The sequence below is a fragment of the Macrosteles quadrilineatus genome, unplaced genomic scaffold (assembly GCF_028750875.1).
Source record: "Macrosteles quadrilineatus isolate MER2022 unplaced genomic scaffold, UCM_ALF_1.0 Scaffold_2__2_contigs__length_208266976, whole genome shotgun sequence".
NCBI classification, from domain to species: domain Eukaryota; kingdom Metazoa; phylum Arthropoda; class Insecta; order Hemiptera; family Cicadellidae; genus Macrosteles; species Macrosteles quadrilineatus.
In genome coordinates, this window is record NW_026542595.1 from 36036186 (window position 1) to 36148360 (window position 112175).

General features: G+C 33.9%; 3 protein-coding genes across 5 annotated transcripts; 2 read left to right on the forward strand and 1 right to left on the reverse strand.

The window, feature by feature from the left end:
* The first annotated feature begins 30314 nt into the window (after window positions 1-30314).
* LOC128985992 (juvenile hormone esterase-like) lies at window positions 30315-47034 on the forward strand. 2 transcript variants are annotated; one of them, XM_054406035.1, is made up of 10 exons: window positions 30315-30622; window positions 33449-33589; window positions 35452-35602; window positions 36239-36424; window positions 37009-37199; window positions 39114-39282; window positions 40501-40679; window positions 43211-43358; window positions 44377-44509; window positions 46632-47034. In XM_054406035.1, the coding sequence occupies exons 1-10, from the start codon at window positions 30317-30319 to the stop codon at window positions 46804-46806; spliced, it is 1779 nt and encodes a 592-aa protein (XP_054262010.1). In that variant the 5' UTR covers window positions 30315-30316; the 3' UTR covers window positions 46807-47034. The 2 variants fall into 2 exon arrangements, with proteins under 2 accessions (XP_054262010.1, XP_054262011.1); XM_054406036.1 differs by lacking the exon at window positions 44377-44509 and having other exon boundaries at window positions 46632-46790.
* A 3890-nt stretch (window positions 47035-50924) lies between these two features.
* Window positions 50925-88995, forward strand: LOC128985991 (uncharacterized). Of its 2 annotated transcripts, none has more exons than XM_054406033.1 (20): window positions 50925-51115; window positions 55541-55605; window positions 57317-57482; window positions 63166-63348; window positions 63610-63706; window positions 64966-65121; window positions 65353-65499; window positions 67378-67507; window positions 71891-71972; window positions 72712-72858; window positions 73427-73509; window positions 74397-74577; window positions 76129-76332; window positions 77174-77300; window positions 78315-78459; window positions 79252-79387; window positions 81753-81863; window positions 83311-83432; window positions 85288-85538; window positions 86576-88995. In XM_054406033.1, exons 1-19 carry the CDS (start codon window positions 51077-51079, stop codon window positions 85529-85531), a joined length of 2565 nt encoding a protein of 854 aa, XP_054262008.1. In that variant the 5' UTR covers window positions 50925-51076; the 3' UTR covers window positions 85532-85538; window positions 86576-88995. The 2 variants fall into 2 exon arrangements, with proteins under 2 accessions (XP_054262008.1, XP_054262009.1); XM_054406034.1 differs by having other exon boundaries at window positions 85291-85538.
* Window positions 88996-94557: 5562 nt separating this feature from the next.
* Window positions 94558-111505, reverse strand: LOC128984081 (ketosamine-3-kinase-like). The gene is made up of 6 exons (XM_054403365.1): window positions 111355-111505; window positions 103397-103566; window positions 98761-98811; window positions 97536-97677; window positions 95396-95573; window positions 94558-94630 (listed from the first exon to the last, which is right to left on the reverse strand). The coding sequence occupies exons 1-6, from the start codon at window positions 111503-111505 to the stop codon at window positions 94558-94560; spliced, it is 765 nt and encodes a 254-aa protein (XP_054259340.1).
* Between the last annotated feature and the right edge of the window lie 670 nt (window positions 111506-112175).

The following is a 112175-nucleotide window of genomic DNA, read 5'->3' on the forward strand; positions in this document are numbered from 1 at the left end:
ATGCAATAAATAAACTTTATCTAGATAAAGAATTAGTTAGGGTAAATCAAATAATTAGCAAGAAGGTGGAATCCTTCATTAAACCAGAAAAAGGAGAATTAAACTTTAAAAAGTTTATAATTAATATAAATGAAGCCATAAATAATTATTCTCCTATTACTTTAGGTCAGGCAAGAACACTCATGCAGAAGTATTTATACATTGATGACAAAAGTGAAGTAAATATCAATAATTCAATAATAACAAATGTCAAAAAGCCAATTGAAAGACATGATGTTGCAAACAAAGAATATGTAGATGAAACAGTACGAAGCAACAATACAACTTTAGTTGAAGTGGTACTGAGGGAAATGATAAAGGATTATATTAAACCTGATACGAATGGTGTCCTTAATTTAAAAAAGTATAATATTCAATTGGTTGTCAAAGCGAGCGAGAATGAAAATTCACCTGTGACTCGTAAACAATTAGATGCTTTCAAAAACAGGATAAACTCTGATATGTCACGTATTGATGAAAAGCTTAAGGTTTTTTATCCAGCTTCTTCGTTGACTGCAAGGTCCCGAAATAGAGAAGGTAAGCCCATATCAGATGTCATGAGTGCAATGATAAATGACTTAGCTTATCTTAGGTCTGAAATAAAAACCTTGAAAGAAAGTAAATCAACAGAAGATGATGATAAAGACGACTTTTGGGATAGGGTAGGTAAGTTGAATAGCAAGTAGGACTGGTCATCAGTATGGTTCTGAGCTTCAAACGAGGAGGAGGTCTAATTAATAAGCTTATTGATAACCTACCTTTTGAGGCACATCTGTTGGGTGGATACCAATTTTGTGGGGGTGGTACTAAATTGGAGAAACGTCTGGCAAGGGGCGACAAAGGGATCAATCCACTTGATAGTTACTGCAAGGAACACGATATAGCATACGCTCAGAACAAGGATTTAACGAGTAGACACGAAGCTGACAGGCTGCTGGCCGATAGGGCGTGGACGAGAGTATCGGCTCCGGACGCTAAACTCGGTGAAAAGGTAAACGCTTTTTTAGTAACGAACGCTATGAAAGCAAAACTTAAACTCGGTGCTGGTATGAAGAAATCGAAGTCAGAAAGTGTTACAAAGAAAAGGCAGAAAAGGAGTCCGAAACATGACAGTAAGAATGGAAATACACAGAAGAAACACCTCAAGGATGCTATACTGGCGGCTAAAAACGAACTTAAAAAGAGTAAAAGCAAAGAACTTAAGGTATTGGTTCCTGCAGCGTTGAAAGCTGCAAGAAATGCGATGAGGGGTGGTAAAAAGGATCAAATAAAAAAACCTAGAATCATACCCATACCCAAATCTGGAGGAGCGTTACCGTTCCTGTTGCCATTATTTGCCGGACTGTCTGCCATCGGAAGTCTGGCCGGTGGAGCTACCTCAGTGTATAAAGCCATAAACGAAGTTAACAGAGCAAGAAAGGAAAATGTAAGTGACGTTAAGATTAAAACAGGAAAAGGATTGTATTTGAGACCATACAAACAAGGGATGGGTATTTTTTTAGATCAAACGCACTAACCAATCTGGATTTGGAAAGGTATGCTAAACGATTGAAAATACCTTACTTTAGAGGAGTATTCTCTAAGGATAAACTGCCTTTGCATCCATGGAATAAAGAAGCGATAATCATAAACTTAGACGATGATGATGGGCCCGGGACTCATTGGGTCGCTTTACGTAAAGATGGATCACATGCAAAGTATTACGAAAGTTTTGGGAACCTCAAACCACCAATGGAAGTTATACATTATTTAAAAAACTGTATTATTTTGTATAACTATGTTAGGGATCAAAATTTTAACACTGAAATATGTGGACAGTTGTGTTTGAAATTTCTGTCTGATTGTAATTAAAATATTCTCCAATAACTATCTCAGTCATTATTTAACCATCGTACAAGCAACATGTCTCACCTATTTGTAATTTCGGGAAATAGTTCACTCTTAAACTGTGAAATATTCCCCAAAATTGAACTAGAAAATGATCGAGATTACGTGTTAGGGTTCATCAATTTTGAAACATTTAATTCAATTCCAAATGTTGAGGAAGGGTGTAATATGTTTTATTATCTTACCGATAAAAATGAAAAAGTGGGTATAGAAATACCTACTGGATCATATGAAGTTAAAGATTTGCAAAAGTATTTACGAAAGGTTCTTGGAGATAAGAGAGGTGAAACAGAAACTGACATCGATACTAGCTTATCATACAAAAATGCGTATCCCATTAATCATGATGTACTGATAACAATTCAACCAAACAATAATACGTTAAAAAGTGAGATAAAGTGTTCCAAAGACATCGACTTCACTCCTTCAGACTCAATAGGTCCTTTATTAGGTTTCAAAAATAGAAAATTAAACAAGTTTTTCACTCATGTGTCGGATGGAACGGTAAACGTCTTAAAAGTCAATACTATAAACGTGGAGTGTAATATAATTACGTCTTCGTTTGTAAATAGTAATCCAAGTCATGTGATACATACATTCTTTCCCACTGTTCCACCAGGATTTAAAATAGTTGAAACTCCCGCCAATATAATCTATCTTCCAATCAACACAAGGACGATTGATAACATATCCCTTAAAATAACTGATCAAAATGGTAAACCTATCAATTTCCGTGAAGAAACCATCACAGTAACATTACATCTTAAACGTTTGTAATCATGCCTATGATCTTCACCCCAGTTAAGAACATGCCGTATTTGAAAACCGTGAACATTTCTACACCGGACACCGTGAAGAGAGGTTCTCTTTCTAAGAGTAATAGAGACTTTTTAGTATCATTAGGCTTAAAAATTAAACATGGCTGGTAGTATGTTACAAGTAAGAGAGCAAATTTACTTTGACGAATCGATAAATAAAATAGAAGTACACGCACATCAACCATATGCTAATTCTTCATTCAACAATAATGATGAAATTAGAATACCAATCCAACATCAAGATATCTATACGTATCCCTGCAACAGTACTCTCTACATCGAGGGCGTGGTTAAATCAACAAATACAAAATTCATTAATAACGGATATGCTTATTTATTTGATGAAATACGATACGAAATCGGTGGAGTTGAAATCGATAGGGTGAAAAACGTTGGAATTACAAGTACAATGAAAGGTTATCTTTCTTTTAATGATAGTGACATTAAAATGTTAACTAATGCAGGCTGGACGAGTGAAAAAGGTAGTTTATTGACTCTCAAAGAAGACAGTACAAATAAAGGTACTTTCTATTTTAATGTCTGCATTCCTCTTAAGATTTTAATTGGGTTCGCTGAGGATTATAATAAAATTATATTAAACGTTAAACAGGAACTTATACTTATAAGATCAAGAACTGACCTAAATGCTGTGCTTGGTGAGGTTAAGACTGAAACAGGAGCTGCAGGTACAAGTACAAGTATCGAGCCAACGATGGACATTAACATCAAGAAAATTCAATGGAGAGTTCCCTACGTATTCCCATCAGATCAAGAAAAACTATCTTTACTCAAAGTTATTGAAAAAAATCAATCAATTTTCATCAATTTTAGAACATGGGAGCTTTATGAATATCCTTTATTACCGCAATCAAATAGACAGACATGGAATGTAAAAACATCAACTCAGTTGGAAAAACCACGATATGTTGTATTAGCATTTCAAACGGACAGATCAAACAATATCAAAAAAAATGTCAGCGAATTTGATATATGTGACGTTTCAAATGTAAAACTTTATTTGAATTCAGAGTGTTACCCGTATGACGATATGAACCTTGATCAGTCCAAGAATCAGCTAGCGATTCTTTATGAAATGTATGTAAAATTTCAAGAAAACTACTATTTTAAAAAGGGCGAACCCCTATTCACATATAATGAATTTGTAACACATGCTCCGTTAATTGTAATCGATTGTTCCAGACAAAACGAATCCATAAAATCAGGACCTGTGGATATAAGATTAGAGTTTGAATCGAAAAGTACAATCGCAGCTAAAACTACAGCATATTGTTTAATATTACACGATCGTGTCGTTGAATACAACCCGATGACAAGTTTGGTAAAAAAGTTAGTATGAGGTGAAAAAAGGAAAACAAAAGGTCAGGAACAAGGTCAAAGGTTAGTAGGTTGAGATTAAACAAGTTGTAACGTGATAATTCACAATTTTTATTCCAGTTGCTAACAAGATGTCGAACAGAACAGTCGTATGTGATATCCAAGGGTTCCGTGGACTAAAAAGTGAGTTCATCGTGAAGGAAGCAGCTTTTCTCACAACTTCAGGTAGTAAAGTGCAATCGATTATTTTCAAACCACCTTTTCCATATACAGCGTTACCTGAAACACAACAAAAGGTTGCAACATGGGTTAAGCAATTCTGTCATGGAATTGACTGGAATGACGGCTACACTCCATATTACGAAATGAAGAATATTTTTAACAGGATATTAGGATCTTACGATGTTGTATTAGTCAAAGGTATGGAAAAAAAGATTTTTATTGAAAATACTTTATCGAATAAAACTGTGTCCGTGCGGGATATGGATGAAATTTGTTGTCCAAGAATCAACGATCTGAGAAAACAGATGAGCTTTAGAAAGTGTTTTTACCATTCTCGAACGACTGATCAATGTGCAAGTGAAAATGTTAGACTGTTGTTACACTGGTATATAAACAAGGTTGAAAAGAAATCCACATTATTGGAGATCGAAGACAAAACAGTTGACAAGATTGGAGAAATTATTGACAAATTCAATACGCTTGATAAATACGGTAACAGAACTTTAGCCAATTTAAAAATACAAGAAATATCTTACCTACCGAAAGAGTACTTTGTACATCACGTGTCCCCGAGTGACCTATGGCACGTGTGGGACCTTCTCCCAGATCACAAAAAAGATAAGCTAAAGGATATAATTTACTGCTATGAACATTACAACTCCTCAGGTGCGGGTACAGATCACATCGACGGAAAACCTCAGAGAAAAGAAAATTGTGCAAGATGTACGCAATCGAACTAGAGCTTTTTATTCAAAGTAATCCACAAATCGTTCAACATTTTAACGGAATATTTCACGCTGAAGGTAGAATACCTTCATACATCAACTATCCCTCATCATATATATTCAATACTGGAGACCGATGGGTAGCCGTTTACATTGACGAATTTCATCGGGGTGAATATTTTGATAGTTTCGGTTTACCTCCACCTTACAAAATATTTCTCTTCATTCAAAATGCTACTGAAAAATGGAGTTACAATCGACATCGAATACAGAGTGAATCATCAGACTACAGTGGATACTACACTTTGATGTATCTGATCCATCGATCTTCTGGACAAGACATTGAGGGGTTTACATCATTATTTTCAGACTGCACAGACGAGGAGAAAGATAAGCGTATCGGTGATCTGTTTTCAAAAAGCTTTAATAGTTCAAAAATTAAGTCAGTAAAACTTGCTGTAGAAAAAATGAAATCTTTATATCATAGGATGGAAAATAGAACCATGTGGAAATAAAATAGTTTTCATTTATATTTTTTCGTTTATTATTTATATTCCCTTGTGTACTACTTATAAGATTACATAAGAATTTAAGAATGCCGATCAATCTCATTTCTGAATAGAACGTGGTAAGAGAAGGTTATCTCATAATAATGAAGGTGATTAATCAAAAACAAAAATTAAACATTGAAAGTTTTGATTTAAAACCTGTTGATAATATACGAAGACACAGTGGGCTCCTTCCAAATCAAATCAGATGTTTAATTACAGGACCATCATCTTGTGGGAAAACTGCTGTGATGTTAAGCCTAATTACAGATCCTAATGGATTAAAATTTGAAAACATATATGTTTACTCAAAGTCCTTATATCAACCAAAATACCAGTTTTTGGAAAACGTTTTAAAAAATGTAAAAGGAATTGGTTATTATAAATTCTCTGAAAATGAAGAAGTAATTCAACCTTCTGAGGCTAAGAAACACTCGGTGTTTGTGTTTGATGATATAATATGTGATAAGCAAAACAACGTAAGTGCATTTTTTAGTATGGGTCGACACAAAGACGTGGATTGTTTTTATCTTTGTCAATCTTATTCCAGAATTCCGAAGCAGTTAATTAGAGATAATGCTAATATGATAATTGTTTTTAAACAGGATAATAATAATCTTAAACATGTTTATAACAATCATATTAATCCCGACTTAACATTTACGGAATTTGTAGATATGTGTCAAATTTGTTGGAATAAAAAATTTGGATTTTTCGTAATCGATAAAGAAAGTGATCTGAACAATGGTAGATATCGCAATGGGTTCGATAAATTTTTTATAAGGTAATATTGTATGTGATACCACACAGTCTTCATCCAACTTCGAAAGGAAATGGATGTTAAAAAGGAGTTAATCAAAACAAGTAATACGGTAAGAAAAAAATATTTAGCACTGAAACGAGGTATTGTGGATGAAGAAGAAATATTCAAAAAGAAATTTAAACCTATCGTCGATCCTATTAGTGAAATAGTAAAAAATATTGAAGAGAAAAAGAAAAAAAAGAGTGACAAGAATTCATCAATTCTTGATAGTGAACAAACTCCGTCGTCATCACTTAAAGTTATGAATGAAAGCAAACCTTCACAAATTCAAACCAATGAATCATTATCAGAAGAATCAGATTCCAATAGTGAACATGATGAAAACGAAGAAAATTTTAACGATTATATCAATAAATCTATTAACGATAGTAAAAATGAAATGGATCATACGTATGGTGTATATTTAGGTGATAATGATGAATGGATGATTGGAAATAGTAAAATTAACTACGATCCATCTGATAGTTTCATTAAAATAAAAGGTCAAAAATTTAAACCAACAATAGGCTTGTTGGAACTTATGTTTAAGAAGAAACCAAATAAGACACTTATCACTAAAGATGATCTGAATTCTTTTAAAGATATATTACTGCTTACAAATGCTCATTTAGTGAGACATTCTGATGGAGAGAAGGTTCAAGCTACAAATACAATTAAATACAGAAACTATATAAAAAATATTTTTAAGAAAGGGAGTGGGTTAAAAACTCCCTATTTAAAATTGGATACTTATCCATGTGCTCCAGACTATGTGCATTATGATAATATAAATGAAATTGTGGACAGGCTGCGATTATTGAAATTATCAGAGATTTCAGGTAATACTAGTCACAATAACGAAGTTATAAATATAATATCAGAGCTCAGAGATAAAGGAGTTTTAGAGTAACTAATATTATGGGTATAAAAGAAGATATTGCTAACGAGTTACATAAGTCGGTAAGAAAGAATTTTCCTCGACGAAAGGTAGTTGTGAAAGGGTTTGACGACCTTTGGCAGTGTGATTTAATTGATATGACAAAATATTACAAGGTCAATAAGGGATTCAAGTATATAATCACAGTAATTGACGTTTTTTCAAAATATGCTTGGTCAAGACCTCTCAAAACTAAAACCAGTAAAGAGGTTACTTTTGCAATGAAAAGCATATTAAAACAGGGAAGGGTTCCAAAAAATTTACAATCCGATTTAGGAACAGAATTCTACAATTCCGAGTTTAAAAAGTTGATGGGTGATTATAAAATTAACCACTATTCTACCTACAGCATTTTAAAGTCGAGCGTGGCAGAAAGATTTAACCGCACGTTAAAAAATTTTATGTGGAAAAAATTTACAATTAATGGTACTTACAATTGGATCGATATACTAGACCAACTAATGGACTTCTACAATACAAAGAAACATTCGACTATAAAAATGAAGCCGTGTGACGTATCAAAGAAGAATGAAATGGAATTACTAAAGACCATTTATTCATATAAACAACCCAAACTACGAATGATACCTAAGTTTGAAATTAACGACTACGTCCGCATTAGCAAATATAAAGGGGAATTCGCCAAGGGATATACTCCGAATTATTCCACAGAAATATTTCGCATCACGCAAGTAGTTCCAACAGAACCTGTCACTTACAAGTTGGTAGATGCCGAGAACCAACCCATTGCCGGAGGATTCTATCAAGAAGAGCTAACTAAGGTTAAACATAAAGACGTTTACTTAGTCGAAAAGATTCTCAAGAAGAAGGATGATAAAGTGTTTGTAAAATGGCTTGGTTTTCCTTCGTCCAAAAACTCCTGGATTCAAAAAGATAATATTGTTTAACATGATATATAATAGACATTTTTTGTACTGTAGTACTACTGCTTATTGTGAATAAATATATACTAAACTTAAAAACATTTCTTTTATTACATATATAAATTACAATTAAATATAGTAAAAAGAAATTATCCTAATATACTTACCTTCGTCAGTCCCGAACCCGGTCCCGTGGCGTCGAAGTCCGAGACGATAACCGCTCGTCAACCTGAAACATGACCTACACAACCTACCTTGTATCGATATCAGTATAAAGACTTGCTTCAGATTGTAAACAAATAATTGGTATATAAATTAGACATCTTATCTGTTGTTTGACTCAAATGAATTGATGATGCACTCGCAGTTATCACTATCGCATGTTTTCTGCAACGTCACGATAAGCCACGATGCAAATCCATTAAGCGCTTATCTAAATACTATACAATCTGTAAATTGTTTAACTTATTTTAAAATACAACAAATGTAAGTCCTAAGATTTGTTAAACAGATGAAACTAATATTTTATATATTTTTTTAAATCACATGGTAGTTTTTAAAATATAAGTTTCAAATACAAATTCACAAACAAAATATGTCACATATTTGTGAAAACAACCTCAACGTTAAATGATATACGAGCGCATGCCATAAAATCGCTTGCGATTCCACCATATTCGTTTTTAAATTAATCTATATAAACATATTATTTATCCATTATTCCTTACATCAGGCTAACAATTAAACACTCTATTTACTCCACGCATTTGGAAAACGATCTACACTCAACACTAATTGACAAAAGCGACAAGCGTTTGCGAGTTAATCATCACCACCTTAAAAATCAAATGTTAATTTAAATATTTATAATACACCTTGTCACACCTGTACCCTCCACGGTGTCAGCTCTCTCGTCCGTCCACCACGACACACCGCCGACACCTTTCGACACCGTGTGCCAGCCATCGATGTATAAGCCAGCCTCCGCGGTGCCAGCTCTCTCAACCGTCCACCCCGACACGCCGACGAAAACTTTCGACACCGTGTGCCAGCTCTCTCACCGTGCCAGCTCTCTCGCCCATGTACGTTCTCCCCGTGCCAGTTCTCTCAGCCGTTTAATAACACGGTGGTGCTAGCTCTCTCATTTTTACCCTACTTAAGTGTATACTCATTGGGAATGTTTAACTTAAATTATTGATATTTATTATAAAAGAGTTCATAAGTTTTGGCTACTTTTAATTTTATTATAACTTTATTTCCTAGTTAAACTTACGTTCCTTGAAGGAAGGGTTTTCAAGTTAATGCATTTCCTCATGATCAATTACCACTCAAGAGGTCACTAAATCTTAGAATATTTTCCATATTAAATATGTTACACATTTAGTTAAAGTATTTAGTTGCTATTGTATATGAAAGTCTGAATTATTTGCAAATAAACGGGATTAGCAATCTGATACATACTTTCTCCCATTAGCTTGTCAACAACCTTTATCATGGGTAAGGCTATGATATTTTAGGTAAAGGCAAAAATCACAAAAGCTGCAATAGCTTCTTAACCGTAATTTTTACAGCGACTAGAGATTGCACTATATTGTATGGAATTACAAGGACCATAACAAATTTATTTTGATCATAGCCGGCTTTTCCCTAAAATCAGATTTTTTGTTATTTTATGAGGTCCTTATGGGAAAGTTACGTAGTTTACAATAACTTTTGAACCGTATTTTTTACAAAAATGGTAGTTTTACCATTTTGTTCAGAATTTAAAGGGCTACAAATGTTTACCAAATCGTTCAGGCCACTTTTAAGAAAATTCTACTTTTTCGTTATTTTATGGGTTTTTATAGGAAAATCAACATTAAGAATCTGAATTTCAAAAAAATAAAAAAACCTGGAGATACCATGAATTAGTGCCTACATACCAAATTTAATCGAAATCGGACCACAGATGTATTCTGTAGCTCTGTACACCTTCACACATACAGACACACACACAAAGACCGACATCACTTCGAAAACCACTTTTTGGGTCTATGGGGAGCCAAAACGGATGTATCCTCTTAAAATTCATACTCTAAAATTTAGACGAAAACAATACTTTCTCCGATTGCCAACTGACGCTATTGCTTTGGAGGATATAGGGGGTGAAAGTAAAAAGAAGAGAGAGTTAACTTTTAGAATAGTCTTTTTTATGTTAATTGATTTTGTCCTGTTGAAATTGAGTTAACGATCCATCTTTTATCCATATCAAAATGAGCAACCCGTTTTATACTTACAACTTAATTTCTTTCTTATCGTTCAATAACAACGTAGTTTTTGCTATACAGTATTTAGTCGGTGGATAGTTAAACTGCAAGCCTTGTGCTTTTAAAATTATTTTATTTAGTCAAATTTAACTAGTAATTGATGAACCATCCATTATAATAAATTCACATGATCTACTCATTTTAAATACTAACGTACTAATCGTTTTACGAACAGTCACACTCTTTTATACTACTCATATTATAAGTAAATCATTATTATAAATACCCAAAGTTTTAAAGAAGAAAAAAAAATAGATTAAGCAATCAATATATTTCATCAAGCTTATACTACCAACCAGATAAAATATTATTGTGTGTGATAGAATTTAGATAAACAATAGCGGTATATCTTTATCGAGTGGAGGACATAATAGCTTCTGATCATCTACAGTGAGGAACTAATGGACTTCGATTTACTAATGGTCAGACATTGTCAAAGTCTGAAAGCCGCATTGTGATGGCGATGTAGTATATTTTTCCAACTTGATACGAATTCAACATTCTAAATCTCAACTGCTTTTGTTACTAAATATTTTTATAACCCAAAATTGGCCAGAGTTAGTTATATATTCAAAAATTGAGGATTATTAACATTTTACTTCAAGAATAAATATAGTGTCAAGTAAGTTTTTGAAATTAATTTCTGGCTTACAGTAGATCTTCTATTCTCTCAAGAAATTCATCTAGAGTGTAGGTAGAAAGGTCTCTTCACCAGCCATATTTTCAACTCCATCTTGAGGTTGTTCCCAGTGAGTTCTATCATGGATGCAGGAAGGTGGTTTCGCAGCTTGCAGCCGCTGTATGGTGGTTTTTTCTCAGTAAGAGTGGTACGGTGAACTGGCAAGTTGAACCTTGAACCGTGACGGGTGTTGTTCTCTGTTTCTTGGTGGTTTAAATTTTAGTCCAGTTATATTAGGGGTTTAGTTGGAAATAATTCCCTAATTAGTGAAACTTTCCACATGTTTAGTACTAGTACCCAGTAACAACATATCAAAAATCAACATTCGTGCTTGCTGTACTACGGCAGCCATCTTGTAAATTGGCGGCTTTAAGTCCATATTTCACTAGCCGTTGGATATACAAAAATCACGTTCAAACAAAAGTTAAATAATTCACAAAAATACACATTCTACTCGTTTACATATTTGCCACATCTCTAACGGTTATTGAGAAAAATTGAAATTGAGAAGAAATTGATATCTTTAGTAACAACTTTTATCGAACAAAACATTAGTTTTGTTCGATATGTATAGAGAGATATACGTGTCCGTGAACACGATAACTCGAGTAATGTTTCTACGATTTTGATTAAATTTGGCTTGAAGGTGTACTGCAGGATGACTTTGAATAAGTTCGCGAACCAGCATGATCGGACCATGGCAACGGGGTTTTATGGGGTAAAAATTGAGTTTTCTCATTTTTGACCCTCAAACACGAAATTTCCCAATATCTAGGCCATTTTGAAGAGCTTAAAAAACAAAAAAATTAAGCATTTTTAAGTTTTTGTACGCTTATTGGTTACGGAGAAAATGTTCAAAAATGTAAATTTAAACTCCCTATGTTATTCTTGGATATTGTAAACAGTTTCTTGTTTTTGGATATATTTTGATCAAACTTGGTAAATTTATTTATTTTATAGCAAGCTATTAATATTCTACCAAAACAAACTTTATTAGCCCCCCTGTAGCAGCAAACCTAGGTACTCGTTAAACCTAATGAAATTTTAATAGATTTAATTAAAAATCAAATCAGGCAAATGGAAATTCGCTTAGGCTGCAGGTTAACTGCGGCGGGGGTATTTTACAATAGCTATGTTTATTTTGATGTATACATTTCATAAATATATACCTTGCTGTTAAGGGATTTTTCTTGTGACAGGGCCACTACAATGGAATATTTGTTAGAAAAAAATTAAACTGACAGAAATCGAACAAAATTAATGTTTTTTAAAATATTAATTTTAATTTTTCTCAATAACCGTTAAAGATAGGGCAAATATTTAAATGAATAAGATTTGTATTTTTTGTGTTATTTAACCATTTTCCAAGATGGCGTCCGTAGAACAGCATGCACGAATGTTGATTTTTTAATATGTTGTTACTGGGTACTAGTACTACACATGTGCACCACTTAGGGAATTATTTCCAGGTAGAGGGATACTTTTCCCCAAAATGACTGGACTACTTGTTCACATGCAGCATACTTTCTTGAATGTTCAGAAATGCAACTGTCATCATTTTGAGGCCCTAAAATGCCTGTGTAGTATTCATACATATGCACTATGCAGTGCGATATGTATCAATAACGGTAAATGTACCTTAAAACACTTTGAGGTCGAATTTCCCTCCCCCATTTTTCGCCGAGTATAGTTTGCCATCTGAGCAGTCGGAAAAATGGCGCCCGGTGACCTATACTCGCCATTCAACTGCAAAAATAAACTTTTTTATTTTTAGATTTGTATTTTGTATAGGTCGCCATTTTCGAGCAGTCGGGAAAATGGCGGGCGGTGACCTATACTCGCCACTCGACCGCAAAGGGTTAAAGCAAAGACATTTTAGGAGCTCAAAAAAGGTCCTAAAATAAGTTATAAATTTACTTTAATAATACACTAATGTTTATTATAATACATGCAACTCAAATATGTTTATATCTATGTAAATTAATTAGTCATCCCAGTTAATCAGTACGATTGTAACCAACACTAATCATGTTACTAAAGTATTATGAACACTAAAGACATTTTAGACAGCTTATGATGTAAAAAAACTGAAACATATATGTATCAAACAAAAAATGCAGTTATAAAGTAAGAAATTAAATTATGGAGGGTATAAAAAGGAAATTGAAATTCATTCATAACAAAATTTCCTTACAATGCTATTAACGCTTGATCCAAGGTCATTTACTCTAGCTAAAGAGTTGAATTAAATGCAGTGCTACGTGATAACAAGGAATGAAAACAATAACGAACTATTTCTTACACAACGAACCTTTTAAGCTCCGAGTCATTCACGATACGAAGTGAGTTCTAGAAGGATACAATGGCGCGGCTTAAAAGCTAAGTGGAAATTACTTTAACCACATTAACAGTTTCTCGAATGTATGTGAATGACATTGTTTAAAGACTAACGCTCTATTACTGTTCATATAGTTTCACCGCTGGATATTTTAAGGTCTACAGCCTTGTGTAGCCCTGACTTAATCAATTGTTGTGATTGTCTAGTTTCAGGGTCAAAACGTATAAGAGTATTCCAAATACATGTAACGGGGCAGGGTAGTGGCGGAATATACATTATTATTGCGCTTTACACTGTGCAGAAGATTTGAATGAATGGATTAAATATTTAAAACTCACGTGCACGGAAAATCACCTAAATTAACTTTAATTTAGTTTTTTTATGAGCGAATATTTGTTACAACTCAAATTTAAAGTGCAAGTATGATTCTACACTGTACACGTAAAAATCTCTGCACAAAAAAGTTTTTTTTTAGGGTAGGTTCTAGTTTGACCAATATTTCAAATATATTTTCCATTAATGAAGTTTAAGGGAATACATTGTAAAACACTATTGTTCAGTAGGCTCTATCTTTCAATTGAATCGTATGCGTGCTTTAATCCCAACCTTTTACTACACTTATATAATCATAAATAATTATTATGTGTAAATACAACTAATGAATTAAAAAAAATATCTGTTAGTTTAAAAAAATTGATCCTATCATACTTATAATACTTCATACTAATATTATAAATGTGAAAGTTTGTGTGTTTGTTTATTTCTTCGTTTATATCACGCATTAATTACTGGTCGGATTGGTCTGAAATTTAGCATGATGGTAGCTCACATTCCCGATGAACGTTTTATACACTAAACAACTTTTGCAAAACTTACGACAGCTAGCCTGGCCATACTATTGTACCGAATTACACGCGGTTGGTACCAAATGAAAGATATTTTCCTGTATATGTGCAGAATCTCTTTATAAATTAAAACAGTCTCAAAAATGAACCTCTGGCTCATACTCTCCATAGTAAAGTTCTGCTTAAGCCTTTTTCCAGTCGGTTAAACAATGGATATGGGAATTATAATTTGCAAATAATGGCAAAAAAATTAATAAATAGCAAAAATTGGCCAATCACACAACAGATCACCTATTTATGACCAATCAGGTACAAGCTTATTACAACCAGAGTATGAGCCAGAGGTTCACAGGTTCGATTCTTACCAATTACCAAAGTTTCATTTCCAGTCGGGGTGATGTGTTGATTTTTAGTATGGTGTTGTATCATAGTAGGAGTAGCATAAGTCGTTGATCTAAGAGGTTCACTGGTTCAATCCTTACCAATCACATTTACAATATTTGCTGGGGGAAGTGAGGTTATGTTATTTGGCGGGAAAATAAAAAGTGAGGTTAGAACACATGTGAGGTTAGACCACGTGGAAATTCTAGGGCACGGCTTAAGGAAAATACTGCTCTCTGATTGGCCTAGAGGAAATGCTGCTCTCTGATTGGCCTAGAGGGAATGCTGCTCTCTGATTGGCTAGGGGGCGTGGCCTAGAGAAAGGGCTGCGCTCTGATTGGCTAGGGGGCGTGGCCTAGGGGGAATGCTACTCTCTGATTGGCTGATGGGCGTGGCCTAGGGGAGGGGTGGGGATGAAATGCTGCTCTCTGATTGGCGGGCCCAAGTACAGCGTACCCTACTAACCCCCGTTCCGATAGTCCGATCATGCTGGTTCGCGAACTCATTCAAGTTTATCCCGCCTTACACCTTCAAACCAAATTTCATCAAAATCGGACAAAAATTACTCAAGTTATCGTGCGGATGGACACACATATATATATATATATATATATATATATATAATTGAAACAGCTGTTAAGATTCATTAATTCCATTTCTCATAAGGTTAACATGGGAAACTCCAGAGCCACTGGGGCGGAGCCCTTTTAAGAATTTCGAAACGGGAAATAGTTTACGTCCGATTCGCATACCTACAGAATTTACACACCAAATTTCATAACGATCGGTGAAGTCGTTCCGGAGGAGTTTGCAGACAAACACTGTGACACGAGAATTTTATATATTAGATATATATATATATAGATATATAAAAATTTGAACGAATGGTGTTTTTGGCCTCTGGGGACATCAAAATGAAAAAGTAAATCGGTCCCGGGCTTAGGTCTTACCATGAGACCTACGGTAATAGCTACTTCCCATTCGCTAAAAGAGAAGTTTGCACAATACAGTACATACTTTTGGTCGAGTTTTTGACCATTGGGCGCGTGAGCTCTAGTATAGACCTATTTTCATCTCAAAAGTCATTTCGGGTTCCATCCCAGTGGCTCTGGAGTTTCCCATGTTAACCTTAAGAGTATTCATGCTTAAAATGGACTAAAGAATTTTGTCAGCTGTTTTAACTAAAAAAGTTGGTTCTATGATAAAAGCATTAAAAAGTTATAAGGTTTACCAACGGGGTGCAAAACTATAAATTTTTGCATTTATCATAACAGGTTATTTGAAGTTGAAACAAAGCAGCAACAAAAACTATGATACACAATGAGAACTGTCAAAGTAGGATCGTTTACCGTTATGATTATGTTTTTTTTTTTTTTTTTTTTTTTTTTTTTCAAGAATAATCTGTGATTTTGTGCGTATGTTTGATAGTTTACGCTTTTCTATTGTTTAGATGCAGTGGTAGAAAGAACATTATGGCTACATGGTAAATGTGTTATACTATGGCATACCGTAAATTTAATAAACGAAATGTTCTCAAATCGTGTCCTCCCCCATTGCAAAAGTAAACTACGAGCATAACTGCAATAATCATTTTATACTTACATACACCATCCACGTACGAAGTACGAGTACTCTGCTAGTAAAATGTAATTACACTCTAACATGGTATGCTTAAAATATGTATTTTGCTTTAAGAAATATGTTATGCAGGGTGTAAAAAACGCCCTAGTTCTTTTGTTCGGTAAACAATAAAGAAATCGTACAAACATCCTAAATGCTGGTTTCTTGTTCGAGTGTGAGTATGTGTCTGAACTACAACCCTGCGTACTCACTTTCCACACTTGTACAATAGGGGACTTTAGCGTCTTGGATTTAGGTGTGGGAAGGACGGGTTCAATTATTGGGCACATCTACAAAAATATGGATATGGACCACCTAAAAGAGTTTGTGATCTCTTCGATACGTTCTCTGATAAACGTTACGGGTTTATAAAAAGAGAAACAAGAGGTAGTCCTTTACTAGTAATTTAATCTCAAGATCAGGTATTTCAATATTGGCCTGTGGCAATGTCTCCAGCTCCAGTATCGGCTCGTACGCCATATTGAGCACTCCTTAGTTGTAATATCAAACTGGAATATGGTGCTTGATTACGTTTGATATATATATTCCGCAAAATCTAATAATGACACAGAACTGCAGTATTCTTAGATGCTAACGATAATACGTCTATTTTCATCCTTTTATAGCTCTAACCAACAGATATATTACAACTTCTTGAACTCTTATTTCTATGGAAGATTATGTGTAGAAATGTATTTACTGATCTTAAAACAAGATTTTTTAATACAATACTTGCTGAATAAATCGGTTAAGAGGGGAACAGGTAAGAATTCTTGACAAATGTTTCCTCCAGTGAGATATTAAACAGCAGTTGAGATATGAGAGCAATGAGTTCCCGAGATGTGCCACGGTTATACTTTAACATGATAAACACCTTTTAGGATGTCAAAAACATGGAATATTTTATCATTTTGTAACATTTAACATTGATAATAAGAACTAAAGGGAGTCAGTTGTGGTTAAAAGATTAAATGGTTGTTGGTAATATAAGGGGGTTTCACCCCAAAGGATTTGAATTAAAAAAAAACTTCTAAATTAAAACTTTACTTTGAAGAAGTTAGCACTCAATTGAGTAAAGATAATTAGTTTTAAAATTCAATCCAAGGTACCCAAGTTTACACATTGCATCGTTTTAATCTTCTCACCTAAGTTAAATATTTATTTTTTAAGCAGAGATTGACTCTTTCAGAAAGTTTGTTACCTTACCAAGTAGTAACAAATTAATTTTTCCGTTAACAAACTTAGTATTCAGAACATTCCTATTTCAACTTGGTACAGGTATATTGAATAATTTCAACAAAACTCGATGTTTTTTAACTAAAAAATAAACCAATACTGTTTGATTACAATTTATAGTTAAAATATGAACCGGTAAATGTATTTACGTTATGTAATGCATTCTAACCAACGATCGTGTTGTTAGTAATGTTTAAAGTCTAAATTATCTTATTTACTACTTCTAAAAGTAATATTGCCATTGTAATCCAAACAACCTAACGAACGTCACTTAGTTTACATTTAAATTGGAAAATTAAATATAGAATCTCGTTTTAGCACTATTCCTGCGATTCTTAGACATAAATTGCATGGACTTGCTATGAATAAATCTCTATCAAAGAGCGATTGCAATTCTATAGATAATATACTCTCATATCGAATAAACCAATTTACTTATGTTATCAACCATTGACACTTGATCTGTAAACAGGAACAATACTCAATGTCAATGTTGACTGCCTTTGTTGCGTCGATACGTGATTTTGTATCACATAGATGTTTATCTCTGTTAATAAACTCTAACTCTACACAAGTCAATCTCCATTACATTACTACACAACAGGTTAGTAAATCTAATCTAATAGAGGCTAGCAGAATTGAGATCAAATAGAGCTAAAACGGGATAAGAAATCAGACACTAAGCCATTATCATGAGAGTTGGGTCAGCGACTACAATTTTAAATTGTCTATTCTATTTTTCTTTTTTTTTTCTTTTTTTTTTTTTTTTTTTTTTTTAGTTTTCTATTACAGATAGTATTAGAAATTTCGTTCTTGTAACTGGATTTAAAATAAAATACATTATATTTAGCAATGTTCACACAGATTATTTTCAGCTAACCATGTACATGAATATGTATTTTAGTAATATGCACAAATATTTGAGTTTATTTTAAAAACAATCTATTGTTTGGTATAGTGTGCTACCGCGATGGGCAACATAATTCTACATTTCCACGAAAGGACGATGGTAAATTCGTGCTTCAGTTTAGGAAGTGTTTCTTGAAAAATAAACAATAATCTCCGCCACGATGCACTTTCTTTAAAAGGATGAGGTTTTTACGAATACAAATAATTTATTTAATACCTATCATAAATAGTCATTTCAGTTGAGTACTCTTATAAGTCGTCATCTAATGCACCGATACTTTACAAGTGATAACGCATAAGAGTAAAAAATACACATAAGTAAAAGCCCAACAGAAACAACATTAAACGCGTACAGCAGTTACAACATGCAAATACAGAAGTCATGCGTAATATTCTTGTTGTCAGAAGAATTTGTCTTTAGGAGAATACCAACAACATATTACTCAGTTCTTTAACTAAGCATAAAAGATATATTTTTACAGAAACGGTAATACTCGTATATACACAAAGGGGTTGGATGTTTCTTTAGTTAACTCTCGCATAAAAATAATACTGTCAATATGTTAATCCTCTCGACCATTAATACGTATACATACGCAGTTGCATGATTGATGTTTCAGTTTACTTTCGAGTATTATTTTTATCTTCCAAAGAGATCTCGGAAAAGTCTGATTCTCTTTAATCACCGTCATGCATTTCAAATGATATGATACATTTTTATATCAAACAAAGCATATTTCTGTTGGAAAATAAAATGTCTTAATTTGCAAATAAAATTATGTACAACATTCCGAAAAAGATTTTAAAAGTTAATTTTTCCAAGTGATGTACAAATCACCCGTTATTTCATATTGGTTTTCATAAAATAACGGTACTAATATGTTTGTTTATTTTAGTTCTAGATAAAGAAATCTAGAAATTTATGAATAGTTCAGAAAGTGTAAAACGGTACCAATTAGTTTATGGCATTTATAAATCCATACGAAAATCTTTAAAAGAACCGCGTGTTCATTAAACTACTGTCCTGCAAAACTATTTAAGTAGGTATACAACTCTTAAACACTCGGGCAAAATCCAACTTTAATCCCTTTATTTGAAATGATTCGTCGTATAAATGTTTCTTGTAAAATGTTAGTCTGTAAGTATTTATTTTGCTTATTCATGCATGTATTAAATTGTAATGATAAATTGTAATTGAATCAATCGATGAAATTTGAAATCATACCTATTTTAAATCTTTTTGTAAGTGTTATATTGGGCCTATGTATTACTATCCTTGTATTAATACTTAAGTAAACAATCTTGCTTTGATGCATATATTGTCTGGTGATTTATTTGTATAGTGCTAGTACAAATTCATAATTTTCTATAGAGATTTATTTTAGAGTTTATTTTCAAACTAATAATTTTTATTCGTCTTACAGAAAGATTTTTGGAACGAAATCAAGATTTGAAATGCAATTTAAAACTAAAACGTGGAAAAAAGGGTAGAAATGGTACATTAAAATAAACCAGATAAGGTTCCCCTTTGTCTTTGATTTTGAATAAGGTATTACTAAGCTGGTGATGTGAATAACTTATTACACTTCTAGAGCTCCGTTTCAGAGATCCAGTGATGCTAACAAACTTTCTTTGTAACAGTTTTAAATGTTATTTAATAATGGTCAGTCTTTCAGTTTAATGTTTATTCACAGTCAGATACAGGACATGAGACTAAACAGTTCATAATTTGTAACTTGATTGAGGCACTTAAATAGCTCTTTTTTATCGATCTACAATATACACATTTAACTTATATCTTAAACAATTTAATATTTTTTTTATAGGTAACAAGTTTAATTGCTTTATTCGTTTTGCCTTAAATAGTATAGTTCGTACCTAGGGCCAAAAATTAGGTTTTGTCGGCTCAAGATCATTTTTTAACTTCGAGAGTACGAACTTCAACTGTTAAAAAGATTAAGAGCTGGAAAGCTTTTTCTGCCTGAGGTACGAAAGTTATTTGTCACCACAATATACGAAATTGAGAAAATATATACAAAAAATGCACCCTAAAAGTTAACACAACTAAAGGTTTTAGGTTATGTGAAGAAATATTTAAAGGAATTGACAACAGTATATTTCGTACATAGGGCCGAAAATGAGTGCAAAGCATGGATAATGCTGCTTGTATATACATTACAATGTACAATGTACATTATTATGTATTGTATACATTAGTGTTTTAAGTAAATAAACAAACCGCTGGGTTTTCGGCCCTAGGGACGTAACCTGCTCAGCCCCCAAATAACTATGACAGCTGGCATTTCGGCCCTGGACAGCAATACGTAGCTTTCAGCCTCCAATAAACGTTTGTAAAACGGCTAAATACATCTTAGTGTGGTGATAAAAGTGTTGAACTTTACGAAACGTTATTACGTAATTGGCGCACGGGTTCCCTCGTAATGACGTAAATAATACAATATTTTATGGCAGACAATCTTTAAAACTTCTTTACATTGTTGGGTGACTCGCCTCTTTAATGTTCATCTGTTAAAATAAACGTATTCAACAGATGCCTTGCTTGTACCAGCCCATTGTACAAGACTTTCCTTGCCATTGGATGCATATTTTGGCTGAAATGTAGGCTCCCCAAACGTTTTTTGGGCGTGTACCTTGTCTTGTCACAACAACGACAGCAGTACCTTTTCTTCTCGGAGGAAATCAATCTAAGTTTAATAAACAACTTGAATTAAAAACGAAGAGATCAATCAAGGATACTCAATCTAGATTAACATAAAGTTCTAGGTTGATCCTAGATTCTGGCAAACGTACCAGCTCTTGTAAAAGTGTGTGTCAATAAACATGCACTTTACCCTCTAAATATAATTGAATGGACATAATTGTAGATAAATACAAAACTCCTTTACTTACGGTGGGTACATTAAGTACTCTCTGTAAAAATGTATTCCTCAGGGAATACGATTCTTTAAAATTTAAAGAAACATCTCAACCCTAAGGGATTAGCTTTTGTGAATTCAAAGAAAAACAATTTAATTATGAGTTTACATTCTTGAAAGAGTTCAGCGGTAAGGAACTTTCTGTTATACAAGACGTTTTCCTTTACTTTTTTAAACATAACTAATTGGTTTGAATAGTTCTTTTTCTCGCTCATGTACAACCAAATTGAAACTGTAAAAGTTAACAAAGTTCTGCGCTGATATTATAAATGTAATCTCCCAATAATTTTTGTAGTTGACATATTTAAAACAAAATGTACAGTACCTAAGTAAGTTCGCTGAGGATTTTCCAATTTCTAGTTATAAAATTGGAAATGTTAGATTCGTTTCTATGAGAAAATCTTTGGTCCCTTTTTTAACGTGAAACAGTTATAAAAATAGCGAAACGAAGAAGTGGGTTTGTATAGAATAAAATCTTCAGTACTGTTAAGTTTCAACTGGATTGGGTACAAAGGTTTTTCTGTAACCAGCTTAAGTTGTATAGGGCACTATTTAATTAGAATACATAATATTAGTTCATTTGCTTTATTCGTCCATGCACCCACGCCACTAAACGGTGTCACACTACCTAGAAGGTTAATAATAATCAATAATAATAATAAGGTTAATAATCCTGAAGAAGGCTAATGCCGAAATATAGGAATTTAAAAAAAAGTGTGTGATAAGTTTATTTTGAAAATGATTAAGCCGTTTGGTTATATTATGAAGAAACTATGATGTTCAAATGTGATTGTTTTGTAAGACTGTGTCTTTTGCTAGAAACTTTATAACGAAAAATTACAAAGGCCCAATACTTATATTCTACTAATCTTATACTAAATCTTACGGTTTAAGTACGTCCGAATTGATAAATTTGCTTAAAGGTATGCTGAAATCTTACTTTATAAGTTATTACGGATTTAACTTTCTGTGTAATTTGTTAGGGACGCTTTATGGAAAAAATGCTATAAATTAATAGTTAATAAGATTTTAATAGACAACGTATCAACAAAGTTACATTGATTAAGTTATTGATTCAAACGTTCTTACTATATTTCACTAAGGTTCTTGAGAACTTAGAGACAATTAAAGCATCTTAAAACGTTCACTTTGGTTATTTGCATATTTAATTGTCTCGCTTTAAAAGCATTGTCAATACAGCTCGTTCTAATAGTTGGAAGACCAGGGGTTCATTCTTTATTGAAGTAAGATAAGTTAAAGCTATATAAACAGGCAATTTATTAGATAAACGATGCATTCCCTTATAGCTACAGTATTTAGAAACAAATAGTAAGTGGGACTATCACTAGAAGATTATAAATCATATTTTTTTAAATATGCAACTTTGAGTTTCCTCTAGTTAACTGTGTAACTAGTATGCAAAGTTATGCTTTGCTGTACAAGAGAGAAATGTTCACGCACGAGCCGCAGGTGAGTGGGAAAGTTTCTCGAGTGCAGCAAAGGCACTTTGCGCTCGTGTTACTCATTATATTTTTCCTACAGGTACTACAGGGTGGGCAGGGAAGAATCACTAATTTTGATGGTACATTAAAAGACAAGCAAACCATTTTAGAACCGAACTTTATATTGAGATTAAAAGGTTGCATCAGGGAGTTTATTTTAATACAACTTTACTTGGTTTTAAACAGCATATTCTGCAAGTGGCGTTCTAATCGTAAATGCACTGCTGTATTCTGGTTCTGGAGTTCATAATAACTCTGTGAAGCATTTGTTTTGGAATGCGTCAAAATTCAAGGTGAATTGCATCCTTCAAGGCATCTAGTGTCTTCCCTTGAACCACCCTAGGCTTAGCATCACTCCAATAGAGCATATTCTGCTTATTTATCGCTCCAGAAATATGGAAGTGTGCCTCGTCGCTAAACAAAACCCGAGCAGCATGAGACAGTCCCGCAATTAAGATTTCACATGCCTTCATTCGTTGTTGCCAGTCCCGTTGTGTGAGTTCTTGAGCAACTACCCTCTTGTATAGATTGAGGTGTAGGTCCTCATGGAGAATACGAGGCACAGTACGATTAGACAACGCCAGCGCGGATGCATGCTTACAAGCAGAACTTTGATGTGACTGCAAAATATATCTTCTGACAAGATCAATATTTTCAGGAGTCCGGACGGTTCTTTGAGCTCCAAATATCCTTAACAATACACCACCACATACACGGAAGTACTTCACCCACACCAAATTGTAACAGCTTTGCGGCAGGCCACCCGATAAGTTTGCAGCCAACGCTAGCTGCACAGCAACAATAGCATTTTTGAAAAAAAAAAATACATCTCGAGTGCAAAAGCACATTGCTCACTTGAACAAGCCATGTCTATTACTGACAGCGATATTCTTAGAAATTACCAAAACAAAAGCTTCATTTAAGCATAACCCCATTCCTCCAGCACACCCCCACTACTCACAGTGCCATCTTAAAAGTAGGGATATTTCCCTGCCCCGCCCTGTATAAGGAAATCATTAAAACGCTAAGCAAAACGTTGTTTTAGGTTAGGTTTAATCCACGCGTTGAAACAAATGGGAAAGACTGCACCAGCTGATCGTAGTCGTAGTAATTTGAAGTGTTGCCTGTTATAAGTTGTGTTATATTGTATTAGCTCATTACTCTATGTTGTTCCTTTTGTACTTTACAAGCAATGACTTGGAGTTTATTCTTTGTTTTTCTTATTTATGGATTTTGGAGCGAAACCGTTAATTCGCTCTCTCTGATTTTGGCCTTCAAATAGAGAACATGTAATCTGTAAATCAAGTATTGTGTGAAGTTAATAAAAGTTATGTAGAACCAGTAAAATCTGTATATTTATTAATAAAGCCCCACTTGCAACTAAATAATTAATTAAATGAATACAAAATAGAATATGGTGCAGTCTAAGAATCATTGCAAGTGGGTGAAGATGTTAAGAAAAAGCCTTGTAAGTAATTAAGCCTATTTGGTAAGTACAATGAAAGCATGGCGAGCATCGGATTTTTCAAACCACCAGAACCATTAAATATCACAGAAAATGTTGCTCATGAATGGACTATATTTAAACAACAATTTCTTCTCTTTCTAAAAGCTACAGAGGCTGGGAGTAAAAGTGATGAAATTAAAGTTGCCCAGTTGTTGAATGTGATTGGGAGGGAGGCATTGGCCATTTTTCAAACTTTTAAGTTGGGGGACATTGATAAACTTAAATTGAACGATGTCCTTACAGCATTTGATAAGTATAAGGTTGTGTTTTGGAATTTTTATGTAATCTTGTAGCCTAAAGCTATTCAAAGAATAACCCTGCTAGAAAGGGAGAAACTACTAAAGGAGATAGTTTATTTGTGTTGCATTTTAAAGAAAATTAAATCTGAAGATTTATAAGCCAAATTGTTATAACTTTCACATTAGCTAATAACTAACAGAGTGAAAACTGAGCAAATGTATTTGTCTACTAATTTCTTATATTAATTGTTAGTATGGTAGGCTAGTAAGAAGTTAGATTGAATAACTTCAATTTGCAGTTTCATCTTTAAATTAATTGTTAGTATGGTTATGTTAGTAAGATGTTAGATTGAATAACTTCAATAACTATCATTGTTCCATGAGTAAATAAATGTTTTTGTTAGTAAGAGGTTAGATTGAATAACTTCATTTAGCAATGTTCAATGAGTAAAATGTAACTTATTTTAAAGCGTACACGTATTACGTATCTGGTTGGAATACCAGAGTGCGGCAAAAAAAAATAGTGCAGCAAAAGTAAAATGAATGCGGCAAAAGTAAAAATACAGTAATTAGCTACTTTGCGTGCTATAATCAGCTATACGTAAAAGCCCGCTTTGTCAGGCAACTGAAGGAAAAAGTGTATAGTTCAAGGCTCAAGGTTTTCATAAAAACCCTGGACAACTTCATCTTGTTTTTGGGGGGATAGAGGTGTCAAAATTGCGTTACGATTTAAAAAATTAAACTCTCTTCACACGAAAAAGAGGTTTTGTTATCATTTTACCCCTAAGTAAAAACGAAGTTGGAATCAGTAGGATACATCTGTGGTTCTGTCGACCCCGTCAAAACAAATTGCTTTTATTGTATTTTTTCCTCGGTATGCAATGTAAAAAGTCCTTCAATATTTGAACAAACTTTTCACGACTGTTTCCTACGTTGAGCTAACTCCCATATCTTGAGAAAACGAAGACGGAAAGTTTAATAAGGAAAACACGTGCTCTTAATTAGATTTTAACGTCAGCAACAGGTTCACGAGTTTATAGGCATAATGCATTTGAAATATTTCAGTTTTAACCAATCTTGTGCGTAATGTTTTTTAATTAGGTACCATATTTTTAATCTAATTATTATTTTTAAATTTTAACTGCGTTATATTGTTTTAGGTAAGCTAAGTGCATTGTAGCATGTTTTAATAATACCTGAGAATTTAATTTGTAGCTAAAATAACGCGTACTGATTATCTTAAACATAATTACATTTTCCGAAAGCCATAAGTTATTTTAAATAATTATTTAACAACAAAATTGATACAGTGTTTAGTTATTCAACTAACAATAATTAAGTTATATTGCAGGCTTGGAGGAAATTTATTTTTTTATTCTGTCATGATTAAGATCGGTGACACTTTTTTACAATTTTACATTAAAACAAATGATTTTATTCTGCTGCCAGATATTCATATGCGATGCTATATATTCTGCCAGCGTATGTAATGCGCGTAGTTGGCATTCCTTACAACAGTATAATACATACATACGATATGAGCCGCCAAAGTTATATCCCATGAATCTTTGATCTGGTCTGGTGGAATTTACATGGAATACAAGTAGAAGACTAACTTTTGTAATTTTTTTACAATCCATATTTGGTGTTAAAATGATAGTTTTTAAACAACTTATTTTATTTTAAGCACCTATTACGTAGGTGAGTAAAATTATTACAACACAAGGGCAAAAATCGGCTGTACAAAAGCTTAAAAATTCACATTTTACGATAGGTTACAAGCACCAATGTAATAGAATTGTATTTTAACCAAATACAGCCTACAATATTGTAAAACAATATTAAAATAGTTATGGATACAATAACTACACAATTTTTTTTCTCTCACATTCCTAAATAATTCTGTATGTGTCAAATGATCATTTTTATTAACTATCATTATTGCATGAAAGCTTTTGTAAAATTATTATTTAGTGTAGGAACAATAAATTAACTAAATTAATAAAATCCCATTTAAGAGATGGAATAAATATAATCTAGAATTGGAAATAATAGGAGACTTAAGGCAACCATTCATACAATTAAAGATTTTCCAAGGGTTCAAAGAATTCTCGTTTATTTGTTAGGGAAACGTAAAATCTGAGCCTCCAGGGCTTTGCTCGTCTACGTTGGACGGAATTTAATTTATTTCACAACCAAGTGAACTTCTTTTACTAGGGTTCGCACCCTTGAAATTGCATTAAGCATTTCTCGACCGTTGGGGCGATTCACTCGTACAACATTCGTTTCTCTTTTTCAAGTCTTGAATTTTTCACAAAAATGTGTCTTATTTAAATAGTAGGTGGCGTTGGTTATTTTTAGTGTAAACAGTTTGTTGTTAAATTTATAAATTTGTTTCTTAAAAGGTGCGAATAACACTTCTAGAGACGTTAGCAGTATCAGTGAAATGTGTTAAACACTTCCATCGCCTCAATCAAACAAAATGGTATAATAATGAAGCCAATTACGATAGTTGATTATAACTAGTTGTTTCCAGTTAATAATATTTACTATATTTAAATATCGTTAAAAAATGTTAATAACCTTTTAACTTATCAATACGAAAAAAGGAAGAACTTTTAAGAGCTTAACTTTTATTTAACCATAAATAAAAATCTTAAGCTCAATACTGTTTTAATAAAGGTTCTAACAGAATATGTTTAGAATACTGACTGACAGACCAGTTAAAATGTTCATATTACTTTTAAAATGTTAAATAAGAAATTCTTCCCATAGGCTACTATGTTTCTTGTAAACACTCGAACGTCTTTAGCCAGATTACCTTGGTTTCGTTGTTCTTTAACCATTAGATCATCAAAAGCGCGGCATCTTGACATTGCTACGTACAATTCCCCATGCTGAAAGCAGGGCTCTGGCAGATAAAGACCAACTTTTCAAGTGTCTCTCCTTGAATTTTGTAATAGTCATGACAAAAGCGATTCGACATGGGAATTGTCGACGTTGGAATTTTAGAGGAAAATTTCTTTCTGATGGTTCTAAGCTCAATTGGGGCAGTAACACTCGTTTTCCAGCTAAACTTCCAGTAATAATTTCAAGACTTAGGAATTAATGATTCATCTCTTTCACCTTTAATCTGGCTTTATTAATCAGTCCTTTTTGTGGATTTAAATTTCTAAGTAAAATTACAATTACACACTTTTTTCGCATAACTTGTGAGGAGGTAAACCACTTGGTGCTAAAGTGTGAAGAAATTCATCAGGCACAAGTAACGGGTCTCCCTCTTCTTGAATCAAAGTGTCCACCGAGTAGTAAACTCGGCTGTCATAATTTTAGTTGCTCAACTATTTTATTACTTATTTCGTCACAAAGTTCATTCTTTGGTGAAAGTATTGCATGATTTTTTTGTCCTTTTTAAAGCATCTTCAGAGAATCCTTAACTGAAGATTTTGTCAATAATATTTTAATTCACAATACATTGGGGCGGAAGACGTATCACCAAAGATACCACCAAGCACCGGAAACTCACCAAGACACCAAGATCATTATGGTAGCTCTCTTGGCCATTATCTATTCATACAAGATATTTAGCAAATATTGATTCGCTTGGATTGGCTCTCATTTTTTTTGCAAGTAAAATCTTTTTAAACATTGGCCATAAAGGTGATCTAATTATTGAATGTTCTACTATTGCACAGCGACTCGCGCCAGGTACTATGGGAGCACATTGCCGAAAATCACCCCCCAAAACAATCACCTTTCCACCAAAAGGCTTTTCTTGGTCTTCTCTTCTGGCAATATCTTGCAGTAATCTTTCTACAGACGATAAAGCTTACTTGATAGACATATGAGCTTCATCCCATAATATTTCTTTACAATTCCTTATATAAATCTCCCTAACACTCTGAATGCAACTGCACAAATAAACTATCCCATTTCATCAGCCATCCTTGTATTGGAAAGTAAACTGATAAACAAACAGAGAAAGTAAACATTTAAATGACGCAAGAGAAAGAGGTTATTTTTATAAATGCAGATGAAATGAATCATATGTTTGATAAACTTAACTAAATTTTCACCTATATAAAAATACATGGCAACTTTAAAGTCCAATGGGGCGAAGCACATTGAACTGAGCGTGACAAAAATTATTCCATGACTTCTGCACATAATTCCCTTTAATTTGACACAACAATCATCAAAATCGATTAATAAATAAAAGAGTTTTGCTGTGCACAAGAAATTCCTTACGGAATTAGTATAATAGATAGTGAAGCTATTATTATGATAACGCTATCTAAATGTTTGTGAATTCGTACCATTTTAATGTTTTTATGTTCGTATCGTCCTTGTTTTAATCGTGTTTTTGACGAGTTGCAAGCTTTGAAAATGTTGTATTTGCAACGAAACTTGTAGGCTGATTAGCATTATTAATCGTAGGACTATTTGAAGGAAGTATGTAAAACCTATCATTGTCTTATTTTTATTGTGTTTAATAACTTTTATTTCAGTGGATGTGTGGTTGTATTACGTTTCTGATTATCTAACGACTTAGCGGACGCTTTATTCACGTCTCTACGATTTGTGTTGTATGAAGTTAGTATGGAGATAAGAGACCATAAAGTTCTTAAATTTTGTTTAGCTGTAATTGCGAATGATGTCACTGGTGTATTTATGGTTTAGTAATTTTAAACTCTCAATGGCTGATATTATACATTACCTATTGAGAAGCGGCCGTGCACCGCAGTAGTTTGAATTAGAGTTAGTTTCATTTAAATTAGTTGTTTTAAAACAACTGTATACTGTATGAGAATTAAAATTAATTCCAAAATGATCGGGTGAGCCGATTTTTACAAACACTTTTTAAATAATAATAATTATTCAATTATTAGGTAGCTTATTAATATTATATGTTATTTTTATTTATATTTATTTATTAATATTATTACGTTGTTTTCGTTTTAGATTGTTTTGTTGTGATGTATTGTTTTATAGACTGTTGTTCGTGATTTTTTTTTAAAGATGGATTATTTATCATACAGTATCGATTGTATTCTTGGATTGATTTTAAGAATGTATTTTATTTAGTTTAAGTAGGATAATTACAAAGGTTATATTGAAAAGCATAATTGTATCTGAAAAACGATTGCTCAATAGTGATCTTTTCATTTATTTATTAATGATGTTATAGTCTCCGGAATGCCAACAAATATTAAAATAGTGAAAATAGCTGCTTAATTACAATTTATATAATTATGTTTAGCTACTAGTTTTTGCCCATCTTCAGGCTCTACTAGAACGACTTACTTTAGTCATCTTCTGCTGAAGATATATAAATACAGTTAAATGTTGGATTCTATTCAAGATTACTGAGAAACTTCGTAACAAGTTCATGATGTTTTTATAGGTGAAAGTTAATTTCCATCCATTTCACTACGTGTTTAATGAGTCTCAATATTTCACAATAAAAAAAAGAGTAAACAGAGTAAACACAAGAAATCCCTACGATAACGCCCGTTTATCTGTAAATAACAGTTCAATGGGAAATACGTGAGTGTTGAACTGTTGGGAAAGCCAAGCAATTTAGCAGATTGGCAGAATTGGCGCCAGGCCAAAGTGAGGTTATGATCAGCTGTTTGGTAGACTTGAAGTTCAAGGTTCAATCAGCTGGGATAATCATTCCTGTCGTCTGCTGGCTGTCAGCTGTCTCAGTCAAGATGAGGCGGTGTTGTGTTCAGGTAGCCGTGGTGTTTGTTTTGTGTTTGATGACACTATCTCTGGGATCCTCTTTACCCCCGGACCCCGCCGTGGTCAGGACAGCTCTAGGTAACTTGAGAGGCAATAGCTTGGTTACCTACACTGGCACATCCTTCTTTGCCTTTAGAGGAGTAAGGTATGCAGAGGAGCCTACAGGAGATTACAGATTTAAGGTAAGAATGTTAGTACCTACTGTTTTATTTTGTACGTAAACATACTAAATAATAATCAGGCATATTTATGTATTTTGTTCACCAATTCTTCAACATAAACTATATGTAAGAGTTGAAATTTCGAAGCTGTAAAACAGTTATAAGGAATTACTGTAGCTTAAAATGGTGCAAACTATAACCTTTTTAAAATAATGCAATATAGTAGCCGCATTATAGTATCATAGTGGATCATATTAACGTATTATGTTTCAGACATTCTGAACATATAAAGTACTTATTTTATTATTTATCTGTCATACTTTTTACAGGATTTGAAATTATTATGATACTTTTAAACGTTGTTTTTCCATTCAGAATATTATTTTCAGCTTTATCCTATTTTGATATTAGCTGAATTAGCAGAATGTATGTAGGCCTATTTTCTCAGTTTGAATGTAATGTCTAGTTTTAAAATTTATTTCGTATTATTTTCATAAATTGAACATCATTTCTGTGATTCTGTCTAAAGAGAAAAGATAGTGATGTAGGATTGCAGTGGTACTAACAGCGAATTTCTCTATAGGGAAGTAGCTATTACCGTAGGTGGCAAGGTTAAATTTAGGCCCAGGACCAATTAACTCTTTCATTTTGATGTCGCCAGAGGCCAAAAAAACAATTCGTTCAAATTTATATACATATAATATTAGTAAGATATATGTATATATATATATATATATATATACACCCCGTGACTGCATGACTTAAGAAATTTTTTGCGATTTGTTAAGTGTTTTTGTTAAGTTATTGGTAATGAATAAAATAAAATAAAATGTAAATTTAAAATTTCCATGTTATTCTTTTGGAGAATATTGTAAAATGTTTTAGTTTGCTTCTTTATGCATATATTTTTTATTAAACATGACAAATTTATTTATTGTATACTAAGCTATTAATATTTTACTAAAACACACTTTCTTAGTTTCCTTGTAGCAGCAAACCTAGGTACTCGTTAAAACTTACGTTATATGAAACTATAAAATAGATTTACTTGAAAATCAATTCAGACAAATGGAAATTCGCTTAGTGAGCAGGGGTTATTTATTTATTCGAACAACACGTAATAGTTGCACTCACTGTTATTAATATTAACAACACTTTCGACCTTATTCGTACTTGATTTAAAAAGCTAAAAAGAGTCAATCTCTTAATCATTTTAATAATACTATGTTACTAAAATGCCGTGCTACGTGCATTTGGTTATTTGTACGCAATACGTGTTGTTTTTATACTATAAAATTAATTGTCACCAATCAATTAGTCACTTGAAAAATATTCTTATTATCCTTCTTCAACGTTTATGGCAATAATATTAGAAATTCAATTTAGTTTTAGTACTCACTGTTCAGAGCATAAAGGCTGGTTTTAACAGTAAAGATAACATTTAAGGTGCTTCTGCTGTAAAGATGTAATGACCGTGAATATGTCTAGAGCACGCCCTGATATATAGCAGACAGTTAAATGAGTATGAGTGAAACTTTTACATAATAGATATTCTGAAAGCAACTAACTATATAATAACTAATAACTCCTTGGTGTAAGTTAACTTACTATGACTAATGGAGGATTAGAAAAATGATCTGTTTTCATATCTTCCGTTAGCTTGTTATTCATTATTTGTAAAGGAATGCTCTAACCCGGATCTTGCTATTATAATGTCAACCTTTTGTTGAATACCCCAACAACAGATTTAAAAAAACAAGCTCAATAACTAATCGACTACTGATTCAATTTTGTAAATATATGGTGATTACAAATTAAATAGACAAACTGTATATTAATTAAATATACAAACAGTCTATTTAATTTGTAATCACCCTGACTAATTGTGAGCTTATAATGATAAAACCCAAGTGGAGGAAGCAACACATCTTAAGCCATTTTAGAGAGTGAGATATCATATCCTCAAACAAACTACCCACCCTGAGGTACTTCGCAGGGTGGCAAAATGACAACTTCAAATATCTGATTTATATTTTTCAAATATAGAATATAAAACATTAAATACTTTGTTAGTTTAACAAATTATTGTTGAGTTTCTAGTGTTTAACTTTAATTTTTTTCGTGATATCAATTAGTTTTCCTTACACTGGAGACTGTTTTGGAGTTTTAATAAATATCTTCATTTGCTAAGGAACAAGTAACATCCTAGATCAGATATACCACATTCAAGGATTAAATAAATTGGTTCATAAACCATTAAAGTTCCGATTAAGTGTCCTGTAGGTATTTCCTTAGTTAAGTCAAGGTCCCTTTAAAAAAATCAATTTAAATAAATATTAACTAATAATGTGCTTACTTTACTGTTGCATACAATACAATAAATAATAATGTTTTTTAATAGAATATTTTTTCACTATTTCTATTTTCACTTATTTACATTTTCATTATTATTATTTTCTTACACTTTTTAATAACTTTTAATGTATTTGTAAGGGAACGGTTCCAACCGTGGTTTTGTTAATATCTAATGTTGAATCTAATATCTAATTCTATATATCTCATAGTGCTCTTATGAACGTTCTGATTTCTACTAGGGCTAGTTACCAATACAATCACCAAATGGGCAACTAGGGGAAGGCAGATCCCCCAGGAAGCCAAAGGGATATTTTATAATTCTCAAGTAGGCACATAAACTATTTTTTTTTCCTTTTCTATAACAATGTAATTGTTGATCCAAATAAATTATTTACCATAGACCCTGATGTAAAAAAACGTTATCTCTAACATTGACCAAACACTGAATCCCACAGCCATGTCTGTTGTTCAACTGTAACACACTGTTGACAGCCGCCAGTCCCGGTGAAGCCGTGGGGGTCTCAGGTCCGAGACGCAATGGAGGATGGACCCGTGTGTCCACAGCCCTACGCTTCACAGATAGGACCCAAGTGGTCAGAGGATTGTCTTTTCCTCAATATTTACAGCAAAAAGGTAAACATCAACAATTTTGAAAATTGCATGGTAATATATTGGAAAAAAACGTTTTAATTACATAAATAATTAAAATAATAATGTAATATGGTTTTCTTATACAGGAAGTTTTTTACCATCACTACCACCTTAAATGGGTTAATTTCCATGCAATTTGTATTTTTTTCTGTCGATGAATAGTATAAATTAGGATGTTGTTATACGGTCTAATGTCGACCATAGTTTGTTAGAAAGCATAGTAGCTAAGAGCAGTCAAGCTTGGTATAAAACCCCTGCTGCAGCAAACCTGCAGACTAAGATAATTTCCATTTACCTGGCTAGATTTCCACTCACTCTTAAAATTGTCAGATTTATTTCCTATTTAAATAACAGTACCGGGTGTGAGCCTTGCTCAGTCCGTTCTGGTTAATTTAGGTTTAATCGTTAAAACAACATCATAAACATACAAATTTTATATTTTACAAAAAATATTTTGTTACAAACCATAGATAATTGTTCGCTGAAATTATAACAAGTCTGTCATATAAAAGTATGCAATAAAATAGTAGGATAAACATATGATCTTACTTAAGTTTTATTAACATTTATCGTGAAAAAAGTAGTGTGATATATTTCTTGGTACTAAATTTTTCCTTAAGTAAAATTAAACTTCACCATGAGCGTACTCTCTAAAATAATATCGTACATAAATTAGATGATTAGCTGAAGACAGATTACATCCGATTCAAGCTTATATTGTTTTACCATAAAGATTATTGTACTACATACACTGTCCATATTATGTAAACCATAAAAACAGAGTGTATACAAAATTTAAAATCTACCCTTAAAAAAGAGTGAAACATTGATTTGACGCCAGTGCACTCAAACGTCACCAACATGGAACCCTTATCAATTATTTTCTCCTGTATCGAGTAATTTCCAGTGTAATCTTTGCTTCATATTTATAACTAATGTTTTTCCTTTTGAACCAAATTGTGTAATTTGCTAGTACTGTATACTGAGGGAGGGCTAGTTATAAACACATTTAACGAGTCTTTTGTTTTTCCTTGTTATTTTGTTCAACCAACACAGCTAATTGGCAACCCATAAGGCCAATGTTATTTTTTTTTTCAAATGAGTTGTGTAGAAAAATATGAATTTCCCTGAGGTAGTGCCTGTCGCCAATCACGTTTTAAGGCTATAAATCCCTAGTTCCAAAATTTAGTAAATTACTAAAAGATGGCTGATTTTATGAAAAAATGTTAAGATTACTTTCTTTAGCATTTTTAATTACTTATTAAACGATACCAAGTTCAAAAAGATCGAATATGAAATAGCTGAAATTTTAAGATTTTTAGTTTTAAAATTGGGAAATGTTTACTAGCTTAGCCTTTTTCTACCCCATTTTATTATTACAACTAAAATTCGTAATATTTCAGCTCTTTCTTATTTAATCTTTCCCTACACAGCAAGTCATTTTTCTTAGTTTTAACTTGCCGTAACTCCTAAATGAGTAGCTTTAGAGAAAAAATACCAAGAATAAAACCTTTTAAAATGGCATTTACTTTCAAATAAATGCATACAATATAGGGTCTTCCATAAGAAAAATCAAAGTTGGCGGTAATATTAGAAAAATGGTGGTGAATAAAACAGCTGGCATGCTTATTATCAGAAGATTAATTTTACAATTTTCTTTTGACTCAGCAAAGTGTACACTTCAAAACGGTGTCATTATGTTTACAAACGATGCCAGTAAGCGTAGGGGAGCATCTTTGCGGTTTACAAAAACTACTGAGTTAAACGCAAAAACGGCCCTTGCTTAAAAATCGACCCTCATATTACACCCAGACGTATTGTATTAAACATATCTCTACTTCCAGCTATCTAATAATGCCAAGCAGCCAGTGATGGTGTTCCTCCACCCTGGTGGTTATGCTGCTGTCACAGGGAGCAGCTACTGGGATGGTCCACAATATCTGCTCGAAAAGGACATTGTACTAGTCACTATCAACTACCGCCTTGGAGCTCTAGGTAAACCTGAAAGAAAACATTGGCTTTTAGACAATGAAGTAGACGTCACATCTAAATGACCAACCATTGCCAATGTTTATTCAAATAGAACATGCTGAAGTTAAATGAGCCACTCACAGCTAGTGTACGCTGCTCATAGTTCATTATCATCCTTCATTTTGGTTCAGTTAGTAACAAAAGCTACTCAGCATTCTACACTCATTCTTTACTCACATTTGGGTTAAAATATGCACCTAGGTGGCATCCCTGTCTCAAATAATAATTAATGATACCGGCAATATAAATATGTTACATACAAGTATATACAGTCTGTTGGGGGAGTGAAGTATATCCAAACAAGTCAGAACAGCTGTCGAGTATTCTCGGCTTGCATTAGATGTGCACAAGTATCAGCTTAACATGGAATTTGAATGTCTAATTCTTTTAACAGTAAATGATAAAAAAATATATGTGGCAAAAGTAAAGCTATTGCCAACAGTAAATAGCAGTAGGGCTAGTATTGTTTAGCTTAATTTTGATCCTAACACTGTTACCTTAATGTGATGTTTAGAATTGTGTTGCATCAATGTAAAATAAATTTGTTTCAACGTTTTTCATGACTTAAAACATTATTTTTGACAAGTAACCCTGTTGCAGGGTTTTTGAGCACTCAAGACACCATTTTGCCAGGGAACTACGGTATGAAGGACCAAGTGGAAGCTTTCAAATGGGTCCAACAGAACATATTGGCATTCGGAGGTGATCCTGACAATGTGACTATCTTCGGGTACAGTGCAGGTGGAGCCAGTGTCACTCTTCACATGGTGTCCCCGTTGTCTAGAGGTAGGTACAAACACAACCAATACATAAATGCTTATTCTCAACTTAAATATGTGATAACTAAAACCAACATCTAGAAATTGAAGGAGTAATCGAAACTAGATCAAATATCCCTCTCTTTACTTAAGGTGAACTTTGGTCAATCTGGGTCCATCTCGAGTATGATCTTGGCAAAAGTCTACAGAACTTCATCTCCGATCATATTTACATATTTCTGCTCGTCAGGTAGGTCAGGGTCCAGGCAGAGCCATTATTCTTTTCAGGCACTATGGCCACATGCTGTACAGTACACAGTATACAGTACACATACTGTACATAATGGACACATTTTTGTACAAAGTGAAAAAATAATCATAATAAAAAATAAATACCAGAAAACAGGTAACAATGGCATCAGTTGCAAAGATCAACAAGTACCTAAATGTGACTATGGGTTACAATATTGATTTGAAAAAAATATCTCATTACCAAATCATGTGATTATTGATCTGCACAAACCATCCATGATTGATATTTAGGTCCAGTTCCACACAATTTTGTATATTTTAAATCTACCAACGTAATATATTCCCTATTCCTTGTCCTAGGCTTGTTCCATAGAGCCATAGCTATGAGTGGATCTTTCACATCAGGCTGGGCGTTAAATCGAGATCCTAAATCACTGGCCTCTCGACTCGCTCGACATCTGGGGTGTTCATCCTCTGACTCCAGACTCATCTATGCTTGTCTCATGTCTCACTCTGCTGAGCAGATAGTCAATGCTACCAGTCTTATAAAGGTATCTGCTACCATAACAAGTTAGATTCTATCTTACAAACGTTAAATGTAATTAAGGTAAGTTGTTTTTAGAGTTGTGTAACACATATTTTGTGTTTTTTTTTTTTACATTTCGAGACTTGTAAAGATATGTCTATTGTTCAACCAGTTTGGAACTGCTTATTTAGTGATCAAACTGGAGAGGAGATAAGGAGATAAAGGAGTGGGACAGCGTTTGAGATCTTTTATTGTAAGAAACCCTATTTTTAAAGTTATCAACTATGCACAGTAAGAATTTTATGATTTGGAGACAGGAAAAACATTTTCCACTTTTTTCATTGGCAGTTTTTGTTTTGTTACAGCACAGTTATGTCTACAGAGTTAAGGACATGATATGGAGAAGTAATAGGATAGATCCTGTTAGAATTGTGGTCGCAGAATGTTTTTTCAACTTCCCTCATTGTATTAAATATGCCTTACCAAAATTTATATTTTGATATTTTATGCAGTTAAAAAAAATATTTGTAGGGAATACAGTTAAGGGGAGCTTACTCTGCATTAGAAAATATATTTTTATAAATAAAGAGATTTAAAGATCCAAAATTGTATTTGACAATTTTTTTATTATTATTTGGGGAAGATAATTAACTGTAGTAGTTGTGATATTTGTTGTAGTTTGATTGTAGTTTATACCAGATGGCCTGGTGCCTAAAGGGTAACAACCAAGGGTGTAAAATATATTATGGAGGGCATAATCTATATAAATAAAATTAGAGTTTTGTCTGTACATTGCTCAGAATCATAAACTTTTAGGTTATTTTTACGTTTTATACATTAGAGAAACCGAAACAAGTCTCATCTAAATTTCTGTCTGTCTTCATGTCTGTTACGACCCAAGAGCCATTTTACGCGGCCTACTCCTGAAAAACGAGAGTACCTATCAAGTTCCAAATCATTTTAATGTATTCACTGGATTGGCGAAATTGTATTTAGCCATTAAAATATGGCGTCACCACTTTGTAAATAAAATAACGGACGTTTAAAAACCCAATTTTGTGCGATTTTTTCTCCCAATGTTTAGCACATATTCTTCTATGAAATAACGAACAGCTGTTCAAATCAAGATTATTTCTTCTAGCTGTCACTGATATGTTTACATTGAATGTTGTTTACAAATACCGCAACCATTTCCGATCACGTCTTGAAAGCAAATTTAAACCAATTAAGATTAAAAACGTTTTTCCTTACATAACGGATTTAATTAATCGCAAGTGCAATAATATGTAGGGTAACAGTAAATGAAAATAGAGATTCTTTGTTTATAAAATTGTTCTTGAGTTTTGATAACCGGGAAATAGACCTTGAATCAGTGTTGTATATTGCTGGGAAACTTACATTTTTTAAATGAGCGTTTTCAGTCGAGACTCGGCACACGACCGACGCGCGTCTACTTGTCTATAGTAAAAATAAAAGTAGGCCTACTGTGTATTTATGTTTTATTCGTCATGTGTATAAGTGTACAGTTCGTGTATGTGTTTCAAAAACTCCAAGACGCACCTAATGGGGAAGCTCAAGACCTTTAGGACTGATGATGGCGATTTAATTTCGCCGAAATGCATCTCCTGTAATATGATACATTAGGATCGACCAGCGGACACAGGTAATTTAGCCTTTTATTGATTGTCATACCAATCCGGAACAACAACAAACTACATAAAATGAAGTTATGTATAATAAATAGTTTGGCCAGCATATCTGAAAATATGCAAACCAACTGCTGTTCTTTATATAAGAAGGTTTCAACTGATTACTATAAGATCCCCGTGAGTAGAACGGGTACACAGCTAGTGAATTATAAATTTAATAAGAAAGGAAAATATAGAAGGTATAGATCCCAAATGCTTTATTTCAAAACTCTGTGTTCTGTTATTTACAGGATTTTGCATTTGAGCCAATAGCCTTGTTTGCTCCTGTGATTGAAGTAGCTACAGATTCCAACCCATTTCTACAAGAAGACCCTCTAATTCTCATCCGAGATGGTCGTTTTGCTCAAGTTCCCTTTGTCACTGGAATTACTAGAGACGAGTTTGCTGCAAGAGGATATTGTGAGGATGGATCTTAAACATATAAATAAGTTTAATAACTTCTTTTGAGCAAGACAGTTAATTTGTCATATCTTCAGTCTTGTAAGCATTTCTTGAACTCGTTAAGCATTCCAATAAGAAACTAGTTTTGAGAAAGAATTTACCTTAGAATTAATTATATTTTTAATTCAGTTGATTATTTATACCGGGTGTCCCATAATGCTCCCCCCTGGTTAATTTTTGAATCGCTGCATGTAGTCAAAACGCTTCGATACACACTATTAGGGCAATGAAAAGTACTTTTTGGTAGTATTTTAAATTCACCTCCCATCACTAAATAGGGGTTGCTGGGGTGAATTTAAAACTTTAGGGGTTGCTGGTAGGGTTTTGATTTTTTTTAATACCAACCCCTATTTGCAAGCATCGGCATTAATTTATCGTATATTTCGAGTTATGCACAAAAGCAACTTCCTCCCTGTACATTTCTTATTGGAGTTAATTTTGGTTTTTCTTTTCCCAGTTCATTTGGCTCTTCTACCCAACTGTTTTTCATAATTTTGGTCTTAAATTAAAGGTATGCACACACATATTTGCCATAAAGCATCATCATTCATTTATCTACTGTATTACTGGGCCAAACTTTATAAATTTGATTTTTTCAAATTCTTACTTCATTAAAGGTGTACCGGTATTTGACCATTTCTAATTATATTATCCTATATGTTTTGGTCTAAGAATCATTTGACCTATTGAGTATTAAGATCACGATCAGACGTCCTGAATCACGAATCGACAATATATTATAATTATCTTAGGACTTATCTGCAATCATTGATATGCAAATCCATTTTTATTTTAGTTATTTTATATGTCTTGGTCTTAAAATACTCCTTGAAATAAAGGGTTTCATTTTAACCAGTTAAGTTCAAGATACTGTATTACTAAAGAAAAAACATATTTCAACGCTGTGTAGCACCACAGGGTCCTCTAGTTGTCATTAAAACCATTTGGGATTAGTTTGAGATCAAAAATGTTGTTAAAAAATAACATTGCTAGTTCCCCAAGTTGATGTAGATCTCAGGTCAACCGACTAATAACCACAGGAAATTCATTTGAAAATATTTATTTTACGTGCTTCACACACACTTTAGATGTAAACTATTTTTAAAATGAGTATGAACTTTTTAAAAACAATTTACATTCAATATTTATTATCTTAATCTTTCATTATTTTTTCAGATGTACTACAAAATAAGAGCCTTACAGAAGAGTTTAATAACAAATTTGAAAAATTTGCCCCAATAGAATTTATGTATGAAAGGGAAGGTGAACGTTCAAGTAACATAAGCGCAGAGATAAAAAGATTTTATCTTGGTGATCAGAAAATAAGCAATAAGTCAAAAACGCAATTTATGCAGGTATAAAATGGTCAACCTGTTTTTGCAATAAGAATAAGTATAAATCCTTGTCAATTTTAAGATATAGTTACAACAATCTATTATCTCTATTATCTATATATTAATTTGAAACTGTTTTTCTTTGTGACAGCTAATTTGAGAGAACGGCTAGGCGTAGAAACTCGGTAGAGGTGTCTAAAGAAAGGTCTTGGTCTGTAGATGAGCCATCAAAAGAGAAACGTGGTAAATTCCCTTGGGGCTCAGCCCCAGTGGCCTTTAAATTCCCATCCCATGTTATTCTTATGGGGGAAAAACGGGTTTTTGTCACAGCTAATTTCAGAGAACGGCTGGGCGTAGAAATTTGGTAGGGGTCTCTAAAGAAAGGTCTTAGTCTGTAGATGAGCCATCAAAAGAGAAACGAGGTAAATTCCCTTGGGGCTCTGCCCCAGAGGCCTTTAAAGTCTCAACAGATTTGTTTACATTATGGCCATATGTATAATTTTACACTACTTTTTAATGAAACAGCTGTTGATATTTAAATTGTGATTTATTGAATTTGTCAAAAAATGAAGTATTTGCAAAGGTTTTTTCTGATTTTAAAACCGATTTTCTTCTGCATCGTGTCATGTTTTGCAAAATGATGTTGTAATGTTATATGTGCAATCCAAATCAGTGGAAAATCCTAATATCACAGTAACTCTTAAAATATTTCTTATGGAGTTAACTTATGTCTATTGTATGGGTTGGTTTCTGCCTTTTTTTATCACTTCTTGGAGATTGTGCGTAGGTGTGTTGCACGTAGATGATGTTCTTTGGCGTATCGCATAATATGTAGAAATAATGTTTTTTTGTTCATTTATAATCGTTATTATAGAGAACCTAATGCGGCTATGAGTGGAAAACATTTGTAGAATACTCTAAAAAACAAGACCAGCTTTTGAAAAAAGATAAGATATTTACAAACAATTTTGATTATATCTAACTGGTGTGTACATCGTGAGTATTTCCATAATCTTTGAGTCGACTTTTATAAAGTCCTCGGAAATTATGACCGTTATTCGTTTTAAAATAACGCATGTAATGCTTCCCAATTGCTCGAATTCGAGCAACAGGTACACTAGTCATGGTAAATTGATTTTAGACTGAAATTAAAGGAAAAAGATTAAGATGTGAGGCTTGAAGAAGAGCCTCTATGTGATAGAGATTGAGGACAAACTAATTGGAATGCATTGGTACACTGTAGTAAAATTTGTGACGATTATTAAATGAAATACCCCCGCCGCAGCAAACCTGCCGACTAAGCGAATTTCAATTTGTCCGAATTTGTCCCCCGTAAAGCCCCGTTCCCATGATGCGATCGTGCTGGTTCCCGAACTCATTCAAGTTTATCCCCCTTTACACCTTTAAACCACATTTCATCAAAATCGGACAAAAATTACTCAAGTTATCGCGTTCACGGACGTATATATATATATATATATATAAATCTATATATATATATATATATATACATATATAAAAATTTGAACGAATGATGTTTTTGGCCTCTTGGGACATCAAAATGAAAAAGTAAATCGGTCCCGGGTCTAGGTCTTACCGTGCCACCTACGGTAATAGCTACTTCCCTATAGGGAAATTCGCTAAAAAATATTTTTTTTTGTTTTTAGTAGTGTCTGACAATCTAAATAAAAATAGCTATTTGTCACAAAGTATATCATTTCCACTCCAGAACAGTAGATGACCATACTTTTCTAAAGCTGCAATTACTGTGATTGTAATACTGTACACACAATATTTTTTTATACCACCATAATAAATTTGTTATAACACAAAGATAAACATTTTAGTCGTACATAAAATATCAATTAGGTTATGTTTTATTTTTTTTATTTTATTTTTTTTTTTTTTGCTTTTTCGGGTTGTTCATTATTTATCGAATGTTAGTGTTTTATAGAAACTTCAACAGTAAAATCAGCTGATATAATGAGCTATTTTGCATACCGTAGGCCTACTGTTACAGGTGTGGCAATGCAATCATTTATATGCAGTGGTAATGAAAATACGTAATATTCCAATTTATCGTAAAATTAATCTAATTTATTATCAGTCTATCTTTTTCTAAAACAGTTTTTGTCCTAAGATACAATTAACAGTTTTGTTCTAGTGTGTATTAACAACAGTCAGTTGAAATTTCTCTGGGAAATTAAGGAAACAAGATGCTGTTTGGTAAACTAGTCCCATCTATGTAAATTAAATGAAACTTACATTTTTTAAATTGTATATCTCTTGAATGTGTACAGTCTTTTGTTTTTAGCACATTTCACACCTCATCAAAACTGAAACAGGCCTAATTCAAATCTCCTTGTTCCTCCAACGCGAGTTTTGTTTCCACTTTATGCTCAAACAGCTCAACCTGACTTTGAAATTTGCAATACTACAATAAACAAAGTTGAAATATTTCTATGCAATTCTAATATACAATTTAGCCTTAGGGCCTTTTCTCTTTGTATTTATATTCAATGTATTGATACTTTATCGGTATTTGTTTTCAGATTTACACTGATTCATTGATAACATTTTCTGTTGTTCAAACTGCTCGGTTATTTGCTGCAAAAAGCTCATCAAGTGTGTATTTATATTTATTCGACTATCAAGGAAAATACAGCCACAATTATGTTCCTGGCACAAAAACCCCTCTAGGTAAGTTCTTACTCTTTAGAAAGTCTATTTACATCTCAGACTACACACTATTTAGATGGCTTTAAATTTGTTTGCAATAGAAATTTATAACACACTAGCAGAGTACCCATCCTTCGTACGGGGTTGGATATAAGTGTAAAATGCTTATTACAGTTATACCATTGACTATTGGATTAATAGTCAAAGGTTATACCCATGCTTTGCTTTTGCAATGGGAGAGGACACGGTTTAAGAAAATTTGGTTCTTTTAATTTACGGTATGCTATAGTATAGCACATCTACCAGAGTTCTACCACTGCACCTAAACAAAACAAAAAAGATAAATTCTCATTTTCACAGCTTTTTTTAATGCAAAAAAATTAATAGTGCTGCACCCTGTTGGTAAACCTTATAACTTTTTAATGCTATTTAATGTCATAGAACCAACTTATGTTTAGTTGAAGCAGCTGACAAAATTATTTTATTCCTTTTAAATGAATACCGTACTCATAATAACATGGGAAAGCTCCAGAGCCACTGAGGCGGAGCCCGAAATGGACTTTTGAGATAAGAATATGTGTCTATATTTTAATCGGAACTTTGAGCTATCACCACACCAAATTTCAGCCCAATCCGACCAGTATTTTTTGTGTTTACTTGTCACAAACATCCATGCATCTAATCTTTCTCACTTACAATACTATCCTAAAGTAGGAAGTAGGATAAATGATACAAAACAATACCAAATAAATTGTACATATGGCATAACAAATAAAAGGTATTTATTAATATTGTACTATTAATCATTATAGCTGTTATCGGTAATATACCTATAGGTATCAAAATTGTTTGGAGAAATAAATAATTAAATGTTCAGCTTAAAAGTATGCACCCAAGTGTCACACATGTCACTGTCTTTAAAAAGAATATTTATTAGTGGTGTTAATTATTGCTGTGCTTTGATAACTTACGGTACCAATAATATACTAGTGCTACAAAATATGAACTATTGTTTTTATGTATCTCATTAATCTGACAGGTATAGCCCACCATGATGATCTCATCTACTTGTTTTATATTTCCAAACTGTTCCCGGAGTTTAACTCTTCAGATCCAGATGCATCAATGGTACGAATCTTGACTTCAACATGGACAACCTTTGCAGCTACAGGGTAATTAAATTTACTAGTCAATTCAATTCAATTTGTTGACGCTGATTTAGGGACGCCACCTAGTTGTGTATTTTAACCCAAATATGAGTGAAGGATGAGTGTAGAATGTTGTGAGATGATCTGTGTAGCTTTGTTACTGACTAAGATCTGCTGATTCATCAGTCAGGATCATCCATATATAAATCCCAAAGTACCCATGAACTTTTGAGAAAACTACAATAAGTCACACCCCCATACTTAAAATGTTCGTCATGACGAAAAACCTTGCGCAAAACTATCCATTATTTCATAAATCGCCCTTTAAGGTCGTAATTCCTTTTTAAAGGGGACTTTCCATTTACCTAATGTTAAAAAAACCTCAGCTGTACTATATGTTATTCTTTCAATTTACCTCAGGTGTGATTATTTTGTTTGTATTCTGATTTGTTTATTTCAGCTTAACCAATCAATAGTTTTATTGAATGAAGTCAAACGGGGTGAAGCATGAAGGCTGTGGGTAACAGCATAGGCAATTCTTTTTGTCTATGGTAACAGCTAGTTTATTCAAAGCCCAATGATCAGGGGCAGCTCTGGGTCCATATTCAAACCATCAATGCTACCAATAACCTCTCTTCAACTATTTATTCCTCTATCATCATACATATTCTAATGACATTTTATTGCCATAGTTTATTGTTCACTAAAAGGTTAATCTGATGAAAATATCAAACTAAGCTGTATAGTTCAATATTTTTTTTAAATAGGGCGGATTATATTAAATTAGTAGATTTTAATAGATCTACAGAATTCTAAAGAATTGAGTGGTTTCTATCTATGTGTCTGTTCTTAAAGCCATTACTCTTGAGTTAAGGATAAAATTAATTGTTACACCATTGGATGTATTTAATCACCTTTTCCACTAAGAGAAGTGGAAAAATAAGGGATTCTTTCTTCCTGACCTATAAGAATTTCAGCAACGAGGATTCAATTACATGCTATTTTGCACACTTCAAATAATCTGACACATCATATTGCAAATTTCACAAAAGCAAGGTGGACTTAGACTATTACTCTACCACCTCCTAACTAAAAAATACCCCCATCCCAGCAAACCTGCGGAGTAAGTGAATTTTAATTAACATTATCGGGTTTTCATTAAAATAATTTTTTAAACATGTCAGATTTATTCCCTATTAAATTCTCAGTAGGTTTAAAAGAGTTACCGGTACTTAGATTTGCTGCTACAATAAATTATATAAAGGGTCTTTCCAGAAAAATATCAATAGTTTTTATAAGTAGATAAATAAACTTACCAAAATTGGTCAAAATATCTCCAATACAACAGTTTACTTATTCTTCATAAGAATTACATGTGAATTAAAATATTTTAGTATTTTGTAATTTCCCTGTAACCATTTGGCTTACAGAAACGCTTCAATGTATAAAATTAATTGGTTTTTTAAGCTCTACCAAATGGTTTTGAAATAATTTGCAAAATTTTATGTTTTGAGAGTTAAAAATTTGAAAAAAAAAACTCATTGTTACCCCATAACCGACATTGAGACCGAGATACTGGATCAATTTAAGTTTTTCAATGTGTTTTTAATTTCTAAAATTATTTTTTGGATATATATTTGTACTTAAATGTTCTTAACATTGAAGTAAAACACCCAAAAGTTACATTTTAAAATTGTTACCTCCTCAAATAGTTTAAATTGGTGGATTTCAACAATGATTTCCTGCGATCACAGACAAGCTCGAAATGATTTCCTGCGAAAGTCAGCATATCCTGATGGTTTCCTATGATCCCAGCACATCCATGTTGATTTCTTGAACACGGTAAAACCCTTGATCAACTCTGGAAGTCGTTAGCAACTGAGATATTTTTCTGACAACGGCGTGCCAACAACCGTGATGATGTGTGTAGGGCAATATCAAGATCATGTTCTGCGATCCTAACTCGCGGCGTAAAATGAGGACTAATGGCAATTTTCATGTAATTCACAGACTTAAAAAAAATTTGTGTTTTGCCTAAGCCCAGGGCCCTTTGAGGAGCGAGGCCCTGTTTCTATCCTGTTTTTTTTTATTATTGTAGCGTTATATCCCTGTGATTAACAAGCTTGAGGATTGTTGTTTCTTGCAGAATCCCAGGTAACCCATGCAAGTCAACCACGTGGGAGCCACTGAGACGAGGGGATGACAAGTTTCTGATGATCAACAGATGTTACCGCATGGTTCAGGGAGTCCCCTTCCCTCGTAGGATGGCTCTTTGGAACTCCCTATTTCCACTGTCTGGACCAAGACAACAATATTACTAGACTGTGACAGTCCCTTGGGCTCCACCCCAGTGGCTTGTAAAGTTCCCATGTTATCCTTATGAAGAAAATAATTGTTTACATTATGATCATGTGGATAATTTAATTTCTGTTAATATTTTAGTTGTAATTTAAGGAAACGTGTGCTACAAAGAATATCTGTATTATTAATTCTGTAAGCATATTTTTTTTTATCAAAATTGTGATAGTTTACCAGGATGATGGGGAGGGCTCAAATTAAAGGTCTTGGCCCCATTGGTTCGGAAAAAATAGCAGATTATGTAAAAATCTACCGGAAAATGAGAAATAACGAAAAAATCTTCCATTTTAAATGCATTGGGATTGAAAAACATCAGCTTTGTTTACATTAAACATGTGACTACAAATGTATTATTTTTTTTTACTTTTATTAGCGAATTTCCCATATAGGGAATAAGCTATTACCGTAGTACTCATGGTAAGACCTGGACGCGGGACCGATTTTTTTTTCGTTTTGAGGTCCCTAGAGGCCAAAAACACCATCCGTTCAAATTCATATATATATATATATATTTATATATTTATATATATATATATATATATATATATATATATATATATGTCCGTCAGCACGATAACTCGAGCAAAAATGATCCGATTTTGATGAAATTTGGTACAAACGTGTAAACCTACGTTTATTCGAACGAGTTCGCGATCCAGCATGATCGGACCATGGGAACGGGTGTTTACGGGGGGTTTTATGGGGTAAAAATAGGTTTTTCCCATTTTTGACCCAAAAAACATAAAATTTAGCAATTTATTTCCAAACCATTTTGTAGAGCTTAAAAATCCAAATAATTTAGTATATTGAAGCGTTGTTATGCGCCTAATGGTTACAGAGAAAATTCCAAAAAATTTTAAATTTAAAATTCCCATGTTATTCTTATGGAGAATAAGTAAACTGTTGTAGTTTGCTTGTTTATGAACATATTTTGATCAAATTTGGAAAATGTTTTTATTTCTTACTAACTATTAACATTTTACAAAAAACACCTTTTTACCCTCCCTGTTGCAGCAAACCTAAGTACTTGTTAAACTAATTCTATTTAAATCAGGAATAAATAAATCCAATCTGTCAAATGGAAATTCGCTTAGTCTGCAGGTTTGCTGCGGCGGGGGTATTAATTCTGTTCATAGAGTGAGTGAAGCTGTTTACTAATCAACAAATAACTTAGTTAAATTATGCTTACACTAAAGTGATATTAAAATTATTAGCTTATAATTTTCAGTGTTGTTGCGCAAAAGATCATTTGATTCTTAGTTTGTTTAAATATGACAATAATTTATTTTCCTACACTCACCTAACAAAGTTGGCTTCCTTGCACTGTTTATAGTACAGAAAGCTGCTAATTGCTGTATTTACTTACTTTACCTACGACCGTTTTTTTAAAGTAGCCATTTCAGTTCAGTTCGTGGAATTGAAAAGGTTCACTTAACAGCTGTTTACTTTCATAACAGCATAGTTTCATTTCATAACAGCATAGTTTTTCTCGTAACAACACAGGTAACGGACCAATGAGGTTCAAGGATTGAGAGAAAAGAAGTAAAATTGTAATGCTTCGATCTTCAACTAAACAGCTGATCAGTTGACAATTTTAATTGTTGATCCAACTTGTTCCTGTTGATACTCGCGTATTCTTAACTTATGTTGGTGGAAGTTAAAGGAAGGTAGATTAAACTGATTTAAAAATGTCAGTTAGTGAAAGTGAAGTTGACAGATGGAAATGAGAGCACATACCGTTTGTGCGAACCTTTTGCCACCGAAATCGAAACAAAGGTATGAAATTACATACCAGCAATTCATTAAATGGGCTAAACAAAATAAGGTTAAATTGATAAATGATAAATGTGCTTCTGGTTTATTTTGAAACTCTCTTAACCACTTTTTCACCCAACTCGTTGTGGACCACATATTCGATGCTGAGATCTAACTGTAAATTAACTGTTTCATTATTCAGTTGTCCAAAAGAAAAATATGCAACATTTCCCTAATTGTACCTGATACATTGTTTATGGTAAGAATAAGAATGCTGCTAGCAGAACCTATTCACTGAAAAATGTAACGTATTATTTAACGAAGTTTTACAAACACGTAATTACATGAAATCAGCTAATTATACAATAAGTCATTGCATCACTGTGGCAATGACAATAAACGAAAACATAACCTCTCTAAGAAATGAATAGTGATTGATAGTAATTAATAACCCAGATTGTTAGTAATTAAAAAACGGCCGTAGGTAAAGTAGTGTACGCAACTCGCGTTAATAGTCTTTACGACACTCGTAGAAGTTTTTAAGGCACTCGCCAAGGCTCGTGCCTTAAATTTTCTACTAACTTAAGACTAACTTAACGCAATCGTTGTGTAAACTACTATTGTCATACGGTTTATACTTTGGTGCACATCAGAATTCCAACCAAACAACACAAAAAAGCGTGGATTTATCACTGAGCTAAAATTATAACTGGAGGTAGCACTGCCATGGCAGAAGTCTGTCAAAAGCGTGTCGCTGATTTTGTTAGGTTGGTATAGCAGCAGGTTTTTTCATCCAATAGCATGGCTTCTATAACTAGGTTTGCATAGCAGTGAGTTTTTTCATCCAATAACATGGCTTATTTATAACTCACACCTCACGCAAACATGGCGGCTGGCGACACGCATCGTTGACGTTCAGTGCTACCTCCAGTTAGAATTATAGCTCAGTGGGATTTATTATTCACGTAATCCGTGTACGCCTGGAAATAGGTTGGCAACACTTAATGATAATAATACTATTATCAGCTGATGACTATTATAACTAACTACGATATAACCTCTCATTTCGTGTTTATAGTTTATGTTTTCTATTTTCGTCCAACGCTTGGTTTGAACATAACCTAAATTGTAGCATTTGAAAGAAAAATAAATTAAGTTGGTTGAGATTGAAAGTTGGAGCAAGGTCAACCAACACTTGAGACGATTCACACGCGCCCTTTCAAGCGAAGTCCAGTCAGTTGTGGGTTGGTTGAAGTCACCAGTGATGATTATTCCTGCAAAGAAGTGGTTACAAATTATCTCTTCAACTTCCAAAGAAATTTCTTCGTAAAATATTGATGTTCTGACGTTTGCATTTGGCGGAATGTAAGCAGGTAAGATCTTGCAGAAATCTTCACACCAACAAAAACACATGCTTATCACTTAAAATGTAGCCTGAAAGACAATAAACATATTCTTATTCTTACTTGTAGCTATGTACCTATCTTGCCTAAAGATATTGTAGTTGTGAAGTTCAAGTTCAGGAGATGAGATGGCGTCATGTAAATTAGTCTCACACAGACAGATAATATTATAAAAGCAAGTATTCACGGTTACCTTCAATTCTTCAAGTTTAGTTCTAAGGCCATATACATTTTGAAAGTACAAAAGGACGTTTGGAGTGTTACCGTGGAAGTGTAAGAGTTTTTTTGGCTGGTCTTAAATAAGGGTGGGGACTCCGTTTCTGTACTTGATATAGTCAGGTTCTCCCCTTTTTAACTCTTTCATCAAGCTCATCCCGAAGTTTCTTTAGGTGCGCTCGCTCTTTTTGTGTACGATCCCTTGTCATAACGATCAAAGGTATGTTGGCATACTTATGATAATGTGGTATGATAAACGATCCCTTGTCATAACGATCAAAGGTAGGTTGGCATACTTATGATAATGTGGTATGATAAATATGTATGTTTTGTAGTCTTAAAAATACATAAATAGCTGCCTCAAAACAAAACAGCTGTTAACGATGCTACTTGTGACGTAGCGACTTTGAAGGCCGCGGGAGTTACTATGGTGGCCGTGGGTGAGTACGCTAAAGAAATGTAATAATGTACTGTCATATATTTTAGAACTTGAACATCTAGCTTAATTATTTCGATTTATTTATATTTAATATGCTTGTATTTTGCAAAATAAAACCGCTCACGTTGTACTGTACTAATAATAAGAAACTCTTTCTTATAGTACCTATCATATTGCTCAGTTACATCGGTATCTCTATGCTTTCATGTTATAAAATCGTTCCATTCCAAATGTCAAAAATGGTACTACGCTTGTCGCTTACTACGGCTGTCTGCTATGCTGCTTTGCTAATGTTGATGAGAAAATTGAAAATATAAGATTTGTGCTTGTTGATTATTCGGGGTAGTTACATCATTTTTAAGCTAAATAAAATACAATTTACATGTTTTAATTCTAGATTAATCAGCTTTACCGGAGAAGATGGCACAATCTCCTCAACCGTTTTTGGGATCTTGGGAGGTAAATAACCTTTCATCCCCCATTTATCTATGCACAGCAATTCAGATTTTTATCAATGCTTTTATTTTATCGGCTAGGCCAAAGTTGTGTTATTTATTTTACATGTTTGAAGTGTTATTACTTACTTCAGAGTTTATAATCGCTAGTCAACCCTTTTTAGGCCCTAATAATGACCCTCTTAGGTTGCCCTAGGCCATAAGTAAAGTTACGAAAAATATTTCTGAGATCGGCTACCCTATAAGGCATGTGTACCTAGTTATTTTCTATTGTAAAATGCAGCCTTAAAAAGCCTATCAAAACAAATTAACGTCAGTCTTATGTATGTATCAAGCTTAACTTAGGTAACTTACTTAGTGATTGTAATTTCTAACTTAAGCTAGCCTATATTATAATCTTCAAATTTTAACTAGTGTATCCATGCTAGGCATGTTGCCACATTTGGTTAGGGAAAAATTGGGATGCCCCCCCCCACTAGGATTAACATAGGCCTATTCACAAACACGGTCAAAAGGGACCAAAGTCAGAACTGTCCCGACTCGAGGTGGATGGCAACCCTGATGCTAGGTGCTAAAACTCATGCACTGTTGTGGGATAAAAGTAGGCTAGGCTACTTAAAAAATATTGATATGATACAAACAGTTCACGGTACTGATTTGTTAGCCTACCTATTTAAAAACAATCCCTTCCCTTCTTATTTAGATGTCAACATCATAACATCAACTTCCATAACTGTAGCAATAAATAAGACAGTGAGCGCGTTCTGGGAACACTGACCGGTGCAGGACCGGTGCATAGAATGCGTCGTTCTGGGAGACCGGTGAGTTAACCCAGGAGACAGATATTTCCTCTTTTTTCTCCACTGGTGCAAGATTTATGCACCAGAGAAATTGTCAGGGCATAGTATATCGGCGGCCTCTGATTGGTCAGTTTCTTGGACAACAGTATGCAGCTACCGTACTAGATGTCGGGTCCATCGAATAATGTTCATAAGTTTTCATTGGTTTTTATGTGGTATTCCCAGATTCAAGAACAAATAATTAATTATGTTGTTTACCTTTTGATTGCCAGGTTCTTGATGAAATAATAATGTTAAGCTCTATGTACATTTCACCACAAGTGTGGCATCCTCAGGAGCTGTGTCTGGTTTCTTCTCACAGCTCCTAAGGATGCCACACTTGTGGCGAAAGGTACATAGAGCTTTACATTATTATTTCATCAAGAACCTGGCAATCATAAGGTAAACAACATAATTTTATAGGTTATATTACGTAACTAATGAGTGAATAATATTCTATGAGGGGTTTATATTTTACGTAATAAGTGAATAATTTTCAAATCATTTATTCTGTGAGGGTAAGTTTGTTTGATTTAAATATTATAAAGTAAATAGTAGGTGTATGTGTAAATTATAATTCGATGTATACCGTAAACCGGTGACTAACCGTTCTGTGATACTGTACTGAGACTCTTCCCTTGGGGGGGGTACCAGTGAATAAGTCACCGGTTAATCTGCAGGTTCCAGAACATGCACCGGTACATGTTCCCAGAACGCGCCCATTGAGTGAGTCTTCACAACAATGATTATTAGACTTATTGAGAGAATAAAACCCCCTACTAGTAGCAGATGACTGATCATGGATAAACTGGTTCTGCACAATTTCAGTACCTACCCTGCAGTATTAGCCGATCCCTTCCAGTATCCTCCTTTTTTGAAGGGTAAGTTACCATTACAACTTTACCGGGATTAATAAAGAGACCGACTTAAAGACACCAAAGGTCAACAACTCTTAGAGCTCATTCATCAGATCAGTAATAAGTAATTGTTCTGTGGAACTTGCCAACCCAGATTGTACGTACCAATATTGCTAAGTCAGCATAGCCTAAGGCAAAGACCCCACTATCATTTAAAGTCGTTACGAGGTTATCTGCTACCAAGTTCCAAAGGAGGGGAGAAAGGACTTGGATGCATCCTTGAGTTGTTCTTGCTTTGATTGTCCCCTGCTTTGGAGCAACGACTTGATAAATTTGCAAACAACATCATGAAAACCCCGTGCTCTAGACACATTAAAGGCACCCTGAATGTCAAGAAATGCATCCAGGGCAACCTCTTTGCACTCTAGAGCTTTCTCAATCCTGCTTGCCAAGTAGTGCAACACAGGCTCACATGATCTTCCTGCAATATATGCATACTAGTTTTTGATGAAGCCTTAGACTTATCCTAGGAGCTGTGTCCCCCACATATTTTAAGACCAGTTTTTCCAGGATCTTCAGAAAAAATGAAGATAAAGAAATAGGTATGAATGACTTGAGAACAGTGTATCTGTCCCTTCCTGGTTTGGGATGAATGCTATGCAAAATAGCTCCATCCAAAACGGACATTGACCCAAAGCTAAGCTTGCCCTGAACAACTTACAAAGCACTGGTATAAGGGTATCTAGACCTTGTAAAGAGCCCAATCTTACCTCATCTGGACCCTGCATTTTGAAGGGGTGTAGCAGACTTACAGCTCATCTTACCTTGCTAAAAGTAATTGTACAGCAGGCAGTACTGTTAGTAGGCTACTCCACATAGAGTGAGTGGCATGCAGCCATATATCAGATCGCTCAGTTCTCACCTCTTCCTGCAGCACAGTGGAGACATTGCAACCAGGGAAGTGAGTTCTTGCCATGACCTTAAGTATTTCGCTGGGTTCAAAAGTCTTAACTCCACCCGTCCCTCAATGGAACCGAGGGTGATGGACCTGTTCCTAGAAAGAACCTTGTATTTATTCTGGATGTACGGTATCTAATCCCTTCCAAGTTGCTACAAAAGTTATTCCATGAGTGCCTTTTGGCCCTTCATACTGTAAGGATAGATTCTGTGAGAACTTTTGTTCTATAGTACAATTGCCCCATTGCTCTTTCTCTTTCGTAAGGATTAAGGAACAACTATATTCGAAATATGTTACTATGGTGATACTGTCTACCGCCTCATCGATTGCCTCAAAATTGTTAAAATTAAATGTATAAAAGTCAATTTGTCTCTGAAGCTCGGCTCTAAAGGAGCCCCTTTTCCCGGGCGCCCTATGTGTAAAACAACACCCAGTGGGCTGAGTGTCACATAAGCTACTGCTCAATGAGAGTTTTTTTTTAAGCTGCCTCAATTGATAAACCCATCTAAGCCTGTCACAGATTAGACTAAACACAGTTCTTTTTATTTTTATCTTATTCCAATCTAATCCTGGAATCTGTCAAGCACCAATCCCAGAAGACCTTTTTGTTATAGTTTCCATTTTAAACCTAATGGACAGGGAATACACCAATTGCCCCATGGTGATATTGTCTCAATCAATTTTCTTGCACTAATCTATCTATATATTAATAGGCAAGCATGTTTCTTTAAAACCTTTTTTCTCAGCTCGTGTGCATCGCAGGGGAAATCTACGCATACTGTTAGAAAGATATTTGCCTGTAGATGTGCAGAATCCCTTTAAAAATTAAAATAGGCTAAAAAATAAGCACAAAAAACGAACTTGAAAACTTCTAAAAATTAACATGGACCAACTGGGTTGCCATGATGGTGACGAAATAACAACAAAATGTAAACAGAAAATCAAAACAAATGGAAGAAATCCCAATCACATGTTTTATTAACAGTGTGGGGAGAAAATAGAGAAGTCTGTACATTAATTATTTTTGGTCGAGTTTCGACCACAGGACGACCACTAGTCCTTCTTAAATCCTTGGTATCAATGTTATTACCAGCTGATCGGTTTAATTTGACCTGTGGTCCCTTGGAGATTGCAGCCAAGAGGTTGACTGAGTTATGGATCAATTAGTTTTTTAAGACAGTTCAACCACCAACATAACCTGCTAGCCTGTCTGAAATATTATCGTGAGATAAGGGCTCCATTTTTCTAGGCATATTGTGACTAAGTTACTGGACTCATTTTTATGAAAAATTTAGCGATCCTGTAAGATACAATGATTTTAGAAAAAAAACAACTGGCAATTCATTCAGTAGGCCTAACATATGTTATATTAATTATTTATTGTCGGGACCACGTAAGTTTGCAGTTGGTGGCAGCCAATCACAAGACAAGGCTAGTGCGACGTTGCCACATCACCCGTTGACAACACTAATTAAAATATACTAAGCAATATTTTAAAATCAGCTGGTATTATTAGATTTGGCAACACCGCACGGATCTCATTGGTTCATTCAAAACCATATGGTAATTAGGCTCCTCCCTCAACTGCAAACTTACGTGGTCCCGACAATAATGTGTCAGTCAATAACACATAATTATATCCTATTGTATATTCCAAAACAGTCCTAGTCTTTCTGGTTGGTATAGCTGGCAGTTATAAAGCTACTTACAAATGGCTATTTTCTTATAGAGAATTTTCTACTCTAGGCTTAGTCCATATTTTTGTAATTTTTCAGATCACCATGTGCATAATACAGCCAGGAAGTGGGCCAAGTCATCAAGAGCCAACAGGCATTGAGGGGTGTGTACGAAAAACTTAGCCTCAAGTTCTTTAGTTCTAAATTTTTTGAATATCACAGTTCAACTAAGCTGGTGAAACTAAAATTAGCCTATAAAAGCTGTGATTTATAAATTATAAAAACCTAATCTCAATTTAATTTTTATTTAAGCTGCACATAAACACCTCTTTGTTCTGAGCTTTGCAGATCTTCCATTGAAGTTCCATCCACCTTCATTAGGCTATTATTATTATTTGGTTTTAGCGGGTTTTACAGGGGTTCATTTTTAATTTTACTAATAATAATAGAAAAGAAAATTAATTAAAAAAAGCCATTTTCTTGCATTTTATTGTTGGTAGCTGTTGACAGGATTACTAGGTCAGATAGGCCTACTTGTCCGAGTAATTGAGCTCTGAGGTTTTGTGTAGCATTTTATCATGAAAGATAACTTATGAATTCCACTTTAACCTACAAACATTTTAACTTAATATTCACTATCAAAAATAATGTCAAGGATTTAATTTTTCATTCCGAGTTCATTACTAGCTTCTAGAAAGAAAGCACTTGCTATCCTGAAAATTTTATTCATTCAATATACCCTACCTAAGTTTAAAATATTTTCTATCCATTTTTTAGCTTACATGTTATTAAACGATTTCAAAGGTCAGTTAGCGTAGGAATCAGCCTAACTTAGTATAAGACAGCTTTCCTATACTATCCTATATATTAAAACGTGACAGGGTTTTTTTATTTCACGATTCTGAATCAACCACTTAACGGATTTTCATGATTTTTGTGTTAAAAGAAAATTAATTTTGAAAACTAGGGAATGTCGAAGCCATAATTTTAGTTTAGAATTACAGTTTTTTAGAAATTAAGTTTTAAATTTTAAAAAGTCTAGCAGCCGACGCTAACATTCTACTCTAGCTTTTAGTACAATTCCATTTGCTTAACGTAACAGCTGTAAACATTCAGTGTTTTCAACACAAATTCAGCATTTGGATGAAAATAAAATGACATACCGGTACGTAGAATTGACTTATTTATACTATGTGTAATGTTATAATCATTGGTGCTTTCATTTATTCCGTAAGAGGATGAGAGATTATTTAAATATACATAGTAAAATACTAGATGTTCTCAGTTATTTTTTTAGCAGTCTTTAAAATATTTAATTTGTTTTAGTGCAATATAATTTGTTATAACTAACAGCTGGTTAAATAAAAGAATATTCTATAGAACTATTAGGTTAGTTTAATTACTCTGTTATTTTGTCATTGATTATAGGAAATAAGTAAAATTATATAACCAGTGCTGTATACAAATCGAAGCCCACGAATCTTCAAAAGAAAGCTTATGAAAACTATTTTAATACTCGACTTTTTGGGGTTGGGAAAATAACAATGATCACATGTTTTCATTCATCTTGGCAGCTTTGTCTTTACTAAAAATGTTGAACTCTTTAAAATATACTTGAATTAGTAATGGACACACTATAAACAGATATAATGGACTACTCGATTCCCGTACGTAGGACGGGCAAACAGCTTGTATATATAGTAAATGGTAGGAACAGAAAGTGACACATTGGAAAAGCGAGTTTAGCATCATCCGCAAAGCTCTGTTACAATCGCCCACTGCAGTTGTGATTTTTTACTTTACACACCACCATTGAAGCGCCGTCAATGAGTGGAAACCTTGTTTCATTTAAATTTGTCTTTGTTCTGTGGCCAGTACAATTATGCTGCTGGAAGAGAACGGAGACGTAACCTGGAGTCCAGCCTCTGGTGCCGAGGGTCTTCCGTTGTTCACATGTGAAACTTACGACGTCTTAGGCTCGTCCATGTCCGGAGTGGCCATACGTTTCGGGGCCTACCAAGGGCACATCATAGAGTTTAGAGTGAGTATGGGCTGTAGTTTAATTTGTCGGGGATTTGTCAGTCCCCGAGGAGTTGAAATTCCTGAGTTATTGAGGCTTGTATGAACTAATTGTTTTGTCCTTTACATATTAGAGCTGTATCATCTGCGTATTGAAAGTTGGAAATCTTAGTAGCATTACATAGATCATTCATAACGTATCTCAGGGTCTCAAACCTTTTTTACTCAAGGGCCACATTGAAAATTTTTGGAGGAAAGGCGGGCCGGAACGTTAGCATTTCAGTGTAGAAAGGTAGCCCCCCTCCAAATAACCCATAAAGCGGTAGTTTTCTAAGAGCTCAGCGATGAAGTTTGAACATTTCATGCTGACTTTTTGTTGCTACATAACCTTTTGACTAACTAAAATTCTGTAAGTTACTTTTTTTGTGAATTATACCGTCATCAAACAAAATAATTGACCTACCTTACATAATTATTTATGGGTATATAAACTGTGTTTGTCATATTTATACTATTACTAGCAGAGTACGTGGTCCGTCCTTCGTACGAGATTGGCATAAGTATAAAATGCTTATTGCAGTTATACTGAAGCTTTGCGTTTGCAATGGGGGAGGACACAGTATGATAAAATTTGCTTCTTTAAATTTACGGTATGCTATAGTATTACACATCTACCATAGCCATAATGTTCTACCACTTCACCCAAACAATAGTAAAAATAAATTATTAAAGATTCACAAAATATCACAAATTATTTGTGAAATTAAAAAGATAAACAAAACTGTAAACAGACGGTTCTCATTGTGTATCACAGTTTTTTGTTGCCGCTTAATTCAAATTAGCTGTTGTCATAAATGAAAAAAAAAAATAATAGTGCTGCACCCTGTTGGTAAATCTTATAACTTTTAATGGTTTTGCATAACATAGAACCAACCATTTTAGTTGCAATAGCTGACTAAATTCTTTAATTCCATTTAAATATAAGTACTCATAAGGTTAACATGGGAAACTCCAGAGCCACTGGGGCGGAGCCCGTAAGGATTTTTGAGATAAGAATTTGCCTATATGTTAATCGGGAATGTGAGCTATCATCATGCCAAATTTCAGCCCAATCTCTCCAGTACCTAATTAATGCGTAATTGAACTTCAATCAAACAAACAAACAAACACACAAACTTTCACATTTATAATATTAGTAAGATAGTAGGCTTATGAATATTCAAATTCATAAGAAAGGTAGGCTTCTAGCCTATAAATTAACTTTACAGTATATTTACCATGATATTAGTATTTATTCTATAATAGAAGTTTTTATGTAGGACTGATGTACATGAGTAGCTAAATATGTTCGATAAGTACTACTAAGTTTACTTGATTTAACATTTAATTGTAATGACGATAAGAATAATTGACAATGAGTTTACAAGAAGTCTGAAGCTAAAACTATCATCAGGGATACTTTTGTATTTGCCACTTTAAGGTCAGCCAAATCAGGATTAAAGTTTATTGTCCTGATCCTCAGGATTGTTTTCAATTCAAAGGTTCACTTAGCTTGGAAGATCTGTATTAAGATAGCTTGATCACTAGGCACATGCTTACAGCCAATTTCTATCATTGGAAAAAACGTGGAAAGTGTGAGAGAGGTGTACTATACACATATTTAAACAGGGTATCTGGGTATCCAGAAAAACCTGGGCACCGAGAATTGTACTTGAATTCGGTATGTACCAAGGACTACAATGATCACCAATAGCCAATAACTATCAATTCATTAAAGGCGGTCAATTGGCCCTCTTCTAACATCATAAGTAAATCACGATCACTGGAGATCATCACAGAAATTTTACTGATACCGCACGATATGTTCACAGTGAAGTTGCGATCGCATTATCGCCGAGACCACAAAATATGCTAGCGAGTGTTGCTGCGATTGCGAATGACGATCGCCGAGTTTGCAACATATACTTCCGGGTATTGCCGTGCTCGTGAGTGACGATCACGGTATCACCCAGACCGCAACATTTGCTTACGGTTATTGCCGCGAACCTGATTGATGATCGCGGTATCATAGAGACCGCAAAATATGCTTGCGAGTGTTGCCGCAATCGCGAATGACAATGATGTTATCACAGAGACCATAACATTTACTTCTGAGTGTTGGCGTGAGTGTTCTGATTGTTTGACTTTAAGGCAATCGAGAATACTGATCAAATTATTACCAAGACAGCAACATTTACTTACGGGTGTTGCCGTGACCTTGAGTGACGACCACGGTATTGCCAAATTGACAAGATCGCAAAAGACAATCACGTTATCGCCGAGACTGCAACATTTACCTACGGTTATTGCCGCGACCTTGACGACCGTGACTGACGATAACGTGATCACAGAGACTGTAATATTTACTTACCGGTACAAGTGTTACCGCAATCGGGAATGACGATCAAATTATTACCGAGACAGCTAAATTTACTTACAAGTATTGCCGCGACCATGAGTGATGACCATGATATCGCCGAGTTGCCGCGATCGTGAATGACAATCACGATATCACCGAGACTGAAACATTTAGGCCTACTTACGGCTGTTGCCGCAACTTTGGCGATCATCTATTTATACCAATTATATAAAAACAATTATTTTCCAGTAGGCCTTTGCGGGCCGGATAAAATCTGTTCTCGGGCTGTAAATCGGAGACCCCTGACCATCTTACTAATATTATAAATGTGATATATCATAAATAAACAAGTGCCAAGAATGGAGCCCTGAGGAACTCCACAGTGGTTAATGTTCCACTCTGATTTATAATTTCTCAGCATTTTTTTTTTAAGTAAGTCTTTGTTTTCGGTTTTCAAATAGGATATAAACCGTTTTAATTCAGTATTTTTAATTCTATGCATACTTAATTTTTCTATGAGTATCTGATGATCCACACAGTCAAAAGCCTTGGATAGGTCACATAGCACACCCACAGTCTTCTGCTATCCATCCAAAGCTTCCGCAATGCAGTTAATAATTTTTTTATGGTTTTTTCAGTACTTATTCCTGGGTAGAAACTAAACTGTGAATCATTTATTAGATAAATGCTTTCTAAAAATTCTATTAGTTGAATCTTTAAAAATTTTTAAAAAATCTTTGAAAAACAAGGCAATGGGCGGTAGTTAGAGGGATCGTTGACATCACCCTTTTTGAACAGCAGTTTAATCTCAGCAAACTTAAGCTTATCAGGAAAAACCCCCTCCTCAAGGGGCTGATTTACTATTTGGCATAATGGGTGTTCGATAAATTTAAAAACTCATGACAAAAGAGAAATTTCATCCTAACCTGAGGACTTAGTGTTACTAAGAGATGTAACACTAACATAACACTATAATAACACTAGGCCTACGGCGGTGTGCTACTCAGCCGGACGAGTTTGAGACCGTTCTGCGCATCGCGACGTGACGTCACCTTGGGGGCAAACCGCTTCGCGCGCGTATATAGCTCAGCGTGACACTGCTCTATTAACATCAACATTTTGAACTGTTAGAATTGAGGAAAAATTATGAAACTTGACATGGACATCAATTATAAGTGGACGATACGTGTTGTGAAAAAATTGTTTGTAATTGTTAAAAATTTAAGCGTGTAATCACTCTTTATACTTGGCCTTTCTTAAAACTAAACATGTAAAAGTTAGTCGGCTACCAAATCACGTACTATTTGGTTAGAAGCATTTGACCAGCGGGAAAGTTTTAGATAAAGATCCAAATTTAACTTTCCTTCAAACTATATACCGTTAGAGGCGTTATTTCCTGAGATATGCTAAGTTATATGAGCGCGTGATCGGAGCGCGTGCTGCGAGTCAAGTCAGTTGCCAAGTACTGCATTAATCACACTCACACATTGCCACCCAACAAATAATGTAGTTTCATGAATATAGTATCAGTGATATTTTTATTCCTGTTTTTATATTTTTATGTGAAAAATTGTTGTTCTGTTGACTTCAGTGTGTTTTTCCCTGTTTGAATATGGGTTATTTCGTAGTTCGCAGAGAATATATAATATTGTCTCCTCTGTGAAAAGAGTTAACGTTGACAAATTGCATTTAAAGTATTGCAAAACGTTGTTGATTAGTTAAAACAAAAGTTTGCAAATAGTGGTTTAAATAATAAATTATCTTTAACGCAAAGGAATGTATTTAACGTAGTATATAAAATAAAATGTACTCTTTTAAAGAATAAGTTGGTGATTAAACATTGTACCTATTTATAATCAGGTTAAAATGTAAAATTGTTTCACTCATGTAATACCATGATAAAAAAATTGTATATTCCAGTTTAATTTGACAGCTAGGATCCTATTTCACTGGGGTTGTTATCTATGTCGCAACTTTGGCTCGGATGCGGGGGTGTGTGCGGGGGATGATCACGTGTTGTTTGTTTTTTTCGTTTCGGTGTTCACCGCGAGTTGCAGTAGATGTCAGTTTTCCATAGGGCACGCATCTTTCTACAAAAATGTCAAACAAATATCAAAATCAAACAAATCAACAGGAGGCTAAGACAATGCAATTTTGCTGAAAAAATAAAATTTCTAAAGAAAAAAAAAGTTTAGAAAAATCCAGAGGTGATGAAATGTTTAATTTTTTAGATATTTACTTTCAGGTCGTAAATACTTTTATAAGATTGCAAAATGTAATAAAATATGTTTTTGGTTAAGGAAATGTTATTCATTTCCGATCCTACAAATGTTATGGCACTGTTATCAAAGAGAGTTAATTTGTATAAAAACGAAGATGTTGCAACGCATTTTAATGTAAAACTTATTATATCTGTCACATGTTAATATTGCATATTTCATTTAAAATGTAGAATACAAAGTATATCCTTATAACATGTAGCTACAGTGTTTTGGATAATAATGCGTGGCCTTATTATCCAATAAACGGTGGCATCGGCTGAGCGCGCGCTCCGTTGCCGCTTGATATAATTCTTCGTAGCTAAAAAAGTAATTCTTTTATCGAAATCCAACCGATACTACAGTTAAATTAGAACCTTTCCCTAAAACTTTCCCGCAGGTCTGATAAACCTGACCAAATAATACGTGATTTGGTAGCTGACTAACTTTTTTGTGTTCGTATGAAAAAGTTTGAAGTTTGATTGGTGGTTGAATGGTTTTTATTTCAAATAAATTAATAAAATTTAAATCATAAGCATCCTATGTTAATAGTCCATGACTATGCAAAGTTTCAGGAATTTTTATCGGTTCTTACTATTAAAAATTACAATTTTATTAGAGCAGCGTCACTGCTCGATATGGTCGCGAGGCAAGTTTGCCCCCAAGGTGACGTCACGATACCCCTCCCCGCACCGCCTGCAGCCGGCTACGATGCGCAGTAGCACACCTTATTTACTTCCACCATGGTTTCACTGTATTAAATTTAAACCAAGTCAGTAAATGTTTGTAGCAAGTGTTTCCTTTAATTGCAACTAAAATATTAACAGCAATTAAATCATCCAGCTGATCATAATGTAAACATTTTTTTTCATAAAGAAAACATGGGAACTTTAAAATTCGGGCTTTTTCGAAAGTACCTATGTGATACACTCTTTCCAATGAGATGTGAATGATCAAAATTGTCTAAGAAATACAGGATGAGTTTAATTGCGTAATTTTATGATGGCGTATTAATTATAAAGATTTACGAATCATTTTGAATGTATCAGGTGGATCAGCCAGAGGCACATGACCAAATGCTGATGATATGTGATGGCTGGTGTGTGCTGCATTGCCGTCGTTCATCAGCTACTGAGCCTAGCCAGACATCAGATGCAACTTTCAGCTTATTGCCTGCTTTGGAGGACGGTTACTTCTCCGATCTTACCATCGCATCGAGCAATGAAAAAAAGGTAAGCCCCTCTTATTCTCCATGATTTTGGAATATTAAGCCCAGATAATTAAATATACATTATCTGAAGAATGGTATAACAACAATATGGCATATGTTGTTTACCTATGTAATACTTCATAAAGTCTTCCACAAATGTTTTTTGACAGACGTCAAGGGAAAAGAAGATAGTTTTGTTCCTACGTTGATAATAGTTTTGAATTAAAGTAGGCCTAATTTAAATTTAAATTGAAGAAAGACATAATAATTGACTATGTTACAGTTTGCTGTCCACACCTGTATACTGCAGCTGAGTGCACCAGAACTTGACTGGACTTCTGACCCTCCTCCACTATCAGGCCTCAGAGAGGATGTTCTGGGTAAACAGACTCGACCATTCAGTAAAATCAATAAATCCAGATACCTAAAATAGGACCTTTGTCCTGATTTTAATTATGTTTAGTCCCTCCAGCGGGTTTTATATAAGTAAAAAATAACCTGTCATAATATATTTAAAAGATTAAAAATCTCCAGCATAACTACCAGCAAAAATTACAGTTTGCTATTAATTACAGTTAATACAGTGTGTAAATTAATTATCGAAACAAATCTGTTTTTTAAAAACCGAAGTAGATAGATTCCAAAATTGTATTTATTTGATACTATTCTTTGCCATTACAATCCAAATTTACTGCTATTAGCAACTGACGCATCTCCTGTTGGGCTAGGTGCTGTTATCTCTCTCTGTTTTATCCTGATGGAACTCAAAAACCGATTGCTTTTGCCTCTTGAACATTGATGAAAGCTTAAGAAAATTATAGACAAGGAAGAAACTGACCAAAAACCAAAAACCTCTAATCACAGTTTTTAACCCAGAAATAAATTCTTCCATCCATGTCTGCATTTTACTTGTAAAATTATTTTTTTTATTTATCATGCTTTGATTACAAAATAGAGTTCGGAATATAAAACTATTATAGAAATGCGAATTTTCTCTTTAGATTTTTTACAGAAAACAGTTCTTGCATTGACCAAATTGATGTTTTAGGAAAACATACACTCACTTTATTGTTCTGACTGATTAGGAATCAGTCAGAACAATAAAGTGAGTTCAGATCATAGACTGGTGTCAAAGAAACTTCCCATGACGTGGAATTTAATAAGATTTAATTTAATAAATTTAATAGTGCACACTTTACAAAATAGCCAGTCTGTTAAAATATTCAGATTTTACAATGGTAAGCTGAGTCTGCATGAATGTTGTATCCTCGGGTGGAGGGTAATGATTTCCTACATCCCTTACTGGAATTGTTATGAAGAATTTACACTTAGGAATATAGTATTGAAAACTAACACATTAGCCAGAAGTTTTTATTACTGGAAAGGACAAGAAAAAGAATTCAATGAGATGGATGCATCATGTGGAGTGTCTTGAGAAAAAGAAAATAGGCCACAAAAAGAATTGAATTATCCTTGAATACCAGCTACCAGACCTTGGGGGAAAGGATCCACACTGATTTTGCTGATTCAAGTGGAAAACAAACCTACTTTAAATCTAACTTTATGGAATAATTCAAATTTACATTATCCGCTATGATCTTAGAATGATGAGTTTCTAAAACTGAGTTGCTGGTTGTAGGTACGATCCTGCACTATCTGTACACGGAGTGTCTTCCAGCTAACCTGTCCGAGGGTACAGCTCACCAGTGCATCACTGCTGCAGCCTCCTACCCCTGCTTGGCCTCTCTAGTCACCTTGTGTCAACACTACCTGAGGAATATCACCCTCAAACAACGTGAGTACTACTTGGAAAATTGCGTTTGGGTGAAACTTCCTGCACGTTTCGTGAAAACTATGTGTATGAAATTGTGTATGTTTTGTGTTCTAAGGCTCTTGAGACATAATTCTCGATTTTTCATTAACTTTCCATTAAATACAATGAGTATGTGTTCTTATACATAAGTGCTGAAATAAAATACAGCTAAAGCTACTTACTATAAAGTTGTTTTCGTTGTGTTTGTTTCAGAGATCATGTCTTTAGTCAATGACATGCACACATGTGCCAGCCATATTATTCAGCATCTCAACGCTAAGTCCTCCGGAGATAGTCTCAATACCAACCCTGCCAAGCTATGTTTTGTTGTTCGACAAAGTCTGAGAGAAGCTGCTGTAGGTAAGAATCATTGTTAACAGTAGCTGGGTTACTTTGGTTTATACCTTTACTATTTAAGGATATAATTATTCTTGTTTTCATAGACAAGGGTGTAGTGAAGCTACGTTTAAAGAGCTTATCGGCGAGGTTCATTAGCAACCAAAGAATTCATTGTAAAAAATAATTTTTATAGGCATATGTATTCTCTCTGTTCTCTATGAACTGATCTTTTTTGAAAATTCAATGATTAAAGAGTTTTTTTTCTTCATAGGGATGGAATCCAGCCTACCTGAGAATATGGGAGTCTAGGTGTTTTTAAACACACATAGCATAGCATTGTGTATTTTAGTTTAGTTGAGAATTTTCTCAGATAGTAGATTTAACTAGAACATGCCTAGTACCTCCTGAGGTCTTAATCTACCCAATTTTTAATTTTGGTGTCACGGCCGACTGTCCCTCTGAGTGGAGTAGGAAGAGAGGTTGCTTCAACTTTGGTAGCCCTAGTAGCTCAAAATTTTTTGGTAATAAACGTCCGAGACAAACATATTCGTTAAAGTTGTATGAAATCGGTGTCGGTGAAACTGTGACAGCCCATCATGCGTTGGTTTATTGTAAACTTTGTGGGTGTGGCTTTTCATTCCCACTAAATTAGCAATATACTTCAACTCAGAGTTAGTACTATCCATAGTTTGCCATAGACGAACATCAGGGAAATTATTACACGTGTTGCCCTGATCACAAAAAATCATCAGCATTCAGCAATGATTTTTGTTGACACGATTGAAAGAGATTACCGATGTGGCTGTGATAGAGAGAAACTATTACAAAATTTGTCGAAGGAGTTTCAATGGACAGAAAGTAGGCTAAAGGCTATAAATAATTAAGTTTTGCTTATTTTGAGCAGCAAATTTTGTCCTGGAACTTTCACAGGCCCGAAAAGAGTCGTGGTCTTAAAAAGACCTAAAGTAAGAAAAAAAGTCCTAATTTTACAAAGGAGAGTATGAAGGTTAATGCTTGTTGTGATAAAGATTAAACTAAACTTATCTTTATTTGACCAAGTATCAACGGGTCATGAAAAAAGTTAAACTCATGTTTTTTTTTTTACTTTTTGTGATTGTGTGTTTGTTTGGCAAGTTGTAGTTGGGTTTTATTTTTGTAAAAATTAAGTACTTATGTCAAAATTTGGATTTTTCAATTCAAGCATGAGTTTCTCTTACCTATTAAATAAGTGATAAACCTTCATTTATCGTTGTTTACATCAACATGATAAGGTCAAATCAAATCAAAATATACTTTATTCATCATATGCATTTGTACATTAGTTTTTTGAAATAGTACCTATTTATTTTTTATATTATATTTATTGCGTATTTATTATATTTGATTCATGACCATCAGTATTATTATTTTAGTTAGTTAAATTCTCTTGTTACTGGATATTTAAATATTATATTGCATTCTTATTTATTTGGTATTTCATTTATATTTTGTATTCTTGTATTTATATTTTATACTTATATTTTGAGTGAAACTGTTATATGATTGCCACCATAGAAGACGGACATTTTTCCCTTGTTATATTTATTAATATATTGTAATACTCTTTTTGTCATTATTTTTACATGATTAATGCTACAAAATAATTGGCATGTGCTGTTTTGTAGCATTGGAAAATAAAATAAAATAAAATAAAATAAATAAATAAATTACTTTAAACAGTGTCACTCTTTTTCTAAGCTACAATAATAAATAATGACACAATTAAATAATTAACAATCAGAGAAACAATGACAATAACAAGCAACAAAATTCAATAGCCTATGAAATTTATCAATATGTTAAACATTAAACAAAGTATCATCCTGGATAACTTTTCAACGTGCATTTTTTTTGTCACAGCTTGTGTGAAACTGCTGGTCCTGTGTGATCTGTTCTCCAAACGGAAAGGAGAATTGACACGAGACCAACGACACGAAATAATCAGATATGCAAAGTCTAGGCTCCCCATTTTCATGAATCAACTCCACAGGTAATTATAAAACAAACTGGTCATTTGAAATATTATTGAATGATTTGTATTGTAAAGAAATGTTCTGATTTAAAACTAATCAAGAACTTAGTTGTTTGAGAATGGAATCAAAATGAAGGTGACCTAGACCTTGACTTTTTTAACCCTAGCAGTGGCCAATGTTAGAAGTGGGGAATGGCCAACCCATTTTGGCGATTTTGCAGACCTTTTTTTGAAAATTCGTAAAAGTTCAACCGTACAAGTAAACCTAGCCAACCTCATATTCATTTTGTTCGGAAAGAACAGGAGAATCTAGAAATAGTATTATCATAATGATTTAGACAGTGTATTTTATCGGTAAAGTGAAAAAAATTTGAATTTTTTTTTTTAAGTTTCAAAAGCGGCCTCGGTATTTTTTTTCCTACGGATTTTTTATGGGAAATTCATTATATACATTTTGTAGACAATCTAATTCCCTACATAGAAATATATAACATGTTAGGAAAATATTTTTTTTTTTATAAGTTTTTGGAGCGAAATATAATGACAAACGGAGAACCGAAAAAATTGAAAACCGTACAGCGTTAGTTTATGTTGTAAAAAGTTCTATAATATATATGTATACTAATAATGATATATACATGTTTGTAAAGCTAATGTTTTTATATTTTAGCGATTTCTCGAGAAAAAGAATTCACAGTATTTAGTATACAACTTTTGTACCAAATTTTTTTACTTCAAACCAACATAATAATCTTGTAGTGTATTCAATTACCTACATAAAAATGTATAACATGTTAGAAATATTTTTTTTTTGTAGGTACGTAATAGGGACATAATACAATAACCGCAAATAAGTGTAAACTATAGCCTACAGTGTTTGTTTGTGTTGTGAAACATAATGTAGGCTGATGATATGTAGCCTACATATTTGTAAAGCTAATGAAGTAAGGAATCCAAAAAAGTCATAAGTATGATGGTAAAAAGTTATTTTCACCTATAATTATGTATCAATTTGAGAAAGTTTTGAATTTTTTGCGCATTTCGAGAAAATGGAGTGTACAGTATTTAGTAGCCTATATATTTTTTTTTACCAAATTTTTTACACCCAAACCAATATAAACATGTGGTAGTGTATTCATTTACCTTTATAAAAATGTATAACACCTTGGGTATATCATTATATAGCATATATAGCATGGCGAACTAAGGTCCGTCTCGTACAACAATCTCTGAATGTCAGAATCGTCATTTTAGGACATGATGCTAACAAAATACAACCTTTTATGAACACTATTTCACACAATTCAGTAATATTTATGCATGAAGATTACTGTTACACACACACACAAACTTCACTAACACTAACATTACGAACTAATAACGTATTTAGTAATAAATCGCGGATAACACTATTACCGGCAACAACACAAACAAACAATGGCGAATACAAGACAGCTGACAGAATGTAGCAGTAATGACTCACTTCCGTCGTCTACATGCGAGCATACAGAAATAACCCTGAGTGCAGGGCTGCCACTCTCTGAATCTAAATTTCTTCCTCTTCAAAATGTCATACTATATGACTAGTAATAATAAATTACACTGTATGTAATTCGTATTTTCCACATCGTCACCTGACGACCATCTGCCATTTCTTAAAAATTTCGAAAACAGCTGTTTTCATAAAATCGTACCGGTTGTGCAATCAATATTTCGTTCTAAATATTACTACCACAATGAAGATAAAATCAATGGCTAACCAGTGGTACCACTCGCAACATCCCACGACGAAAATTACCCAAGCAGGGTAATGCCAAACAAGACGTGTTTTGCCAGTTCCCAAGTGTCGGCTGCAAAAGTCGTGCCGCGTCAAAAATTCATTTGATTTCTAATCGTCGTGACATTGTTATATACCTGCTACTGGGTTTGTTTATGTAATAAATAAAATGAAAGTTCAGAATGTGATCTTTCGAATGGTATATATATTATTCTCATCTGAGTTGATTGTAAGTGTTTTTTTTTACCGCTAAAAAATTTTCTGCCCAGATCGTCACAAGACGACTTTGGCCATTCTAAGCATCAACGTCAGATCGTCACCAGACGTCGATCGGCCACTGCTAGGGCTAAATGTAAACTACCAATTTTTATTACAGAATCGGATCCTACGTTGAAAAATACATAACTTTTGTCTAAAACATTTTTTGAAAAACTTGTTTTCTACCTCTAATGCCCCATTAAAGTCGATAATTTTTGGTCAATCATCTTTCAAAGTTACTCGAAACAATAATAGAGAAAAAAAATAACAAAGATTACATAAAGACATGTGATAAATAGTATCAGCTGTTCATTGTAAACACCTTAGCAATTGAGTTAAAGCTGGTCTACACATTGCCTAATTTCATTTTATTTTTAAAATAAATCATTTGTTTTTACATTTAAGGAGTCATATGTAACAATAAATTATAAAAAAAAATAAACTTAGCAATGTGTAGACCAGCTGTTACTCAATTGCTAAGGTGTTTAAAATAAACAGCTGATTCTATTAATCATATGTCTTTATGTAATCTTTGTTATTTGTTTTTCTCTATTATTGTTTCGAGTAACTTTGACACATGAATGACCAAAATTTATTGACTTTAATAAGGGATTAGAGGTAGAAAACAAGTGTTTCAAAAAATGTTTGTGACAAAAGCTATGTATTTTTCAACGTAGAATCCGATTCTGTAATCAAAATTGGTAGTTTACATTTAAAAAAAGTCAACTTCCGGTCTGAAAAAGCCACTTCCGGTGTGATTTTGGACTTGGAATTATCACCATTTGGTAGACCGTGCCCAGTTTAGCTAGTTCTGTATTATTTTTTGTTTGTAAGAAAAGGTTTCCATCGTTTTGAAAGGGGTGTATGGGTGGTTTTGGACAGCCGGTATATGTCCATTAGCACGATAACTTAAGCAAAAATAATCTGATTTTGATGAAATTTGGTGTAAAACATGTAAACCTACACATTTATTCGAACGAGTTCGCGAATCAGCATGATCGGACTATGGGAACGGCGGTTTGGGGGATTTATGGAGTAAAAATAGGTTTTTACCATTTTTGGCCCAAAAAACATAAAATTTAGCAATTTCTTCACAAACCATTTTGTAGAGCTTAATAAAACAAATAGTTTAGTATATTGAAGCGTTATTATGCATCTAATGGTTACAAAAGAAATATCTAATTACAGTAGACCCTCTCTAATCCGGCACTGCACCACTCCGGCACTCCAGTAATCCGGCGTCTTTTGACGGGAGGTCTTCCGCGATCGCGGCAAAATTCTGATTATCTCCCGCGGCCGTGTAGACATCATAATTCTCTCACGAGGTCATGAAAACGTCATCGTCGTCTTGCGGGATCGCGGAAAAATCATTACAATCTCCCGCAGTCACGGAAAAGTCATCGTCGTCATGCGCGATCGCGGCAAATTCATGAACATCGCCAGCAGACGTATAGACGTTATCATCGCCTCCCGCGGTCACGGAAACATCATCGTCGTCAAGCACGATTGCGGCAAAATCATGAACATCTCCCGCGGTCATGTAGACATTATTGTTGCCTTCCACGGCCGCAGCAAAAATTTTATCATCTCCCGCGGCCGTGTAAACATCATTGTCTACTCCCGCGGTCACGGAAACGTCATCGTCGTTTTGCGCAATCGCGGCAAAATCATTAACATCTCCCGTGGTCATGTAGACATTAATCGTTGTCTTCCGCGGTCACGGCAAAGATTTTATCATCTCCCGCGGCCGTGTAAACATCATTGTCTACTCCCGCAGTCCCGGAAATGTCATCGTCGACTTGCGCGATTGTGGCAAAATCATGAACATCTCCCGCGGTCACGAAAAACGTCATCGTCATCATGCGCGATGGCGGCAATTTTACGATTATCTCCTGCGGAATTGTAGACGTTCTCATCGCCTCCCGCGAATACGTAATTGTCATGCCCGATCGCGGCAATAGCGGTTTCCGATCACGCGAACTTCGGAGACGTGTTTTAATTGCATTTTAAGTGTTTTAAATGATAACATTCCAGTAATCCGGCATTTTCACTAATCCGGCAGTATGGCGGTCCTATATCTGCCGGATTACTGAGAGTCTACTGTATATCTAATATTTACATTGTTTATATCTTAACTATTAACTTAAAAAAAAACACTTTTTACCCTCCCTGATGCAGCAAACCTAACTACACGTTAAATTATAATGCTATTTAAATAGGAAATAAATGTGAAATTTTTAAGAAGACATTTTAGTGTAAATCCAATCAGGCAAATGGAAATTTGCTTAGTCTGCAGGTTTGCTGCGGCGGGGGTGTTATTGTTGCAAAACCTAGTTACTTTTTAAAACTACTATTGTGGTTTTTAGGTTTTTGGTAGGCCTGAAAATAACCCTCAGTAGTATGTCGTCTTCTCAGAGGCAAGAAATTGCTACATATCTTGTGCCAGAAGTAAGTAAACACCACTTAAGTTCATACTGTTGAGTATGTATTCTAAAATTTACTCAAAGTTATTGTTCTGTTGAATGAAGTGAAATGAAAGTATCCTTGTATCAACAAAGGCTTAGCCATGAATAAATATACAAAAAAGTGGAAAAATCTTATTTCCATTCCTCACGTTGATTGATTTCAGGTTTTTTTTTATTGTAAATGTTCTGTTTCTTTTTGCTGTTCTTAGCTGCTTGAATGCAAAATAACTGATGTAGTGTAAATCAGAGTTATCATATGATATGACACAAATGTCAGAAGTCTATACGAATAATGTTTGACTGAAGCATACAGTAATGATTTACTATGACTGTGTCTTTTTGGGAGGCCACACAATTCCTTGTTCTCCCCATGTCATCTTAAAAATATAAATTCTGCCAAGGTTAACAAAATATGCATACTACAAGTAAAGTTTTTTTTTTTGTTTCACGAATGGTCTATTTCCTCTTGTATCTGAATGAGGTGCAAGTGTAAATGTATCATTAAAGTAGTGTTATCTCAGGGGTTTTCATACTAGATTTATGTACCTATTTTAAACAACTTGTTTTGTCCTAAAAAAAAAGGATATACGTCTCATTTATTTAAAAATTTTATTTATTTATTTACGTCTCATTAGTTTTCATCACAATTGCTTGAGATGATTGTATTGCTGTTATTCCTAGGTTACAACAATATCCATTTAATTTGTAACCTATGATTTTAGATTGAGACTATTCTCGATACACTGTCTTCCTTGGGACTGAAATTCAAGCAGGCCTTAGAAAGTATAATTTCCGCCTTCAACGAAAGCTCAGCAACCCATAAACATTGTTCAGAGCATAGCAGCCTTCTGTCTAGGACTCTTCATGAGGTAGGCCTACAAATACTATATGTATATACATTTGTTTACAGCAATATGTTGAAGCTAAGGTATTTTTCTGATATCGAACAATACTCATTAAAACTGAATTTTAAACCAAAGTTTAAGAGCATCAGTTTATTTTCAAATGATCGCAAGTCAATTCTTCAACATAGTAACTAGTAAACACATTGTTTTATTGTTGTACATTATACAAATTTTTTCAAATTCTCGGTCCTGATGAAGGGTACGATTCAGTTATTAAGGAATCCACTTATTTAAACATTGCTAACATATTAGTTTTATTTAAATTGTTTGAAAAATACTTTTGTACTTGTACAGCAGGGTTGCCACCCGTCCCGATTCTGCCGGGACAGTCCCGATTTTGGTTCTTTATGCCTGTATTTAATGTTGATCCGGGAGGGAGGGGGGGGCAATGTCCCGATTTTTTCCTGACTAAAGGTGGCAACCCTGTTGTACAGATGTATTTTTATGATGGTTAAACATTGAGTTAAAATAAATATATTTGACGAAATTATAAAGTACATAATTTTTAACTATTTGCATGATTTTGTTTTAGGTTCTTCATAAAAGGGATTTAAATAAACTGAAGAACCTTCTGCAGAGGCATAGCCATAGTCTTTTCTTGCTTTTACAAAGAAAGTAAGTCTGTAAAAATAGTTGCTTTATCTTATAGTTGCTAACTAATATTATGGTTATCGTTTAGTAGAATTTCATTACAAATAGGGATGGAGGGGATTGTATATTAAGTACTGGACAGGGCTTTAATTTCCTTCCAGAATTTCAGGACGAAGCGAGATCCTGTCCTGAGAAAATCTCGAATTTAATGTAATCCCGATGATCAAGAATATATTTTTTTTAATAATTTCCTGAAATGTCTTGACTCCATCCATCTCTTGCTTCAAAAGATTTTTTCTTTATGTACCACTACCTTGCATCTATCTATATGTACCTGTAATACATACTTACCAGCCTGAGAGATAAGCCTTACATATCTCTGTTGAACTTGATTGCTTGGTAAGTAATTTTCTTAATAAATGGGTTTAAAGAGGATGTAATAAAGACCAAAGCATTAAATTAAATTGAAACTAAACTGAGCTGTCCTTTATTGCTTGGATTCAAAAACCATCCTGAAATCTGACTAATGAAATATCTGGTTATAGTCAGTGACAAGGATATTATATATCACTCTTATATCATTCATTCATCACTCATCTTTGTCTTCTTGGCTAGTTGAGATCACATTGAGCCAAGTGCAAAGTGTTAGTCAACTCAGCCATGTCACTGTCGGCTGAATACGCCACCAGCACTCACAGCAGAGATTCCACGAACTACTTAGACGTCAGCGGGTAAGCAGTACGGCTACTGCACTGCCAAATGCTATTACGAGCTACTCAAAACAGTAGCAACACCGTCTGAAGGGTTATGTTATGTATGTGATTGAAAATTATTATGGTTTAGTTAAATTACATAGCCTATTTGTTTTTCATTATCACTCTGTAGTGTTAACCAAAGTTTAATATTTACAGGGAAGGCTTCAATGAGTTGACCAGTGGTAACAAGGTTAGAAGTGTGTCACGCAGCCTAGAACAACTTGTTGAAGAGTTGCCTGTATTTCTGCTGCGGCTGGAAGAAGTGACAGCAGCTTTAGACGACAAACTGGAGTGGAGGGAGTTCAAGTTCTGCTTCAAAGTTGGCTCCTCTAAAGTTGTAAGTATTCTTCTCATTTTTACTAACAAAGGGAAATTAAAATTGTAAAAAAAAACATCTTATACATCGTACTTGCATCTTAAAATTACTTCATGTATTTGTCCTAAAATAATATCTAACAGAAAACAAAAAGAGCATCTTCCCTTCACAAAGCAAGGCACTAAGCCATTGAAGTATAGCTAGTTGCTTTGATATGCTCATACCATGAAGACCCATATATATAAGAATCATATGTATTAAAGAAAAATAGCATTTTACAAGGTGAATCATATATATTAAAGAACAATAGCATTGTACAAAGTGAATCATGTAAATTTTTGTTATCGGATGGTTATTGTTCAGTTTAGTTTTTATACTTGATGTTGCCGTTTATTAATTTTTTTAAAGATTTTTTGTAATTTTTCTGTGCCAGTATCCAATTAAAGGATACATGTTTTAAGTTTTGAGTGTTGATTTTAAGTGGCAAGTATTGTCCTGGAAAACCTAGAATTGTCCTTGAATTTGATTTTGATGGGTTGCTGGACACTATGTATTATAGGTAGACCTCAAAATTTGTGGTAGAGAAGCATTTTGATCAAGTGCAGCATACTGTAATATCAATAAAATAATAATTTGTAGATTTCTGCACCTTTTCTTATATCTGAAATGAGACTTTTTTGCATTATTTTATTTTATTAATTTATTTTATTAAGCAAAATTTTCTCCGATACGCTACATTCTTATGACACTAGATCTAGAACACACATAGGCATCTACGTTCCCAAATTGAACAATAAAGCACAGCTTCTTACCCCTCACTATCTAGCCCACATTGTACACACTAATCTCCCCATACAGATAAGAGAATGGGAGGGAGACAGTGTCACGGTTTTCAGCAGAAAGATCGGGCGCTGGCTTCTCGGTCTGAGCGATGATGCTGCCAAAGAGCTCATCAGATCCCAGTACAGGGCATAATGGAAGTCGATGACAATTCTAAAACTAAATTAGGCTAATAATACCAAACTACTTCAGTACTGGCACCCTCATTCAAGTACTTCAAATATTGTTCATGTTCAGTCTTTTTTTGCCAACAATATGGCAAAAAAAAAATACTTCTTTTTATTTAAGTAATTATTTGTTTATTTTGTTATCTTGTCTGTGAAGTGGTGAGCGACGGAGAAGACTCTCCCCACACGCAGATGTACAGTCTTTGTGGGGATTTTTTTCCTTTGTACTTTGCTTTACAGCCACGATTGTAATTTTTGTCATTTGTAATTTTGGAAATATAAATATTCTTACATTCTTACATTCTTACATTCTTATTCATTAAAACCACAGCAAAGTCATATCAGTAGTGGGGGCAATTCATCTGACCCCATTATACATTTACCCTGGGGAGCGAGCTAGTCTAGTGGTAGAGCGCGGGCTTCTGTCTCCATCCTGCTAATTACCAATGAATTTTATATGAATGATAATGTCGCAACACTAAAGGCCTAGTAAATATGAAAAACATTGTGAGGCCAGATCCTAGTGTGGGACATGAACTAGCTTGTATTGTTGATTTTGTCACAGTCCGGGCTCCTGCAGCGGCTGTTGAGCCATAGTGCTGTTGTGCAGCCCGTGTTGACTCAACTCTGTTCTCTGGTGGCAAGAGATGCATTCACACAAGCCCTGGCATCTCTAGGCCTGGTGGATCCTGTCAAGTGTTCAGACAACAACCACTCGACACCCAACAAGACACATCAACACTCCACACCCAAACATCATGGCTACAAGGTAAACTGTCATATTCTCTAAGAAATATGTTAGCATGACATAAACATAAAATTAAATTGACCTCTCATCCTTGTGAGTTTTACAGTGTTTCTAATACTTAGCTTTCTATTTTAGAGTAATTGTTCTGGTTTGTAGTTATGAACGTTTTTATCTAACTCTATTTTTTTTAATTAACATTTAACCTGAGTTTTCTATCAGGTTTATGTTGTTAAGTGATGGCTAGTATTGTTAGTTGTTGTCTGCAAGATGCCATTTTGGAGAGAAGCTGGAAAATAAGTATGATGATGCTTTGTAGATTTCGCTGTAATTCAACATCCATCACCCTCAAGAAGTAGATAATATAATGGCAATTATTTTTCAGTTAAATGGTATTATAACTATTACTTTATCATCTACTTGAGCTACATAAACATCACTCACCTGTTCTGGTCATTACTCTGTCTGGGTGGCGACTAGACCTCTCAACCTTTTCCTATCCCACCAGAATTTATTTTCTTCCCTAATCTACCATCTCATTTCTCACTTCACCTTATTCACCCATCTTCTAATAAAACTACAACTTCCTCTCCATCTGCTTCCCTTTATCACCATCGACTCAATTTTCCTGAAACACTCTCTTCTCATATTCTTCTCACATATACGTCATTTCACACATGCACAACACCTACAGATTTTATAAATGGCAGAAAACTTAGGTATCAATTCACCATTACAAAGTGATTGCAATTAAGATTTATGAGGGTTTAAAAGCATACTCAATTGATTAACAAATCAACTAAATCAGTTTTAAATGTGTTTTGTAATGCTTAAGGTTTTTGATTTGATTTGCTCATGTTTTTAGCTGAACCTGGTGGAATGCCTGTGTGTGCCTCCCATATCCCGCAACAGTCGGCTGTCAGCAGCCGCCATACAACTGCTGAGGTCTGGAGCTAACACTGACATGGTCTTTGAGGTCGTCCCATCGCCAGGTATATTACACTTCACTTAACTTTGTTGTGACTCTTGTGGGAAAAAATATTCCATACTGCTCAATTGATAACGTTTAACGTACATTTTAAATGAAAGCCAAGTGGCATTCACATTTCTCTTTAGTCTACTCTCTAAGAAGTTCTCTATTAGGGCGAAATAATAGTGTTACGGTCTATGAGCTTTTATTTATTGGCACATGACTCTAATTTTCTCATGTAAGCTATTAAAATTTTTCAGACAAGCTATTATTCTCACGACAGCATATCCAAAGATTGCACAATCAAAAATCCCAACTAAGCAAAAGGTGATGATGAAGTCTTGGAGCCAGTGAAAGATTATCACAATATTTCTCCATGCCTGCTGGAGATGTTTATGATTTCCCCGTGTTCGCGGGAGACAAAGTTTATTTCTCTGCAAACCAGGAAGATGATAATGATTTCGCAAGATCGCAGAAGGCATTGAAAAATTTGCTGCAAGTGCAGGATACAATGATGATGTTCACAATTTCATTGCCTTTGCGGGGGACAATAATTAATTAGAAAATGTTTATGATTTTGCCACGATTGTAGGAGACTGTCCCAGTGCACACAAAAGATATTCACGATTTTGCTGTGATTGCAGGAGACATCGATGATGTTTTCACCACTGCAGATAATGTTCACAATTTTTTTTTTTACTGTGGGAGACAATGTTTGTGTCTTTGCAAATGTTAATTTTCTTTCATCGCCCAGACTAGAAGGTTAAAATTTTTGACCCAATCTAGACTAAAAAGTCTGACCAGCAAATCCCAAATATTATTATTAAAAATAAATTATTTATAAGCCTCCTTACCCTAAGCCAAAAGGCGCAATCCTAACCTCCTAGGTCTATTATCAGATCAGATTATAGAAAACAAAGGATTGAGTAAAGCAATACCACGTGTATTTCTTAACCTCCTAAGCTCCAGTCACCTAAGAATGATAAAAGTGGGGCTTCTCTGGTGTGAGCTACTGAAGTTCAGTGTTTTTCTACAGAAGGGGAGAGTGTGATCAACCAAGTGGGGGTGGAGGTAGCCAGTGAGGAGGCTTGTACCATCAGTGCTCATCGCGTCATCGTCGCTGCAAGATGTGATTGGTTCAGAAGAGCTTTACTCTCCGGCATGAGAGAGGCAATTGATAGGTCAGTTCTTTATGGGTGTAAACTACGTAATTCTCAAAATTAAGTTTTCGATAAAAAATTAGGTGTTACAGTTTTGGCTTACTTTAATATTTTCATTAGGTAGTTTCATGATTTTGCCAATACCCACACATTTTGAGTTTACATAGTCAAATTTACATTGCTCAGTCAATGTTTGAGTACCAGCAAAGCACTGTGGGTCCTAAAAAATCAAGACCAACATATGAGATAACCTACCTGAAACTAAAAACCTGATGATCTTTCAATCGGCCACAAGTCAGACTTTTACTAGTTGAAAGACTAGGCGACTGGTAAACCTAAGCATTCATTCAGTCTCCTAGAAATTACATTGATAGTTGATGGAATAACGATTGTCTCATATTTCTGATGGTGTGTTATTGCATCTACAATTGTATAGCCTATATTTATGTATATTTAGACTGCCTGGGTAGCTGAGTAGTTAATGTGCTCGCCGAGCAATAAAAAGGTCACCGGTTCGATCCTAATAAAGGTCAGAACCTTTTTGATGGGTAGAAACTGGACCCAGCTGTCCCTGATCATTGGGCTTTAACTAAATGATCCTGACTGATGAAACAGCTGATCTTAGTCAGTAACAAAGCTACAGCCTACACAGATCATCTCACAACACTCTACACTCTTCCTTCACTTATATTTGGTTTAAAATACATACCCAGGTAGCGTCCCCATCTCAACTAATTGATAATAATTGATGATTGATAATTTACTCAAGTCAAGATTAACTGTTCTCTAATGTGATTTCTGTGCATGTTTCAGGAAGATAATAGTGTTTGACACATCACCATCATTATTCTCTGTATTGTTGGATTACCTGTATTGTGGTCAGCTTGATACATCCAGCTTCACTGTTGATCAATTGGCAGACTTGATGTTGTTGGCTGACCGCTACGAGGTCAGTCTTGTTGATTATTTGTTTTCCATTCTCACCTTCTTCTGAAGGTCGATTTACACACATCAATCCAGTCACAGTTCAGTCTCAGTTGAATCCGTAATTCCTTAGTTTTTCGTCACTCTATTTACAGTGAGATTATAGTCAAGAATTTTTTATTAAAACACAATATTCTATCAATTTGTCATCGTCCATCTTGATGATTGTTACTAACAGTACCTAAAATATAAACAAAATTATAAAAATAACAAGGTTTTTTATGTCAAGCACATTCATCTGTCAGCATCCGTCAGGTGACCGAACAATCCAAAAATATTGATGGGAAAAAAACTGAAATTGACTGACGGACACCGGCAGAGCAACTGATGGACCTGTGTCGGAACTGCACCGGATGAGTGTAAATAGTGCAAAAGAAAAGCCAACGAAGAATAAATTTTTTGACTGTGACACAACATGTGACTGAACTGTAACATGCTGAAACTGATGTGTGTGAATCGACCTTAAGTGATTTCAAAGAAGAATCCATTGTTGTGTTTGTCCAACTGAATCTGTCTAATGCAAATTCATTTATTAATGCCCAAGAAAGGATAAAGATGATTTAATGATTGCAGGATAACTGTTAAAAAAGAATTGCTACCTTACCATTATCTTGCAAAAACAGTAAAATATAATCTTATTTGGAATTAAGTTATTACAGTATTGCTGAACCACTACTCAACTGGCATTTCCAAGTATTGTTAACTACTTAAATTAGGGATGGACGGGATTGAATTTTTAGTTCGGGACGGGACGGGACGGGATTTTTATTTCCTTCCCGATTTTCGGGACGGGACGGGACGGGATTTTTTTCTGTGAATAAAAAGAAAGTACTGTATTGCAGTTACCAAAAAAGACATACAAAATCAATTTTTACCATTTGTGGCACTGATCTATAAAAACCAAAAAATGGGTAACAATTTACAGGTACCTATAGAAACTTGTGACTCGCGGGTCACGGGGTGATCGTCTGTATGACTCACGGTCACGGCGCGATCGTCGTCATGACTCGCGGTCACGGCGCGATCGTCGTCATGACTCGCGGTCACGCCACGATCGTCGGTATGACTCGCGGTCACGGTGCGATCGTCGGTATGACTCCGCGGTCACGGGGTTATCGTCGGTATTACTCCACGGTCACGGCGCGATCGTCGTCATGACTCGCGGTCACGACGCGATCGTCGTCATGACTCGTGGTCACAACGCGATCGTCGGTATGACTCGCGGTCACGGCGCGATTGTCAGCATGACTCGCGGTCACGGCGCGATCGTCGTCATGACTCGCGGTCACGGCGCGATCGTCATCATGACTAACGGTCACGGGGTTATCGTCGGTATGACTTGCGGTCACGGCTCGATTGTCAGCATGACTCCGCCATCACGGCATGATCGTCAGTATGACTCCGCGGTCACGGCGCGATCGTCGTTAGGACTCCGCGGTCACGGCGCGATCGTCGGTAGGACTCCGCGGTCACGGCGTAATCGTCGAAATGACTTCGTCTCCTGCGTTCGCGGACCTATCGCTCGCAATAACGGCATTATCGGCACTCGCGAAGCGGAAAAATCGCCGACGATCGGACCAAATCCCGTCCCGAAAAATTCCCGAGTCAAATGTAATCCCGTCCCGTTAATCGGGAATATTTTTTTCCCGAAAAATTCCCGAAATTTCGGGACCCGTCCATCCCTAACTTAAATAGTGCTTGCGTGTTTTTAAAAAAGCAAATAACTATTACGGCTGACTCTTGCATACTGAAGTAGACATTCCATCTACATGGACCAGCTTTTGCCAAATTTTTATTGATAAAGAACAAAGTTGAATAAGCCACTTGAAGAGTACAATTATTTTGTTTCCCTTATTGTTAGTGAGCTACTTTATGTGACATTAAAGATTCTATCATTCAGGCTTGGTTGAAAAATTGGTGGATTTGACAGAAGTCAGTAATTTGCATGAGCACACTCTGACGATGGCGCAGTTCAAATATGTTCATTTAGATTTTAAACTTCAATATGGGGATGGAATCTATCAATAGTCAAATCTATCACTAATTCTTTTAACATTTTGAGAGCTTTGTGGAAGTTACAAGGAGTTAATAGATTGTATTTTTACCATCCCAAAATGTCCACTCTGCTTTTAAAATTCCAATTACGAAATCCAATTAAAAAAAAAAACTTGATGAAACACAGGTTTAGAACATAGGTTAAATTGTTAGCAAGAAATACTATGTGTGACAAAAAATAAAGGATGGGAAGACTGAATGGTCAAATTGTAACATTAATGATTCTATCAAATAATATTAAAATAAAATATCTTATATTAAAGATGTACTGACAGGTGGATTCTCTCAAGACGGCCTGTGAACACGGCCTCAGCTCTCACATAGACCATGACTCTGTGTTGTACTTCCTCAGTATGGGAGATCAGTTCAACGCCAAACATCTCAGAGTAAGTACAGAGTGTTTAGCACTGTCTTAATACTCTGATGTTTGTATTGTGTAAACTATAGGCCCTAAATGATTATTTAGTATACATTTATAAACTTTAATTGAAGCTTGTATTTAAGATTTTTTTTTATCACAGAATCAGAATCATTTATTGTCCTTCAGCATTACATAACATGCAATAGACAGTGTCATTTTTAACATGCAAAATGAATAAAATTATTTGTTAAAAAGTATAAATTTATCAAGTATTGTTTGTAAAAAGTTTTATTAATTCGCCACAAGTATTCACAATATGTTACAACCCTCGTATAACAATTGTTATGGTGAACAAAACATTCAGTTCAATTCAGTTCAGTTATATTCAGTTCAAGTAGATTGAAGTTGAATAGTTAGGATGTCTATAAATTTCTAACACAAGCCTCAAATATTGTGATAATTTGTTTCTTCCACCATTGGAATTTTATTTTTTTGTAAGAGAATGGTCCAAATCCTTGTCTTGTAACTATTAACACGTTGACTGCGCGCGCCGACTTTACAGGCGCTCCCCAGTGGCGGGCGAAGCCCCGGCGCGCAACCGAATCAGCGAACGCAATTGGCATTCAAATATTTCAGTCTGACGAATCACAAAAGAGCAGTGGTGACTGTGCTGCGTTACCCCGAGAGTGGATGTAGTTCACTGAAACACCCAAAGGTAGCAGCACTGCATGGATTCGTATCCAGTGTCTTTGTAATGTGGGTTGAAGAGAAAAAATCCCCGAAACCGAGACAAAAGCATTGCCAGACAGGATTTTACGGGAAATTTTAGTACCAACCTACACCAAAGTAAAGCTCGCATTCTAAGCTGGCAGGCTGGCAACGATTATAACGTCTCCGTCTGAGGCTAAGCTCACACTGACTCAATATATTTCTGTTGGTCTGGTGCCGACTTTAGTCGGCGCGCGCCACCTGGGAGCGCTGGCGACGCCGACTAAAGTCGGCACGCGCAGTCAACGTGTTAAAAGTTGACCTTTTAATAGACAACATCAGGGAATAAAGCCCTAACCCAGAACTCTCATTGAGTAAAAAAAAACTTTGCGTTTGAATCTGCTAGTGTCCACACCAGAATATGAGCGCTGTTTACCCTGCCTGGCCAGCCATGGGGGCTGTAGGAGAGAGAACTAGTGTCCAACCGTTGCTATCAGCTGATTAAATAAATATACATGTGAAATGTAGACTAGGCCTACTTAAAAAAAATCATTGTGACTGTAGAGCTGTGATTTTTTACACAATTTTCAAACATAACATTTTTAGTGGCTCAGTGTAATGGCATCCTGTATTGATAGCCCAATAACAAAAATGGCATCTGGATTCAGAATTTTTAACACTAAAATACTCGATAATAATAGTTTTTTGCAAAAAAATGTGTTTGGTTTGCAATTTCTCTCAGATAAATTGTTGGTTTTTTTCAGAGTTCATGTTTAAATTTCATTTCAAAAAATCCTGACATAATGGACTCCGAGCTGTTTGAAGAACTCCCTCAAAACTTGCAAGCAGAGATATATGACCTAGTTATCTGGGCCTATGCTCCAAGGTGGGTTTTGTTGTAGTCTTGTAAGTGTATGCTTCTACCTTAGTCAAATCTTAGTTAAATTGTAATTAACAGAAATAAATATTAAATATAATAGTATAGATGAAGAAAATTTCAAAGGTAATCAATCATCCACTCATTAAAGAAATAAACAGCAAAGATTATGTAAGAACAAAATTAGCAAATGAAACTATTATACCAAACAATAAAGGAATATATTTTTATGTATCGAATCGAAAAATGTTAGACAAAAAGACTGTGGTTTTTCTGTGGCTGTGGACAAAGTAGAGGGAGTGTGCAAATACTTAGTATAGACATTCCAAATTTCATTCAAATAGAACAACGAACCTCTCACAGAGTGTACTACTGTTGAAATTGTATTTTCTCACTTAGCTTTTGATACTATGATAGTTTATGTGACTTAAAAAGTTGATATAGTTTGCAATCCGTTGTCTGTTCAGTTAGTCTTGGTTGGAAAACGTGGTGGACAGAAATGAGTCGTGTAATTGACATCAGTGCACTCTGTCGGTGACTCAACTACCTTCATTTGTGTTCTAGAACTGGCTACTACCAACTATAAAATTATAATTGGATGTCTACTTCTTTCAACGGTCAAAGATTATATTCAAATGGCTGTCCAAGATCCAAATAAAATGGAATCGTAAGAGATTAAATTTTCCATGGTATTTTGTATATTAGAACAAAAGTATCACTGAAACTGTCTCCTGAACCTCCTATTTTCCAACGTTTTAAATTAATGGTCCAAAAGGAAAGTTTAATTGCAGAGTTTTTATGAACATTGTGATGTAAGAAAATAGAGCACAAGTGCCTAGTCTTCATTCGTAGGCTTAAGAGACTGGTCATTACAGTCTAGGTATTCCAGTGGGATTTAGAATTCCAGAAAACTTGATTTTAATGCCAGTTGTAAAATGGATTCAAGACAAATTAAGAGTATTTGCCTGCGTAAACGCTCATAAAACTCTGTAAGCGCATGAAAACCCCAACTGTTAAAATATTGTGAATATCAGCTGTGGTCACAGAAAAATTGTAAACACCTTCAACTGTCATGGCAAAATAAATCCCCCGGTTTGCATGTGACATGCTATGGGCCTAAGAAATATTTCTGCCAATAGTATGAATCACAAAAAAAAAATAATAACCCTAATGCCAAGGGCCCTGGAAAAATCTAGAACATCCTCCAAGGTCATGGTGAAATCAAGAAAACCTTCCCATGGTGAAATTGTGATCACCTTTCTTGGTTAAAAAGGGCAAAATTGAGAACATCTTCTGAGGTTACAGATAAATCATGAACATCTTTCGCGGTCATGGCATAATCAAGAAAGTCTTTTTACCATTTTTTGTGGTCACGTCTAAATTAAGGATATCTTCTGTGGTCACAGCAAATTGTAAACATCTTTTGCAATCACGGCGACATCATCGTCTCCCATGATCCCTGCAAAACTGTGAACATCACACAAATTATCTCAATGTTTTTGTCATCATCCGTTTTTTAATCGCACATCTATTGCAAACGCTTTCTGCAATGGCGTAAATATACTCTTGGCTCGGCTTGACCAACCGCTTGGCCCAATAATCATTTTAAACCTAATCTGATCCAATAGGCCAACTGTTGGCCTGATCCAACCCAAAAAAATTAGGGACTCTCAGACCCCTAGGTAGAAGGTCTTTTGGCAACTAGGAATCACTACCGGGAAACTAGGTATTGCTGCAGGGAAAATTTGTTATTATTATTTTTTATCATCCTAATAAAAATCCAGTTCTTAAGGAAGAAGCGAGTTATTTTAATAATATTAAACGGTTGCTCGTTTTACACAATATTTACCTTATTTATGTACAGTAGCAAGATGGGAGTGACGGACAAGCTAGGAGCTGTGACGGACTTGACTGCAGGACTGTCTCTGTCAGACTCTGACACTGGCGAGGGGGCGACAGTGGCAGACTCATCACGACTAGAGGCTTGCTTGCGACAGCTGCATGACATCATTGGTGATGAGGGGGTCTCGAGACAACAGCTGGTTCAGGTTGCACTGGCTGCAGATTTCGACCTCAACCGGGCGCTCAACTTCTACTACTCCTCTTGAGATATGGGTTGGTCTGTTATTCTTATTAACTACTAAAAGTGCTATACAATTTCATAAACTTGCTAACTACCAAATTAAGCAAACAAATTTTATATTACAAATTTGAGAATTGATGAATGAGGACTGGGCAAGCACCATAAACACCCATGTACTTACTTTCCACTTTCCAGGGTATGTGACAGTTAAACACAATTTTGTTATCAATATTGCTTTTACAAACTGTTCATTGTGAGTCATCCTCAGCGCTAAAACTTTGCTTATAGCAAGTACTTTTTCCTCTTTTTTAAACCTTAACTTTACATCTCTATATAGACCTCCTGGTTCTTGAGCCAATCTTTCAGTTAAGTGTCAAAGTGTCAATTGAGCTATCTGCTAACTGGTAAGATAGCTCCAAAATTATTGTTGTTAAGATGGTTACAAAATTATGAGTATTTAGTATAGAGATCTGTCGTGGGTCCCTGATATTTTCAGGTCAGGTTGAGCCAAAGGTTGGACTCAGGCCAAGCTCAAGTCAGAAATCGTCTTCAAAAACATTATTCGAAAATTTTTGATTGATGATTAATGTTTTATGTTGCTGGGACTGCGGGAGAAGTTTTTGAATTTGGCATAACCGCAGAAGACGTTCTCAATTTCGCTGTAACTGTGAAAATGTTCCCTGATTTTACCATCACCACAGAAGACGTCCACAATTTTGCATTGAAATGTTCTTGATTTCATTGTGACCACAGAAGTTGTTCACGATTTAACATATATGTAATTTAAATAAGATTTCCCCCTTGTACAATTTTATACATTATCCTAACTATTATTTTTTTTATATACACTTTAAAAAACAGCCCGATTTCGGCCCAAGACCCGAGGGCCAAAATTGTTTATCCTCAGGACCCGAACTATAAAGGTCTCACCCTATAGCACCTAATTAGCTAATATGGTAAACTAAACATCATTCCCAAGTCAAAAAATTATTTGCAATTGAAAAGATCTTATTAAATAAATTCTATGTATACTTTTCTTAATGTCGCTCAAATAACCTTTTTTTTACAGGTTGCTCTTCAAGTTTTCCAAGGATGTTAATTTTGGTTTCATAGTCTGGCAACATTTTGCTCATCAGTACTTCTACAGTTAATTAATCTGATAGGGTAAGAAATAAATGTGTTAATCTTCTCAAAAGCTCGCCATTATTAGTCATGATCATGAAATGATTGTTATTAACTTGTCACAACGATAAAATTAAAAAATTTAAAAAATGTGTTTACTTAAACTTCCAAATTTGTTTATGCTATAACTGTAACATGATGTTTATGTTTAAAATCTTATATAGTTCTGTAAAAACGTTTATTACCGGTACCATATTAAAATTTAAAAAAATTATTTTTTATTCCTATTGTTTTATACACCATTCATGATCAAACTAATAGTGGTGTTCTGTTGTTTTTAATCACAGTTTAAAATATTACATATAAATTAACTTGCCCTACTATTTATCAAATCTATTTCACCAGCTTAAACAATAGTATCACTTAGGATGTCACAATTCGATGAGAAAATTATTCCTGTAAGTATTGTATGATTACAACAATCCACTTGTCAAGTGGAATTTCAATCAGTATTATTTGCATATTTTAGTATTGTTGTGCGTATTCAATAAACTATTAGGTATTTAAGTTATTTAGTGCAATTTAGCCTACTATTCCAAAGTGTGTTTTATTTTATCAGAAGTAAAGAAACAAGGCATTTATTCTTTTTCTAATGAGTTTAATATTTTTAATTTTTTCTCTTTATATGACTTCTTGACATTTTAATATATTTTTTTAGAACTAAAATATTATTGACATTTGACAGCTCAATAAACTGAGATCCAACTAGTTGTCATCGCTCCACTGTCAATTTTTTTAACAATTTGTAGATGTTCTAAAATCAATCTCACACTATTCCAAGATGCAGCAGATATCTTTGCTGGGTTTTTGTGTGTCTTTTAGTAATTAAAAATAGCCATGTCTTTACATAAGTATTTCCTGATTTTTGCAACAAAATTTTAAATAACTAAACAAAAATTATTGAACCGTTATTGTATTATATTTTTTTATTATTTATTTCAATCAGTTTTTTTTTAGGCTTGATCGAACTAACTCACTATGAAACAAAGCATGTGTTTTTCCTATGTAATAAAATGTGATAGTTGTTTTGCCTTTCTAAGGTTGTTCTTAAGCATTTGAGTGTTTTTATAAAATGTTGTACACAGCTTTAAATATGATCTAGGGTTATTATTTTATTTTTTGCACTTAAATCCTGTTACTTATGATATTATAAAATCAAAAACGTACTTTTAATGACTGTCATTTTAATATTCTAATTTTTTTATAGTAAGTTGTAGTTGTATAAATAATGTTTAAGTTCTTTTGTTAAGTATTGTCATAACATTAAGGTTATGATTATACTGTATCAGGGTTACATTAATTTTTTCCTTATTCTGAAATATGTTTTTAGATAACTTAAGTGTGTCTGGCCTATTTGATAATTTAATATTTGATATTTAATATTTGATTTGGTAATAATTTGATGAAAAAGTGTTTTGTTTACAACATCACCTAATGTACTTGTGGAAAAAATCAAATTAGGCCTACACTTGTCTGGGTTTATTCAAAACAACCTAAACTTTTTCCACTATTTTTAGTTAATGTTTTATTGCTATTGTTTATAAATTGATGAGATGTCCTTGAAACTATTATAATGAATCTAGTTATTATATGTTTTTATGGAGCTAAACTGCAATCATTTACAAAGCAACAGCTTTTATTTGATAGGTTTTGAACTATCTTATTATGTATTGTTACTGAATGATTTAAAATAGTCAGCACTAAAATAACACGTTATTTGAGCATTTTGTACAATTTAACACCCAAGTAAAATGTGTGTGTGTGTTTCTTTGAATAAAAAAATGATTAGGCCTACATGTATTTAACGCTTTTTAATTTCAGACAATACTAGGGAATTTCCCTATAGGAATAAGCTATTACCATTATAGGAGTCAAAGCTATTACCGTTGGTCTCATGTTTACACCTAGACCCGGGAGCGATTTACTTTTTTGTTTTGAGGTCCCCAGAGGCCAAAAACTCCATCCGTTCAAATTCATATAAAGTTTATATATATTTATTTATTTATTTGATTAGTTTATTATTCATTTGTTATTAATTTATTATATACTGTATATATATATTATATGTCCGTTCGCGCGATAACTCTAGCAAAAATGATCCGATTTTAATGAAATTTGGTATAAATGTGTAAACTTACACTTATTTGAACAAGTTCGCGAAGCAGCATGATCAGACTATGGCAACAGGGGTTTTATGGGATGAAAATTGGTTTTTCCCTTTTTTTACCCTAAAAACATAATATTTCACAATTTATTTCCAGACCATTTTGTAGAGCTTAAAAAATAAATAATTTAGAATATCGAAGCGTTGTATGCCTTACGGTAACGGAGATAGCATAAAAAAATTTAAATTTAAAATTCCCATGTTATTCTTATGGAGAATAAATTATAAACTTTTGTAGTTTGCTTGTTTATGTATATATTTTAATCAAATTCAGCAATTTTGTTTATTTCATACTAATCTTATCAACATTTCAATAAACACACACCTTAACTGTAGCAGCAAACCTAAGTACTCTTTAAAATTAATTTTATTTTAATAGAGAAAAATCTGACAATTTTAAGGGGGTATTTTAGCCAGGTAAATGGAAAAACACTTAGTCTGCAGTAAAAATATAAAATTCTCTTATAGTAAGTACCCTGAATAAACTTACCTAACTAATTTTTAAGAAGTACATAGGAGACGGTTTGTGCATTTGTCTACTTTTTTTAAAGTTTCCTATTAAAAGTTTCACTTTATTAATTTTGGTCATATCATGAAGTAAGTTTAATTATAAAAAGAATTCTGCCTAATTTATTAGGCTACACGAAATTGTAATTTCAAAGGGCTGAGTTGATCTTTTGCAGTCTACCTCTTCATAAACCTTTTACTTACTCCTCTATTGATGTAAGTATCAAATCTGGGTCTAATTAATCATTTGTGTTTGTCTTTCTTAGTGTTTACTTTGGTAAGAGTAGTCATTTATGTGTCAACCTTGTAAACTGTAAATAAAGAAACAATAATATTATTTTGATTTATAATATCTCCATATTTATATGTTTAATGATGTTAAATTATTACATAGTGATAATTAATTATAAAAATGCATTGTTCTATTTGTTTGATTTTTTCAACCAACTCCTTAGTCATAAAATGATAAGTTGACCTATTTGTTTAGCGAGTCCATTTTCATTTTCCTAATTTTCAAATAATTTAACATAACATTCTCAGTCGAGGAGAATTTTAAGAAATAATAAAGTAGATAATAATAAAGTTTTTTTTGTATGATACTCAAGCTAATGTTTGTATGACAGTATTGCTTTAATGTCTCTGTTGGCGGTGAAATTCATAATCTGTAATAATGAACTGATGAGTTTGAGATTTGAGTAAAATCTATACAAATTATTCTACAGTAAACATGGGAGTAACAGTACAGTAAACATTACGAGACGTTCCCAACAGAAAACCACCGCGCCGTGCCAAACGCATCATACTGTGCATAACTGAACTGTTCACGGCAAATTGTTATCTCTATCACTGTCACTGTCGCTGTCAAAATGTATCATTTGTAGGTTAAATTTAATTTAATTTAACTGTCATAACCTAACCAAACTAACCAAACTTGATGATAATGTAAAAATCGAATGAAGATTTTACAGGACTAGGTTAATCAAAAAAATAGTTCTGTTTATAAAATAAAATTTTAAATGCCTCAAATTCAAATTTTTAATTATAAAATTAAACTGTCATAACCTAACCAAACTTGCTGATAATGAAAAAATCTAATGAAGTAAACTACTAATAAAAAAAAAACTTTATGTTCATAAAATATAATCATAAATGCCTCAAATTTAATTATATAATTTTTTTAATTATAAAATTACACTGTCATAACCTAACCAAACTTGATGATAATGAAAAAATCCAATCAAAAAGTTAGGGCCTCCGTTCGGTTTCGAACCGGCTTCCTTCAGAACATCAGCCCGGTGCGCTATCCACTACACCACTGAGACCAACGTATAAATGCGGTAATGGTGTTCGCTCAAGCGGTGGTGGGCGGTTGTTTTCTGTCGGGAAGGTTTCGTGTAAACATTTGGTACAGTAAATCGACCAAAGTGGAAGCAATATTCTGAAAGAAAATAAAATTTCTTACAAATAACTACTATGTATTTCTTAAAAGTACGTAATAAAGGCAGACAAAACCTGGCTGCAAATAGAAACTTGAAAACAGAAACATAAAAAAAACGTTTTTAATGTAATTTGTTATATTAACTTTTTTACCACAAATCCTATCCTATACTCTAATATGAGCAATGTTTTCTTGTATACTTGCTTGCTTACACAAAGATCACAAAAACGACTTTGAAGATTTTCTTCAAATGTTGTAAATAGTTTATTTCTGTCCTAAAATCGTGTTTACTGACAGTTAGAACTGCCAACAAAAATCTAATTATGTAGAAAAATAAAAGTCAAATTTTTTTAACATTGGCCTCATGGGTTGCTAAGTAACCATGTTGGTTGAACAAAATTACAAGGAAAAGTTAAACAAAAGACTTATAACATGTGTATAAAAAGCCATCCACAGTATAATAGTGAATTACAAAATACAGTAAAAAGGGAAAAACATCAGTTGTAACTATTGAGCAAAGATTACACTGAAGATTGCTTGATACATTGTAGCATAGACTAACCAACACAAGTAAACTTCTCATCCCATTGTAAATTTTGAAGCACGTTTTTCGTGTCTAGTTCATGTACGTGACACAAAGGCGCTAGTGTCGATGAAACTTTGTTTCCATTATTTTAGGGTTAATTTCTTGATTTGTGCTTTACTGTTTGGTTATATAACTAGGGTACAAGCTATTTTTTATGATTAGATCGTATTATTTGGTTAAACGAGGTTTTAAATGGCTGTAATAACGGGAAACAAATTGTAAACAAAACACGACCTCTACATAAACCGTACATGAACTAACAATAAAATTGTCTTCAGCTGTTCCATAAGGATGAGAAATCTACTGATTGTAGTAAAGGCTAGCTGGGCTGAATGTCAAAACTGTCTGTGGCAGTTAGATTAAGGTAACACAGCAGTCAAATATGAAATTTAAAAAAAAATTCTTTATTATTTAGTTTTGTAGAACAGACTTTTCTGAACACAGATAATAAAAAATTAAGGAAGGAAAAAATTATTTTTGAAATTTTCAGCTACTTTTATTAACTCTTGCAGCTTAATTTAGCATGCCCAAGGTCCTACTACTAATCTGACGCAGAGGGTACGCCGTCAAATATTAAAATTTTTGTAAACATTTTCTATTATTTAGTTTTGTAAAACACACTTTCCTGAACACGTACATACCAAATATTATGGAAGAAAAAATTATTTTAAGTTGTACAGCGACTTTTATACTCCAAAAGTCTACTTGGTTTTCCAAAAGTCAAGTGGTTTTTAGTCAGGTACACTTTTCTTCCTCAATTATAATTCAATTTCAATAAAAATTGGTGTGTGTGTTCCTCATATGATAAGGAAGAATAATACAAATCAGTTTCCATGACAACCAAAAATCTTTGAATTAAAAAAAAAACTTATGTAAAAAAATACAAAATATATTTTATAAATTATTAAAAATCATACTACATAACAATTTAATTTTGCTCAAAAACTTTTTTTACTTCATATTATTGTTGGTAATTAATAAACTTAGTACCTACAAAAATTTCAATAGATAGGTTAATATTTGTAAAAGTTATATGAACCTAAAAACTGCCATTTTAACATGAGCGGGATAGGGACTACTGTGTCACCTATCCCAAAATCTATCTAAAATACCTGCTGTGGGAAGGGAGGGAAACAAGTCCAAGATGTAGGAAGTGGTGAAGGAAGTAGTAAATGCGAGCAGTGCGGAGTGTGGGAACCATCTGTGGCAATTAGATTAATGTATCTGCAATCCTAAAATGCTATGGGAAGGGAGGGAAACAGGTCCACAACGTAGGAAGTAGTGAAGGCGAGCATTGCGGAGTGTGGGAAATTTTAAGGATATTTGTTTTCCCACTTGCCCGCCCAATATTCTACTGGTAAACATTTTTATTCCTCCGTTTTCTTTAACGAAGTTAGTGTATCCAATAAATAATTTTAGTCCAGCACTCCTGGAAATATTTAGATCATGGCATCTAAAAGAATATTTCACAATCAATGTTGTACTGTATGTGAAATAAATCGCATGATTAAAGGAAAGCTGGAAGAGAACAACATCAAAAGGGTATTCCAGACCCTGGGTAGGTTTCGCTCCCCCCCCCCCCCCCCAATGACTCCCCATGTAAGGCTGGATGAACTTAAATGAGTTCTCGAACCAGCATGATCGGAACGGGAACTCATGGAAACGCGGTTTAACAGGGGGTTTTATGGGGTAAAAATGGGTTTTTCTCATTTTGTACCCTTAAAACACAAAATTTATAAATTTTCCTCCAGACATTTTTAAAGAGCTTAAAAAACAAATAATCTAGTATATCAAAGTGTTTTTGTACGGTGATTGGTTACGGAGAAAATTAAAAAAAAAATGTTAATTTAAAACTCCCATGTTATTCTTGTGGAGAATATTGTAAAATGTTGTATTTGGCGTCTATGGATATATTTTGATCTAACTTGGTGGATTTATTTATTTCATACTAAGCTATTGATATTTTAATAAAAAAAAACTAACTTTATTAGTTTCCATGTAGAGCTAACCTAGGTACTTGTTAAACATAATTGTTAATTAATAGATTAATTGAAAATCAATCCAGGCAAATGGAAATTCGCTTAGTCGGCAGGTTTGCTACAGCGGAGGTTTTAAAGACATAATTGGCGACAGCTGGTCCATATAGATGGGATGTCTACTTCAGTATCATCAAAAGAACCGATTTTTTAACCATGGAAACATAGGAAAGTCATAAGACCACCATAGTAAAACCACCAAGTAGAAGAAATAGAGATTTTAAAAAAGCCATTTACTATCGTTATCATCCTATATAATGATGAACACCTACAATATGAAGATTCCCACAAACAATGAACAAGGATGTTAGCCGAAGTGTTACTATTTTGTAGGGGAAACACGGACTTAACTTTATGATGTGGCAAAGGAAAACACTCTAAGGCTGAATTAAACTGGTACGGCAAGGACATTAAATATATGTTTTCATAAAAGTCAAGTGATTTTAAAATAATATGACTACATCCAAGAAACCTTAATAAAACTTTCACTGAAGGATATGCATTATTCACATCAGGCCTTTCAATTGTGCATTTTTTCAGGTAAATATAACTTACGTTATAACAGTAACTAGCCAAATTAATGCTAATTGAAGCAAATAAAATTGTGACGGAGAGGTTATGCAGAAAATCAGACAGTTTTTAAGTAATGTAAACAAAATGATATCACCATAAAAAATTACTGAAATTTGTAAACATACTGGGGACAACGGGTAGTACTATGCAGACTACATTATCATTGACAAAGATCAACATGGACAACCTAATGCGGCTATAAGTGGGAAATATTTGTAGAATACCCTAAAAAACCAGATTAGCTTTTGAAAAATGATAAAATATTTACAAGAAATGTTGATTATATGGAACTGTTAGGTACGTAATCTATGAGTTAAGTCTTTTAAACTCATAGGAAATTATGATTTTTATTCATTTTTAAATAAGGTATTTGTTTTTAAATACTGTAACTATTTTACTTTTTTGCAATTGCTCGATTTCGAGCAACATGTACACTAGTTTTAATCCAACTATGAGTGTAGAATGGAGTTAGATGATCTTTGTTGTTACTGACTAAGATCAGCTGTTTCAGCAGCCAGGATCAGTCAATGGCTGTACCCGTATATTCACTAAATCAGTGTCGATCCTACGATGATTTCTGAAGAACATTCTTCATGATGGCAATGACTTGTTTTCTATATAAGTCTTTCATAAAGATCCTGAAAATAATATATTAAATGTCAGTAAAACATAATATACAAAAGCTGCTCTTCATTATTACGGTTTGGCATTGACTATACACAGTGTATAGTCAACGGTTTAGCGAGCATGTTAGTGGGCAGGACTAGTGCTATTATTTTGGTTTTAAAGTGTTTCTACTCCTACTACTCATCCTACTGTGTTAGCTAATGGATTAGCTATGTTCACTTATCTGGCTTTGTTCAGGACATTGTCAGTTCTGAATCATTGAACGCCAAAAAATATACATTATTGCAAGAATTGTGGAAATACCGCTGTAGGGAGTTACAAGGGCTAGTGCTACAATGGCTGTCAGGCCATTTTTTGTGTTCAAACAGTTTTTTTTTCATAACTCCTCCTGAGTCCTGACTTTATTCAATTACTTTATGATTGGAAGTCGGTTAATCTAATTTTCATAGAGGAAGACCTAGTCTAGTGACAGAAGACGACACAAAAAACCATTTTAAAAAGTACATTCATCAAACTCACCCTCCGGTAACACATTTTGCATCTTTCGTAACCGGGCAACGTAGTTTTTTAATGTTATTTTATGGTGTTGCTGGTCTTGGTCTTAATTATCTTGTTGTAGAGTTCATTATCTGGTCAATTCCAAAGGTACTTCTCCCCCAAAAAATATTACAATTTTAACATTGTTCCAAAATATATTCCTTTTCTTATATCAAAACAAATCATAATAATTATTAACATTGCTTCTTGAAATGAAATAAATATTGAGTAAACCTTACCAATGGTGTAGGAATTGATGTAACTGGTAGAGTTTTTGTCGTTCTTTAAATCTTGGGGATTTTGGAATCATTTTGTGATAGGCATCATAAAAAATTGATGTAAACCCACCCCAAAGCACAGAAACAGCAACGTCGTACTCATGATGACCATAGAATACAGAGGCAAGATCAAATATCACTGAAACAACCATGAATGTCAAACAAATAAGGTTTATAGCATTTTTGTGTGTTAATTACAATAAAAAAATGGTTTACAGTTTTCACGGGAAGGAATAAGGATATTTACTGATATATGTAAATTTTAAATTTACAAGTTGATCCAATTGAAATATCATATTCCTTCCAAGTCACCTATAGATTATTAAATAGGGCCTCTCCCAACAACCTTGATATAGACTGCTGAACTCTTATTAATGCTTGGGAATTGAAACTTCGGTCATCTCATCTCCATTCATACTTTGCCTGCATTTGTATGGTCACCATTTCAAAGTAAAATATTAAAGGTGTACGTTGATCTCCCTAGACAAAAGGAGGAATAAGACACTAAACAAACAGTTTAAAGATAACAATCTGAATAAAACTGTTCACGTACTGGATTAAATAAAATTACTTTATACATTTCCCGTGGCAGCAAACCTAAGTACGGTACTCATAAAAATTAATGTTATTTAATAGAAAATAAATATCACAACTTTAAGGGAATGTTGTAGTGAAAATCCAATAGGATAAATGGAAATTCGCTTAGTCTGCAGCCGCACGTTTGCTGCAATCAGGGTGGTCTTAATAAGGAAAAAAGAGGGTCATCCAGTCTCATGGTTTGGGTCCAGACTGGGACGGGTGGCGTCGTCCTGTAATCCAGCTACTAGGAGGTCACGAATTGTGGATATTTATAGGGATGCACTGTGGATGCGATGCTCCCTGGTGTGGATTAACGTCCGCACTAGTGAGTACTACGACTATCCGCAGTACTATCCTGATAATTAGACCAATTCGTAAATTACAAGGAAAAATGTGGTTCGGATTCCACTATAAACTGTAGGTCCCTTGGTTGCCATTAGCTGTATGGGCTATTAATTAACAGCTGTGTCTAAGGAACATGTCGGCCTTAGTCACTAACAAGACTACAAGATCGCGCCACTCATCCTACACTCATCTTTCACTCATATTTGGGTTAAAATACGCACATAGTGGCGTCCCCATCTTAAATAATTGATAATTGATAATTGATAATTGAATTGGATGTATTCAAGGTTAATTTACTAAAGAAAACCTTGAAGTAGTTTTCAGGCCAGATAGTTCATGCAGAATATACTTTCTGCACTATCACTGGAATTAATCCCAGAATAGAATACACAAATAAATAAATCATAATTTTAGCAGATATTATACTACTAAGTGATAGAAATTAAATAGGATCCATATTACCTGAGAATTGGGAACTATTTGTAATTGACCTGATAACCTTTGAATTGGATGCAAATACTATCAGTAACTAGGATGTACTAAGCAATGGCTTCTCATCCTTTCTTGTCAGTCAATAGGTACTTAAAGGGATGACTTGCAACACATAATATAAAATGTCAACACTGTAGTACATTTTTCCAAATAAAAGCATTAACTATAATTAATAATTACATTAATTAATATTATTATAATATTTTGCCTAACCCGCCATGTAAAACTTCCCTATCCCAAGCGTGATGTAGACAACTTCCTTACTTCTCGAGTGATGTAAAGTTGAAAAAAAACTCACTCGGTGAGGTAATGAAGCCCATTTAAATAACATTGAGTGCTTAACTTAAAAAAATATACCTCTATGGAGCCAACGACGTTCAACGCTAGAAATCAGCTGTGCGCTTGAATTTTATTGTTATGTTTTGAAGAATTTTCCTAACCTAGCTTTTGTTTGTAAATGAACGTTACTGTTAGAAGATGAGTGAAATGGTTAGTGAAAAATATTATTTGTAACCTCCTGTATATTGTTGGGTCAGGTAAAATCTTGTACGTTACACGTTACGCAAGAGCGTGCTTACATCATTAGGTATTTTATGCAACTCGCTTCCGCTCGTTGCACAACATCCACCTGCGTGATGTAAAAACGCTCTTACTACACTTATTGTAAGGTAAATAGCTATTATACCTGGGTGAGTTGATGTTTCCCCAACGTTACCACCCCAAAAGTCTCCATGGACAATGGAAGGATTTACCTCAATTCCCTCAAAAAAAGATGGAATTTTTTCTTTAAGTCTCAACCACAACTGGATTGCTTCAACATCATTTTTCTGTTGGAGATTGAGAAAAGCCAACTTGAAAAAAAATATAGAGTTCAACATTATACACTGAATTATCACTAGACAAAAACATTTTCACAGCATTACAGCAAAACAAAGTGATTAAGTATCAGAGTATAGGTATAGTGCTTGCTTTAATATCCAAGATGTCTAATAAATGTATTTTATACTTAATACAAATTGCATTATTTTTAATTTCAATAGGAAACAAGTTCTTTGCAGCCGATTGATGTGAGGTTATAATTTATTGAAAACTTTGTGTTCAACAACAATGTGAGGGGAATTTCCATATGGGAATAAATGGGTGACTAGAAATGTGACATCCTTTCAAAATTACACAAAGTTTTCAATAAATTATAAATGTCGTCCAATTTGCATTTAACTTTTCCTTTTGATTTTATAGTCCGTGTATTATTTATTAAATTTAAGTAATTGGTTTTTGATCACATAATAATCCTGCAATTTGTATGAAACCAATAAACTGTAAAACGTTGCCAACTATTGTCACTTTAATAATTTTTAACTAGAAACTTAGTTAGATTTTTTTATTTTCACAATGAGAGTTATTACTCCAATACAATATTTTGACCCCATCATATAATATGACTCCCATTCAAGTGAATATTTATTCAACAAGACATGTACATTAACTATCCTAAAGTAATTATAGTAGAGTGTCAAAAATCCGAACCAATTTGGGACTGTAGGTAGTTCAGATTACCGATTTGTTCGGATTTTTAAACATAACCTATAAATTAATAATAGACACATAATTAGGCCTACAGTATTAAAAATACAGTTCTACGATACAGTAAATAATATAAAAACAATATGTAGAGTTTAAACATTGGAAACGAACAAAACACTGATTGGCTCAGCGCATTCACTCATTTCCTCGCCGGGCACCAAATTGTTTGCCCGCGAAATTTTAAAATATCTGTTGCCTCGGTGCTACTTCAATATTTTGAAACCCTCAGGAGTGGTTCAGACTTTTGACGTTTCAGATTTTTGACGCTCTACTGTATACAGTAAGTACAAAATGTGATTATTTTATTTAAGTTTGTATTCACTCACCTCTTCTACAATGCTGAACAGAGGTTCAAGCCGGTTTTGGATGAAAAATGTCTGAAAAAGGTAATTCACTAAAGCCTTGATTTATTTTGAGGTCCAATCATTACAGTATTTTATACCGGGTGATTGGTACCCAGTGTGACAATAGTTATTTGTGTAACTAGTGGGTAAAGTCAAAAGTGGCACTTTGCTGCACACGAGAGCAATGCGGCTCGTGCGAAATGATCTCGAGTGCAGCAAAGGCCTTTTACACTCGTGTTACACATTATATTTTTCCTACAGTCACTATAAAACATATAAATAATTAGTCTTTCAAACACTATACAACACGTTTTTAGGTTCAGCAGGCAACACAAATAGGTGCCCTAGAGAAAGTAGTACCCGGTCCGTATCACTCCGCTATTTTTCCTCGGCAAGAAATGTGCTCCGCGTTTTGAGAATATAGTTCCGTATGTTTTTAGTAATTTGAAGTGGTTTCCGCGCCTAAAAAAAATGCTTTAAAGGTATTTTCTTGTTTATTAAGATCGTAGGAATGTTTTAAAAACGTTTAAAAGAAAAGTCCAGAAAGTTCAGAAATACCGAAACTATAAACACGAAATAACAGGTTAAATTGTAGTTATAATAGTCAATCAGCTGCTCTTAGTATTATTATCTTTAAGTGTTGCCAACCTATTTCCAAGCGTACTCGGATTACGTGCATAATAGAACCACGCTTTTTTGTGTTGTTTCATTGGAATCCTGATGTGCGGCAAAGTATAAACCGTACGACAAAGTATAAAACCGTACGGCAAAGTATAAATGTTTCGGAGGAGTAATTGTCACAAAAATCCTGCTTGCGTATTAAATAAGTATAGATTAAAAGTGTGTTCATTTTTCTCTCTCTCATATTCATTAATCTCAATATCTCCATATCTCTACATATTATCCCTCTGGTCCTTAGAACTAATTATCATTAAACCCCTTTCTCAATTATTCTCTCTAACAATTCCCTAATATTTAATTTAATTATCAACAAATCGTTCACCCTGTATATATATAAATATATGAATTTGAACGGATGGTCCACTTTGTCAGGAAACTACTGAGCCGATTGACACATTTTTGGTCTCATTGGAAAGAGCGTAACGTGAAGTTGTACAGGAAACTTTCTTTTTAGGGAAATAATTAGAGAGTGAGGCCCTGGGGCCCTTTAAAGTTTCGTATTTCTCCATGAGATTAACAAGGGAAACAAAAATTGTTATGAAACTCCAGCTGTTGTCAGAAATTAAAGGTGAGAAGAAGAACATATGTTAATTGTATACAGTCAATAAGATTGCTAATTTAAAAGTTTGCTACAAACATTTACTGACTTGGTTTAAATGAAATGTTTACTATTTGAATTTTGGTTGGCGTAAATATTACAATGGAATAAAGCGAGAGAGCCTGGATAAATTGATATACTAAAAAGAAAACTGAATTAACACTGTGCTGCATTTCTTAGTAGGTAATCATTGAAAGAGCCGATTTGCAAACTATGGAAACATAGGAAAGTCATAGAACAAGAAATAGAAATATTGTTTTTTTTACTTTCTCCCCTTATACCATAGTATATGGAGAAAGTATTGTTTTCGTCAAAATTTTCGAGTTTGAGTTTTGAGTGGATATATTCGTTTTGGGTCCCCCTGGACCCAAAAAAGTGGTTTTCGAAGTGATGTCGGTGTGTGTGTGTGTGTGTGTGTGTGTGTGTCTGGATGTGTACAGACCTAGGGACTACACCTGTGGTCCGATTTCGATGAAATTTGGCATGTAGGTTCTAATACATGGTATCTCCAGGAGTTTTTTTCATTTATTTGAAATTTTGATTTTTAATGGGGATTTTTCCATTAAAACCCATAAAAAACCGGAAAAATCGGATTTTCCCAAAAACGGCCCGAACGATTTTGATAAAAATTTAGTATGTTGTAGCCCTTTAAATTCTGAACAAAATTGTACAAATCCCATTTCTGTAAAAATTACGGTTCAAAAGTTATTGTAAATTATGTTATTTTCCCATAAAAACCCCATAAAATAACGGAAAAATCTGATTTTCACAAAAATGGCCCGAACGATTTTGATAAAAATTTAGTATGTAGTCCTTTAAATTCTGAACAAAATTGTACTAATCCCATTTCCATATATTTACTCTCACCTACACATGATAAAGGTTGTTGACAAACTTATGGGAAAAAGTATGTGTCAGAATGCTGATACCGTTTATTTTATTTATAATCGTTATTGTGGACAACCTAATGCAGCTATGAGTAAGGCTATTTGTAGAAAACACTAAAAAACAAGATCAGCTTTTGAAAAATGATAAGATATTTACAAGAAATTGTGATTATATCGATGTTTTATATACATCATGAGTATTTCCAAAATCTTTGAGTCGAATCTTTTAAAGTCATCAGAAATTATGACTGTTATTCGTTTTAAAATAACGCCTGTAATACTTAGCAATTGCTCGAATTCGAGCAACAGGGACACTAGTGGTTACAAAAGAACAAGAACTGTTTTATTTACATTCATGTACAACATATGTCACCAATATAATCATAGGGAAATAATTTAATTTCATGAACAAATGTTTGAAAGCAAAACATTAAATAAATTAATTGAGCCAAAGATTATGAAATATACATAACATAAAAAGATAAAGGAAGTTTACTTGAAGCAAGAAGCTTTAGACTTGCATGCTTTAACACGTTCGCTGCGGCACGTCAAATGGCGGGCGTATCCCCAGTGCGGCGCAGCCCTCAGCGTCGAACAAACCCGATTGCCACGTGTGATTGGCTTTCCAATTTCGGTCTGACGAATAGCAAAGAACGTGCAGGGATGTCCTGCTTTACAACGAGAGTCGACGTAGCTCGCTATTGGGGCTGACATCCCCAAAGTACTATTCCATACCTAATTATTGATTCGATGTAGGCTTGTTGATAATGAAATTAAATATTAGGGAATTGTTAGAGAGAATAATTGAGAAAGGGGTTTAATGATATTTAGTTCGAAGGACCAGAGGGATAATATGTAGAGATATGGAGATATTGAGATTAATGAATATGAGAGAAAGAAAAATGAACACACTTTTAATGGTTACAAAAGAACAAGAACTGTTTTATTTACATTCATGTACAACACATTATGTCACCAATATAATCATAGGGAAATAATTTAATTTCATGAACATATGTTTGAAAGCAAACCATTTAAGAAATTAATTGAGCCAAAGATTATGAAATATACATAACACAAAAACATAAAGGAAGATTACTGAACACAGGGTTAGTAAAAAGTGTGGAGACCCCCTGTTATTTTTTAACGGCCCATACTAGAAAAACTAAACTCGGCACACCTTTATGGCATGTTATGAAGTACTTTTTGGGCATAACTGCCACTTGGTGTACATCTTCAAAATGGGGGATTTTGGGGGAAACTAAAGAATTTCAAATAGAAAGACCAATCAAGTGACCCCTCATTTTGAAGGTCCTGGTAAAAGAAAACTAACAACGCAACTTAGAGGTTTCTATCTCAATCCAGTAAAAGATGGAAGCTGATTGAAATCTTTGGAAATCAGAAATAACTTACAATTTTATATTCAATTTGCTGCAATTTTTTACTGTGTTAAGATAGAGGCCTCTAGTTTGTGTTGTTAGTTTGCTTTTATTATGACCTTCAAAATGAGGGGTCACTCGATGGGGCTTAACGTGTAAAATTTTTGAGTTTCCCCCAAAATCCCCCATTTTGGGTTTGGGAACCAAGTGGCTATTAGGCTTAAACAGTACTTCATAACATGCCAAAAAGGTGTGTAGAGTTAGTTTTCCTAGTGTGAGCCTTTACAAAATTTACAGGGGGTCTCCAGACCTGGAAAGCCGTAAGTTAAATTTAACTTCTGAGAATTTCAATTGGCTGCCATTTTTTACTGGATTGAGATAGAGACCTCTATTTTGAGTATTTTGTTTAATCCGACCATGGGAACAGGGGTTTATGGGGGGTTTTATGGGGTAAAAATGGAGTTTACCCATTTTTGACCCTAAAAACAAAAAATTTTGCAATTTCTTTTTAAACAGTTTTGTAGAGCTTAAAAAAAAATTATTTAGTATATTGAAGCACTGTTGTATGCCTTACAGTCACGGAGAAAATTTAAAAATAGTGTAATTTAAAATTCCCATGCTATTCTTATGGAGAAAATGAAAATTGTTGTAGTTTACTTGTTAATGGATATAAATTGATAACATTTGGCGAATTTATTTATTTCATCCTATACTATTGACGTATGGTCAAAAAAGACTTTTTACCTTCCCCGTAGCAGCAAACCTAAGCACTTGTTAAATCTAATGTTATTTAAATAGGGAATAAATATGTCTTATTTATGGAAATATTTTAATGAAAATGTAATCCAACAAGTTGAAATTCGCTTAGTCTGCAGGTTTGCTGCGGCTGGGATATTAAAACATGTAAAGTAAGTGAAATTTAAAAGATCACTAAGCAAATATACTGGCAATGAATTGAATATTTTTTACAGTTGTTTTTTCTTTTCATAGCTAAAGCCAGAAACCAAACATAATATCCAAACAGTTACAAAATGTTACCGTATATAGATTAAGATAAGTATAATAGGACTTACCACCCAGTCATTTTTCCAAGTATTATCTTGAGGAGTTAAACGGTGAAATGTGGTTTTGTGAAAACCAAACGTGGTCAAATGTCTTGGGTCATTTGCATCTCTGAGAACTTTGTTGTGTAGATGAAGTCTAGCCATTCTGTCCCCAAGTTCTGCTGAATGTTTGTTTAACACTTAAAAATATATAAATCCTTTATTATGACATGTGGGTAGTTCTTCTTAAAAACAGTAAACACACATACAGCGATTGGGAGTGGAGTGGGTGGGCAATCCATAGCGATCTGTAGCGGAGCGCACGAACAGGAGCGGGAGCTTGATTAGTTCCAAGATGTCAGTAAGTTCGGACACAATTTGCTGCACAGCGTAAACGTGTAATTAATTTTGAGTGCTTCAAGTGAAGTGGGTGCATGAAGTGAAAGGAAGGGAGATGCATATGGTGAATATCACCATTTGTTTTTAGTTGTTAAAGAAGCATGAATCACAATTTGTGCAATACATGTGAATGCCTATCAGCTCATAATGTTAGAAATCCTTGTATTGAATTGCTCATTGAACTATTAAAATGTGTATATCAATAAAACAGGTTCCTGTTTATTTAAAACCTATTCAGCCACACCCAAAACCCATCTGAATTAAATCTAAATTAATCATCAAAAGTAGTTACAATGATGTGACAGCATAATATATACATATATATGAAAAAGACCTTCACACAGCGACTTGTGCAGACTGACTCACGACTATGTCATTGCTTTTTCTGCTCCCAAACGCTCGAAAAAACAAACAAGATTGTTCCAAAGTTAACCGCTACGCTTACAACAGCTGTTTGTGTGTGCGTTAGTATACTTGATTGTATGGGTTTGATTTTATCACTCTTGTTGTGAACTTTATTGAATATGTTTTCACTTCATTGATTTTCCTTTTGATCTGACTGTTGTATTTTTTCTAAACTACTGTGTTTTGTTTTACCACATGTTAAATATTTTGTATTGAATTAATTTAATTGTTAAAAAGGTTGAGTTAAGACTTTGGAATAAATAAAGAAGCCTACTAATCTGTTTGTGAAATAATTATTTTTAGTACAGTGCAATTAGCTTAAAAAAAGAGCAAACCGGGACATCCAAAAAAAAAGTTTCAAACCAGTGCCAAATTGTTGAGTACACTTCCCTCAATATGTAAAAAAAAGTTACACTGATTTGAGTGTCGGGTTTGGGGGGGAGGGGGTGAAAATGGGGTGAAAAAAGGACTTTTTTTTCTTTTTCGCAAATACCTCAAAAACGGTGCGTTTTTCTTAAAATATAATGAAATACAAAAATAATCTACATTAAATTTCGAACAAAATGATACCATACAATACCTATCTACTATGAACCGTTCAGGTAATATTGAGGGGTAAATGTGATTTTTTTCTTAAAATTTTAAAAAAGTTGTTTTTTAAATGGAGGAAACCCATGGACACCTATAAAAAAAGTTTCTAATCAGTGCCAAATTGTTCAATAAACCTCCCTTGATATGTATAAAAAGGTTACACGGATTTGAGTGTCGGATTTGGGAAGGAGGGTTAAAAGAAAAGGGGGGGTGGATGGGACTTTTTTTACTTTTTTGCAAATACCTCAAAAACGGTGCGTTTTTCTCTAAATATAACAAATTACAAATATAATCTACATTAAATTTCGAACAAAATGATACTATACAATACCTATCTACTATGAACCGTTCAGGTAATATTGAGGGGTAAATGTGATTTTTTTCTTAAAATTCTAAAAAAAGTTGTTTTTTAAATGGAGGAAACCCATGGACACCCATAAAAAAAGTTTCTAATGAGTGCCAAATTCTTCAATTAACCTCCCTTAATATATATAAAAAAGTTACACGGATTTGAGTGTCGGATTTGGGAAGGAGGGTTAAAAGAAAAGGGGGGGGAATGGGAATTTTTTTGCTATTTTTCAAATATCTCGAAAACGGTGCGTTTTTCTTAAAATATAATGAATTACAAAAATAATCTATATTAAATTTCAAACAAGATGATGCCATACAATACCTATCTACCATGAACGTGTTAGGAGATATTGAGGGGTAAATGTGATTTTTCTTTTTAATTCTAAAAAGTTGTTTTTTAAATGCAGGAAAACCATGGATACCCATAAAAAAGTTTTTGTTCTTTGCATTTTCTCTATTAACTTACTCGTTTATGAGCTACAGGATGCGGAATGTACACAACAAGCCTTTTTCCATAAGTGTAACATGCTGTGACTCCTAAACGAGTAGCTTTTAAGAGAAAATGACAAAATTAAAAATGTTTTTAAATTGGATTTATATACTAAAACAATCATAAACTACAGGGTGTTCCATAAAAAAATAACAAAGTTGTCGGCCATATTGGAAAATGGCGAACATATTTTTAAAATTGGGAACCATTCCAAATCATCTAAAAAAATAAAGGGGAGTGTCCCATAAGAAGTCAACTAACTGTATAACCCATGATAAAAAAGTTAGCTATTGGTTCACTTTAGGTGAGACATCCTGTATACAGGGAGTCCTGTAAGTAAACAGCCAACCCCCAGGAAATGGTTCTATGGGTGAAAATAAAAAGAAAATCAAGAGTATTTTTTTCCAAAATCGCTTCGTTAACCAGATATTTGCCATTTTGTTTTTTTCACAAAAACATTATTTCATCTCTGAATTTTTTAACCGATCATTAACAAACTTGGTATGTATGTTGAGGTAAAATAGACCCACGTTAGAAAAAAAATATCTTAATCCAATAAAAATTTTAAAATGGCGGCCATTTAGTTTTTTAAAATTGAAATTGCTAGAAATGGCTAATTTTATGAAAAAATGTCTGTAACACTTTTATTTAGCTTTTAAAATAATAAAAAATAAATAAATATTACGATTTTTATTTGCAAAATGAGGCAACCCTGAATAGCGTAGCCTTAATCACAATAATTTTACAACTAATAAAAATCGTTGTAACTTCAGTTATTTTTTATTCCATCTTCTTAAGAATTCAAACGGTAGAAAGTTCACCGTGTTCCCGTATCTAGGTAGGTTTGTCTTTTTTAGGTAGGTAAGTCATATTTATTTATATATTGTAGTTATATTTGTGATAAAATGGAAAATAAAAAGTGTTACTTAACAAAATTTACAAAATTACTTATGAATAAAATTCCCAACCCCATTTTCACACCCTCCTACCCAAGACTGGCACGAAAATCAGTGTAACTTTTTTACACATATTAAGGGAGGGTTATTGAACAATTTGGCACTTGTTAGAAACTTTTTTTATGGGTGTCCATGGGTTTCCTCCAGATAAAAAACAACTTTTTTTTAGAATTTTAAGAAAAAAATCACATTTACCCCTCAATATTACCTGAACCGTTCATAGTAGATAGGTATTGTATGGCATCATCTTGTTTGAAATTTAATATAGATTATTTTTGTAATTCATTATATTGTAAGAAAAACGCACCGTTTTCGAGATATTTGGAAAATAGCAAAAAAGTCCCATTCCCCCCCCCTTTTCTTTTAACCCTCCTTCCCAAATCCGACACTCAAATCCGTGTAACTTTTTTATACATATTAAGAGAGGTTTATTGAACAATTTGGCACTCATTAGATACTTTTTTTATGGGTGTCCATGGGTTTCCTCCATTTAAAAAACAACTTTTTTAGAATTTTAAGAAAAAAATCACATTTACCCCTCAATATTACCTGAACGGTTCATAGTAGATAGGTATTGTATGGTATCATTTTGTTCGAAATTTAATATAGATTATTTTTGTAATTCATTATATTTTAAGAAAAACGCACCGTTTTCGAGATATTTGGAAAATAGCAAAAAAAGTCCCATTCCCCCCCCCTTTTCTTTTAACCCTCCTTCCCAAATCCGACACTCAAATCCGTGTAACTTTTTTATACATATTAAGGGAGGTTTATTGAACAATTTGGCACTCATTAGAAACTTTTTTTATGGGTGTCCATGGGTTTCCTCCATTTAAAAACAACTTTTTTAGAATTTTAAGAAAAAAATCACATTTACCCCTCAATATTACCTGAACGGTTCATAGTAGATAGGTATTGTATGGTATCATTTTGTTCGAAATTTAATGTAGATTATTTTTGTAATTCATTATATTTTAAGAAAAACTCACCGTTTTTGAGGTATTTGCGAAAAAGAAAAAAAGTCCTTTTTTCACCCCATTTTCACCCCTTCCCCCCCAAACCCGACACTCAAATCAGTGTAACTTTTTTTTACATATTGAGGGAAGTGTACTCAACAATTTGGCACTGGTTTGAAACTTTTTTTTTGGATGTCCCGGTTTAGGTCTAATTGCACCGTACATTTCTGGTAATTATTTCAAGATTCAAAACATTTTGGCGACCGTGACAGGACATTTTCTTTAATTTAAGACATCTGGGTTGTTTAATAGTTTATAACAATATGGAAGGCCAAGAAAATATGAAAAAGAAAAGATCACAGATTAGAAGGCTATTCACCAAGGTTTATAATGAACTGGAAGAAGCATTTAATAATGAAGACCTGTCAATAAATGATAAAGAAACTCAAATAAAAGTAAACTTTTCTCAAATTGAAGACAAAATAACAGCATTAATGGCAATGGATGGAAAAATCTCTGATGAAATGCTGATGAAAGATGCTTCTGATGCTGATCTGGACAATGAACTGGACACACAAGAAGAATACAAGAAGAAATGGTACCTGATGAAGGCTAAGTATGAAATGTTTCTTAAAACACCTACCAACAATGGTGTGTCAAACATTTACAGACCAAACCGTAACTTTCATTTGCCTAAATTGCAATTATCTTGAAGGTTTTGGGGTCAGTACAAAAAGATTCATGAAGATAGTGAAATTAAACCTGAAGACAAATTTCAATATTTAATTCAATCCTTGAAACATGGTTCATCAGCTAGGGAATTAATAGATTCTTTTCCTCCTTCTGGTGAAAATTACATCAAGGCTATTGAACAATTGAAATCCAGGTTTGCACGTGATGAACTTTTGGTTGAAGTTTATGTAAGAGAATTACTAAATTTAGTTTTGAAACAAGCCAACAAACAAAGTATCATGCCACTTTCAACCCTTTCTGATAAACTTGAGACTCAACTTCGTGCCCTAGAAACACTCGGGGTCACATCAGATAAGTATGCTGCCATGCTATACCCACTGGTTGAATCTGCTCTACCAACTGATACTCTCAGAGCATGGGAGCGGTACAGAACAACAAACAAAATAGGCTTAGGTGAATTTAAAGGTAGCGAGTCATCTAATTCAAATTATTTACAGCTATTGTTAAATTTTGTCCGTTCCGAGGTCGAAAGCGAAGAACGTTTGGCTCTTGCTCGGAACAGTTTTGCAGTGGACAGAGACACTACACCAAGTGACACCCAGCCACAGAAGAGATACCGTCACCAACGTCCTGGTATGAAAAGTGGGTTTGAGAAAGGACTACCTTTACCTACAGCATCTACAATAATTGCTACAGACAGCTCTTCAGTGGTGAGTAAGCCTACATGCTTATTTTGTAATAAAGGAAATCACAACACTCAAGACTGTTCTGGGTTACAAAAGCTTACTTTAAAAGAAAAGAGAGAGTTTGTGACAAAAAAGGGAGCTTGTTTTTCATGTTTAAAGTTAGGTCACAGCAGTAATAAATGTAAAGTTTTTGTATCCTGTGCTATCTGTAAAAGGAAACACTACTGCTTAATGTGTCCTAGTTTAGAGAAAATGGTGCACAGAAATACTCATGAAAATGATTCTAACAAATCAAATGTCATTGAAAGTGTGCAAATTAATGACAAATCTGAGTCCTTGATTGCAAATCAAAATAAGGAAACCTTATTACAAACTCTTCTGGTAAAAGTAATAGGACCTGACCAGCAATCTTTACTAGTAAGAGCATTGTTGGATTCTGGATCTCAAAGGTCTTATATCTCAAAGGACTGTGTAGAGAAACTTAAATTAATAGAATCTGGTGAGGAATCAATAGTTCATGGTTTGTTTGGAGGTATTAAAACTAAAGAGACTCCACATAATCTTTACCAAGTAGAGTTACGTGACACAAAGGGTAAATTCGGCATTTCAGTTAATGTGCTTGATCAAGACAAGATTTGCAATTACATACCCAGATTAGATACAAAAAGGTATTTTCCCATTTTAAAGAAGAAGAATATATACCTTTCAGATTTTGGACAAGATGCAGCAGAAGAAATACAGTTACTACTAGGAGCTGATATCTTGGGCCAACTTCTCACAGGTAAAATTGAACAGCTAGATCAAACTCTGGTTGCTGTTCAGACTGTGTTAGGATGGACAGTAATGGGACAATGTGGAAAAAGTTATCAGTCACTTATTAGTATTAGTTGCTTTGCTAAAATGGACATTTCAGATCTATGGCGTTTAGATGTTTTGGGCATCACTGATCCATCAGGTAGTAAAACAAAGGAGGCGAATGCATCAGATGTTTTGGAGCATTTTAACAAAACTATTGTAGTAAATAGTGAAAATAGGTACGAGGTGACTCTTCTATGGATTGAAGGCCATCCAGAGCTTATGGACAACAAAGTTACAGCCGAGAAGCGACTTATTGGAGTGGTAAAGGAAATTTTACGACGAAACTTGGGAAATTCATCAGTCACACAGGAAGAACTCTCAACAATTTTGTGTGATTGTGAAGCAACTGTAAATTCAAGACCTTTGACTTATCTTTCAAATGATGATGACTGTTTACAACCATTAACTCCAGCCTTATTCTTACAACCAACATCAACAGCTGAATTACCAGATTTGGATGAAATTGAGTGTCTAAGTTTGAATAAAAGAGTGCGTTATATAAACAAATTAAGAAGATCACTAAGAGACAGGTTTAAGAAAGAATATTTGGCTCAATATCACAATGGAAAAAACAAGAAAAGTAGAGAACCCATTATTGGAGAAGTTGTATTGATAGATGATAACACAAAACGAATAAGATGGCCGGCCTTTGGGGTTGGTACAAGATGTATATCCAGGAAGAGATGTATTCTCCAGAGTCGCAAGACTAAAAACTGGAAATGGTATTTTGACAAGACCACTACAAAGACTTTTTCCATTAGAAATCACAGCTTGTGAAAAAGAGTGTATGAAAGAAAATAAACCACTTGAAGAAGAAGAAGTAGTTGAAAACGAAGTCTTTGATTTCGCTAAGAAGAAAACCAGATGTGGAAGAGAAGTAAAAGTGCACCAGCGATTTTACTGATTTAAAATTGCACATAATTTTTTAGCAATTTTAAATGGGGGGAGGATGTTGTGAACTTTATTGAATATGTTTTCACTTCATTGATTTTCCTTTTGATCTGACTGTTGTATTTTTTCTAAACTACTGTGTTTTGTTTTACCACATGTTAAATATTTTGTATTGAATTAATTTAATTGTTAAAAAGGTTGAGTTAAGACTTTGGAATAAATAAAGAAGCCTACTAATCTGTTTGTGAAATAATTATTTTATCATTTCTGGTAATTATTTCAAGATTCAAAACAACTCTAAATCTCCACTCCCAATTGCTGTATGTGTAGTTTTACCCTAAGAATTAAGAAATAACCTCTGCTATGAAACTTGGTTAACATGTGTTGGTTTTTATTAGTACAGGCGTAGTTAAATTTTCATTCAAATTAGAAAAGGCTTTATATTTTACAATAGCATGCAAAGTGTAGACTCCAAGTAGTTTTAGTATACTAAGTATATGATAAAAGAAAAGTTCTGTTCTGTACATTGTCAAACATTCCCTGCTCAGATTTTACTTCCACGTTGTTCTTTGTGGTATATAAGTGATATCTAAATAATCAAAATAATTATCTGGCGAGACCTTAATTAACACTTAAATATTTAACATAATTATTTTTCAAACTTAATATATCAAACTTGTTCTGTGTCTCTGATATTACGGTGAAAACTGACTTTTCATATCCATGTGGCTGGTGACCAAGCAGGCTCCTCCATCAGGGTTGTCCAACACTTTGATGGGTTTAGGCACTACAACTGTGTTGGTGGCTGCGATGGCACCGAGTCCTTCAAACTCTCCATCAAACATCAATCGGGCCTTGAACATCTCATTGTGTTAAGTAGTAAGGGAACTTTTAAATAAAATAGTCACGCAAGTTAACATCGTTGTATGACTAATGTGCTAAAGAGTTGCTGAACGTTTCACTTTTATTCAGAGTCAATGAGCGACTGAGTGGTCCCACTCTACAATATTTAGTAAATGGAACTGTTTTTATATTAATACATTTAATATTAATATAATACAAAACATTTTAATCAACCAACATAAAATTGTTATATAACTTACACTCCGCTTTTTGGCAGGGTGTCAAACATTATTTAATTTACTTTTTTCTACAATAGCTTCTATAAATTACAAAATAAAATTACATTTATTGCAGCCATTTTAGAGAAGATTAAAACCATCCAATTTATGTTTAACTTAAGTTGAGTGAATTGTTGGGTATCAGTTTGTTAAATTTCTTTATTTAATTCTAAATTATTGACTGAAAAATACAACACACAGTACCTGTGGGCTACTGTTGCATTTAACAAAGATGGGTCCAAAATCTGTCTGATAGGCTTGACCATGACTTATAGTGCCCTCTTTTGGAGTGCCTATTGGAGACAGTGTTGTTGTGCCTAGTTCACATTTAATGTTATTTTCCATTGAATCGAGTAAAAATATTACACAGATTTGACTATTATTTGTAGATTTAGAACAATACATATATGAA

What these genes read in the sequence shown, in the direction of transcription:
- LOC128984081 (XM_054403365.1), bottom strand. Translation starts at nt 111,505, where the DNA reads ATGTTCAAGGCCCGATTGATGTTTGATGGAGAGTTTGAAGGACTCGGT. An exon ending in CAGCCACATGGATATGAAAA is followed by an intron (nt 103,567 to 111,354) that starts GTCAGTTTTCAC and finishes TATATTTTTAAG; the next exon opens with TGTTAAACAAACATTCAGCA. An exon ending in CTTGGAAAAATGACTGGGTG is followed by an intron (nt 98,812 to 103,396) that starts GTAAGTCCTATT and finishes TACCTTTTTCAG; the next exon opens with ACATTTTTCATCCAAAACCG.
- LOC128985992 (XM_054406035.1), top strand. Translation starts at nt 30,317, where the DNA reads ATGATCAGCTGTTTGGTAGACTTGAAGTTCAAGGTTCAATCAGCTGGG. An exon ending in CTACCGCCTTGGAGCTCTAG is followed by an intron (nt 35,603 to 36,238) that starts GTAAACCTGAAA and finishes ACCCTGTTGCAG; the next exon opens with GGTTTTTGAGCACTCAAGAC. An exon ending in TGGCACAAAAACCCCTCTAG is followed by an intron (nt 43,359 to 44,376) that starts GTAAGTTCTTAC and finishes TTAATCTGACAG; the next exon opens with GTATAGCCCACCATGATGAT.
- LOC128985991 (XM_054406033.1), top strand. Translation starts at nt 51,077, where the DNA reads ATGGCACAATCTCCTCAACCGTTTTTGGGATCTTGGGAG. An exon ending in TTCATGAATCAACTCCACAG is followed by an intron (nt 67,508 to 71,890) that starts GTAATTATAAAA and finishes TGTGGTTTTTAG; the next exon opens with GTTTTTGGTAGGCCTGAAAA. An exon ending in TCAACGCCAAACATCTCAGA is followed by an intron (nt 81,864 to 83,310) that starts GTAAGTACAGAG and finishes GGTTTTTTTCAG; the next exon opens with AGTTCATGTTTAAATTTCAT.